Source organism: Felis catus, chromosome D1 (genome assembly GCF_018350175.1).
Source record: "Felis catus isolate Fca126 chromosome D1, F.catus_Fca126_mat1.0, whole genome shotgun sequence".
In the NCBI taxonomy this organism is placed as follows: domain Eukaryota; kingdom Metazoa; phylum Chordata; class Mammalia; order Carnivora; family Felidae; genus Felis; species Felis catus.
The window spans coordinates 30,981,879-31,103,774 of record NC_058377.1 but is presented as its reverse complement, the minus strand read 5'-3'; the positions used below and the strand labels follow the sequence as shown (position 1 = coordinate 31,103,774).

Here is a 121,896-nt window from a genome sequence, read left to right as displayed (position 1 = left end):
AGGATGTGGACAAATTAGAACCCTCATACACTGTTGGTGGGAATGTAAAGTGGTATAGCCACTTAGGAAAACAGTTTGGTGTTCCCTTAAAAAATTAAACATAGAGTTACCATGTGTTCCAGAAATTCCACCCCTAAGGGTATACCCAAGAGAACTGAAAAGATATGTTCACACACAAATTTGTGTGTGCATGTTCATAGCAGTATTACTCACAATAGCCAAATAAGTGGAAATAACTCAAATATTCACCCACTGATGGATGGATAAACAAATGTGGTATCCATATAACGAAATTTTAATTAATCCCTAAGGAATGAAGTACTGATACATGCTATGACATGAATGATTTTTATAAGCCTTATGCCAAATGAAAGAAGCCAGTCACAGAGGGCCACATATTATATGATTCTATGTAAGTGAAATGTTCAGCATAGGTGAGCACATAGAGGTAGAAAGTAGATTAGTGTTGCTAGGAGCTGGGGATGAGGGCAGGGGGGTAACAATGGGTACATGTTCAGAATGATGAAATATTCTGGATTTAGATGATGGTTTCACAACACACTACACTATGAACTTACTACATATTACACTAAAAACTACTGAGCTGTAAATTTTAAAAGGGTAGATATTCTAGTATATGAACCATATCTCAATTTCAAAAATTTTCTCAAGTGTAAAGTACTTCTATTTGTCTTTTTTTATGTATAGAACTAGAAATATTTGCTTTATATATTCTAAGGCTAAATTTTTAGGAACATACAACTCTAGAAACATATCTTTCTCGTGAATTTAATCTTTTATTACTCTTAGTAATCCTCTATATCTAGTAACACCTATTGCCATTCAGTCTGCTTGCCTGATATTAATATGGTTACTCTAGTTTTTTTTTTATAAGAATTTGCATGGTATGTATACATTTTTATTCCTAGTTGAAGTATAGTTGACATATTTTGTATTAGTTTCAGGTGGACAACACAGTAATTCAGCAATTATATACATTACAAAATGCCCACCACAATAAATATAGTTAACCATCCATCATACAAAGTTATTACAATATCATTGACTATATTCCCTATGCTGTGCTTTTCATCCCTATGTTTTATTTATTTTGTGACTAGAAGTTTGTGCCTCTTAATCCCTTTTACCTGTTTTACCCTATACCATCAGCCCCCTCTCCTCTAGCAACTACCAATTTGTTCTCTGTATTTATGAGTCTGTTTCTGTTTGTGCACTTATTTTGTTTTTTAGATTCCACATGTACATGAAATCATATGGCATTTGTCTTTCTTTGTCTTATTTCACTTAGCATAATACCCTCTAGGTCTATCTATGACATTGTGACTGGCAAGATTTCAACCTTTTATGGCTGCATAATACTCCATTGTATATTTACACCACTTCTTCTTTATACATTCATCTATCCATGGACATGTGTTGCTTCCATATCCTGGCTGTTGTAAATAGTGTTGCAATAAACGCAAAGGTGCACATATTTTTTCAAATTACTGTTTTTGTTTTCTTCAGGTAAATACCAAGTAGTGGAACTGCTGGATCATATGGTATTTCTATTTTAAATTTTTTTTGAGGAACCTCCATACTGTTTTCATAGTAGCTGCAAGAAATTTACCCTCCCACCAAAAATGCACGAAGGTTCCCTTTTCTCCACATCCTCACTGATCCTTGGTACTTCTTGTTTTGTTTGTTTTCGATGCTAGCCATTCTGACTGTTGTGATATCTCATCATGGTTTTGATTTGCATTTCCCTTGTGATTAGTGATATTGAGCATCTTTTCATGTGTCTGTTGGCCATCTGTATCTTTTTTCGGCAAAACATTTATGGTCCTCTGCCCATTTTTAAATAAGATCATTTGATTTCTTGGTGTTAAGTTGTGTGAGTTCTTTATATATTTTGAAATTAACTCCTTATCAGCTATATCATTTGCAAATACTTTCTCCCATTTAGTAGGTTGCCCTTTTTTTTTTTTTTTTGTCGTTTCTTTTGTTGTGCAAAATTGTTTAGTTTGGTAAAGTCCTGGTTGTTTATGTTTGCTTTTGTTTCCCTCACCTGGGGAGACATATCTAGAAAATATTGCTAAGGCTGATTCCAAAAGTTTACAACCTATGTTTTCTTTTAGTTTTATGATTTCAGGTCTTACATTTACATCTTTAATCCATTTTGCGTTTACTTTTATATGTGGTGTAAGACAATGGTCCAGTTTCATTCTTTTGCAAGAAGCTGTCCAACTTTTCCAACATCATTTATAGAAGAGACTGTCTTTTCCCCATTGTATATTTTTGTTACCTTTGTTGTAAATTAATTCGCCATACAAGCTTGAGTTTATCTCTGGGCTATTTTATTCTATTGGTCTGTGTGTTTATTTTTGTGTCAGTTCCATTCAGATTACTATAGCTTTGTAATATAGTTTGAAATCTTGGATTGTGATATCTCCATCTTTGTTCTTCTTTCTCAATATTGTTTTGGCTAGTTGGGGGTCTTTGTGGTTTCATAAAAATTTTGGGATTCTTGGTTCTAGTTTTGTGAAAAGTGCTATCGGTATTTTGATAGGGACTGCATTGAATTTGTAGATTGCTTTGGGTAGTAAGGACATTTAATATTAATTCTTCCAATTCATGAGCATGGTATATTTTTCCATTTATTTGTGTTGTCTTCAATTTCTTTCGTCAATGTCTTACAGTTTTCAAAGTTCAGGATTTTTGTTTCCATGGTTAAATATATTCTTGGTATTTTATTCTTTTCAATGTCATTGTAAATGGGATCATTTAATTTTTCTCTCTGCTAATTCATGCATGGTGTATTTTTATCTTAACTTTCTATCATTTTGTGTACCAGATTAAAGGTGTATCTCTTATAAATCTATTTCATTTTTATCGTGTCTTACAACTTTTACCTTTTAGTTAGAGGATTTAGTACATTTACAAAATTTGCTATGGTTGCTAATATATTTGTATTTATTTCTACTATCTTAATATGTACTTTCTATTTGTACCTATTTTGTTAATTTTTGTTTATCTTTGGGAGAGAGAGAGACAGAGGACAAGCAGGGGAGGGGCAGAGAGAGAGAGAGGGAGACAGAGAATCCTAAGTGGGCTCTGCACTGACAGCAGAGAGCCCTGTGTGGAGCTCACAAACCATGGGATCATGACCTGAGCTGAAGTTGGATGCTTAACCCACTGAGCCACGCAGGTGTCCCTCATACTCATTTTTAACTTTATTCACTCCTTTTTACCTTTTATTGGTTACATTTTTAGTTGTTTTTTCTTCCCTTCATTCTATTTATACCCTTTAGATTTTTTTTTTAAGTAGGGTCCATGTCCAATATGGTGCTTAAACTCATGACTCTGAGACCAAGAGTCACATGCTTTACTGACTAAGCCAGCCAGGCAGCCCCTAGATAATAAAGTCTAAAGTTAAGATCTGAGCATTACAGAAACTTTAGCGCTCTCTCTCTCTCTCTCTCTTTTTGCAGTCACAGCATCTCACCTTAGATATTTTCTCCTGGTCTTATAATTTATATAGATTTTGCCCTCAAATTAGACATTAGTATATTTTTTATTCAATTAATGTTTGTTTACATGTATTTGAATATTTGTCAACATCCTTCCTTCACATTTTTTCTTGAACCTCAAACATTCCCACTGGGGTTATTTTCTTTCTGCTGACAGAACAGGCCTTAGAATATCTTTTCTTAGCTGAGGTTCCCAGAGAGACTTAAGCTGCAATGCCCTAAGGCACCTGTGGTCTGTAAAGAATTAACTTTCTTAACATGCATCGATAAGAAATAAGAAACGATAAGAAACTAGTCATTGAAAACATTTTCTGTAAGGTGTTGTCTTATGGAACCCCAATTGAGAAAATCTGCCTCAGAATTCCCTTTAGAACATGGGTTTTTCTTTTTTTTTTTATGTTTATTTTTTCTTGAGTGAGGGAGAGACAGAGTGTGTGAGCAGGGGAGGGGCAGAGAGAGACACACACAGAATCTGGAACAAGCTCCAGGCTATGAGTTGTCAGCACAGTGTCTGATGCAGGGCTCAAACTCACAGTGAGATCATGACCTAAGCCGAAGTAGAATGATTAACCCACTGAGCCATTCTGGTGCCCAAATGGATCTTTGGATGATAAAACCTTTTGGCACTTGTCTAAAAGGTTCAAATTCTGTTTTGTTTTTCTTGGACAGTTTTGCTGGGTCAAGTGTTCTAAGCTGTGAGCACTTTTCTGTAAGCACACTGAAAAGATTACATCTTCTGGATAGTATTGTTGCATTAATATTTGGAAAAGACTGATGTAGGTATGAAGCTGAGGTATAATAAGAGAAGAACAGATGTAAATAGAGAGACATGTATTCAAACACTTCTTTGAACCTTGGTTTCTCCATCTACAAAGTGGAAAAGCTACATGGTTGCTAAGATTAGAAATAATGTATATATCTCATCTGAAATATAACACATACTATGATCTTCATGATTATTATTTCTGTTTTTCTCTCTTGGTCTATAGCATATCCATAGATTTTATGAGTTTGAGTTGACAGCCCAGAGAATAAATTTTTATGTAGAAATTGTGTGGGTGCATGATAGAATTCTCCTTCAGTGAGCCAGCCAGATTATTGAGAAAGAAAATCATCTGGCTCCTCTGTCCTCATCCCAAGTAGACAGGTTCCTTTCTTCCTTTTGACACCAGATTATTTGCTAAATTTCTTAGAGGCCTTAGGCACCATATCTAAGTGATCAGATATTATTATAGTACAATGGTTTGAATTTAGGTTAAGTGCTATAAGTTGATTAAAAAAATGTGATTAGTTTCCAATGGTATCATTTGAGGAAATTCACTGGACTAATATTTGTTTACTATGAGTAAGAGGTTTGACTATATACATATGGCTGAGGAATAAAAAGACACAGAGTACTCAATTCCAGGCTTTGCTGTCATACCCATCAGTACCCAGCAACCAAATTGCTATACCTTCTCTGGTTGGATGTGATCTACCATATCACCTTGGAGACACACAGGGTGTAGGGAAATGCCTGAAGACATTGTTACTGGTGCCTTGTATTCCTCCCACCTACACACACACACACACACACACACACACCAGGAATTTGCCCATCAGCATATACAGTACTTTCTCTGACATAGAGCAGTAATCCTTATTCTCTCTTAGGCCAGAGACTCTTTTTTTTCCCTCCCACCTGAGTAGGAACAAACATAAATAAAATTTGGTGCTATTTTATTCATATATGCCTAAAAGCACACTTGATTAGAGAATAAGAATATGCTAAGTATTAGGCATCTAACTGGGTAAATCAGTCATTGAAGATGTTGAAGACTTGTTAAAGCCTAAAATAGGCATGGCATGGATATAGTATAATACTTATAATAATTTCCCTGTTGAGTTTCTAGGTTCTTTTTACATTTCTGCTATTGTAGGCAACACTGATTTTCTCAACATAAATCTTCCTACAAAAAAACTGCTTGTAGATGAGTTCCAACAATCTAAGAAATGTGTCATAACACAGTATTACAGCTTGGGTTCATCTATAGTTTGGATGTATGAACCACTCTTCCTTTTCTCAAACAGGATGATCTATGAAAAAAAGAAATATTGACAGTAAGAAAGGGTAAGCCTATTCAGTACAGAATGGAAAAAAATCCTGAATTGCATTCTGGGCATGAAGGCAGATTTTAATGTTTATAAAACATAAAAGTAGGGATGGGGGGACTCACCTCATTGTCTCTTGGATGAAGCCAGGTACCAGGGAGGTAAAGTGTTTCCTGAGGTCCAATAATTGAATATCGCCCAAGGTTACGTCCATTGATGAACACAAACCCATAATTCCAGTTCTGAAAAGGATGGAGTCTTGAGACATAGGAACAGATTCACATCGGCAAGGGAAAACCTAAGGCACTTTTGGAAGCGAGAGCAAGACTCAATGCTTTGTGGCACTGAAAGTGGAAGTGAGTTTAGACTGGAATATGTTCTACCAAGCTGTAACTAGTTTAGGGATGACAGAGAAAAACACGAACCAACCCTTTAATGCCCCATGATATATTTTGCTGCAGTTTTTTTTTTTAAGCTGTTGTTCTGTTTCCAGAGGTAACTACTAGGTCGTAAAGATGAATACTAATGCTAAGAACAGTTATAAAAGCTACACATTTTTTAAAAATCGGCTTGCAATACAATGATGAATGACAGAACTAACATCTAGGAAAAGAAAACTGAGAGACAAGAAGATATTGAGACAATTTTTCCACTAGAGGCATCTGCTTATTTAGAAAGAGGTGGCTGAGAAGCTGAGCAGAACCTTTCACAGCCTCACAAGTTTAGGGGAACAAAAGCTAGATACCATGGAATCTTACTAAGTAATTTACACTCTGGGTTGTGATCCTGAGGGGCTACACCTGAGGAGAAGAATAAACAAGAAATAGTCCAGCCATTGGATGGAAGCCTTGATTCAAATCATTTCAGTCCTCATAATTGTAGTAAGGTGATTACTAGTGTAACTAATCAATACAGAGGTGGATGTAAACCCTCTAACATCATTTTAGGCTTTGAATTATTTTTAGCATTTTTCATATATAATTTCTGGAACTCAAAAAAATAATCAAGCAGATGATATGGGGAAGACAATAAAATAAAATAAAATAAAATACTATAAATACAACACAATACAATACAAAAGAGGAACAAAAGACAATAAGAATAGATGCACAGGTGATGCAGATAATGGATTTACAAGTCACAGGCTTTAAAATAATTATGCTTATTAAATTAGTATTTTCGTAGAGTTCAAAGAAACGACCTAGAATTTTGTAAAAAAAAAGGAAGCTATAAAAAACATCTAAAATTATATAATGAAAATTCTAGAACTAAAAATTATAATAATTAAAATTAAGGATTTAACAGATGTTTTGAATAGCAGATTAGATACAGTAAATAGAGAATATAGCTAAATATAGAATTACTAAACTGAATAATAGGAGAGAAAGTTTTCAAAATTAAGCTGAGAGGAAAGAAGAATGAGAAGCACACAAGACAGGAAGAGGCAAAAAGTATATGGCAAAATGGTCCAACATATAAAATTAGGGCCTCCGAAATGCTCCAGTTAAAAAAACTAAAATTTCTGGACTGCATGTTAAATAAAGCAGTTATATGATATTTATAAGAAAACAATCTAAACTATAAAGACATTAAACAAAATAAAATAAAAAACATAAAAAGATAGAATAGATAAACCATAAGCAAAATGAAGTTGCTATGTCAGAAAATGTTGACGTTTAAGGTAAGGAGCACTACTAGAGGTAAAGTGAAACACCTCCTAATGATAAAAATCTTAATCTACTCTGAATGATAATGATATATTAAGAAGGTAAAAGTATAGATTCAGAATATATAAGCAAAATTGATGAAATAACAGGAGAAATAAAATTCACAACCATAGTCTAAAACATTCACACAATGTTTCAATAGCTAATAGGTAAAATACACAGGAATCAATAAAGACACAATATTTAAAATAAGGTGATTAATAAAGTTGAACTAATTGACACATGTAGAAAATTGATCTAAAATACATGCAGAGGTGCGCCTGGGTGGCGCAGTCGGTTAAGCGTCCAACTTCAGCCAGGTCACGATCTCGCGGTCCGTGAGTTCGAGCCCCGCGTCAGGCTCTGGGCTGATGGCTCAGAGTCTGGAGCCTGTTTCCCATTCTGTGTCTCCCTCTCTCTCTGCCCCTCCCCCGTTCATGCTCTGTCTCTCTGTCCCAAAAATAAATAAATGTTGAAAAAAAAATAAAAATAAAAAATAAAATACATGCAGAATATACCTGTTCTTTCAAGTATACATAATAATCTTCATAAATTTTACCCATGGTGGACTAAACAAGTTTTGTATTTTAAAGTTCTCAGACCACAATGCAAAAAAAAAAAAAAACAAAAAACAAAAAAAACAAAAAAAAAACAAAAAACAATTGATAACAAAAAATAGTATAAAGTAGCCAAATATTTGGAAATTATGAAACATGTACACTTGTAAGTAACGCAGAGGCCAAAACAAAAATCATGAGGGAAATTAGAACATATTTGAATTCATTGGTGTTGAAAATAAAACATATAAAAACTTAAAGCATATATATCCAGAATAGACAAATCCATTGACACAAGGAGATTATTGTTTTTCAGGGGCTGAGGGGAGGGGAAGATGGGGAAGTAATTGCTTAATGGGTACAGGGTTTCCTTTTAGGGTTATAAAAGTGTTTTGGAACTAGATGAGGAATGGTTGCATTCATTGTAAATGCACTAAATGCCTCTGAATTGTTCACTTTAAAATGGTTAATTTTAGGGGCACCTGGTTGGCTCAGTTGGTTGTCTGACTCTTGATTTTGGCTCAGGTCATGATCTCATGGTTTGTGAGTTCAATCTCTGCATCAGGCTCTGCACTGACAGTGTGGAGCCTGCTTGGGATTCTCTCTAGCCCTCTCTCCTTGCCCCTCCCCTGCTTACACACATGCACTCATTTATCTATCTCTGAAAATAAATAAACTTAAAATAACTTTTAAAATGGTTAATTTTATGTTAATGTGAATTTCACATCAATAAATGTTTTAAACTTATGGGATACAGCCAAATTCATATTTAAATGAAAAATAATTTCAATTCATATGTTAAAAAAGAATAAAAAGAAAGAAGATAACTACTAAGATAAAAAGTAGAACAAACAAAACACTTTACACTTTCAGAATGGCTATTATCAAAATCTTTAAAAAACAAATAAACAAGAAATAGCAAGTGTTGCCAAGGATGTGGATAAAACAAAACCCTCATGCACTGTTGGCGGGAATGTAAATTGGTATAGCTACTCTGGAAATCAGTATGGAGTTTCCTCCAAAAATTTAAAATGGAGGGGCACCTGGGTGGCTCAGTGGGTTAAGCATACAGCTCTCGATATTGACTCAGGTCATGATCTCACACTTTGTGGGTATAAGTCCCCTGTCTGGTTCAGTGCTGGCAGTATGGAACCTGCTTAGGATTCTCTCTCTTCCCTCTCTCTCTCTGCCCCTCTCCCACTTGCACTGTCTGTCTCTCTCAAAATAAATAAATAAACTTTTTTAAAAAAGATTTAAAATAGAATTACTATATGATCCAGTAATTGCACTACTAGGTATTTACCCAAAGAAAACAAAACATTAATTTAAAAAAATATATGCATCTCTATGTTTATTACAGCATTATTTATAATAGTCAATATATGATAGCAACCCAAGTACCCATGGATAGGTGAATGGATAAGGAAGTTGAGTAAATGGAATATTACTCAGCCATAAAAAAGAATGAGATCTTACAATCTGCATCAACATGGATGGACCTAGAAGGTATTAATTCCAAGTGAAATAAGTCATACAGAAAGATACCATATGATGTCGTTCATATGTGAAATTTAAATAACAAAACAAATTAACAAAGAAAAATAGATACAAGTGAGAAAACAGACTCTTACATACAGAGAACAAACTAGTGGTTGCCAGAAGGAAGGTGAGTGGAGGAATGGGTGAAATAGGTGATGGGGACTGAGAGTACTCTCATCTTCATGAGCACTGAGAAATGTATCTAATTGGTGAATCATTATATTGTACATCTAAAACTAACATAACACTGGATGTTAATTATACTTGAATAAAAATCTTTAAAAAGCAAAACAATAGAACTAGGTGATGGGAAATTATTAGTATTTAGAATTTGGACCATTAAAGTAATATATGTTAGAAAAATATTTTTAAATGCTTAATATTTTATTTTATTTTATTTTATTTTAAGGTTTATTTATTTTTATCATGTGAGTGGGGGAGAGGCAGAGTGAGAGGGGGAAGAGGATCCAAAGTGGGCTCTGTGTTGACAGCAGACATCCTGACATGGGCTTGAACCCATGAACTGCAAGATCATGACCTAAGCCGAAGTCAGATGCTTAACTGACTGAACCACCTAGATGCCCCAATATATTTTTATTTTAAAATAGTTTCAGATTGGTTGCCTGGGTGGCTCCATCGGTTAAATGTCTGACTTTGGCTCAGGTCATGATCTCATGGTTCGTGAGTTTGAGCCCCACATTAGGCTCTGTGCTGACAGCTCAGAGCCTGGAGCCTGCTTCAGATTCTGTGTCTTCTTCTCTGCTCTTCCCCGACTCATGCTCTCTCTCTCTCTCTCTCTCTCTCTCTCTCTCAAAAATAAATAAACATTAACAAAAATTAAAAAATTAAATAGTTTCAGATCTATAAGAAATTTGCACAGATAGTACAGGATTTCACAAAAGAACAAAATAATAATAATAATAATAATAAAGGCAATGGAAGAAATGAAACAGAAAAGAACTATATAATACAGTAAAAGTCACAGCCAACCATTGATTCTTTGAAAGATTAATAAATTGGTAATATTCCAGTGAAACATAAAAAGGGACAATCAAACATAATACATTGAAAATTCAGATGAAATGGAAAAATTCCCAGAAAAACAAATTTTATGAAAGCCAACTTTTAAAGAAACAAAATCTGAATAGAATAGTACTTTAATCTTGAAGGATTTTAATTCACACTTACAAACCTTACCACACACACAAAAAAATGTTAGCCCTACATGGTTCAACTAAGGAAATCTACCAAACATGTAAGAAATAATACCAGGCTTACACAAACTTTACTTCCCAAATCATTTCTGGGGGTCTTAAAACTTGGTACCAAAATATGACTAAGATATTTCAGTCACGAATATAACACAAAAGTAGTCTTAATATTTATAGTAGTCAGAGATAGAAGATGGAGGCATAGGAAGACACTGGGCTCACCTCGTCCAGCTGATCATTTAGATTCCACCCACATCTACCTAAATAACCCAGAAAATCGCCAGAACACTAGCAGAACGGATTCCCCTGAGCCAAGAGGCCCACAGAAGAGGGTAGGAAGGGCAGAGAGGCAGTGTATGCTACATAGACTGGCAGTAGGGAACCAGGGCAGTGGAGGGGCAGCCTGTCCAGCGAGGCAGAGCCCCAAAGTCTGGCTCACAAAGGTGGAGGGGCTGGATTCTGTGGGTCTGACAGCCAGCGGGACTTAACATCTGGAATGTTAAAAGTCAATAGCTCTGCTCTCAGAGAGTGGGGAGGGCGAGAGGACACCAGGAGGGAAAGTTGTTGAGTCCTGGAAGACAGAGCTCAGTTTGGCAGGTGAACAAAGGCGCTGGCAAGTGCAATCTCCCTCTCCCATCCCTCAGCCTAAATTCCAAAGGGAACCAGTTCCCATCACTGAACTTGCTTGCACTACAAAAAGGCCCAACACTGTGCTTCTGTGGATCCATCCCTCCGACCAGCCTGCCTCTCTCCCAATGCTGCAGGGCTCTTCATGCAGGGGACCACCAACAGCAAAGCCAGCTGTGCCTGCCCCTCGCACCCCTGTGCACCTTGCGGACCCACCCCGGCTAATACGCCAGATCCCATAGAAGCAGCACCACAAGCCTGGCAGTGGGCAAGTGGCTCAGACAGGAGCCACACCACTCCACAGTGAGTCCTTGCCCCTGGGAGAGGGGAAGATAAGGTACACACCAGTCTGACTGTGGGCCCAGCGGTGGGCTGGGGGCAGACATCGGATCTGACTGTGCCCCACCCACCAACACAAGTTACTCTGGACAGCACAGGAGAAGTGCCCAGCAGTTCGGAGCCACAGCAGGGACTACCCCAAATAGTGAAACGGAAGAATTCTCCTAAAAAGAAACTCCAGGAAGTAGCGACAGCTAATGAATTGATTAAAAAACGATTTAGGCAATATAACAGAACAAAAATTTAGAATAATAGTCATAAAATTAATCGCTGGGCTTGAAAAAAGCACAGAGGACAGCAGAGAGTCTATTACTACAGAGATCAAGGGACTAAGAAATAGTCATGAGGAGCTAAAAAATGCTATAAATGAGATGCAAAATAAAATGGAGGCAGCTATAGCACGGATTGAAGAGGCAGAGGAGAGAATAGGTGAATTAGAAGATAAAATTATGGAAAAGAGGAAGCTGAGAAAAAGAGAGATAAAAAAAATCCAGAGTATGAGGGGAGAATTAGAGAACTAAGTGATGCAATCAAATGGAACAATACCCATATCATACGAATTCCAGAAGAAGACAGAAAGGGGCTGAAGGTGTACTCGAAAAAATCATAGCTGAGAACTTCCCTATCTGGGGAAGGAAACAGGCATTGAAATCCAAGAGGCGCAGAGAACATCCTTCAGACATAACTTGAATTGATCTTCTGCATGACATATCATAGTGAAACTGGCAAACTACAAGGATAAAGAGAAAATTCTGAAAGCAGGTATGGGGGATCCTGGGAAGATGGTGGCGTAGGAGGACGCTGGGCTCACTGCACGTCCTGCTTATCACTTAGATTCCACCTACACCTGCCTAAATAACCCAGAAGACTAGCAGAATGGAATCCCCGGAGCCAAGCACAGATGAGAGGCCCACGGAAGAGGATAGGAAGGGCGGCGAGGTGATGCGTGCTCCACGGACTGGCTGGAGGGAGCCGGGGTGGAGGGGTGGCCCGCCAGCCAAGCAGAGCCCCCAAGTCTGGCTTGCAAAAGCGGAGGGGCCAGACGGAGTGTGTTCCGACAGCAAGCGGGACTTGACATCTGGAAGGTTATAAGCTAACAGTTCTGCTCAGAGAACGGGAGGGCTGGAGGACAACAGGAGAGTTGTTGAGCCCCGGATGAGAGAGCACAGCTTGGCAGGGAACAAAGGCGCTTGCCAGCGCCATCTCCCTTGCCATCCCCCAGCCAAAATCACAAAGGGAACCAGTTCTTGCCAGGGAACTTGCTTGCACCGCACAAACACCCAATGCTGTGCTTCTGCAGATCTATCCCTCCGGCGGGTCTGACTCCCTCCCGGTGCCCCAGGGACCCTACTGAAGTGGATCTCTGAAGGAAAAGCGAGCTGAGCCTGCCCCTCAGCCCCTGTGCACCATGCCCTCGCCTGCCCCTCCCACCCCTGTGCACCATGCCGATCCACCCCAGCTAATACGCCAGATCCCCAGCACCCCAAGCCTGGCAGTGTGCAAGTAGCCCAGACAGGCCACACCACCCCACAGTGAATCACGCCCTTAGGAGCATCTGACTGTGACCCCAGTGGTGGGCTGGGGGCACACATCAGGTCAGACTGTGGCCCTGCCCACCATCGCAAGTTATTCAAGACAGCACAGGGGAAGGGCGCTGCAGTCCTGCACCACTCCAGGGACTATCCAAAATGACAAAACGGAAGAATTCCCCTCAGAAAAATGTCCAGGAAATAACAACAGCTAATGAACCGATCAAAAATGATTTAAACAATATAACAGAAAGTGAATTTAGAAAAATAGTCATAAAATTAATCACTGGGCTTGAAAACAGTATAAAGGACAGCAGAGAATCTCTTGCTACAGAGATCAAGGGGCTAAGGAACAGCCAGGAGGAGCTAAAAAAATGCTACCAATGAACTGCAAAATAAAATGGAGACAACTACCGCTCGGATTGAAGAGGCAGAGGAGAGAATAGGTGAACTAGAAGAAAAAAATATGGAAAAAGAAGAAGCTGAGAAAAAGAGAGATAAAAAAATCCAGGAGTAGGAGAGGAAAATTAGAGAACTAAGTGATGCACTAAAGAGAAATAATCTACGCATAATTGGTATCCCAGAGGAGGAAGAGAGAGGGAAAGGTGATGAAGGTGTACTTGAAGAAATAATAGCTGAGAACTTCCCTGAACTGGGGAAGGAAAAAGGCATTGAAATCCAAGAGGCACAGAGAACTCCCTTCAGACGTAACTTGAATGGATCTTCTGCATGACATATCATAGTGAAACTGGCAAAATACAAGGATAAAGAGAAAATTCTGAACGCAGCTAGAGATAAACGTGCTATAACATATAAAGGGAGACCTATAAGACTCGTGACCAATCTCTCTACTGAAACTTGGTGGGCCAGGAAGGAATGGCAGGAGATCTTTAATGTGATGAACAGAAAAAATATGCAGCTGAGAATCCATTATCCAGCAAATCTGTCATTTAGAATAGAAGGAGAGATAAAGGTCTTCCCAAAAATAAACTGAAGGAATTCGTCACCACTAAACCAGTCCTACAAGAGATCCTAAGGGGGATCCTGTGAGACAAAGTTCTAGAGACATCACTACAAGCATGAAACCTAGGGACATCGCAATGACTCTACACCCATATCTTTCTATAATAACACTGAATGTAAATGGATTAAATGCGCCAACCAAAAGACATAGGGTATCAGAATGGATAAAAAAACAAGACCCATCTATTTGCTGTCTACAAGAGACTCATTTTAGACCTGAGGACACCTTCAGATTGAGAGTGAGGGGATGGAGAACTATTTATCATGCCACTGGAAGTCAAAAGAAAGCTGGAGTAGCCATACTTATATCAGACAAACTAGACTTTAAATTAAAGGCTATAACAAGAGATGAAGAAGGGCATTATATAATAATCACAGTGTCTATCCATCAGGAAGAGCTAACAATTATAAATGTCTATGCGCCGAATACCGGAGCCCCCAAATATATAAACAATTACTCACAAACATAAGCAACCTTATTGATAAGAATGTGGTAATTGCAGGGGACTTTAACACTCCACTTACAGAAATGGATAGATCATCTAGACACACGGTCAATAAAGAAACAAGGGCCCAGAATGATACATTGGATCAGATGGACTTGACAGATATATTTAGAACTCTGCATCCCAAAGCAACAGAATATACTTTTTTCTTGAGTGCACATGGAACATTCTCCAAGATAGATCATATACTGGGTCACAAAACAGCCCTTCATAAGTATACAAGAATTGAAATCATACCATGCATACTTTCAGACCACAATGCTATGAAGCTTGAAATCAACCACAGGAAAAAGTCTGGAAAACCTCCAAAAGCATGGAGGTTAAAGATCACCCTACTAAAGAATGAGTGGGTCAACCAGGCAATTAGAGAAGAAATTTAAAAATATATGGAAACAAACAAAAATGAAAATACAACAATCCAAACGCTTTGGGATGCAGCAAAGGCAGTCCTGAGAGGAAAATACGTTGCAATCCAGGCCTATCTCAAGAAACAAGAAAAATCCCAAATACAAAATCTAACAGCACACCTAAAGGAACTAGAAGCAGAACAGCAAAGGCAGCCTAAACCCAGAAGAAGAAGAGAAATAATAAGATGAGAGCAGAAATAAACAATAAGGAATCTAAAAAAACTGTAGAGCAGATCAACGAAACGATGAGTTGGTTTTTTGAAAAAATAAACAAAATTGACAAACCTCTAGCCAGGCTTCTCAAAAAGAAAAGGGAGATGACCCAAATAGATAAAATCATGAATGAAAATGGAATTATTACAACCAATCCCTCAGAGATACAAGCAATTATCAGGGAATACTATGAAAAATTATATGCCATCAAACTGGACAAACCGGAAGAAATGGACAAATTCCTAAAAACCCACAAGCTTCCAAAACTCAATCAGGAGGAAATAGAAAGCTTGAACAGACCCATAACCAGCGAACAAATTGAATCAGTCATCAAAAATCTTACAACAAATAAGAGTCCAGGCCCAGATGGCTTCCCAGGGGAGTCCTACCAGACTTTTAAGCAGAGATAATACCTATCCTTCTCAAGCTATTCCAAGAAATAGAAAGGGAAGGAAAACTTACAGACTCATTCTCTGAAGGGAGCATTACTTTGATTCCTAAACCAGACAGAGACCCAGTAAAAAAAGAGAACTACAGGCCAATATCCCTGATGAATATGGATGCAAAAATTCACAACAAGATACTAGCAAATTGAATTCAACAGCATATAAAAAGAATTATTCACCATGATCAAGTGGGATTCATTCCTGGGATGGAGGGCTGGTTCAACATTCGCAAATCAATCATGTGATACATCACATTAATAAAAGAAAAGATAAGAACCATATGATCCTGTCAATCGATGCAGAAAAGGCCTTTGACAAAATTCAGCAACATTTCTTAATAAAAACCCTCGAGAAAGGAAGCAGCAAGATGGCGGCTTAGGAGGACGCTGGGCTCACCGCGCGTCCTGCTGATCACTTAGATTCCTCCTACACCTGCCTAAATAACCCAGAAAACCGCCAGAGGATTAGCAGAACGGAGTCGCCGGAGCCAAACGCAGAAGAGAGGCCCATGGAAGAGGGTAGGAAGGGCTGCGAGGCGGTGCGCGCTCCACGGACTGGCGGGAGGGAGCCGGGGCGGAGGGGCGGCTCGCCGGCCAAGCAGAGCCCCCGAGTCTGGCTTGCAAAAGCGGAGGGGCCTGACGGACTGTGTTCCCACAACAAGCGCGACTTAGCGTCTGGGAGGTCATAAGTTAACAGCTCTGCTCGGAAAGCGGGAAGGCTGGAGGACAAAGGGAGGGAGAGCTGCTGAGCCCCCTGACGACAGACCTCAGCTTGGTGGGGAACAAAGGCGCTTGCCAGCGCCATCTCCCCCGCCCATCCCCCAGCCAAAATCCCAAAGAGAACCAGTTCCTGCCAGGGAACTTGCTCGCTCCGCGCAAACACCCAACTCTGTGCTTCTGCGGAGCCAAACCTCCGGCAGCGGATCTGAATCCCTCCCGCTGCCACAGGGCCCCTCCTGAAGAGGATCACCTAAGGAGAAGCGATCTAAGCCTGCCCCTCCTGCCCCCGTGCACCTTGCCTACCCACCCCAGCTAATACGCCAGATCCCCAGCATCACAAGCCTGGCAGTGTGCAAGCAGCCCAGATGGGCCACACCACCCCACAGTGAATCCCGCCCCTAGGAGAGGGGAAGAGAAGGCACACACCAGTCTGACTGTGGCCCCAGCGGTGGGCTGGGGGCAGACATCAGGTCTGACAGCGGCCCCGCCCACCAACTCCAGTTATACACCACAACACAGGGGAAGTGCCCTGCAGGTCCTCACCACACCAGGGACTATCCAAAATGACCAAGCGGAAGAATTCCCCTCAGAAGAATCTCCAGGAAATAACAACAGCTAATGAGCTGATCAAAAAGGATTTAAATAATATAACAGAAAGTGAATTTAGAATAATAGTCATAAAATTAATCGCTGGGCTTGAAAACAGTATACAGGACAGCAGAGAATCTCTTGCTACAGAGATCAAGGGACTAAGGAACAGTCACGAGGAGCTGAAAAACGCTTTAAATGAAATGCATAACAAAATGGAAACCACCACAGCTCGGCTTGAAGAGGCAGAGGAGGGAATAGGTGAACTAGAGGATAAAGTTATGGAAAAAGAGGAAGCTGAGAAAAAGAGAGATAAAAAAATCCAGGAGTATGAGGGGAAAATTAGAGAACTAAGTGATACACTAAAAAGAAATAATATACGCATAATTGGTATCCCAGAGGAGGAAGAGAGAGGGAAAGGTGCTGAAGGGGTACTTGAAGAAATAATAGCTGAGAACTTCCCTGAACTGGGGAAGGAAAAAGGCATTGAAATCCAAGAGGCACAGAGAACTCCCTTCAGACGTAACTTGAATCGATCTTCTGCACGACATATCATAGTGAAACTGGCAAAATACAAGGATAAAGAGAAAATTCTGAAAGCAGCAAGGGGTAAACGTGCCCTCACATATAAAGGGAGACCTATAAGACTCGTGACTGATCTCTCTTTTGAAACTTGGCAGGCCAGAAAGAATTGGCACAAGATTTTCAGGGTGCTAGACAGAAAAAATATGCAGCCGAGAATCCTTTACCCAGCAAGTCTGTCATTTAAAATAGAAGGAGAGATAAAGGTTTTCCCAAACAAACAAAAACTGAAGGAATTTGTCACCACTAAACCAGCCCTACAAGAGATCCTAAGGGGGACCCTGTGAGACAAAGTCCCAGAGACTTCACTACAAGCATAAAACATACAGACATCACAATGACTCTCAACCCGTATCTTTCTATAATAACACTGAATGTAAATGGATTAAATGCACCAACCAAAAGACATAGGGTATCAGAATGGATAAAAAAACAAGACCCATCTATTTGCTGTCTACAAGAGACTCATTTTAGACCTGAGGACACCTTCAGATTGAGAGTGAGGGGATGGAGAACTATTTATCATGCGACTGGAAGCCAAAAGAAAGCTGGAGTAGCCATACTTATATCAGACAAACTAGACTTTAAATTAAAGGCTGTAACAAGAGATGAAGAAGGACATTATATAATAGTTACAGGGTCTATCCATCAGGAAGAGCTAACAATTATAAATGTCTATGCACCGAATACCGGAGCCCCCAAATATATAAAACAATTACTCATAAACATAAGCAACCTTATTGATAAGAATGTGGTAATTGCAGGGGACTTTAACACCCCACTTACAGAAATGGACAGATCATCTAGACACACGGTCAATAAAGAAACAAGGGCCCTGAATGAGACATTGGATCAGATGGACTTGACAGATATATTTAGAACGCTGCATCCCAAAGCAACAGAATATACTTTCTTCTCGAGTGCACATGGAACATTCTCCAAGATAGATCATATACTGGGTCACAAAACAGCCCTTCATAAGTTTACAAGAATTGAAATTATACCATGCATACTTTCAGACCACAATGCTATGAAGCTTGAAATCAACCACAGGAAAAAGTCTGGAAAACCTCCAAAGGCATGGAGGTTAAAGAACACCCTACTAACGAATGAGTGGGTCAACCAGGCAATTAGAAAAGAAATTAAAAAATATATGGAAACAAACGAAAATGAAAATACAACAATCCAAACGCTTTGGGACGCAGCGAAGGCAGTCCTGAGAGGAAAATACATTGCAATCCAGGCCTATCTCAAGAAACAAGAAAAATCCCAAATACAAAATCTAACAGCACACCTAAAGGAACTAGAAGAACAGCAAAGGCAGCCTAAACCCAGCAGAAGAAGAGAAATAATAAAGATCAGAGCAGAAATAAACAATATAGAATCTAAAAAAACTGTAGAGCAGATCAACGAAACCAAGAGTTGGTTTTTTGAAAAAATAAACAAAATTGACAAACCTCTAGCCAGGGTTCTCAAAAAGAAAAGGGAGATGACCCAAATAGATAAAATTATGAATGAAAATGGAATTATTACAACCAATCCCTCAGAGATACAAGCAATTATCAGGGAATACTATGAAAAATTATATGCCAACAAATTGGACAACCTGGAAGAAATGGACAAATTCCTGAACACCCACACTCTTCCAAAACTCAATCAGGAGGAAATAGAAAGCTTGAACAGACCCATAACCAGCGAAGAAATTGAATCGGTTATCAAAAATCTCCCAACAAATAAGAGTCCAGAACCAGATGGCTTCCCAGGGGAGTTCTACCAGACATTTAAAGCAGAGATAATACCTATCCTTCTCAAGCTATTCCAAGAAATAGAAAGGGAAGGAAAACTTCCAGACTCATTCTATGAAGCCAGTATTACTTTGATTCCTAAACCAGACAGAGACCCAGTAAAAAAAGAGAACTACAGGCCAATATCCCTGATGAATATGGATGCAAAAATTCTCAATAAGATACTAGCAAATCGAATTCAACGGCATATAAAAAGAATTATTCACCATGATCAAGTGGGATTCATTCCTGGGATGCAGGGCTGGTTCAACATTCGCAAATCAATCAACGTGATACATCACATTAACAAAAAAAAAGAGAAGAACCATATGATCCTGTCAATCGATGCAGAAAAGGCCTTTGACAAAATCCAGCACCCTTTCTTAATAAAAACCCTTGAGAAAGTCGGGATAGAAGGAACATACTTAAAGATCATAAAAGCCATTTATGAAAAGCCCACAGCTAACATCATCCTCAATGGGGAAAAACTGAGAGCTTTTTCCCTGAGATCAGGAACACGACAAGGATGCCCACTCTCACCGCTGCTGTTTAACATAGTGCTGGAAGTTCTAACATCAGCAATCAGACAACAAAAGGAAATCAAAGGCATCAAAATTGGCAAAGACGAAGTCAAGCTTTCGCTTTTTGCAGATGACATGATATTATACATGGAAAATCCGATAGACTCCACCAAAAGTCTACTAGAACTGATACATGAATTCAGCAAAGTTGCAGGATACAAAATCAATGTACAGAAATCAGTTGCATTCTTATACACTAACAATGAAGCAAGAGAAAGACAAATAAAGAAACTGATCCCATTCACAATTGCACCAAGAAGCATAAAATACCTAGGAATAAATCTAACCAAAGATGTAAAGGATCTGTATGCTGAAAAGTATAGAAAGCTTATGAAGGAAATTGAAGAAGATTTAAAGAAATGGAAAGACATTCCCTGCTCATGGATTGGAAAAATAAATATTGTCAAAATGTCAATACTACCCAAAGCTATCTACACATTCAATGCAATCCCAATCAAAATTGCACCAGCATTCTTCTCGAAACTAGAACAAGCAATCCTAAAATTCATATGGAACCACAAAAGGCCCCGAATAGCCAAAGGAATTTTGAAGAAGAAGACCAAAGCAGGAGGCATCACAATCCCAGACTTTAGCCTCTACTACAAAGCTGTCATCATCAAGACAGCATGGTATTGGCACAGAAACAGACACATAGACCAATGGAATAGAATAGAAACCCCAGAACTAGACCCACAAACGTATGGCCAACTCATCTTTGACAAAGCAGGAAAGAACATCCAATGGAAAAAAGACAGGCTCTTTAACAAATGGTGCTGGGAGAACTGGACAGCAACATGCAGAAGGTTGAAACTAGACCACTTTCTCACACCATTCACAAAAATAAACTCAAAATGGATGAAGGACCTAAATGTGAGACAGGAAACCATCAAAACCTTAGAGGAGAAAGCAGGAAAAGACCTCTCTGACCTCAGCCGTAGCAATCTCTTACTCGACACATCCCCAAAGGCAAGGGAATTAAAAGCAAAAGTGAATTACTGGGACCTTATGAAGATAAAAAGCTTCTGCACAGCAAAGGAAACAACCAACAAAACTAAAAGGCAACCAACGGAATGGCAAAAGATATTCGCAAACGACATATCGGACAAAGGGCTAGTATCCAAAATCTATAAAGAGCTCACCAAACTCCACACCCGAAAAACAAAGAACCCAGTGAAGAAATGGGCAGAAAACATGAATAGACACTTCTCTAAAGAAGACATCCGGATGGCCAACAGGCACATGAAAAGATGTTCAGCGTCGCTCCTTATCAGGGAAATACAAATCAAAACCACACTCAGGTATCACCTCACGCCAGTCAGAGTGGCCAAAATGAACAAATCAGGAGACTCTAGATGCTGGAGAGGATGTGGAGAAACGGGAACCCTCTTGCACTGTTGGTGGGAATGCAAATTGGTGCAGCCGCTCTGGAAAGCAGTGTGGAGGTTCCTCAGAAAATTAAAAATAGACCTACCCTATGACCCAGCAATAGCACTGCTAGGAATTTATCCAAGGGATACAGGAGTACTGATGCATAGGGCCACTTGTACCCCAATGTTCATAGCAGCACTCTCAACAATAGCCAAATTATGGAAAGAGCCCAAATGTCCATCAACTGATGAATGGATAAAGAAATTGTGGTTTATATACACAATGGAATATTACGTGGCAATGAGAAAAAATGAAATATGGCCTTTTGTAGCAACGTGGATGGAACTGGAGAGTGTGATGCTAAGTGAAATAAGCCATACAGAGAAAGACAGATACCATATGGTTTCACTCTTATGTGGATCCTGAGAAACTTAACAGGAACCCATGGGGGAGGGGAAGGAAAAAAATAAAAGAGGTTAGAGTGGGAGAGAGCCAAAGCATAAGAGACTGTTAAAAACTGAGAACAAACTGAAGGTTGATGGGGGGTGGGAGGGAGGAGAGGGTGGGTGATGGGTATTGAGGAGGGCACCTTTTGGGATGAGCACTGGGTGTTGTATGGAAACCAATTTGACAAGAAATTTCATATATATATAAAAAAAAAACAAAAAAAAAAAACAAAAAAAACTGAGAACAAACTGAGGGTTGATGGGGGTGGTGGGAGGGGAAAATGGGTGATGGGCATTGAGGAGAGAACCTGTTGGGAGGAGCACTGGGTGTTCTATGGAAACCAATTTGACCATAAATTTCATATTAAAAAATAAAATATATATATATATATAGTAGTCAAACACTAGAAAGAATATAAATGTCTATCAACAGTAGAATGATGGTTGAAGATTAAATAAAGTATGGTATTTTATAAAATGGAATCCTATACAACTATGAAAATGAATAAAGCCCCACAACATCATTTAATGGCTGAATCTCAGCAACAAAAAAAGCCACGCGGGGGCGGTGGGGGAAGGCAGTTCAACTTACATGAAGTCTAAAGAAGAAGCACTGAATTGGAGTGTTAGAAGTCAAGATAATAGTTAGAGAGGAGAGGCAGTGATTGGGAGGGGTGCTGACAATATTTTATATTTTTATTTCAAATAAATTACATGGTGTTCACTTTGTGATAATTTATTGAACTGTTCATTTATTTTGTGCATAATATTTCATGCATTTTTCATTATGTGTGTGTATATATATATATATACATATAAAGCTATACTAGGTAAAAATTACTGCCCCCCCCCAAAGTTGCAGAATATAATTTAGGGAATGATCCCCTTCCTATTAATGGAATAATTGTGTATATGTTTTGGCAAAGTTATATATGAAATCTCACAAACTGTTGATATCACCAGCCTAATCCCCTGAACTCAGGAAATTTCTTATAGAAGTTTCTGTCTGTAAATATTTCCTTTTAGGAACTAAACTCCTAGAAGCTTCTACCTAGCTGTCAATCTTACCTTTAGAAAGAAACTAAGGTACTGCTGGAATAGAAAAAGAAATATTAAGGACCACACCTGTGCAGAGGAACCAAAAATTGCCAGAAGTGACCTCAACCTCATGATAATGCTAAAACCCCTTCTGAATATCCATTCCAAGCCCTACTAAAAGGAGTCTGCTTTCCCATCTTTAAGGGGACAGGCTTTGGAAATTATTTTTCATGATCTTGTAGGCAACTCCGCTTGGTATAGTCTCTATCCATAACTCACCAAGGAGTGGCCCATTTTGGTCCAGTGACATGGGTAATGTTTAGTCCTGAGAAGTAGAAAGGAATTGGAATAGGGAATAGATTAGAAGGAGAAATTTCATCATTTTCATTCTATAGCTTCCTATTATTTTGAATTTTCCATTGTGTTCTGATTTATTATTTTTTAATAATGATAAATTAGGAAGATTGAGAAATGTCAGAAGTCTTGTTCCAAATGAGAAAGAGAAAAACAAATAGAATAGGGAGGTATTCCTTCCAGGAACACTATAGCTTTGCTTCAAAACTCTTTTGAAAAGAATAGGTGGTTGGGAAACCAGAAGAGATTAGTTCAGCTCACTTACAAGTAGTCTCAGGAAAGTGTCCTTGGGTGAAGAGCCAGCCTTCAAGGTACCAAGGTAGAAGGCAGGGCCTGAATAGTTTTTTAGGACAGGCTTCCAGGTGGCAGAGCGGAGCCTAGAGAAAGAGCAGAGACTTGAAGAAGACCCCCTCCTCTTTCTAGTGCCAACGTTTCCCCACTCAGAGCCCAGAATTCTGATATCAGGGAGATATATTAGAAGCATTAAATCAGGAGTCAGGAGACTAGTTCTGGGGTTCTAGTCCTGACCTTAAAGCACTCTATAATCAGGGGTAAATCATTTCACTTTTCTGAATCTTGGCTCGTCATCTACAAAGTGAAGAGTTTGACATCTGTAAGCCCCCTGATCCCTCCAAGTGTTTTTTGGGCATAAGTAGGAACATACCTTTCAAAGAAGCTCATGGTCATCTCCAGAGAGTAGATAATAAAACCGTTCAAGGGAATGTTATCAATAGTGACAGATCCAGTTAATCCTGCAAGTGGGGGTAGGAAAGAATGTGGACAGGGACTAGACATTCTTCAGTGTCTGGAAAAGAAATGCAGACTGTATATGCCTGTGACAATGGCTCAGACAGGAGGGCAAATACTTGTCTGGCCTGCTATAACTGAAAGTTTCTTGTATGTTTCCATATTACCAAGAAAACGTCCCACTTAGTATCAGAACTTTCTCTGAAATTCCCAATGGGAGACTGGACCTTGCTCCACAATAGGCCAAGACCCAACCTAACTGCTGTGCTTTCCTACCAGGAGAAGGCAGGACCAGGGAGAGGGAAGGAATTTGAGTCTTTGGTTCTGGGACCTAGGTATCCCACTGCTCAAGGGTTTCATTTTTTCCTCCCAAGTGCAATACTGCTTCAGTATAGGATCCAATTAACCATAAAGAGAGATTACAGCCTGTTTCCCACCTTTCCGCTGATCTTGAATTTTCCATGAAAAATTGACTCGTCCTTGATTCTCCACCAGGATTCTTAGAAGTTGGCATTCCTAAGAAGAAGCAGAGGGACAGGGAGAGAGAAAGGAGAGGGTGAGGAGGCGGAGGGAAAAGGAGGAGGAGAAAGAGGAAGAGGAGGAGGAGGAGAAGTAGTTGTTGACATTCCTGCTTGGGATAGACCAGTTCACAGAGACTACATGGCTACGTAGAGTTTTTACTCTAGAACCCATTCTATTCTCTGAGTCCCAGATGGAAGTACAAGTAAATGGGAGAAAATGGGCTCTACTCTAGAGCCCAACAATCCTCCTCTCTCATGAGGACTCTTTGTGTTCCTGTTCCAAACTCAATCTTCCGTTTTCCCTGCTGACTTGCCTTGGGAAAGAATTTGCCTTGACTCAACTGTGTGCCTTTGATCAGAGACCTAACCAGGGGCAGATGATTGACTCAGAGCCTAATGGGGAAGTTCCATTCACACTGAAGCGTGTATGCTGCAGCTCTGCTAAACTTGGACCTAGGAGATGCATTTATGCTTATAGCCCTAAATACTTGCTGCTGGAAACCCAAATGAGGAACAATACCAAAGGGCAGTGGCATAAGAAGGAGGTAGTCTATCTCAGGACCAGGCTATGACTACATTTGAGTCAGAGGTCTAAGGAAGCACCCAGACTCTTGAATCACATACCCTGATTTTAGGAATGTTCAACTTCTTAATACCATCACCCAGAAATCCTATATTTTTCTCATTCAAAAACACCTGCAAAAGAAGAGCCAGCATCAGACTGGTAGGTGTACCTGAAGAAAGGAAAAGAGAGGCTCTGGTTTAGGGAACAGATCATTATGAAGTAAGGGACTGGCCTAGGTGATCACAGATGGATAGAAGCTGACCAGAAGGCTTTCATACACTTAATTTGTGATAAAGCAGAAAGCAAGTTTCTTTGGTTTGACTTTATATTCCCAATGCCTCACAGATAGTAGGTGCTTGAAAATATTATCTAACAGTAAAGTGACCATTGACAATCCTTCCCAATAAGTCAGGCTAAATGTTCTGCTTACCTCCATAGACAGCCTGCTGACCCCTACCTGTGCTGTATCTTGAACATTAGCAAGGAGAGAACCTCCACAGCAGATAAAAGTCTCATAAAGCACTAATCCATAGGACTGGCCATTCCCATTGTTTATAGGGAGGCTCTCCATGTTGACTGGTGTATGAGATATAACAGGCTGTGAGAGAAACATTGCAGAAACAGGAACCAGGATGATAAGTTGGGATCCTCCTTCCACAGGCTCTTGTCATTTTTTGTTGTACCTCTTAATTGTCCCCAACAGATATTTGGATGAGAAATACTAAAACCAATGCAATGTGATAATGCTCTTTTGCATCATCTCCACATCTTCACTGTCTGAAAAACTCAAGGGATGGTGGGAGCATGGTAGAGGGAAAAATTACTGCAATCATGCAATTAATGGAGTGAATAGGTTGTATTTCAACATAAACTAAGTTAAGTAAAGAATTATGCACTAAAGCAAACATTTAGTTAGCATTTACAATGTGCCGATCATGACTTTTTATCTAAAACAGTGATAGCAGAGGTGAAACTAATATGAATTCAAGAGTTAAAATTTTTCAAATAATTTTAACCTTTTCTTCAAAATAGTCCAAGTAATATAATTTTAAAGGGAGAGTATGAACCCATAAAAGTTCAGTGATTTGGCCTATTTGATTGTAGGGTCAAACTCGGTGTCATGGGTTCCTGGCTCTTAGTCTTTCCCATAGGGATCATGTAGTCCCACACAAGAGCATCTATCAGATGGGTTCATCTGAGCTGGCAAAGAGGATCCTCCAATATCTTGCCTCTCCCCCACCCTCATTCATTCTTCAGGTTGAAGCCTCTTCACAGTCTACCCAGAAAGTTTGTGGTTCTTACCCCATAATTCTAAATATGGGCATCCAAAGGATTTATTTTCACCCTTCCCAGTAAAAAGTTCTTAAAGGATTCTCTACTCTGTGGCCTAAGGCCTTGTCCCCATGCCCCCAATGGTCACCCCTCCATTCCAGTGCCAGGCAGTACTCACCTTATTTAAGTACTGTAGAACATCCCACAGTGGCAAATAAAGGGATGGTTTCACAGCGGGATACTCAGCCTTGGGAGAGAGCTTGGGTAAAGGGGGCAGATGCACTGCTGAAATGAAAATGAGTCATGGGGCAAGAAGTGCCTGAAATAACTACTGCCTTCTCCAAACTTCCTCAGCCCTACCCAAGAACTCTTGTACCCCAGAGCCAACAAGAGAAATGGGTCCTATCCTAGCATATGTGATACTTCTCCAAGAGTGATGAGAGACTGTAAATAACAGTTGGAACTATTTTGTATGCACAGATAGCTGATAGACACACACCTCTACAGGGTAATGTTGGTCATATAGACTAAGGGCTCTCAGGGAACAAGAACTGTACCTTATGCCTTCTGGCAATGCCAGTGTTCACTTACTTTCTAGAACATAGTAGATGATTGACTTTATTTAAACAAGTAAAATGAAGTAAGATAGCTTTTGCTATTGTATGTGAGGGTACTATGTCATCATATTAAGAGCTCTACAAATAGTAACTTAATTTTCACAGTCACTATAGGAGTCAAATATCATTGTCTTTATGTTTCATTGAGGAAACAGGTTTATGGGCTTAAAATACTCATGCAAAGCCACTTAACTTTTAAGTGGGAAAACCGGGATTTGAACTTAAGTTTGCCATAGGTCTTAAGTCTCCAAGTTTCTGCCCATGAGGGAACCTTCCCTTGCCTTACCCTTCCACTTCATCAGGAGAACCTCCCTCAAGTTAAAAATGTTGCCGAGTACCTACAACAGATCCAAAGAGTTTTCGAAGCTTGAAATATTTTTCTGTGTAATCCCCAGCCTCTGTCAGCACAGCATCATAGTCTGCAAGACACCAGGATATTGTCATTGGCAGGAAACCCTCCATAATAGACCCTGTTTCAGCACTTCTGTCATGAGACAGGTCAGGACTACCAGAGGGAGACAAAAGATACATCTTCTCCACCCCCTGGACCAGTCCATCCCAGGCTGGGGCGGGGTGGGAGGGTGCAAGTAATGCCACTTTGGGAGCATTCCACACAACACTTCCTGAGGATCTGAGGCTGCCAAGACACTGGACTCATCTTTCTGTTTTACTTTCTAATGGACACTCCCTTCTTCCCTCAATCTGGATTGCCTTGGTGTGTCTATCAGTGCCCACACAGCAGTCACTATTTGTATTCTGTGTGTCTTAGAAGGCTCAAGTCAAGGGATCAGTATATATGATGAGTGAAGCAGGGCTCTAGGTCTGAGGTACCGCATCTATTCAATTACAGCCTGTTGGGGGCATTATGAACATCACAAAAGAAAGGAAATTAGACAGGAAAATCCTGAATGTTCTGCACAAATTATAGGTCAAGAATTCATTGATGCTCAGGGCATGCTTTTGGAACCTCCTTTGTAGAGCTCCAGTACCACTATGCCAAGAGGTGACCATACCAGTAAGCACTTGCCATAACTAGTGACAACACCTCTGTGTTTCCCAAAATATGTGGCCCCATTCATGAAACCGAAGTTGGTTCCACCATGGAACATATATACATTGAAGGAGATTTCAGATGTGATAAATTTGGACACAGTATCCTCAACATCTGTAAAGGAGGAAGATAAGAACACAGAGAAAATTAAAAATTAAGACAGAAGTCTCTGATAAAATCTTATCATTCTCAAACCCCTCCCCCACATAATCAACTTAATTATTTTGTTCTCCAACCTCCGCTAAGGTTCTAACCAGAAAATAGGTGGAATTGACCACAACTATTCCAGGAAACCAAGTCTTATCAATACCAAAAGACTTTTAAAAAATTATTTTTCTCAGAGTATGGACATAATTTGGCTGTATATTATATATATTTAATAATGGCCCAAGAACCTTTATGTCACTTAAGTATCTAATGTTCATTAAATTTTTTGAAATTGTACAAATAAATTAATATAACCTCATTACTCCATTCCAGGATTACTATCTCTTGAGACACTCATTTAAAGCCACTGCAATAGTCCACAAGTGGCTATTCCCAATATTTAGCCACAGAAACTCTTATTTTGTCACCATGATTTAAAAGGTATGATCATCTTTCTACTGGCCATCATGGGGAACATGTGGAATTCAATCCTGACTGTGCTTTTTAATATTTGCATGAATTGGACAGCCTATTTTTCTCTCAGAGCCTCCTTCTTTATCTCCTAAATTAAGGTCCTAATTCCTACTACCTCATAGTATTGATGACAGAATATACATAAGAAACATGGCATAGTGCCTGACATGAAAGTGATCAGAAAAATTTGGTGGTGGTGGGTTTTTTTGTTTTGTTTTGGTTTGTTTCGGTCCAAGTGGGCTTTCCTCAGTTATCTGGTATTTTTTGTTGGTTTGCTTTACTTCTGGTACAAGTGAGCTTGCTTTCATATCAACAGCAAAATATCTTTAGTAGCAAAATACTTTTATTAAGTCAACAACATCTGCCAGGCACTGTTCTGAGTGGTTTATCTAATTAAATCCTCACAACAAGCCTATGAGGTAGGTTACTTGATAATTCCTGTTTCAGGTGAGGGCACTGAGACTTAGCTTACAAGGAAAGCTGCCTTGGGTCACACAGCTAGTTATGCAGACTAGCAGAGTTAAGACTGAAATCCTTATCTCTTTGGTTCCAGGATCCATGCTTTCAACTATCATCACATATTGTCTTCTGATAATTACTACCATGTAGTTGACAACACCATGGCAATGGCCTGTGCATTTACCAGAGAGGATTAAGACTTTTAGCAAATGCATCCCCTTCTTCAGAGATGTTATCTTTCCAAGACCCTTTCCATGACCACCTCGCCTTACGTCTGCAGGCCTGTCCCTGTCTTTTCTATCACTGCACCTGTTTGTTTGCTTCAAAGCACTTTTCATATATGGAACTCTTGATCATTTCTTGTCAATTATACTAAACTCTTAAGTATCTTTCATCTCTACCCTGAGGATAGGAACCAGGTCATTTTTGTTCATCAATGCACCCTCAAGCTTACCCAAATCCCTGTACCTAATAGGTATTGAATAATATTTGTGGTCGAATGAGCTAACTAATTAACAAAGAAATGTGTGAATGATCCATGACTCAGGGCCACCTCTACTTGGGGTCAAACACTGCAAAACACTTACCTTCAGCATTTTTAATCATATGTTTACCTCCCCATGTGTCAAACCAGCCAACCCAGAATTCCATGACCATAATGGGTTTATTCCTCTAGAAACAAACAAAAGCAAATACCAAGCCTGAGAAGATGTAAAAAGAATATCAGAAAAATTGAATACAAGATAAAAACTTTAAATAAAAAGTTAAAAATGAGTTGGAGGTAAAATTGAGGAAATTTCCTATAAATAGTAAAAGTCAACAGGATATAAAATATGAGACAACTTAAATATCTTATAAGATCAATTTAGGATGCTCAACACCTTACTAATAAAAGTTATGAAAAGAGGACAAAGAACACAGAGGAAAGGAAATTACAAATAACTAACATGAAAACTTCCTTTAACTGAAGGATATGTATCTCTAGATTGAAAATGCCCCTCAAATGGTCAACACAATAAATGATAAAATTATTTAAAAAGTTTCTTTTGGTTCTCTGAGTATCCCTTTTTCTTAATATCTTACTCTTGTCTCATGTATAAATAATATTATCCGTATATTTATGAATATTAATAAGAATTTTTATATTATATTCTGTTTCCTGAATTAAATCCATATTACCTGGCTTCCATTTTCTTCCTTTTTGGTAGTTTAATTACTTTTTTCATTGGAAACTTTTACTACACAAATACCATTTGTATTAAAGAGGGAAGACTGATTTCTGGTATGAAAGTGGTACTGTGCTATTGGTGCATTTGATATTCTCCTCTTGGATATCCTCAAAACCAAAATGAAGAATGAGAAATGGAAACACAAACAACATCTTCCATGAACCTAGCAGACATCTGAAACTTCAAAATATAAATTAAAAAGAACGAGTGCCAAAGTACTGAAGTTCTATCACGTATTAAACAAATGAAGAAAGAAGATGCTTTTTGTTGATGATTTTAGGAAAGGGTGCCAGCACAAATTTCTCCCAAATATAAAGCATATCCTATAGTGAAAAATCAAAAGTTTTTTATTTTTAATTACAAAATGGGGCACATGAGCTGGCAAAAGGAGTACACTCTGCATAACAAAATGTATCAGAAGCTTGAAAGAAAGCAATTATCGCAGAATCACAGATAAAAACTATTAGTGGAAAGAAGTCTGCTTGTGAGGCATCTGAGAGCAGATTTCAACTGCTTCCCTTGGTCAGCCAAAAATGGGAAAAAGGAGATAGGTAAAGAAAAGAATTCATCCCTACATAAAACAATGTGTCATTAAGATTGTTAGCCTGAGATACAGTCATGTACTCTCATAGAACGTCACTTAAGTTTTTGAACCAATAAAAACTGATCCTAACTAAAGAGTAATAATAAAAAAGGAATAAGAACAGAATATATTTTTTAATTACCATAAAAACAGGGAGAAAAAAAAGGAAAGAAATTACAAAGGATAAACATCAAACACTTGCCATGGGACAGTCAAAATTGTGGCCCAAAAATATTGCTGTGAAGTTAAGAATCTCAATGAAACAGTTACCTCTATAAACTCAGGCATTAAACACAACTAAAAGTGCTCAAGGAAGACAGAATAAGAAAACATAAGAAGCTAAAATATTAACCTGGTGCCTTTAAATAGATGCAGAAAAAGCATTTGACAAAATACAACATCCTTTCTTGATAAAAACCCTCAAGAAAGTAGGGATAGAAGGAACATAGCTTAACATCATAAAAGCCATATATGAGGGGCCCACAGCTAATATCATACTCAATGGGGAAAAACTGAGAGCTTTCCCCCTAAGGTCAGAAACACAACAGGGATATCTACTTTCACCACTATTGTTCGACATAGTATTGGAAGTCCTAGCCTCAGCAATCAGACAACAAAAAGAAAAAAGGCCTCCAAATCAGCAAGGAAGAAGTAAAACTCTTCGCAGATGACATGATACTCTATCTGGAATACCTGAAAGATTTCACCAAAAAATTGCTAGAGATGACACATGAATTCAGCAAAGTTGCAAGATATAAAACCAATGCACAGAAATTGCCTGCATTTCTATACACCACTAATGAAGCAGCAGCAAGAGATATCAAAGAATCAATCCCATTTACAATTGCACCAAAACCCATAAAATACCTAGGAATAAACCTAACCAAAAAGGTAAAAGATCTGTATGCTGAAAATTATAGAAAGTTTATGGAAGAAATTGAAGAAGACCCAAAGAAATGGGCAAACATTCCATGCTCATGGATTAGAAGAAAAAATATTGTTAAGATGTTGATACTACCCAAAACAATCTACACATTCAATGCAATCTGTATCAAAATAACACCAGCATTCTTCACAGACCTAGAACAAACAATCCTAAAATTTGTATGGAACCACAAAAGACCCCTGAATAGCCAAAGTAATGTTGAAAAAGAAAACCAGAGACACCTGGGTAGTTAAATAAACACCATAATGTAATAACGTTAATAAATAAAAGTTTAAAAATTTGTAAAATAAAAGAAAAAGAAAAAGAAAACCAAAGCTGGAGGCATCACAATTCCAGACTTTAAACTGTATTACAAAGCTGTAATCATTAAGACAGTATGGTACTGGCACAAAAAGAGACACATAGATCAATGGAATAGAATAGAGAACCCAGAAATGGACCCACAAATATATGGTCAACTAATATTTTACAAAGCAGGAAGGAGTATACAATGGAATAAAGACAGTATTTTCAGCAAATGGTTCTAGGAAAAAAGGACAGCGAAATGCAGAATGAATCTGGGCCACTTTCTTATACCATACACAAAATATTTCAAAATGAATTAAAGGCCTGAACGTGAGACAGGAAAATATCAAAATCCTACAGAAGACAAGCAGCAACTTCTTTGACCTTGGTCACAGCAACTTCGTACTTGATATGTCTCAGAAGACAAAGGAAATAAAAGCAAAAATGAACTATTTGGACTTCATCAAACTAAAAAGCTTCTGCACAGTGAAGGAAACAATCAACAAAACTAAAAGGCAACCAACAAAATGGGAGAAGATATTTGCACATAACATATCGAATAAAGGGTTAGTATCCAAAATCTATAAAGAACTTACCAAACTCAACACCCAAAAAAACAAATAATCCAGTGAAGAAATGGGTAGAAGACATGAATACAGACTTTTCCAAAGACATCCAGATGGCTAACAGACACATGAAAAGATGCTCAACATCACTCATCATCAGGAAAATACAAAAACCGCAATGAGATACCACATCACACCTGTCAGAATGGCTAAAATGAACAAGTCGGGAACTCGGGAAACAACAGATGTTGGCAAGGATGCAGAGAAAGGGGAACACTTTTGCATTGTTGGTGGGAATGCAAAGTGGTGCATCCACTCTGGAAAACAGTACAGAGGTTCCTCAAAAAATTAAAAATAATTGTCCTACAACCCAGCAATTGCACTACTAGGTATTTAGTCAAATGGTACAAAAATGCTGATTTGAAGGGGCACATGCACTCCAGTGCTTATAGCTATGCTATCAACAATAGCCAAACTATGGAAAGAGCCCCAAATATCCATCAACTGATGAATGGATAATATACATATATATATAATACTATATATAATGCTATATATATATAATACATATATTTATGTATTTCCATATATATAATATATATGCATATATTATATATATATAGAATACTATAATACTACTATATTATTCTATATATAGAATTATATATATACATATATATGTATATATATGTATATATATAATACTACTCAGTGATGAAAAAGAATGAAATATTTTCATTTGCAACAATGTGAATGGAACTAGAAGGTATTATGCTAAGCAAAATAAGTTAGTTTGGAAAAGATTGATATCATATGATTTCACTCATATGTGGAATTTGAGAAACACAACAGATGAACATGGAGGAAGGGAAGGAAAAATAAGATAAAACAGGAAAGCGAACCAGAAAAGAATCTTAAATATAGAGAAGAAACTGAGGGCTGCTGGAGGGGAGGTGGGCAGGGATATGTGTTAAGTGGGTGATGGGCATCAGGGAGGGCACTTTTTGGGATGAGCATGGGTGTCATGTGTAAGAGGTGAATCTCTGGTTTCTACTCCTGAGGCCTGGACTACACTTTATGTTAACTAATTTGAATTTACGTTTAAATAAATAAATTTAATAAATAAATTTAAATTTAATAAATTTAACTTTCAATCAATAAATTTAAATAAATAATAAATAAATTTAAATAAATAAAAATAATCTGGTGGAGTAAAAAAACAGAAATATAGGTAAAATAAAAAATATTAAGTCAAAGCCAAAAGCAGCTAAAAAGAAAATAAAAGTAGTGAAAAGTAAAAAAAAAAAAAAAGTAAATGGAAATGAACATAAAGTAGAAAGGATTCTAGAGAAATGGATGAGAGACATGTGGAAGACAGAAGAATTTTGCACTATACACAACTTGTGTCCCTGAACTGAAAAATCAAATAATAAACTAAGAAACATACTAAAAGATATAACAGAAGAATTTCAATCTCCAGTAATGATGATCTATGTTATTTGGACTCACCTTCTCACTGAGGACAAAATGATGTTGGATAAAACAGATGATCTTTGGGTGCCTGGGTGACTTAGTTAAGCAACCCACCAACTCTTGATTTCTGCTCAGGTCCTGATATCATGGTTCCTGAGATCAAGCCTCCTGACAGCGGGGATCCTGCTTGGGTTTCTCTCTCTCTCTCTCTCTCTCTCTCTCTCTCTCTGGCCCTTCCCCCCTCTCAAAATAAATAAACTTAAACAAAGTACAGATTATCTTAGATACAGCTGAAAAGAGAATCAGTACACATTAGAATGTGAAGATAGATCAGAAGAAAGTATCCATAGGCAACATAAGAAGAAAAAATACACAAACTAATATATATACAGAGAACACATGAGAAGGTCTAACATAATTGTAGTTGGAATCCCAGAATGAACAGAGTGAGACAACAAGGCAGGAGCAATATTAAAGCGATACTAGTGGAGAATATATATGTCCAAGAAGTTCCAAACTGGAAAAATAATAAATAAATATATTCAGTCCATAAAGTAAGTTTAAGTGAAAAAATACCAAAGACAAAAAAAAAATCTTAATAGCAGACAACAGAGGAAAGATTACCTTCAGAGGATTAAGCCTGACAGAGGACTTCTCAAATGCAACCATAAACGTAGCAGACTATGTCCTGAAAGAAAGCAACTACCAAATGAGAATTGTAGAGTCAATGAAAGTCTGAGGTGCTAAAAAAACAAAACAAAACGAAACAAAAACAAAAACAACAGTTTGCCATAGGCAGATATCACTAAAGAAATTTGTAAAGGATATACTTCAAACAGAAAAAAAGTAACCTAAATAGAATATCTGGGATATAAAACATAAATAGCAAAATATGATACAAATGAATATTGATTGCATACAAAATATATAATAATACTTTTTAGTTATCAAAAAATATAAGTCAAATACAAGATTAAAACATAACATGTGGGGTAACCTGAGTAGCTTAGTTGGTTTAACATCTGACTTTGGTTCAGGTCATGATCTCATGGTTTGTGAGTTTAAGCACTGTGTCGGGTTCTGCACTGACAGTGCAGAGCCTGCTTGGCATTCTCTCTCTCTCACTTTCTCTCTGCCCCTCTCCTGCTCATGCTCTCTATCTCTCTCTCTATCTCAAAATAAAAACAAAAAAAGAAATAAAATAAAATAGAATGTCTGTCTGAGGAAGTAAACTCAGTCAAAGTGTTCTAAGACACTTTTACATTCTAGGTAGAGAACAAAGATATTGCTTAATTTTAGATTGTGGCAGGTTACATACTTATGTTAAATTTTCAGGAATAGCTTTTAAAACAAAATTATAGCTGATAATTCCCATTTTGGTACAGGGAAAAACAGGAATATGATTTTCAAAAATAGTCAAATCTATTTTTAAAAGCCAAGATTTTAACGAAAAAGATGAAAAAGGACAAAAACAAGTCACAAAGTAAGATGGTAAATGAAAACTCAATATATATCAATAATTATATTAAACATAAATGATTAAGAGCTCCAAATAAAATATTAATTGTGTCAGACTGAGATAAAAAATATTCAAATAATCTCTGCTTACAGGAGACATGTTTTAAAAAGTTATAGCAAAATTAAAAGTAAAATGACAACACAAAAATGATACACTATATATTAAACAAAGAAACCTGGTATGGCAATATCAATAACAATTGAAACTTACCTTAAGATAAAAAGTAGTGCTACACAAGATAAAAAGAAATAGAGTCTGACATCAAAAACACAAAACGTAGGGGAGGGTAATAAAAATGTAGTTTTAGGATGCGTTCAAACTTAAGCTGTTACCAACTTAAAAGACTGTTATAAATATAAGTTGTTCTATGTAAGCCTTGTGGTAATCAAAAAGCAAAAACCTATGGTGAGCACATGAAAGATAAAGAGAAAGGAATCTGAGCGTAGCATTAGAGAAAATAATCAAATCACAAAAGAAGGGAACAAGAAAAGAAGAAAGAAACAAAGGAATTATAAAACAGCCAAAAACAATGAAAAAATGGCAATAAGTGCATAACTATCAATAATTACTTTTAAAGTAAATTGATTAAATTCTCCAATCAAAAATCATAGAATAGAAAAATGGATAAAAAATTTAGACCCATCTATATGATGCCTACAAAAGACTTACTCCACATTTCAGGACATACACAGAATGAAAGCAAGGGATGGAAAAGATATTCCATGCAAATAGAAATCAAAAGAAATCTGGAATAGTTATACTCACATCACACAAAATAGACTTTAAGACAAACACTGTAATAAGAGACAAAGAAGGTCATTATATAAGGGGTCAATATAAAGAGGTCAATTCAAAATAAGGATATAGTATTTGTAAATATTTATTCCCCTTTTTAGTAGCACCTAAAAAATAAAGCAAATATTAAAATATCTAAAAGGATAAATAGATTGCAATACAATAATAGTAGAGGGTTTAATACCCCACTTTCATCAATGGATAGATAATCCAGACAGAAAATCAGTAAAGAAACATTGACCTTGAAGATGCATTAGACCAGACAGACTTAACAGACATAAAGAAAACATTCCATCCAAAAGCAATAGAACACACATTCTTTTTAAGTGCACATAGAAAATTCTTCAGGATAGATCACTTGTCAGGCCATAAAATAAGTCTTAATAAATATAAGAAGACTGAAATCACATGAAGCTCTTTTCCAGCCACAATAGTATAAAATGAGAAATTAGTTACAAGAAGAAAATTAGAAAACTCAAAAATATATAGAGATTAAACATGCTACTGAACAAACAATGGGCCAAAAGAGAAATCAAGAAATCTGGAGATAAATGAAAATGGAACTACATACCAAAACTTAAGGGATGCATCAAAAGCAGTTCTAAAAGGTAAGTTTGTGTGATAAATTCCTACATTAAAAACCAAGAAAGATCTCAAACCAACAACCTAACATTATATCTCAAGGAACTAAAAAAAGAACAAATTAACCCAAAGTTAATAGAAGAAAGGCAATATTGGGGCGCCTGGGTGGCTCAGTCGGTTAAGCGTCCGACTTTAGCTCAGATCATGATCTCACAGTTTGTGAGTTTGAGCCTCTCACCGGGTTCTGCACTGACAGCTCAGAGCCTGAAGCCTGCTTCAGATTTGATTCTCTTCTCTCTCTCTCTCTCTCTCTCTCTCTCTCTGTCTCTCTCAAAAATAAGATAAAAACATTTTAAACGTTTTTAAAAAGAAGAAAGAAAATATTAAAGATCAGAGTAGAAATAAATGAGAGACTAAAAACACAATAAAAAGATCAATGAAACTAAGAGCTGTTTTCTTTTTCAAGATTGACAAAATAGAAAAACTTTTGGCTAAACTTACCAAGAAGATAGAGGACTCATATAAATAAAATCAGAAATGAAAGAGGACATACAATTGATAGCACAAATATACAAGGAAAACAAGAGACTGTAATGAACAATTATATGCTAAAAAATTGGACAACCAAGATGAAATACATAAGTGTCTAGAAACATACAACCTGCCAAGGCTGAATGATGAAGATATAGAGAATCTAATACATCCCAATAAACAAAAGTCCAGAACCAGATGGATTAACTGGTGAATACTTCCAAACATTTAAAGAATAACTAATGCAAATCCTTTTCAAACTCTTCCAAAAAATATAAGGAGGGAATATTTTTAAAAACATTTTCCAAGGCCAACATTACCCTGATATCAAAACCAAGCATACTTCAAGAATAGAAAATAGTAAGCCAATATACTTGAAGAACGTATATCCAAAAATCTTCAACAAAATATTAGCAAACTGAGTTCAACAATACATTAAAAGAATCACTCACCATGATCAACTGGGATTTATCCCTACAATGCAAGAAGGTTTAACAACCACAAATCAAACAATGTAGAATAGAATTGAGAGCCCAGAAATAAATCCATGCATATATGGTCAATTAATTTATAACAAAGGAGCCAAGAATACAAAACGGGGAAAGAATAGTCCCTTTGATAAATGGTGTTAGGAAAACAGGACACCCACATGTAGAAGAATGAAACTGGACCCCTATCTTATAACTTATACAAAGGGTAACTCAAAATAAGTTAAATACTTGAATGTAAGACCCAAAACCATGGAATTCCTAAAAGAAAACATAGGCAGTAAGCTCCTTGACATTGGTCTTGGCAATGATTTTTTGATCTGACATCAAAAGCAAAGGCAACAAACACAAAAATAAACAAGTGGGATCACATCAAACTAAACAGCTTCTGTTCAGCAAAGGAAACCATTAACAAAATGAAAAGGCAACCTACTTAATGGGATAAAATACTTGCAAATCATCTATCTGATAACGATTTAATATCCAAAATACCTAAAGAACTCATGGAACTCAATAGCAAAAAAAAAAAAAAACAAAAAAACAACAAAAAAAAAACAAAACCCAAATAGCTGATTAAAAACTGGGCAGAAGTTCTGAATAGACATTTTTCCAGAGAAGAAATATAGATAGGGAACAAATACATGAAAAGATGCTCAACATCACTAATCATCCAGGGAAATGTGAATCAGAACCACAATGAGATATCATCTTGCACCTGTCAGAAAAACAAGAAATAAGTGTTCGTGATTATGTAGAGACAAGGGAACACAGTGTTGATGGGAATGTAATATCTGTGGAACCACTATAGAAAACAATGCAGAGTTTCCTCAAAACATTAATAATAGAAATACCATATGATCTAGCAATTCCACATCTGGGTATTTATCATAAAAAAATTAAAACACTAACTCAAAAAGATATACACACCCCCATGTTTATTGCAGCGTTATGCAACAGCCAATGTATGAAAACAACCTAGGGGTCCATTGATGGATGAATGGATAAAGAAGATGTGCTATATATAAGAGAATTTAAATATTTCAGCCATAAAGAAAAATGAAATCTTGCCATTTGTAACAATATGGATGGACCTGAGCGCATTGCACAAAGTGAAGTAAGTCAAATAGAGAAAGACAAACACCACATGATCTCACTTATATGTAGAATATTTTTTTAAAAAGTTAAAAACCAACAACAAAAAACAAAGCTCAGAGATACAGAGAACACACTGCTGGTTGCCAGATTGTAGGGGGGGGGTGTAGTTGGGGGGTTGGGTGAAATAGGTAAAGGGGGTCAAAAAGTATAAACTTCTAGTTACAAGACAAATGAGTCATGGGGATGTAACACACAGCATGGTGACTATAATTGATAATACTGTATTTATATATGAACATTGCTGACAGTAGATCTTAAAAGTTCTCATTACAAGAAAAAAAATTGTTACTAAGTGTGGTATCGCATGTTAACTAGACTTATTATAGTGATTTTTTTCACAATATATAAAAATATCAAATCATGTTATATACATGAAACTAATATAATATTATATGTCAATTATACCTCAGTAAAAAAAAAGAAATCATAAAGGAAAAAAACAACCAAAAAATAATAATGAACACTTAGAAAATAAAGAGGGGGAGAAAAATCTATGAGCACCCCTAAATGGGTAAATCCTAAACTGATACAATGATAGTTGCATCCTGAGTATGGTTATTCTCTTATCTTCAGTCATTTCTCATTGCCTTTTTAAAGATGTTCAAAAGAACATAGGGAAACATATTGAGCTAGCATCCCTGGGGGCCTGTGTGGGGTGGATCTTACACCTTTTTTTGGTAATCTTTATTTATATTTGAGAGACAGAGCACAGGTAGGGGAGGGGCAGAGAGAGAGAGAGAGGGAGACACAGAATCTGAAGCAAGCCCCTGGCTCTGAACTGTCAACACAGAGACTAATGTGGGGCTCCAACTCACAAACCATGAGATCATGACCTGAGCAGAAGTCGGACACTTAACCAACTGAGCCACCCAGGCACCCTGGTGGGTCTTAGGCCTTTATGAAGGTTTTACCTACACAAATTCCACCACATGTTCTGAGGGAAAATTGGGGAGAATCCTCAGTAACTTTCTGTTACAGGTGAATTTCCATACCCCAATTCATATATTGAGGTCCTAACTTCCAGGACCTCAGAATGTGACTATATTTGGAGACAGGATTTTTAAAGAAGTAATTAAGTGAAAAAGAGGTCAGTAGGGTAAGCCATAATCCAAAATGAGTGTTGTTTATAAAAAATGGAAATTTAAATACATACAAGAATAGAGGAAAGACCATGTGAAGACACAAGGAGGAGAAGATGACCATCTACAGGCCAAGGAGAGAATCTCAGATAGAAACAACTCTGTGGGCACCTTGATCTTTGACATCTAAGCCTCTAGAATTTTGAAAAGATACATGTCCATTGTTTAAGCACCTAGTCTGTCATGTTCTATTATTACAGGCCAAGGAAACTAGTATAGATTTTGGTACCAAGAAATGGGGTACTGCAGTGACTTGTTATTAGTTAACAAATACCTAAAGATATGGAAGTGGCTTTGGAACTGGGTAATGGGTAGAGGCTGGATGAACCTTGAAGTACATGCTTAAAAAAAAAAGCCTAGATTTCCTTGAAGGGAATGTAAATAGAAATATGGAGTTAAAGGCAATTTTGGTGAGAGCTCAGAAAAATATGAGGAGAGCTGGAGAGAGAGCTTGTATCATCATAGAGAATAAAAATGTCATCATAAACAGATTGTTGTTAGAAATATGAATGTTAATGATGCTTCTGATGAGATCTCAGGTGGAAATGAGTAAATGTTAGAAAATGGAAAGGAAAGTTGATCCTTCTTATAAAATGCAAATAACTTGGATAAATAGAGTTCTAATATTTTGTGGAAAGCAGAACTTGCAATTGATGAACCTCAATATTTAGATGAGGAGATTCCTAAGAAAATGTTGGTGGGCATGGCCTGGTTTCTCCCTGTTCCTTATAGTGAAATATAAGAAGACAGAGATAAATTGAGGAAGGAATTTTTTTAATATGAAATTTATTGTCAAATTGGTTTCCATACAACACCCAGTGCTCATCCCAACAGATGCCCTCCTCAATACCCCTCACCCACACTCTCCTCCCTCCCACCCCCCATCAACCCTCAGTTTATTCTCAGTTTTTAAGAGTCTCTTATGTTTTGGCTCCCTCCCTCTCTAACCTTTTTTTTTTCTTCTCCTCCCCCATGGTCTTCTCTTAAGTTTCTCAGGATCCACATAGGAGTGAAAACATATGCTATATATCTTTCTCTGTATGACTTATTTCACTTAGCATAACACTCTCCAGTTCTATCCACATTGTTAAAAAAAGCCATATTTCATTCTTTCTTATTGCCAAGCAGTATTCCATTGTGTATATAAACCACAATTTCTTTATCCATTCATCAGTTGATGGACATTTAGGCTCTTATCATAATTTGGCTATTGTTGAAAGTGCTGCTATAAACATTGGGGTACAAGCGCCCCTATGCATCAGCACTCCTGTATCCCTTGGGAAAATTCCTATCAGTGCTTTTGGTGGGTCATAGGGTAGATCTATTTTTAATTTTTTGAGGAACCTCCACACTTTTCCAGAGTGGCTGCACCAGTTTGCATTCCCACCAACAGTGCAAGAGGGTTCCCGTTTCTCCACATCCTTGCCAGCATCTATAGTCTCTGAATGAAACTAGGCCACTTTCTTACACCATTCACAGAAATATACTCAAAATGGATAAAGGACCTGAATGTGAGACAGGAAACCATCAAAACCCTAGAGGAGAAAGCAGGAAAAAACCTCTCTGACCTCAGCCGCAGAAATTTCTTACTTGACACATCCCCAAAGGCAAGGGAATTAAAAGCAAAAATGAACTATTGGGACCTCATGAAGATAAAAAGCTTACTCACTGCAAAGGAAACAATCAACAAAACTAAAAGGCAACCAATGGGATGGGAAAAGATATTTGCAAATGACCTATCAGACAAAGGGCTAGTATCCAAAACCTATAAAGAGGTCACCAAACTCCACACCCGAAAAACAAATAACCCTATGAAGAAATGGGCAGAAAACATGAATAGACACTTCTCTAAAGAAGACATCCAGATGGCCAACAGGCACATGAAAAGATGCTCAATGTCACTCCTCATCAGGGAAATACAAACCAAAACCACACTCAGATACCACCTCACACCAGTCAAAGTGGCTAAGAGGAAGGAATTGTTAAGCAAAAAAGGAACATGGGGCACCTGGGTGGCTCAGTTAAGCTCAGGTCATGATCTCACAGTCCATGGATTCAAGCCTCACATCAGGCTCTGTGCTGACAGCTCAGAGCCTGGATCCTCCTTCGGATTCTGTGTCTCCTTGTCTCTCTGCCTCTGCCCCACTCATGCTCAGTCTCTCTCTCTCTCCCTCTCTCTCTCAAAAATAAATAAACATTAAATTTTTTTTAAATGAACCAGAACCTGAAGATTTGTAAAATTCTTGGCCTAAGTATATTGTAAAACACTGAGAAAGTGTGATTACAGAATATCGAGGATGTGGCTGGACAATCATTTGCTACAGAGGTTGTTGGTGTATGGCTGATGGATCCATTCAGCCATATCAACAGAAGCCAGAAATAGAGATGGGCTATCTAGGAAAGATGTAAGGATGACCCCTCTTGTCTAATGGCTTGGACTCCCATGAATTGTACAGGAAGCCAACAGATTTTTAAAAATTTCATTCTAGCAGAAATGCTGCTTGCTTGGACTGAAGGTGGCAGAGCTGAGACAAAATGAAGGAAAGATGTCAGACTTCTGGGATTCTACAGGATGTGTCAATAGAGCTTGTCACAGACTTTGAGTCTGGAGTTCTCTCTTGTCCAGCAAGAGAGCAGATGCAGAATTGAATACAAGAGAGGCTAATGTCTGGGAGGAGACAGTCCCAAACTGGGGTTTTGTCTCTGTATTTATTGAGCTTTCAAGGTTTTACATTTGTGGTGAACATACAGAAGAAAACAAATAAGATAGTGACTATTAACTTGTGTGTGTAAGAAGCAAAGGGTTTTGGGGCGGGCGGGTGGTGAGTGGTGTTTGAAGTTGAGATTAAAGCACAATGATATATTGGCACCAGATGCCAGATGGACAGTTTCTCTGTGGTCGATACAGCCAAGTAGCTGTTATCTCTAAAGTTTAAGATTGCTGGAGCATGCTGCCTCAAGGTTAACAAGGCACCCTTTTCACTAGCTAATCTTGGGTGCTTTTGCCCCATAGCTTTCTACCTCTAATTTTTCTTGGACATTTTCATCCTGGGGAGGCGGCTTTTCACCCTAAGCCTTGTTTTGCTTGATGACTAACCTTGGGCGCTTTTGCCCTGTGGCAGTTTTCTGCTGTAAGCCTTGTTAACCCATTGGTGCAGGCATACAGAATTCTTAAACTTATTTCCCACAAGAGCTATGGGGCTACAAACATGCATTACCCTTCAAGAAAAAAGAGGAATGACCCTGAAGGTGGTTGAGAGGTCAGCAGGCCAGCATTACTACTGTGGGAACAGAGGGCATAGGCTCAGTGGATGAGGATGTCATGTCTTTTTCTTGGTTCCAGAGGAGTCAGGACCACTGCGCAGGGCTGAGGATGTGGGGCTGTCACCCAGGTGGACCTGAAAGGAGGCCCATCCTGGTAGACACAGAGAACAGAGAATTATTATTGTCTTAAAATCTAATTATTATTCTGAAGCCTTAAAATCTAATGTAATTGACCCTACAAGGTTTTGTACTTGTTTAGGAACCATGACCCCTTTCTTCTTTTCAATTTCTCCCTTTTCAAATGAGATTGTCTGTCCTATGTCTGTCCTATATTGTATTTTAGAAGCAGATAACTTGCTACCTGGTTCCACAAGTTCACACTTGAAGAAGCACTTTACCTAGGATGAATAATATCTGGAGTATCATCTCTACCTGATTTAGATGATATTTAGATGAGATTTTGGACTCAGAACTGATGCTGAAATGAAAAAAAAAATTGGACGTTGGGTCTCCTGGGATGAGGTTAATATATTTTGCATGCAGAAGGACCTGAATCTGGGTGAGGGCAGAAAGTTATGGGCTGAATTGTGCCACCACCTCCCCCCATTTATACTGAAATTCTAATCCCTAGTACCTTGGAATATGACTATATTTGGGAAAAGTGTATTTAAACAGGAAAATGTTTAATTTTAGGTTAAATGTTTTGGAAAATGTTTAGTTAAGATTAAATGAAATTATTAGGGTGGGCCCTAATCCAATACCACTAGTATCCTTATAAGAAGAGATTAGCATTCAGACATACACACAGGGACAACTTTGTGGCGATGCAGGGTGAAGTCAGCCACTTACAGGCCAAGGAGAACAGCCTCAGAAGAAACAAATCCTTCTGACACCTTGATCTCAGATTCTAGCCTCCAGAACTGTGAGAAGATAAATGTTGTTTAAGCCACCAAGTCTGCAGTACTTTGATTTCATTCCTGGTACTGGTTGGGGAAGGGGAGCAGCAGCCACTGCCAAATCTCCCACAGCCCTCATTTCTAGGGAACAAAAGCCTTAATCTGCACAGACAAGAGCAAGAAAAGCTGTCATCTTAGGGCACTGGTGAAAACCTGCTTCCTGGAAACAGAAGCAGGAAAAAAAAAACTACAAAACAAACCACTAGTCTTGGGAGAAGAGTAAGAAACTGTGCGGGGCCTGGAACTACAGCTCAGGGAGAAACAGGAGCACTTGCAAAGGTCAGCCCCTCAGACCCAGGCACATGGTGCCTAAGACCAAGGCTCAACTAGAACATCAGGGAATGCATTCCTTCCCTCACCATCAGGCTAACCAGTGTAGAGAATAGATAACATGCAGTAGAGCTAGCAGTGCTGAGAAGAACAGACTCTCTCTGGGGTACAATGCAAAGGGAAGAACCAAAGCCAAGGGGAGCTCAGACATAGAGATGGTACTAGAGGAATTTGAAGCCTGTGATGCAAGGAGGATAAACTTAGCAATAACAAATTTCAAATTTAGCCCAATTCCCGACTAAATTAACACAAAATTCCCACATTAAAAGCCTAGCAGGGGGCACCTGGGTGGCTCAGGCGGACTCTTGATTTTGGCGCAGGTCATGATCTCATGGCTCATCAGTTCAAGCCCCGTGTTCGGCTCTGCGCTGACAGTGCACAGCCTGCTTGGGATTCTCTCTCTCCTTCTCTCTCTGCCCCTCCTCCATGCATTCTCACTCTCTTTCTCTCTCTCTCCCTCTCTCTCAAAATAAATAAATAAACTTAAAATAAAAAGCCTAGCAGAAAGACCTGCTTATGTCCAAGACAATATCTATGTCCCACACAAGATGTTCCATTTTCATTAAAAAACTATGAGCCATACGAAAAGGCAAGGAAAAAAACATACTTTGAAGAGACAAAGCAATAATCAAGAACAGTCTCAGATAGGACCCAGATGTTGTAATTAAACAGTGAATTTAAAATAGGCATTTATCCACGGGAGACAGGTGTGCTGGTTTGAAGGGACACATACACCCCCATGTTTATAGCAGCACTATCAACAATAGCCAAAGTATGGAAAGAGCCCAAATGTCCATCAATGGAAGAATGGATAAAGAAAATGTGATATATATATATATATATATATATATAATGGAGTATTACTCGGCAATCAAAAAGAATGAAATCATGCCATTTGCAACTACGTGGATGGAACTGGAGGGTATTAGGCTAAGTGAAATTAGTCAGAGAAAGACAAAAATCATATGACTTCACTCATATGAGGACTTTAGGAGACAAAACAGATGAACATAAGGAAAGGGAAACAAAAATAATATAAAAACAGGGAGGGGGACAAAACAGAAGAGACTCATAGATATGGAGAACAAACTGAGGGTTACTGAAGGGGTTGTGGGAGGGGGGGATGGGCTAAATGGGTAAGAGGCACTAAGGAATCTACTCCTGAAATCAATGTTGCACTATATGGTAACTAATTTGGATGTAAGTTTAAACAAATTTTAAAAATGTAAAAAAAACATATTGATGGTTAATATTATAAAGGTTGCAATAGAAACAGGTAGATACCATGCAAAATAATATGGGTAATTTTAGCTGACAGATGGAAGCTATAGGAATGGAATTGAAAAACTAGAAATCAAAAACACAGTAACAGAAATGAGGAAGTCCTTCAGTGAGCTCACTGGTGAAGTCAACAAAGGAGAGGAATGAATCAGTGTACTTAAAGAGAAGCTAATAGAAATCAACCAAACTGAACTGAAAAATAAAGAGAAAAAGAGTAGGGGGAAAAACAGCATCCAAGCAGTTTGAGACAATATTAAATGATCTAATGTACACATAATTGGACCTGCAGAAGAAGAAAGAGAGAAGAGAGGAAATATTTGAATAAGTAATGGTTGAGAATTTTCTAAAATTAATTACAGACACCAAACCACAGATCCATTCTGTGAGAATATCAAGCAGGATAAACTCTAAGAAGCAAACCACACCTAAGTATATTATACTCAAGCTTCTAAAAGCTACAGACAATGAGAAAATTCTGAAGGCAGTAAGAGACTAAAAGACAAATTACCTGCAAAAGCCACAGATAAGAATTAATATCAGAAACCATGAAAACAAAAACAAAAACAAAACAAACAGACAAAAAAAAACCCACAATAGAATGTCATCTTTAAAATGAGTATTTAGGAATATATTATTGTAAGATATTATTACTACATGTGAAGCAGTTCACTATTTGAAAGTACTTTCAGATTAATTTAACATAAATCCTTGGGCAACAGCTAAAACTTAAAACCTGAGAAAAGAAATTAGTCCACAGAGGAGATAAAATTTAATAATAAAAAATGCTCAATTAACTGAAGGGGGATAAAAAAGGAACATAACAAATGGGACAAATAGAAAAGAATTAGCAAGATGATAGATTTTAATCCAACTATATCAATAATCACTTTAAATGTGAATTATCTAACCATATCAGTTAAGAGACAAAAACTGTCAGGTTGAATCTTTAAAAATGTAATACAGAGGCGCCTGGGTGGCTCAGTCGGTTAAGCATCCGACTTCGGCTCGGGTCATGATCTCGCAGTTCGTGAGTTCGAGCCCCGCGTCAGGCTCTGTGCTGACAGCTGGGAGCCTGGAGCCTGCTTCACATTCTGCGTCTCCCTCTCTCTCTGCCCCTTCCCTGCTCATGCTCTGTCTCTCTCTGTCTCAAAAATAAATAAACATTAAAAAAAATAAAAAAATGTAATACATAATTATATGCTATCTACAAGAAATCCACTTTAAATACAAATACTTAAAAAAAGGTAAAAAGTAAAAGGATAAAGAAAGATACAGAATGCAAACACTAACCAAAAGAAAGGTAGAATAGCTATGTTTATATCAGCCAAAGCAGACCTCAAAACAAGGAACACAGGGACGCTTGGGTGTCTCAGTCAGTTAAGACTCCAACTCTTGATTTCAGTTCAGGTCATGATCTCATGGTTCATGAGATTGGGGCCTTTGTCAAGCTTTGCACTGACAGCATGGAGTCTGCTTGAGGTTCTCTCTGTTCCCCTCTCACTCTGCCCCTCCCCCACTCACTCTCTCTCAAAATAAATTAATAAACATTTTTTAAAAACAACATTAAAGGAAGCGAGAAGATGGCGGCTTAGGAGGACGCTGGGCTCACCGCGCGTCCTGCTGATCACTTAGATTCCACCTACACCTGCCTAAATAACCCAGAAAACCGCCAGAGGATTAGCAGAACGGAGTCGCCGGAGCCAAACGCAGACGAGAGGCCCACGGAAGAGGGTAGGAAGGGCGGCGAGGCGGTGCGCGCTCCACGGACTGGCGGGAGGGAGCCGGGGCAGAGGGGCAGCTCGCCGGCCAAGCAGAGCCCCCGAGTCTGGCTGGCAAAAGCGGAGGGGCCTGACGGACTGTGTTCCGACAGCAAGCGCGACTTAGCGTCTGGGAGGTCATAAGTTAACAGCTCTGCTCGGAAAGCGGGAAGGCTGGAGGACAAAGGGAGGGAGAGCTGCTGAGCCCCCTGACGACAGACCTCAGCTTGGTGGGGAACAAAGGCGCTCGCCAGCGCCATCTCCCCCACCCATCCCCCAGCCAAAATCCCAAAGAGAACCAGTTCCTGCCAGGGAACTTGCTCGCTCCGCGCAAACACCCAACTCTGTGCTTCTGCGGAGCCAAACCTCCGTCAGCGGATCTGACTCCCTCCCGCTGCCACAGGGCCCCTCCTGAAGAGGATCACCTAAGGAGAAGCGATCTAAGCCTGCCCCTCCTGCCCCCGTGCACCTTGCCTACCCACCCCAGCTAATACGCCAGATCCCCAGCATCACAAGCCTGGCAGTGTGCAAGTAGCCCAGATGGGCCACGCCACCCCACAGTGAATCCCGCCCCTAGGAGAGGGGAAGAGAAGGCACACACCAGTCTGACTGTGGCCCCAGCGGTGGGCTGGGGGCAGACATCAGGTCTGACAGCGGCCCCGCCCACCAACTCCAGTTATACACCACAGCACAGGGGAAGTGCCCTGCAGGTCCTCACCACACCAGGGACTATCCAAAATGACCAAGCGGAAGAATTCCCCTCAGAAGAATCTCCAGGAAATAACAACAGCTAATGAGCTGATCAAAAAGGATTTAAATAATATAACAGAAAGTGAATTTAGAATAATAGTTATAAAATTAATCGCTGGGCTTGAAAACAGTATACAGGACAGCAGAGAATCTCTTGCTACAGAGATCAAGGGACTAAGGAACAGTCACGAGGAGCTGAAAAACGCTTTAAACGAAATGCATAACAAAATGGAAACCACCACAGCTCGGCTTGAAGAGGCAGAGGAGAGAATAGGTGAACTAGAGGATAAAGTTATGGAAAAAGAGGAAGCTGAGAAAAAGAGAGATAAAAAAATCCAGGAGTATGAGGAGAAAATTAGAGAACTAAGTGATACACTAAAAAGAAATAATATACGCATAATTGGTATCCCAGAGGAGGAAGAGAGAGGGAAAGGTGCTGAAGGGGTACTTGAAGAAATAATAGCTGAGAACTTCCCTGAACTGGGGAAGGAAAAAGGCATTGAAATCCAAGAGGCACAGAGAACTCCCTTCAGACGTAACTTGAATCGATCTTCTGCACGACATATCATAGTGAAACTGGCAAAATACAAGGATAAAGAGAAAATTCTGAAAGCAGCAAGGGGTAAACGTGCCCTCACATATAAAGGGAGACCTATAAGACTCGTGACTGATCTCTCTTTTGAAACTTGGCAGGCCAGAAAGAATTGGCACGAGATTTTCAGGGTGCTAGACAGAAAAAATATGCAGCCGAGAATCCTTTACCCAGCAAGTCTGTCATTTAGAATAGAAGGAGAGATAAAGGTTTTCCCAAACAAACAAAAACTGAAGGAATTTGTCACCACTAAACCAGCCCTACAAGAGATCCTAAGGGGGACCCTGTGAGACAAAGTCCCAGAGACATCACTACAAGCATAAAACATACAGACATCACAATGACTCTCAACCCGTATCTTTCTATAATAACACTGAATGTAAATGGATTAAATGCACCAACCAAAAGACATAGGGTATCAGAATGGATAAAAAAACAAGACCCATCTATTTGCTGTCTACAAGAGACTCATTTTAGACCTGAGGACACCTTTAGATTGAGAGTGAGGGGATGGAGAACTATTTATCATGCGACTGGAAGCCAAAAGAAAGCTGGAGTAGCCATACTTATATCAGACAAACTAGACTTTAAATTAAAGGCTGTAACAAGAGATGAAGAAGGACATTATATAATAGTTACAGGGTCTATCCATCAGGAAGAGCTAACAATTATAAATGTCTATGCGCCGAATACCGGAGCCCCCAAATATATAAAACAATTACTCATAAACATAAGCAACCTTATTGATAAGAATGTGGTAATTGCAGGGGACTTTAACACCCCACTTACAGAAATGGACAGATCATCTAGACACACGGTCAATAAAGAAACAAGGGCCCTGAATGAGACATTGGATCAGATGGACTTGACAGATATATTTAGAACGCTGCATCCCAAAGCAACAGAATATACTTTCTTCTCGAGTGCACATGGAACATTCTCCAAGATAGATCATATACTGGGTCACAAAACAGCCCTTCATAAGTTTACAAGAATTGAAATTATACCATGCATACTTTCAGACCACAATGCTATGAAGCTTGAAATCAACCACAGGAAAAAGTCTGGAAAACCTCCAAAGGCATGGAGGTTAAAGAACACCCTACTAACGAATGAGTGGGTCAACCAGGCAATTAGAAAAGAAATTAAAAAATATATGGAAACAAACGAAAATGAAAATACAACAATCCAAACGCTTTGGGACGCAGCGAAGGCAGTCCTGAGAGGAAAATACATTGCAATCCAGGCCTATCTCAAGAAACAAGAAAAATCCCAAATACAAAATCTAACAGCACACCTAAAGGAACTAGAAGAACAGCAAAGGCAGCCTAAACCCAGCAGAAGAAGAGAAATAATAAAGATCAGAGCAGAAATAAACAATATAGAATCTAAAAAAACTGTAGAGCAGATCAACGAAACCAAGAGTTGGTTTTTTGAAAAAATAAACAAAATTGACAAACCTCTAGCCAGGGTTCTCAAAAAGAAAAGGGAGATGACCCAAATAGATAAAATTATGAATGAAAATGGAATTATTACAACCAATCCCTCAGAGATACAAGCAATTATCAGGGAATACTATGAAAAATTATATGCCAACAAATTGGACAACCTGGAAGAAATGGACAAATTCCTGAACACCCACACTCTTCCAAAACTCAATCAGGAGGAAATAGAAAGCTTGAACAGACCCATAACCAGCGAAGAAATTGAATCGGTTATCAAAAATCTCCCAACAAATAAGAGTCCAGAACCAGATGGCTTCCCAGGGGAGTTCTACCAGACATTTAAAGCAGAGATAATACCTATCCTTCTCAAGCTATTCCAAGAAATAGAAAGGGAAGGAAAACTTCCAGACTCATTCTATGAAGCCAGTATTACTTTGATTCCTAAACCAGACAGAGACCCAGTAAAAAAAGAGAACTACAGGCCAATATCCCTGATGAATATGGATGCAAAAATTCTCAATAAGATACTAGCAAATCGAATTCAACGGCATATAAAAAGAATTATTCACCATGATCAAGTGGGATTCATTCCTGGGATGCAGGGCTGGTTCGACATTCGCAAATCAATCAACGTGATACATCACATTAACAAAAAAAAAGAGAAGAACCATATGATCCTGTCAATCGATGCAGAAAAGGCCTTTGACAAAATCCAGCACCCTTTCTTAATAAAAACCCTTGAGAAAGTCGGGATAGAAGGAACATACTTAAAGATCATAAAAGCCATTTATGAAAAGCCCACAGCTAACATCATCCTCAATGGGGAAAAACTGAGAGCTTTTTCCCTGAGATCAGGAACACGACAAGGATGCCCACTCTCACCGCTGCTGTTTAACATAGTGCTGGAAGTTCTAACATCAGCAATCAGACAACAAAAGGAAATCAAAGGCATCAAAATTGGCAAAGACGAAGTCAAGCTTTCGCTTTTTGCAGATGACATGATATTATACATGGAAAATCCGATAGACTCCACCAAAAGTCTACTAGAACTGATACATGAATTCAGCAAAGTTGCAGGATACAAAATCAATGTACAGAAATCAGTTGCATTCTTATACACTAACAATGAAGCAACAGAAAGACAAATAAAGAAACTGATCCCATTCACAATTGCACCAAGAAGCATAAAATACCTAGGAATAAATCTAACCAAAGATGTAAAGGATCTGTATGCTGAAAAGTATAGAAAGCTTATGAAGGAAATTGAAGAAGATTTAAAGAAATGGAAAGACATTCCCTGCTCATGGATTGGAAGAATAAATATTGTCAAAATGTCAATACTACCCAAAGCTATCTACACATTCAATGCAATCCCAATCAAAATTGCACCAGCATTCTTCTCGAAACTAGAACAAGCAATCCTAAAATTCATATGGAACCACAAAAGGCCCCGAGTAGCCAAAGGAATTTTGAAGAAGAAGACCAAAGCAGGAGGCATCACAATCCCAGACTTTAGCCTCTACTACAAAGCTGTCATCATCAAGACAGCATGGTATTGGCACAGAAACAGACACATAGACCAATGGAATAGAATAGAAACCCCAGAACTAGACCCACAAACGTATGGCCAACTCATCTTTGACAAAGCAGGAAAGAATATCCAATGGAAAAAAGACAGCCTCTTTAACAAATGGTGCTGGGAGAACTGGACAGCAACATGCAGAAGGTTGAAACTAGACCACTTTCTCACACCATTCACAAAAATAAACTCAAAATGGATGAAGGACCTAAATGTGAGACAGGAAACCATCAAAACCTTAGAGGAGAAAGCAGGAAAAGACCTCTCTGACCTCAGCCGTAGCAATCTCTTACTCGACACATCCCCAAAGGCAAGGGAATTAAAAGCAAAAGTGAATTACTGGGACCTTATGAAGATAAAAAGCTTCTGCACAGCAAAGGAAACAACCAACAAAACTAAAAGGCAACCAACGGAATGGGAAAAGATATTCGCAAATGACATATCGGACAAAGGGCTAGTATCCAAAATCTATAAAGAGCTCACCAAACTCCACACCTGAAAAACAAAGAACCCAGTGAAGAAATGGGCAGAAAACATGAATAGACACTTCTCTAAAGAAGACATCCGGATGGCCAACAGGCACATGAAAAGATGTTCAGCGTCGCTCCTTATCAGGGAAATACAAATCAAAACCACACTCAGGTATCACCTCACGCCAGTCAGAGTGGCCAAAATGAACAAATCAGGAGACTATAGATGCTGGAGAGGATGTGGAGAAACGGGAACCCTCTTGCACTGTTGGTGGGAATGCAAATTGGTGCAGCCGCTCTGGAAAGCAGTGTGGAGGTTCCTCAGAAAATTAAAAATAGACCTACCCTATGACCCAGCAATAGCACTGCTAGGAATTTATCCAAGGGATACAGGAGTACTGATGCATAGGGCCACTTGTACCCCAATGTTCATAGCAGCACTCTCAACAATAGCCAAATTATGGAAAGAGCCTAAATGTCCATCAACTGATGAATGGATAAAGAAATTGTGGTTTATATACACAATGGAATATTACGTGGCAATGAGAAAAAATGAAATATGGCCTTTTGTAGCAATGTGGATGGAACTGGAGAGTGTGATGCTAAGTGAAATAAGCCATACAGAGAAAGACAGATACCATATGGTTTCACTCTTATGTGGACCCTGAGAAATTAACAGGAACCCATGGGGGAGGGGAAGGAAAAAAAAAAAAGAGGTTAGAGTGCGAGAGAGCCAAAGCATAAGAGACTGTTAAAAACTGAGAACAAACTGAGGGTTGATGGGGGGTGGGAGGGAGGAGAGGGTGGGTGATGGGTATTGAGGAGGGCACCTTTTGGGATGAGCACTGGGTGTTGTATGGAAACTAATTTGTCAATAAATTTCATTAAAAAAAAAAAACGCAACATTAAAGGAATTCACCCAAGAGATACATGAGTGCTGATGCATAGGGACACTTGCACCCCAATGTTTACAGCAGCACTTTCAACAATAGCCAAATTATGGAAAAAGCCTAAATGTCCATCAACTGACAATGGATAAAGAAGATGGGGTTTATATATACAATGGAATACTCCTTGGCAATGAGAAAGAATGAAATCAGGCCATTTGCAGCAATGTGGATGGAACTGGAGGGTATTATGCTAAGTGAATCAGGCAAAGAAAGACAGATACCATATGTTTTGACTCCTATGTGGATCCTGAGAAACTTAACAGAGAACCATGGGAGAGGTCAAGGGGGGGAAAAATGTTACAGAGAGGGAGGGAGGCAAACCATAAGATACTCTTAAATACTGAGAATAAACTGAGGGCTGATGGGGGGTGGGAGGGAGGGGAAAGTGGGTAATGGGCATTGAGGAGGGTACCTGTTGGGATGAGCACTGGGTGTTGTATGGAAACCAATTTGACAATAAAATATAAATAAATAAATAAATAAATAAATTTACAAAAAAAAAAAAAAACAAACAAGGAAGGCTTGCACCTGGGTGGCTCAGCTGGCAAGCAGCCGTCTTCGGCTCAGGTCATGATCTCATAGTTTGTGAGTTCGAACCCCAATTCGGACTCTCTGCTGTCAGCACAGAGCCCTCTTCAGATCATCTGTCCCCTCTCTCTCTACCCCTCCCCTGCTTGTGCTCTCTCGGTCTCTCTCTCTTAAAAATAAACATTTTTTAAAAACCAAAGGTAGCCATTAAATAACAATAAAGGGGTGAATTCTCCAGGAAAAATATAATTCTAAATGTGCATACACCTAAAAACAGAGCTTCAAAATATAGAAGACAAAAATGGATAGATCTGAAAGGGCGAATAAACAAATCTACAATAATATTTAGAGATATCAACACTCTTAATAGTTAATAAAAAAGTTAATAAAAAAGTGGGTAGAAAATCAGTAAGAATAGCAATTACCTGAACAGTAAAATCAATCAACTTGAGTCAATGGAAATTTACAAACAAATGCAAAATACACATTCTTCTCAAATATACATGGAACATTCACCAAAATGACCATATTATGAGCCATAAAACAAACCTTAAGAAATGTAAAAAGAACAGAAATCATATGAAGTATACTCTCAGATTTTAACAGTATTAAAGTAGAAATCAATAACAGAATAATACCTGGAAAATCCTCCAGGATTCAAAAATTAAGCAACATACTTCTGATACATACAATAAAGATTAAGCCTCAGGGAAAATTTTAAAATGTTTTGAAAATTTTTTGAAACATTTTTGAGTATGAAAATACAGCATATCAAAATTGGTGGGATATAGCAAAAATAGTGCATTCAGGGAAATTTATAGCCAAAAGTGCTCATATTGGAAAAGAAAAAAGTCTCAAATCAGCAATCTAAGCTTCCACTAAACAAACAAACAAACAAACAACACCTAGAAACAGTAAAGCCAATTCAGTCCAAAGGATGCAAAACAGAAAATGTGAAAGATGAGAGAAATAAATGAACCAGAAAACAGGAAAAAATGAAGCGAAAATAAAAAAAAGCCAAAAAACTAGTTCTCTGAAGAGACTAATAAAACTGGTAAACTTCTAGTTACACGGACCAAGATAAAAAGATGAAAAGAGAGAAGACACGAAGTTACTAATATGGGGAATGAAAGAAAGGCCACCACTACCAACAACAAAGACATACAAGGATATCAACAGAATATCACAAACAATTCTGTGACCATTAATTCATAAACTTAGATGAAATAGAATTGAATAAATCCTTGAAAGACATAAACTACTAAAACTTGCTCAAGAAGAAATAATCTAAATGGTGCTACATCTATTAGAGAAAAGAAATTTCTAGTTAAAAGTCTTTTAAAAAAGAAAACTTCAGAGGCGCCTGGGTGGCTCAGTTGGTTAAGCATCTGACTTTGGCATAGGTCATGATCTTACTGTTTCGTGGGTTCAAGCCCCGCATCCAGCTCTGTGCTGACATCTCAGAGCCTGGAGCCTGCTTCAAATTCTGTGTATTCCTCTCTCTCTGCCCATCCTGACTCATTCTCTCGCTCTCTCAGATAAACATTTTAAAAATTAAAAAAAAAAAAAAAAAGGAAACTTCCGGTCCAGACGGTTTCAAAGGTGGATTTTACCAAACATTAAATAAGAAATGCTATCAATTCTGTACAATTTTTTCCAGAAAATAGGAAAGGAACCCATTACTCTGATTCTAAAACAAAGACATTTCAATAAAAGAAAACCAAAAACCAATATTCCTCGTGAACATGGAAGCAAAACTTCTCAATAAGACATGAACGAATTGAATCCAGCAGTATATAAAATGATAATACAATTGAGTAGGATTATTCCCAGGAATACAAGACTGAATCAAACTTTAAAATTAATGTTAGCCATATTAGTTACAAAGAAGGACATATGAGAAAAACTGCATGAACTTTACTTTAGCTTTGTCTATGAGCTTAGACATAGGATACAAGAGCATGATCCACTTGGCTATCAAAAGGAATCAGGTACTGATTCATGCTACAGTACAGATGAAAATCAAAAACATCAAGCAAGAAGCCAGATGCAAAAGACTAGTAACTGTATGATTCCATTTATATTAAATGTCTAGAAAAGACAAATTTATAGAGATGGAAAGCAGACCAGTGTTTGCCTAGGGCTGGAGATGGCAACAGGGGATTTACCATAAATGAAGATGAGAAAATTCTTTAGATTGTGGGAATGGTTATAAAAATGTATATATTGAATTGTATATTTATAATGGGTGAATTTAATGGTGTATAAATTATATTTCAACAAAGCTACTTTTAAAAAGAGTGACAAGAGAAAAAGAACCAACAGCAAAAAAGAGACTTATTACAGCCATTAAAAACTAGATAACCATAGATCCAGCTCTGGCAGAGTCCCTTCTTTTTACTAGGTCAAAAGCTATGTAGAAATTAGTGAGAAGAGGAAATAAGATCAATTTGTTCTTTAATTAAAACTTGTGTAGGAGGGTGTAGGGCACTGGAGGAAGCACCATGGGGCCAAGTGCCATACTCTGCAGGACTGAAGAAGGATTTCCTGTATAAGCGAGAAGAGCAGAGGGGGCTGGGCCTGGAAAGGAAGATTGCATCAGGTCATACCAGGCTTTGCAGGCCATGGCATGGGTTTTGGATTATGCTGGGAACAAAAGGAGACCCAGGAAAATGTGTTAAGCAGAGGAAACTATAATCACGTTTGGTCTGTAAGAGCTCGATCCAGCTATTATGTGGAGAAAGGATATAATCCTCAAAGGCATGGACTATGGTTTGTCCATCTTTGAAACTATTACAGGGGACCACCCACTGAGAGGAAACTGGAGCTACTCAATCCATGGTTGTTAATGAATTCATGTACAATAGTCATTCATTCCCATAATTTGCAGAGTCTGGCTGAAAAAGGCTGACTCTGACAAAGCTATGTATGAGCCCTCTGTCAGCAATGTATTTAGCCCATTTCTGAGGCCTGTCTTTGGAGAGGAAAAAGAATATCATCTCCCTCTGACTTATGTCACATAATCCCCTCTTCCTCCCTCTGATCATCTCCATAAGGTGCTTCACTAACAGTGGTGATAGAAGCAGGACTTACTCCTCATTCCCCATGACAAAAGGCATAAGCTCCCCAAATTGCTTTGGAACCCAACTGAGGCTCTGGGGAGATGGGGAGCAGGGAAGCAGAAGTCTTTTTGCCAAGCCTGCTGTTCTCACTCAGTACCAGCTGCACAGGCTACAGAGATTTGGGCAGGCAAAGGAGCAAAGACTCTTCATCTTTAAGACATCCTTACCTGCACCTGGGAAAGCTGCTTGAAATCATTTATCTGAAATGTGTTCATATTGATGGTGGCCAGAACTATAGAGAGAAGAGACAGGTGCTGAATGAGGTACTGTGACAGTGCCACCAGGGAATGGTTGGAGGCCCACACCTTGTACACGGAAGGAAGTTGGGCCAAGTAGTAAGAATGAGACACTACTTTTATTCCACTTTGCAAAGTACAAAAGGCTGCCACATATGTCCTGATATCACTGGACACTTGTAAGGACAATGCAAGATAAGAAGGGTAGGTAAGGGGTGCCTGGGTGGCTCAGTCAGTTAAGCGTCCAACTTTAGTTCAGGTCATGATCTCACAGTTTGTGGGTTTGAGCCCCAACTTGGGATCCATGCTGACAGTGCAGAGCCTGCTTAGGAGTCTCTGATTGTCCCTCTCCCACCTGCACTTTCTCTATCAAAATAAATAAATACACTTAATTTTTTTTAAAGGCAGTTAAAATTAACCATATTTTTTGTAGAAAACTAGAACAGGACAAGATCATATAACTTGATTAGACCTAGGAACTGAACACAGGTTTGCTGACCCAAGTTCAGCACACTTCCCAGTGTACTATAATAATGTGGAGAAGAGGGTCTCAGTTGGGTAAGTGTGCAACTCTTGATTTGGGCTCAGGTCATGATCTCACAATTCTGTGAGTTGGAGCCCACATCGGGCTCTGTGCTGACAGTGCAGAGCTTACTTGGGATTCTCCCTCTTTGCCCTTCCCCTGCTTGCACTCTCTCTGTCTCTCTAAGAATAAATATATAAACTTAAAAAATAAATTCTTAGAAAAATAATGTGAGGAAGAGCCACCAAAAAGGAGGGGAGAACAGTGGTATAAAGAAGTAGCTAGTCTTGAACTACGGACTACCTGACAGATACTCCCCTGGGCTCATCTGGCTGTTTATAATACCTTGGTCACTTCCCTCACTATCATCATCTTATGATTCTGGTCTGAACTGTTCTGTTACTTGACTCTCTAGTATGAACTCTACTCCAAGTCCACAGTGAGTGGACTTCAAGATCCCAGACTGGGGCTTGGCCTAGGCAGCCTTCCTGACACACATCTATCTTCTGTTTCTCCACGTGGCTCTCCATATTAGTGGAGAAGACCTGGATTCTAAGCCATTCCCAATACCAATATGAATTCTTAGCCCACAGAAAAATTATGAAAGACAAAAAAGTGTATTGAGGCCAGAAGAGCTTGTCTGTTTAAAGACAAGAAGGGCAAGGGAGAGAGTTGGGGTTGGTAAGTGGACTCTTCACTTGGACCTTGAGTCCTCATTCATTGTAATTCCAAATTTCTGGAGTCCACTTCAATGAACATGGGAGAGACATCAGAGATATAGTTGGTTCTTTCTGAGGCTTGTTGAATATTCAAGCTGGCTGGCAAAGAGCCTCAATTCTTACTCAAAATGAGTCTGAATTTATACCTCCTTCTATGTAGCCTTTTAGCATGTGTTTTGCATCATCCGAGGTCATGAGCAGTTCCACAATCCCTCTTTCCAGCAGGGCCTGTTGGGAAAACTGACAAAATGAATCTACTTCCTTTGCTCCCATGGGAAGAAGGAAACATAAGGAAATTAGGAAACAAATACAGCTTGGGCTCGCTTGGACAGCATGTGAGCTAGAGAGAGGTTTGAGTTTAGAGTCTGACCATCTGCAATTCAGTAAATTAGGGGAATGTTGTTTGGTCTCTGTCTCAGCCTGTGTTGATCCCGGGAACCACAAGAGCAGCTAAGTATGGGTTCTGACAGCCATGGCCACTGCCTCAAGGGGAAAAGCAAAAGGCTGAGTTTTATGAGGAAACACTTGAGGAAAACTCTAAATCCAAGAGAAAAAGAGAAGGCTTTCTCTTGAAGGGGAGAGTCCAAGGCTGTGGGGATCGCAGATAAATTTTGTAAAGTTTGGGTCCTACCCAGACACTAAAAGGAAGCAAGGAAGCCTGCCATGGCTTCAAAGAAGGGGGAATCTAATTTGCAAATTATATCTACTAAAGGCAGAGGAGCAGACACGTGGCCAGAGGGCAAAAGGACTCTGTGTTTTCTTTGTTAACTTCATGCCTGGCCCTGGGAGAAAAGTCAAGTGGCAAATTCTGAAAATCAAGAAAAAGCAATGCTAGCTGAATGAGATTAATTTGGGGAGATCTGATGTGATGCCCCTGAGAAAAATTAGGGAGGGGAATCCCTCACAGAACTTGTCCAGCACCAGAGGCTACAGCTGCAGGGCCAGAGCCAGGATGTATGGGAAGCCCAACCCTGCCTTCCTTCCTCTCTGGTCACCTTCTTGTTCTTTCTTTCCCAGCTGGCAACTCCTCCCCACTGCTTTCCAGACCATCCCACCCAGGGGGTTCTTGGACACAGCCAACATGCGACCCCAAATTCTGCTCACCAACCTGGAGAGGAGGTCCAGTTTATATAAAACTCATCAACTTCTTCACTGTGGGAAGTTAGGGACAGGAAGGGGCCCGAATCATCAGAAAGGCAACCAGGCAGGACTGCAGTTATTCCCTGGCCTGAGACATTCCCCCCATGGAGAAGCAAGGGCAAGCATGCATTTCTGAGGAAAGAGTGTTAGCACTACAGGTCAGGAAGCCACAAGATGAGAGCCATGTTATTAAGTTCATGAAGCATTATTTATTTACTATGGATGTAAATTCACCAGCACCCAGATTTAAGGAGAACTGTGGGTCATAGAGATAGCAACAGGAAAGAATCAACTTTCCACATCAATTTTTATCTCCTAATGAAGTTATTTGAGGAAACCCTGACAGCTGTGGCAATACTGAAGATTCACAGAGACACTGAACTTGATCTCACATATTCTCATCACCCACAGCACCTACCACAGGATCACCCATGCAACAGGGCCTCAGAAATGCATGCTTGTAAAAGTGTCAGAGTGAGGAAGAAAGCATGTAAATATGGGGACAAATCAAATGTTTCTTACCTTCTGAATATAAGGCATGTAATCTTTATCCTCGGCAAATGAACCATATTCATTCTCCACCTGCACTGCAATGATGGGGCCTCTCTTGCGATACTGAGAGACAAGCAGATCAAGGAAAAGTGTGAAGCTACTGGTGGAAAAAGCCTGGAGTCTCTGGGTTTCCTGCTAAGATCACATACCTGGTGCAGTAAGCTTTGGTCCAAGTAGTTACCTCAAGTTCCCTTGGTACTCCCTCTCCTCCTGGGCCCAGAGTCAGTCACCTCCAGTTGCCTCAGCTGTTGCACTGAGTTCACCTTCCCTAGTCTTTGGATATAAGCAACTCCTACAGTTTTCCCTCTTTTTCTCATACTAATTATCTGCTTAAATATGAATCCCAAACCTACAAACTCCCCTGCTTCCATGCCCACCCTATCCACTTTCCCCAGCATATGAAAGGGGCATCCCTCCCTCCTCCTGTCTTAGGATAATGCCACCACTCATGTGTGGAGTCCCACTGCCTCCTACCACCTGCTTGGGAACTTGGCTCTCTGCCCTGTTCCCTCTACCTTCTCTACTTTCAACCTTTCCTTCCAAACCAACTGCCCTCCATCATCATGGAAATTTATTCTGAACCATCACACTAGAGAGAGGGAGAGTAAACATGGACCCCAATCCTGTTCCCCCACCCACAGTTCTCTTGCTTTCTAATTTTGAAGAACCCTGTTTCTTGAAAGAATTATCAGTTGTCTACACTCACTTTCTCTGCTTTCTCACTTTGACTCCACTCCTGAAACCACAATGGTAAGTGTTCCAAAGCCATCTTGCCACGTGTCATCAAGAGTGACCTAGTGCTACTGAAATTATAAGTTTGCAATGTTTAACTTAATCTTTCAATGTTCTTCCACACTCAAGTGCAGAAGTCTCTCTTGATACTGAAGGCAGAGTGAGCTCTTGACAGCCTGACCACTTCACCCACCACATAGCTCCTTATTGCCTATGGAGTAAATACCAATTTTAGAGTGATATTCCCTTTTGTACAATGGGACCCTAGCCCCTGAGTTGGAACAGAAGAGAATGAGTATGTGTAGTGGGTTTTCCTCTACAGCTTCACCTTTTGCCTCTTCCCACCTCAGATTCTATGCTCCACACCAACTGCACTTCCTCCAGCTCTTCAGATTCTTCATTCTATCTCTTGTCCTCTGGTCTTCACCCATGATGGAGACTCCTGACCATTGCTAATGTCTGCCCACCCTTCAGGTCACTGTTTAAGTTACTTTTTCTGGAAAGCATGCCCTGAACCTTCCTTTCTCCTTGGCTGCTTACCCCTATGAGGGGTGTCCTGCACTTCTTCCACTGAAGCAACTATTCCTCAATTTGTAAGTGGTCATTGCCTCCATGGGACAGGGACAATGTCTGTCCTTCTCTCCATTGGAAGCTAAGCTCCTACACAGCAGCTGGCACATAGCAAGTGCTCAATAATTACTTGTTGAGTGAACCTAAGTATTCCTCATTGATGAAGTGAGAACAGTTGTTTGTATTATTGAACCATATCTTCTCCCCAACATGAAGGGTGAGATTTCTAAAATCCCCGTCACAGGAGAATTCACAGCTGACCTTACAAAACAAACAGGTTGAGAAGAATGAAAGTCCCAAGTAAAAGAGTAAATACACTCTAAAAATTATTTAAATATAGTAATTAAAACAATGAAGGTAACCAAATAGAAAACATTAAAATACTAACAATTTAGTAATAATGGCCTTTTAAATTTCATTTGCACTTATAATTCCTTGCTTCTTAAAAATTTCCTAAGATTTCTCACCTCATGATTTCAGTGGGATATTTATATATTTGCTTTGCTTGCTGCATCTGCACTAATGCTACATGGCATTTGTACTTGTGCTTGAACTTCTAGCCAAACATTCAAAGTCTTTCTAATTTTAAGGCTCAGAGATTTTTGCTCCTACATCAGGCCCCATCTAAATGCCAGAAACATATGGCTTTCAGCCTTTCTTGACTCTGCATAACAGACCCAGAGTTTAATTCTAAAGATGATGCCTTCTTCCCTGCAGCATTGCTCATCTCTCCTAAAGCTATACTACAGAGACATTATTCTTAATCTGTCTTTCCCTTTATTTCTATTCCTAATCTCCTGTTTCTTTTGTCAATAATTATTCCAATAGTAACACACAATTCACAATTGAGAAGTAGTTATAAAGGGCTAGGTCCGTATCACATTTCCCCCAAAAAGAAGACTCTAATAAGCTCTTTATTGGTATTTATAAAAACATAATAACTGGTTTTTATCCCCACTCAAGTTATATCAAGAGATATACTCTTAAAATAAGATATATTTTTATTTAAATAATAACCATGTGTCTCCTCTTGTTTGTAAGAAAGTTGTATTTAAAAAAAAAATAATGACCAAATAATTGCTGCCTTATAAACTTCAGAGTATAATATTTGTTCTTTGTTTTTATAGACTGGTCTTTGGGCTGTGGGTACCTTGCATAATAAGATGAGGAGACTCCATGAAGAAAGGAAAATGCATGGTGTCTGTACTCTTTACATTTATGAAACTTAAACAAACTGGAATGTGAGCAAAAGAAAATATATCCACACAGGTACAAAGTGATATGTGAACCAAGTTATGCATTATAGCATAAATTTAAAAAATCAAATGTCCATGACAAGGTACTAGTTAAATGAATTATGATATATCCATTTGTGGAATGCTATGCAGTCCTTAAAAAGAATGGGTTCCAAAAATATATTTTTAAGTTACAAAAAAATTTTCAGTGGAAATTGCATATTTTTTATTAAAAAGTATGCATACATACACATGTGTAAGTGTGTGTATAAATAATTTGTTTCTATATGTGTAGAAATCCTCTGGAAAGACACAAAAATCTAGCAAAATTGTCTCCTGAAAAGACAATGAATGGCTTTGGTTCAGGGTAAGAGGGGAGACTTATTTCACCATAAACTCTTTTGTACTCTGTTGAGCTTTATCACCAAGGGCTTGTATTAACTATTTAAAACAATAAAGATAATTTAAGGGTAAAAATAAGCAGTATGAATATCAGTGAGTTTAATGAATATTGAGTACATTCAGAACAATGACAACCACAAATGAACACCCTTCATCAGTCCCTTGTAAGATGTGTGTCTTTCTAGAAACCTTGAGGTAAAGGCTGCACTTAAGACAAAGGTCTAGAATTGAAAATTGCAAGAATATCAGTTTAAATTCTCACAGAGACTAGGCATGGCCTATTCTGTGAACAAGCCATAAAAATTATTTTCCTAGAGCAAAGATAAGAAAGAAGGAAAGAGAAATTTGCTTTACCTGGAGAGGAACAACTCTGGAAATGAGGTGGTCAAAATACTTATTAACTGCTTCAACAAAGCCCTTGTAGGTTGTTCTTAATATCATCTTAGGGTCTTGCAGCAACCAGCTGGGGGTGAAAGAGGACAAGCTCAGTTCTGAGTTGGGAATGCAGAGGTGCGGGGGCTGGGCCAGGCATGACAGTCTGCCCCTTTCCAGATCTCTCTTGGGCAGTTTTACATCCTCTGATCATGTCCATGATCCTGGAGAACTCAGGGGTCGTGAAGGGATGTGTCCATGTCAGCTTTTTGGACCATCCCACAGATTTAGAAGAAAAGATACCACCTCCATCGACATGACACTTTACAACTTACCATCAAGATTTGTACACCCACATCTTAATACCCTCCTCCATTCTTGTTCAGTTTATTTAAAACATTTTTCTTGCACACAGTGTATGTACTTTAGGCAAATGGTTACATTTCCTCCAAGACCTAAGATTTCCAGCACAGAGGAGGAGCTTACAAGTAAGTAAGCTTGTCCCCAGGTCAACTTATAAGGTGCTGGGCATGGCTTCCAGCTAACTGCACCATGAATTGCTGCTTCTCGAAAGCTCCCTCTTCTTGCAAGGGTCAGGCATTTTCTGCTCCAGAGCTGGAAATCGAAAACTAGCTCACCTTGGAGAAAAGCAATGCCTTTACATGACAAAGGGGAGTAAAAGTACTCACCTGGGGGCAAAGCCATGAACTAAATGGGCAGTCCTGTCAGCTTGTGGAGATAATAGAAGAGCATTCTTAAATTCTCACCCTGAACCTTAGTTGTTTGGATTAAAAGCATGCATCACAGATGAGAGAAAAAGGCAAAGAAAAATGAGAGGGAGGGGAGGGAATCTGAAGGCACTTAGTACAAGAGAACTTGGTCTTCCACTGACAAAATAAAAGAACAATCAGACATCATCAGAACAAGCCCACCCATCACTGTCTAAAGCTTCTGTTCCCATTCTTCCCACTACTGGACAGAGTTGGGCATAGCTCTCTCCAGTGGGGCAAGAAGACTATGGTCATCCCAATGCTTCCTCTTCCCCTGCACACTCTTGGTCACATGCCTAGAGCACTAGGAAGATGTGTCATCTGTAAAATGAGGATTACAAGAGCACCTATACCTCACCCTATTACTGCAACCATTGTCTGAGACAATGTGTATAAAGCACATAACAGTGCAAGACACAGCGGATGTGCTCATTTATTATTAGACTGAAGTTTTATGTTTAGTAAAGCCAACAACTTTACTACACTGGATTCAGCACCGCTCACCTGGGCAAGCCCCCGAGGTCCATCTCACTGCAGATGTAGGGCCCTGGACGCAGAATCACCCACAACCCGATCTCCGCAGCCATCAGCACAAAGGCCCTAGGGAGGTCAGTGTCAGCAGCTCTCAAGACATCAGGGGGGAGGGGTGGGGATGAGTCTGACACACATCAGAAGGTGGTGGATCTGCCTGGTTCCTCCTCTCCCTGCCTTCAGATGCCCTGCGAGCTGGGTTCTCCCCTGCTCCCAGCCCAGTACCTTCTGCATACCTCCACTGGGGGCAAGAGGACCAAGGGCATCAGACAGGATACGGGGAGGGGTGGAGGTGGGGTCCTAACAGTGAACCTGACCCCAAGTGCCTTACTACCCTAGAGAGGCAAGCCTTGTCCCAGACCAGATGGCTGGACCACACTGCAAAGCAAGGCAGACACTGGGGATTAGGCACCTCCGAGCAGCAGTGAAAAGCTCAGACGAGGTAAACCCAGACCCCTGAGAGTAACAAGTTCATGACTAGAGAGCATTTGGGTCTTGAGAACAAGGTTCCAGGTCCCAGCCTCTCTCTGGTTCTCAATGCAGAACCAAGATGGCCTAATCAAACCCAAGGGGCCACCTCTCTGTCTCCCCACCCTGGACCAGGCCACAGAAGCAGTGACAGCACTTACTCCAGGTCCAGGTTTCCAGAGAAGTCAAATTTGCCTCTTTGCGGCTCATGGAGGTTCCATGGAACATAGCTGTAATAGGAAAGGGGGAAGTACAATAATCATCTTTCGATTTCTTTCTTCTAAATTTCTAGATCAGTCCCAAATCCATGCTAACACCTGGGATAGTTCTATTTGGGAATAAGCTGAAGTTTCCAATGGCAATTAAATCTGTATTACATGAACAATGACTATTGTCAATAGTTCTTTTCTTTATGATCCACGCTGCCAATAATCCTATGATTATTTCTTGTGAAATATGATTATTTCTTGTGATCCACGCTGCCAATAATCCTATGATTCTAGGTTCCTTGGATTTATATACATTAATTATCCTACTCACCACCCCATTCTCTGTACTAGCCAGTAAGAAAATAAAGAAAATTACAAACCCCACAAATGTCTATATAGGCCCAATAAATGTTTGCTAAGAATTAATCAAAATAAAAATAGAGGAGGATTTTCTATAAGGATAATGGAAATAGAATAAAGAAAAATAGCACATTTAGAGTTAGCAAGAAGGACCCATCCAGGCCCCTCCCCTATAGGGCCCTCCCCTATAGGGCTATAGTGCTATTTTTATTAGTGACTATCTTTTTTGTGTGCATCACCAACAAATTTCTTGAGTGTCGTGCCCCTAACCTCATGTTTGCCATTAGCCCTGTAGTTCTTGTTACACAATTGTACACAATGCAGATTTGTAAGAATGCATATGTTGCATTATGGCAGAACTGACTGTATTTCAAGATCTTCTGTTGTAAGGAGGAATGAAGAGTTGGTTTGCTAAAAACTTAAATATGCATGATAAAGTTTATAGCTGTACACTGAAAGAGCAGAATGAAAACATTTTGCTAAATGGGGCTTACAAGTGACTTACTTCAAAAAATATTGCTGGATAAAGTTGAAAACAAAAAGATGGAAAAAGATATATACGAGGCAAAATTATTCTAGCAAATCTTAAATAGGAGGCAAGATGGATTTTAAGGCAAAAAAATCCCTCACAAATAGATGTTGAGAGGCATCAAATAATAAAAAAGGAAATGATCCATCAAGAAGATATAGTAATCATGGCCTTACGTGCTCCATAAATATGGCTTCAAGTAAGGGAGGAGTTTACTGAATCAGAGAAGGGGACAAATCCATAGTCATAGAGGGAAGATTTAAAATACTTCCCTAAGAAATAAAGATAATAGCAAAAAGTTGTAAGGATATATATTTGAATAACACAAATGAAAGGCCCAATCTAAGAAATACATAGAAACCTCAGTAGCCAACAGGTGGAGTACATACATTCTTAAAAAACACATGCAACAGTTGTAAAATACAAAATAAATCTCAACAAATTTCAAAAATGTCCGTGATCCCAAGGCAATTGTTACACTAGAAAATTATGCTTGAAAATGATAAAAAGTTAAATAAATAAATAAACCAGAAAGCATATTCCCAAATAGCTGAAATGTTTGAAAACAAATGACATTCAAAGTATTACACAGCAAAATGTATGGGATATGTGACCAAAGCAATAATTAGAGGTACACTCATATCTCTGAATAAATATATTAGAAAAAGCAAAATCCTGGAAAGAAAGTGAGCTCAACTATTCAACTCAGGAGACAAGAAGAAAAGAAGAAGAAAGAGAAGGAGAAGGAGGAAAAGAGGAGGTGGAGAAGGAAGAGAAGAGGAGAGGGGAAAAAATGCTAAACCAAATAAGGTAGAAGAAAGGAAATTATACATAATTCAGGAACTATCAAATAGAAAACAAAAAGATACAGATAATATTAATAAAGTTACAAGCTAGTTCTTTGAAAAAACTAAACATTAAAAGATTAAAGGGGAAAAAAAAGGCTGATACACCATATGATGTGCAAGAAAGAAAGAATTTTTAAAAGTCCCAGTCAATCCACAAGAAGAAGAAAGAAAAAGAAAAAAAACGATATATAGAATAAAAATAGTATATACACTAGGATAAAAAGCAATAACCATTCAACAAAGTTATACTACCCCCAAAAACTTCACCTCACAACCACAAAAGACAGTAATCACAGAGGTTTTATAGGTGAATTTTAAGAAACATTCACGGTAAAGATAATTCTTTTGCAAGATAGTTTCAAAAAGAAATATATACATATATAGTCACTTGATGAGTTTATTATAAGATTGATATCAAAAGTGGGCCAGATACTAACAGAAATACAGTTTTAAATCCATTTCAGTTATAATCATAAACACACATATCTGAAATAAAACATGAGTATGTCAAGTCTAGCAATCTATGTGTGTGTATGTGTGTTTGCACATTCACATGTTCATGTCTCCTAATCAAATAGAACTTATTGCAGAGCCGTGGATTGGTTGAATATCAGAAAAAGATGTCCATATAATTTACTATTTCAATAGATGAGTGAAGAAAAACCATATAATTTCTTCAATAGATGCAGAAAAGCCTCTAAAAAAACTCAATGATTATTTATTATTAAATTATTTGTATATTAGATAAGGCAATTATTAATTTAGTGCCTCCCAGCTTCATATTCACTCTTTAGTATCAGCTTTGCAATAATGGAGCCAGCCCTTGAAGCATTTTCTCCTTTATAGTGAGTACCACCTTTAGCTTTGCCATAAGAGGGCGGTGGAGGGACATTCAGGACGAAAGGGGCTTCTGTGATCTCCAGTGCAGTTTTTGTATTACTATGGTCCTGCTATATATCTGGTCAGTGGTGTAGGTGTGTGAGGACATCTGGTGGTTCTTTCTTTTTAAAAAAATCAATGCATCGTAAGTATACTTTGTAACAAACAATATAGAATTAACCCAGAAAGGGAAGGGAACTCAACTATTTTGGAATTAACGTAATTAATATAGCTACAGATGTAAAACATTAAATTACATAGCCCATAGCATTTTGCTAACACTTTTCTGCTCTTTCCCTTCATATAATTTAATTTTAAGCCTTTCAGAACTGCCTTTATTTTTTCCTGATGTTAACTAATAAAACCCCACAGCTTGACCATGAAGACAACAGACCCTTCTAATCGCTGGTGACAAACCAAACGTCTCATCAAAAAACAGAAAAATACATTCTGCATCATAAAATGATAAAATGCCCTGCAAAGGGGACTTAGACTTTACAAGAGTTTACAAGCAGGGTTGCAAAGCTCTGTGAATGTCCTCCTCAATCTCTAAGTAAAGTCCACATTTATGAAAGACAGTTGAATTGCTTAGCAGCTGGAGCCAGGTGCTGGGCTGAACTCAAAGCATAGCTCCACAATTACTAACCCTGTGTCTTCAAGAAAGTGCCTTAACCTCTCTCTGCCTGAGTTTTCTCACCTACAAAAGATAGTGATAATACTATTCACCACATAGTATTGCTATAGTGATGAAGTGAGTTAATATCTTCCAGGGTTTAGAATATGCCCAACTGAGTGTAAATACTATATACATGTTCTCTGAATAACTAAAACTGGTTGACTTACTTTATAGCGTAGATATATTTAAGTCAGAATTTCCATCCTCTATCAAAGGTGGGCATTCCCACCTTTTCTCTCCCACCTTTTCTCCGTCAGCTACACTAAGGGTGGGCGTTCCCGCCTTTTCTCTGACTTCAGAAACACCATTCCCATACACCTGTCACAGTCCTGCCTTCCACGGAATTGTTTCTTTGGGCTCACCCTTCAACACACCTTTCTTGACTCCCAATTTTTTGAGTCTCAAGACTTTTCTGTAAATAGGTCTGGTATGAAAGGATCTCCACTGTTCCTAATTCAAATGTGATTTTTATTTTGGGCTAGTTTTTATGTGACTGGCCATCTGTGCACAGGCAGGAGTCTATGCCTAGGTATGACTTTGGTGACATCCTCATTCACAACTGCATGGTCACACCTTGAGGCGATTGTGGGAGGAGACTCACCCTGAGCAAGCTAGTTAAGCCCTCTATTCTTCTGTTATTGTCCCACACACAGTAAGAATGACACTATCCAGTCCACAGGACAGCTAGTTGGAGGATTAAATGATTTTGTGAAAATGATTACAAATGCCCAGCCATCAATACACCCTAAATGCATGTTACGTTTTGTCACTATACACCTAATCATTTTAAAGATCACGCTAAATTTATCATGTTAAATGTACATTTAATCATTTTACATTTATGTTTAAATTCTTCTGATTGACTAAACTAGGTTTGTATTTCTTTTTGCCATCATAATGAGTGCAGGCAATGTGATAGGCATTTTTCACATATGTAAGGTAAGCGCTTTATCTCATTTAATCATCAAGACAAACTTGAAGCAATTTTTATTTTGTTTACTTATGGATGAAGAGGACATCAGGGCTCTGGGAGGCAATGGTTTGAGGCAGAGCTGGGACTGAAGATAGATCTTTCTGAATCTCTATGCTTTTAATTATTAATGACATTAAACTTCACTTGAGTGATACTGGTATTTCCTTACATGTTCATTTTATTCATGCTATTATTCCTTTACAAGCTCACTTTAATTACATAAAAATTGTTTTTAAAATACCACATATTTATCTGTAAATATACTTTAAGCATTTGTCATTAAGCTGAGTGCTTCTAATGGACCCAGTGACTCTCCTATTAGAGAGATTACTGTGGAAATCACTTATTCCTTCTGTTTCTCTCATTAACCCTTATCCAAGGCTGTGACCACAGCAAACTGTGAGATGTGACACTTAAAGGGCACATGCTAGAAATGACTATTCAGAAGGTAAATTCTCAGACAGGCAATCCCAAAACCAGAGGCTCGGAGCCTGGATGCAGACATCAGGAGTCCCTGTGGGGTAGAAAGGTCACAGAGAGCTAGGGGGCCAGCACTCACGTGGTAAGGGTGTTGAAGCCACAGGCCTTCAGCTTCAGCAAGCGGTCCCTCCAGTACTCCCTGGGCACCCGGAAATAGTGGATGGAGCCCCCGAAAATCAGGAACTTGTGACCCCCGAGGGTGAAGTACGGCTTACTTCCAACTCTGCTTTCAGTCTGAAGTCCCACAGATCTGTCCGTCAGCTTGAGGGGGGTGAGGTGAGACCAATTAAACATGCTGAGAGACAGAGAAAGAGAGGAGAGGCTGCTATAGCCTTGCCAGAGAAGGAAGTTCTTGTAGCAGAAGTTGCTGTGGGCATGCTCCTGATATAATTCTCTCCAAAAAAGGAGAAAAGGCTCCCCTCCCTCCCCACTCAGGCAAACCTGTACTGGGCTGGCTGTAGCTGTGCATTTGCAAATATAAGATCCTCTTTATCTTTCACTCGAGGGGCAAAACCTGATAAGATAACTGGCAGGAAAAAGATGCACAGGATTCTTTTCCAGGAGAAACACAGGCTGAAAGAGAAAAAATGACAATGAAAAGGGGAAAACACTGGACTCATCAAGCTGTAAGGACCAAAATGCCACTCTAGAGGCAAGTTAGAGGCAAAAGCCACAGAGGCTCACATCAAGGCAGGTCTCTGAGGTTAGCCTAATGTGCAGGGAGGCTGGGGCTTTATCGGAGTCCACTGAGGTCCCCTGCACCACCAGGGCTGTCCCAGAGCCCACCTCAGTATATCTAGAAAGCTGAGGATAGACTGAGTCCTAGAAGCCTGCAGCCAGGAACAGGACAGGACAGGCATGGCACCTGGGAGAGGGGATCCTGGGAAAAGCTGGAAGAAAAGTAAGGGAGAAAGGGTAAGGAAAAGCTCAGGGACAGGGGGAAGCACTCCATCCACCAAGTTCAGAAAGGCTGCAGGGCCTGATCACTGGAGGACTATGTCACCATCCACACGCTGATTCTTTTCTCTCTTGGGCAATGGATAGACTCTCACCAGGACCGGCTTATCTAAGGTGTGGGCAGAAGAAAGAACTGGAAGAAAGTTTGAAAGGGGAGTCGATGAGGAGAGGCTCAAGCAGATAGGAGGACCCACGGGGGCGTCCCAGTCCAAAGGGGCCCTTGCTCCACGTATTGCCCCCAGTGCCCAGCGAAATAAATGCCTGTGGATGACTGGCTGACTAACAGAACGAAGAGGGAGGTCCAGGAGGCCTCCCGGGTTGTGCGCTCAGGGCGATCCGGCAGGCGAGCTGGGCGCGAAATCCCCGGCGCCTGGAACGGCAGGCGGGACTGTGGGCCGGCCAGAGCAATGGTGCCGAAGGTCACCTGAAGCGCTGCAGGGAGCCCATCACGCGCCACTCAGAGAGCCTAGTCCAGCGCTGCTCCCGCCGCATCTCCGCGGACCCAGACGCCGCGCACCGGGGCCAGGGAGCCTGCCAGGCAGTGCCCAGTAAGTCTCAGGCTCTGGGTGGCGGGAGGGGCAGAGCTCCGCATCGGACCCAGTGAGTCCGAACTGCCTGTGGGCGCAGATGCCTTTCAGCCTGTGCAAGTAACGTGGGAGGGTCTTGAGTTATCGCCATGACCTTGGTTTTCCTATACTGTGCGTCACCAGACTGACGGGACGGAAAGGCAGAGGTAAGTGGGAGGAAAAGAGGACAAGTTAGCCTACGCGTGTTCCACGGGCTCAGGGACTGTGGTGAATGTCCCTGTGGCTGCAGACAGCGCGTTCGGAGCAATGGGTGGGATGTGAGCACAGAGGAATAGTTTCAAAATGATGGGCAAATGCCAAAATACAGGTTCCCCTGGGTACTTGTCTAGGTGAGGGACACCAGCTACACTGGAATATAGTTTAACCAAACCGAATCTGTAAAATGAGAGTATTATCTAGAGCAAAGAAGGGAGTGCTGTTCCTACCAGTGGGTCAGCTTGAAAGTGTCTACATAGGATAAGCAAGAACTACAGCTTGGAATTCCTTGGTTACAAACCAGCAGGAGACAGGGCTGGAGAGATCAGATTGGGAGGAAGCAGGCCAGGAAGGGCAGTGGAAGCAAATGCTAAGCAGCTCAATCTCTTCTCGGAAATTAGGTCAGATATTAATTTTCTTGAGATTAGGTGATTGCAAGATGTAGGCTAGATGGGAAACAGACAAGTCACCCGCATAGACCTGGTGATCGCAGGATAAGAGCTGGGGGTGTTCTCATGGTGGTAAGCAAGAGGATGGAGTTGATTTAAGAAAATTTGGGGAAGTAAAACTGGTAGGTTTTATTAAGTGATTGAATGAGGCAGATGATACAGAGAGGAGTCTGGGATGACACTGTGTGTCAGCCTAAGTGACAGGTGACAGCCTAAGGGTAGGTGGTGGTGACATTTATTGAGATGAGAAACACGGGAAGTGGCAAAAGTTTGAGTTGATGAACCCAATTTGAAACCTGCCAGATTTGAAGTCCCTGTAATGAAGAGAAGTCTTCTGAGTTTTCTCTTTGAAGCCGTTGCTTTTTCTCTCCCATTTGAAAGAACAAAGCCTGTGCCATTAGGTTGAAATCAGACTATAGTTTTCAGAGAATATTATGGGTTTTCCTCTCTTGTCTCACTCTTTACAGGTATAATTTGTCAGCAACTTTGTAGATTATCCATTTTTTCTCATTCTTAGGTTGGAAGCAATGGACTCTTGGGACTTCCTACATCTTACACAGAAGCATGATATTCAACTTCCTTGAATATATCCTGTTTTATAAATGTGGTTTTAACAGCTACAAACCTTTATTCTTCTTTGCCAAGATCTTTTTTAAGCTATATTAATTTATTTTTTTTATATCATTTATTGACAAGTTAGCTAACATACAGTGTATACAGTGTGTTTTGGGCTTTGGGAGTAGATTCCCGTGATTCATCCCTTACATAACTATTCTAAGGCTTGTGCCTTTCCATATAAAATGTAGGAAAAGCTTGTCTATTTCTACAAAAAGCCATGCTAAAACACAGATAGGAATTTCAATCGACCTACAGATCCAGTTATGGAGATTTGGCATCTTTACAATGTTTAGCCTTCAAATCCTTGAACGTGGTATGTGTCTCCATTTCTTTTGGTCTTCTTTCACTTTTTTAAGTAAGAATTTTGTGATTTTTTTTCTTTTTTTTTTGCACACAGATCCTCTGCATGTTTTGTCAGGTTTATACCTCAGTGTAGCAACTTATTTTGAGTGACTTTAAATGGTATTATATTTTTAACTTTGTTTTCAACATGTTTATTCTTAGCATCTAGACATTCTATTAGGTTTCTTGTATTGATGTTGGATTCTGTGACCTTGGTAAACTCACTTACTAATTCTAACAGGCAGTTTGAGGAATTGAAAATCCAATTCATTGGGATCTTCTGCAGACGCAATCATGCCATCTGCAAATACAGAAAGTTTTATTTTTTTCTTTCCAATCTGTATGTCTTTTATTTCTTTTTCTTATCTTATTGTGGCAGCTAGAATTTTGAGTACTATGTTGAATCGTACTTTGTTCCCAGACTTGGGCAAAAAATGTCCAGTCTTTCACCATTAAATATGATGTTAGATGTGGGGTTTGTGTATATGTTGTTTATCAAGTTGAAGTAGTTCTCTCTATTCCTAATTTGCTGAGAGTATTTATTATGAATGGTGTTGGACTTTGTGAATTACTTGGATCCTGTCTTCATTTTCTATAACATTACTATCTTAATTTTCTCCCAAAACATATTTTTGCCAGATATAGAATGTGCAGATGTATGATATTATATGATATAATGAGAAAAATATGTTTGGTCTTCATTCCCAGTTCCTGCCACAAAACTCCTAAACACTTAGAATTTCCTGAGTGAAAAAGATAAGAGCAATTTTTGTTACTCATAGCAAGCCTTTTTCAAACATGTCTGAATTTATGTTAATGAAGCAACTTTTGGAAAGCCTCTAAGGATAAGGAACTGGTTACCAGCAGACCAAACCATCTCATTAGAGAGTTGGGAATTTCAGAATCCCCCCACCCACCCAACTCTAACCTCTGAGGAAAGGGTAGGGGAGGAGGCAAAGGTTGACTTAACTACCAATAGCCAATGATTTAATCAACCATGCCCATATAATGAAGCCTGCATAGAAACCTTAACTGAAGGGGTTCAGAGAGCTTCCACACTGATGAACACATCGAGGTGCTGGAAGGGTGGTAGCCTCAGAAAAAGCATGGAAGCTTGATCCTCCTTCCCCATATCTATCCCTATGCATCTTTTCCACCTGGCTGTTTTTGAAGTGTATCCTTTATAATAAACTGGTAAACCTAAGTGTTTCCTGGAGTTCTGTGAGTAGTTTTAGCAAATTAACAAGCATAGGAGAAAGTCATGAAGAATTCTGATTTATAGCCAATCAGAAGAACAAGTGACATCCTGGGACTGGCATCTGAAATGGGGTGAGTGGAGGACAATCATGTGAGACTGAGCCCTTTACTTGTGGAGTATATTCCTTGGATTGTATAAACATTATTGTTTCAAAAACTCTTTCAACCCAACTTTCTTTTTCTTTTAAGTTTATTTATTTTGAGAGAAAGAGAGAGGGCACAAGCAAGGGAGAGGCAGAGAGAGAGGGAGAGAGAGTATCCCAAGCAGGCTCTGCACTGTCAGGACAGAACCCCATGCAGGGCTTGATCTCATAAACCATGAGATCATGACCTGAGCCAAAACAAAGAGTCAGACACTTATCTAACTGAGTCACCAGGTTCCCCAACAGTCCAACTTTCTTTTTCCTCTCCTTCTGGGACTCCAAATGATATAAATGTTAGATGTTTTTTATTATTTGTTTCCCACAGGCCCCTGAGTTTCTGTGTTTTATTTGGTTTTGTTTTTGTTATTTAACTTATTTGCTCTCTGCTGTTAATATTGGGTGAAATCTTTTATTCTCAGGTTCTTGGATCTTTCCCTCTGTCCCCTGTTGTGATTATATTCCTGCCTGCCTTGGTGTCTTTGGTGTCCTTGAACAGAAGAGGAGTGTCTCAGGACTGCAAAGAGAGAGAGACTCCCCAAAGTGGCCCCTGTGGTTGGAAGCTGTTGCTATTGTGCCTGCCTTGGTGTCACTGGGTGAGGAAAGGGAGTCCATGTTCTAAACCACAGCTTGGTATTTTATTTGGAGTATTAGTATTGAAACCTAAACGTAAAAGAAATGTGTACACAACCTGTCACACTTTCAATTTTGAAAGAACTATCCTGCACATAGAAATTAAAAAGTAATAGGGTACCTGGTTAACCATCCAACTTTGGCTCAAGTCATGATCTAATGGTTGTGAGTTCAAGCCCTGCATAGGGCTCTGTACTGACAGCTCAGAGCCTGGAGTCTCCTTCAGATTCTGTGTCTCCCTCTCTTTCTGCCCCTTCCCTACTCACACTCTGTCTGTCTCTCACTCTCAAAAATAAACATTGGAAGAAAAAATAAATTAAAAAGTAGTTACACCAAGATATAAGCAAGGATAATAAAAATATTTAAAACCATAACTTCTAGAACAGATTATAACATCTGGTGATGTCTCAAAAGTGAAACTCATGTATTTGGTTGCAGAAAAGAAAGTAGATTTTTAGCTTATTCAGGTTGTATTCAGGAGGAAAAGATAGATAGAAGGAATAAAATGCTATAATGATCTTAAGAAATAAGAAATGGAAATAATCTGTAATAGAAAATGTGCCAGATGCCTTTGTATTGGTGGGAAAATATTAAAGTAGAATACCTATAATGAATCTAGGGCATAGTTTCTCTCACTATGCTACTAATACCTGCAAGAAAAAATTTAAATACAATAAAAGATCTACGGTATTTGTTTTTCTGGATAAAAATACATTAGTACCTGAAGCATCAAAATCATAACTAACAAATTATATTATATTGCATTATATATGTATTATATTGAGTATGCTGATAATACAACTTTTATTTAATGTTATTACTTAACATTCTAGAAAAATTCAGGCTTTTTGCCTGGTTCTTATATTTATATATTTTTTTCCAATTTCTGAAAACTTCTTATAAATTAATACAGCACTCTTAATTATCTCTACTATAGCAAAAAATATATTATTCAGTTTTTCATGCATATCCTTCAGTAAATTTGGGCATTTAAGTAAAATAAAAATTAGTTTCCATAATCTTAAAATCTAAATAGAGGACTTTATCCAACAAAATGTAACACGTAATGGAACAGACTTACCCTCTTGCCTTAAAAATCTAGAAAACCAGACCAGACAAAAATATTTCAGTGTTTTTCAGATTTGGACAGAAGGCAGCACAGGATGTGATCCTTGAGATAAGGGAAGCCAAAAAGATAAGCCCTATGACTGCATGAGCTTACTGCCTAAAATCAGTTTCCAGGGTATAGCACAGTGAGAGCAATACAAATAGAGCCCAGTATCCTTGCTAAGTTGAAGAGATAGAGATCCAAATTCAGGAGGACCAAGGCAGCTAAATTGTACTAAGGCAAATACTTTATAGAACAAAGTACTGAAGAGAAATCTGCAACAGGGTGTTCCAGAGATCTACAGAAATAATCCCATGGGTCTTTGACTGAGTTCTGAACTGGGAATATATATGCAAAAACTACCAAGGCCACGGAAAGAACCACTAAAAAGGATTAAGCAGGAAAAAAAAAATCCTCAGGTTTGCATAGGGTTAGGAATAGTTCACATTTCACCAACCAGTGTGGGAAGACAGTCTCTTAATGCCTGGAGAACCTGGTAAAGTCCTAATAAAGATATTGCAATATATACTTCCTCTAACAAAGCTTATAAACAATCCTTGAAAGGATTGAATTAATCCCAAGTAACATAGTGTTATCCCATAACAAAATCTAAAAATATCTAAAGAATTACAGCAAATCCAGCAAACAACATGAAATTGACAATGTCCAGCATACAATAAAAAATTACCAGCCGTACAAGAATAAGGAAAGTATGATGCATAACCAGGAGAACATCTAATCAGTAGAAACATACTTACATGTGACATAGGTAAAGGAGCTAACAGAAAAGGATGTTAAAATAGCTAATACAGTTATACTCCATGTGGTCAAGATGGTTGAGGAAAACATGAGCATGATAAAGAGATAAAATAAAAATTTGAATAGATCTAAATGTAATGTCCAGAAATAAAAATACAATATATGAAATTAAAAATACACTGGGTAAATGAACAACACTACAGAATATATCAGTGAACCTGAATAGCAAGAGAAATTATCCAAAATGAAGGACACAGAAAAAAAAAACTGAACAAAAACTGAACAAAGCATTAGTATCCTTTGGGACAATACCAAGTGGTCCAGTATATGTGTAATTGGAGTCCCAGAAGAAGGGAAACAGAAAAATATTTTACTTGAAGAAATAATGGCCAAAATATTTCATATTTGGCATAAGGTGTTTACCTCAGATTCAAGATGTTTAATAACCTCTAAGGAAAAAAATCATAAAGAAAACTGCATCAAGATCAAATTGCCTAGGGGCATCTGGTTGGCTCAGTTGGTTAAGAGTCCAACTTCATCCCAGGTCATGATCTCATGGTTTGTGAGTTTAAGCCCTACATTGGGCTCTCTGCTGTCATCACAGAGCCCACTCCAGATGTCTCTCTCTCTCTCTTTCTCTCTCTGTCCCTCCCCTGCACTCTCTCTCTCTCAAAAATAAACATTAACAAAAAAAGATCAGTTTGCCTAAATCACTGATAAAAATTTGTACTTGTTTGTTCAGAGCAGTTTAAATGTTTATTTGTTTGTGTTTTTGTCTTAAGGAGAGAGAAGGAAGCATGATCAAGGGAGGGGTAGAGAGAGAGGGAGAGAGAGAGAATCCCAAGCTGGGTCTGAACTGTCAGCACAGAGTCCAATGCAGGGCTCAATCTCACAACTGTGTGATCATGACCAGAACCAAAATCAAGACTGCAATGCTTAAGTGAGTTGCCCAGGTGGACCTGTTCAGAGCAGTTTAATAAATAATAGCCAAATAACAGGACACAAACTGAAAACCTATTAGCTGGTGAATGAGTAAACAAATTGTGGTAGCTTCAGATAATAGAATTCTATGTAACAATAAAAGTTTTTAAATTACTTGATATATATATATATATAGGAATATGTATACATATTGGAATACTATATATAGTATTATATATATGTGTGTGTGTGTGTGTGTGTGTGTGTGTGTATCAGAATATATATCGGAATACTACTCATCCATAAAAAAATGAATGAAATCTTGCCATTTGCAATGATGTGGATGGAGCTACAGAGTATTATGCTAGGCTTAAAAATAACTCAGTCAGAGAAAAACAAATACCATATGATTTCACTCCTATATGGAAGTTAAGAAATAAAAAAAAAAATGAACATGGGGGAAAAAAAGAGAGGCAGATCAAGAAACACACTGTCAAGTATATAGAACAAATTGATGGCTACCAGAGGGGAGGTATTTGGGGGGATGGGTTAAACAGGTGATGGGTATTAAGGAGGGCACTGATTGTGAAGTACACTGGGTATTGTATGTAAGTGATGAATCACTAAAATCTACACCTGAAACTAATACTGCATTGTATGTTAACCAGCTGAAATTGAAATAAAAACTTAGAAAAAAGATTAAAATTTACTGATATATATAATATGAATACATCTCAAGGCACTTTGTTAAATGAAAAAATTCAGATGTAAAAGAAAACATATTGTATCATTCTGTGTATATACATTCTAGAAAATGCAAAACTATAGTAACAGAAAATCAATGGATTCCATGTCCAGAACAAAAGGAACTATAATCAGGTATGAATATGTTCAGTTAAATTCAAAAAGAAATGTCTGCTGTGATTCCCTTAAAATAAAGGGAGGAACACTGTGATAAGTGACAGCACATCCAGGCCATACTTAGCCCCTGCTGAACCCTAGCAACCTGGTGGCTATCCCAGAGTTCCAGGTGACTCCCTGCTAGGCTCTTGTTCTGCCCCTTGCTTTGTAACTCCATGGCTTTTGCCTGGAGATAAGTTGGAGATAGGTTTTGGAACTCTGGTATTCTGTTTCAGAGTCCATGTTTTTAATCACTGTGCCAGCGATTTAACTATATTTGAAAATTTAGACACTTATGATAAAAATAACTATTACTAATTAATAAACTTACTGATCATTTGTTATTGGACATTTTGATGAGTGCTTCATATGAATTTGCTAATTTTAACCTCACAACTATATGAGGTAGCTATTAATATCATCCCAACTTTACATGAAGAAATGGAAACATAGAAAGGAAAAGTAACTTACCTTAAGTCACACAGCCTATAGGGAGCCCAACTTTGGACCCAAACCCAAGTATATCTAACAACAAAGTCCATGTTCTTAAACACCAAAATGTCTTTCCCTTGAAAGAAGTGTGGTAGAAAATGGCCTATTCAAGAAATGTTACTAAGACTTGATCCCAAACTCATTCCTTACAACATCATAAGTGTCACATATATCACAGATTCATGAGTAAAAAACAAAATCATAGAAATACTATAAGAAAAAAAATGCAACAAAAACTGAAAGATGATAGATAGTAAATTCACAAAAGAAGAAATAAAAGGGTTCAAAATATGTGGAGACGTTAGCCTCACCAGTAACAAAGAAATAAAAATTAAATATCATTTACATGAAAAGTTTCTACATGCTGACAACAGTTTTTTGAGAATATGAGTTAATTGTCATATGCTCTTTTTGATTCATCTCTCTGTAGAAATTTACTTTAAAATGTTAGTCACATAAATGTGAAAAGACATTAATATCCAAGGATAATCATCAAAGTATTGCTTATCATAATACAACTTTGGAGATGATCCAAATGATCATCAGTGTGCCCATGGTTAAGAATACATATATACAGGGGCACCTGGGTGACTCAGTCAGTTGAGCGACCAACTTCAGCACAAGTCATGATCTCACAGCTCATGAGTTTGAGCCTCGCACTGGGCTTTGTGCTGACAGCTTAGAGCCTGGAAGCTGCTTCAGATTCTGTACTTCCCCCTCTCTCTGCCCCTCCCTGCTCACACTCTCTGTCTCTCTCTTTCAAAAATAAATAAACATTAAAAAAATTTAAAAACAAGAACACATATATACAATAAAATATGATGCAAGTGTTTAAAAGGTTGTAGATCTATATTGATTGACATGAAGTTTATCAACCTCTCATTTTTCTGTGGAAATTAGACATTAAAGAATAGATAAAGAGAAATAATCCAATTATATAAAATAGAATATGTGTGGGATACTGATTACCACTATTTTAAGAATGCTTTTCTCTGGATGGTGGAATTTTGAATGATTTACTTCTTTCTTATGTTTTTGTATGTGGTTTAAATTTTGTTAAATAGTTTTAAAACACAAAAAAAAAAAAACAAGAGAGAATTATACTATTCTTTTCCATCTTTGTATCTTTCATAGACAATATTGGTGAGGTTGGCTTCTACCTGAGGTGAACACTGAGTATCACAGCCACTTATCTGATGTCTGCGTCCACAGACACCTGTAATGTTGATGTGCCTTACGTAAAGAAATAACCAATATGCCAGCACCCAGTATTTTCTGTGGAGTCAGATGAGAGATTTTCCAAGAGTGGAAGGCTCATAAACTGAATTATTAGTTCATTTTAAGAAGGACTGATCCCTGGGGCACCTGGGTGGCTCAGTCGGTTGAGCGTCCAACTTCGGCTCAGGTCAGGATCTCGCAGTTTGTGAGTTAGAGCCCCGCGTTGGGCTCTGTGCTGAAAGTTCAGAGCCTGGAGCCTGTTTCAGATTCTGTGTCTCCCTCTCTCTGCCCCCTCCCTGCTCATGCTCTGTCTCTCTCTGTCTCTCAAAAATGAATAAACGTTTTTAAAAAATTTAAAAAAAGGACTGATCCCAAGCTGTGAGCTGACCCCCAGAGTGCCCTGCTGCAGGTGCAGCTGCACCTGACCATGGCCGCCTTGCCTTGAAAGCAGATTTGTAAGAAGTTGTTCAGCATTGGAAGAGGGGCCAACATGGCAGAGAAATAGGGGGATCCAAAGTTCTCTCATCTCACAAACAAAGCAGTGTTGAAACTAAAGGACTTTGAACTCTGAGAGTCTTGGAAGAAAAGAGACAGTAGCGCTTCCAGGGACCCACTGGGACAACCTGACAGGCATTATTGCAAACTGGGAGAGATAAAATGAGAACTGGGAGAAATAAAATGAAAAGAGGGGAGGGATCCCCTTCTGCAGAGAGACAAAAGGAAGAGAAAGAGATACTGGGGAAACATAGGACTGTATCTGGACAAGAGAAAAGCCACGGACAGGGTCAGAGAAAGAGCCAATCTCTAACTGAGGGGCTTTCTCCAGGCTGAGGCCAGCTGCTGGATTGAGCACCTGAGGAGGAGGGGAGCCAGGCCCTGCTCAGTGACTGGGTCAGGGGTGTAGTCTGCAGGAGACAGTGATTCCCTCCCTATGGTGCTGTGGGACATGACAAAGCCTGACTATGCCTGCCAGCCAGGAAACACATATTGGGCAGTGCAAGGCAGTGCTTCCCCAGTACAGGGGCATGCAAGAGCAAGAGTTTGAATCCCAGCCAAGCACCAGGGCATGGGAGTCAGTAGAGCAGGACAAACCGCCTTGTTTGCACCTGTGGCAGAGTGAGGACAGCTCGAACAAAGTGGTTTAGGATGCCTTGTCCATGGAGGAGAGACTGAGGTGTCGCCATTTTTCTCCCCATCACCAACAAGGAGTGACAACAGGGCCCACAGTGGATGCAGCACCCACCTACACCAAAACACACCCCTCCTCACCTGGTAACTGTGTATCTACTAGAGCAGGATTGATGCTGATGAACCAGATGGCCTGTCCTCCAGGCCAGCGCTGTTGCATTGCCTGATTTAATCCTCAGACAGTTATATAGATATATTCTTCCTTCCTTTTCTCCTTCTTATCTCTTCCCTCCTCTAGTCTGGTTACTCTGGTTGTTAGTTTGTTTAAGCAGACATATGTAATTCATTCTCTTGATGCATGTTCCACACCTCCTTCTTTATCCTCCTTTCTCTCTGGATTAAACCATATAGTTTATCTGTCTAGATAACTTTCTTTCTTTTTCTTTTTCCCCACCTTTTTATATTCCTTTCTCTCTCTCTGGATTAAGCTGTATAGTTTCTCTGGTCAATTTTTATTCTTCCCCCCCCACCATGCTGTAATTCCTCTCTTTATAGGATAATGCCTCTTCCATCATCACCACCTCCACCGTGTTGTTTACTTGTAGCTGGTGTTTCTGGTTTTGTGTGTGTGTGTGTTTGAGTGTTTTTGTTTTCTGTTTCTTTTTTGTTGGTTTGTTTGTTTGTTTTCCTTTTCAGGGCTACTTAAAGGAACAAATGAAAGCACACCTAGTAGAGCGTTCAAAATATCGAGTAGGGAGATAAAGTAACCGAACTCACAACAACAGAGAACAAGTAACACTTTCCAAAACAAAAACAAAAACAAAAACCTCCTAAAGGGCCAGACCCAGGACAGTGTATGACCCCTCTTTAATATAGTGGTGCTCGCAGGTGAAGGACACATAACAAGCTTTTCAAACACATAAGGGACAGAAAGCTAGCCAAAATGATGAAATGGAAGAATTCTCCTCAAAAGAAATTCCAGGAAGAAATGGCAAATGTTTTATATAAAAACATATAAAAATATAACTGAACAAGAATTTAGAATAGTAGTCGTAATGTTAATTGCTGGACTTGAAAAAAAGCATAGAAGACAGCAGAGAATCTATTGTTACAGAGATCAAGGAGCTAAAAAAGAGTAATGATGAATTAAAAATGCTATAAATGAGGTGCAAAATAAACTAGAGGTGGTGAGAGCCAGAATTGAAGAGGCAGAGGGGAGAATAGGAAGTAGAAAATAAAAATATGGAAAAGATGAAGCTAAGAAAAAGAGAGAAAAAAATTCTGGATCAAAGGGGAGAATTAGAGAACTATGTGACTCAATGAAATGAAACAATATCCATATCATAGGAGTTACAAAAGTAGAAGAGAGAGAGAAAAGGGCTGAAGGTTTGCTTGAACAAATCATAGCTGAGAACTTCCCTAATCTGGGGAAGGAAACAGACATTGAAATCCAAGAGGCACAGAGAACTCCCTTCAGATGTAACATGAATTGATCTTCTGCATGACATATCATAGTGAAACTGGAAAAATACAAAGATAGAGAATTCTGAAAGCAGCCAGAAATAAATGGGCCTTAACCTACAGGAGTAGACACATAAGGGAAATAACAGGCCTATCTACTGAAACTTGGCAGGCCAGAAAGGAGTGGCAGGACATTTTCAATGTAATGAATAGAAAAATAGACAGCCAAGAATCCTTTGTACAGCGAGCTTATCATTCAGAATAGAAGGAGAGATAAAGATTTTCCCAAACAAACAAAAATTGAAGGAATTTATCACCACTAAACCAGCCCTACAAGAGAACCTAAGGGGGAATCTGTGAGTATTGTAAACACTATAAAGGACCAGAGACACCATTACAAGCATGAAACCTACAAGTAACACAATGACTCTAAACACATATCTTTCAATAATAACACTGAATGTAAATGGACTAAATTCTCCAATCAAAAGATTCAGGGTATCAGAATGGATAAAAAAAACAAGACCCATCTATTTGCTGTCTACAAGAGATCCATTTTAGACCTGAGAACACCTTCAGATTGAAAGTGAAGGGATGGAGAACCATCTATCATGCTACTGGAAGTCAAAAGAAACCTGGAGTAGCCATACATATATCAGACAAACTAGATTTTAAACTGAAGACTGTAACAAGATATGAAGAAGGGTATTGTGTAATAATTACAGTATCTATCCATCAAGAAGAGCTAATAATTATAAATGATTATGCATCAAATTCAGGGGAACTAAATATATAAAACAATTAATCACAAAGCTAAGCAATCTTATTGGTAAAAATGTAATTGCAGGGACTTTAATACTCCACTTACAACAATGGACAAATCATCTAGAGAGAAAATCAATAAAGAAACAATGGCTCTGAATGATACACTGGAACAGATGGACTTAACAGATATATTTAGAACTTTTCATCCAAAAGCAGCAGAATATACATTCTTCTTGAGTGCACGTGGAACATTCTCCAAGATAGATTACGTAATGGGTCACAAAACAGCACTCAATAAATGTAAAAGAATTGAGATCATATCATGCACATTTTCAGATCACAATGCTATGAAACTGGAAATCAACCACAGGAAAAAGTTTGGAAAACTTCCAAATGCATGGAGGTTAAAGAACATCCTACTAAAGAACAAATGAGTCAAACAGACATATAAGAAGAAACTAAAAAACATATGGAAACTAATGAAATGAAAACACAACCCAAACCCTTTGGTATGCAGGAAAGTAGTCCTCAAAGGAAAATACATTGCAATCCATAAATTAATCCATAAATTAGAAAAATCCCAAATACAAAATCTAACAGCACACCTAAAGGAACTAGAAGCAGAACAACAAAGAAACCCCAAAACCAGCAGAAGAAGAGAAATAAAGATCAGAGCAGAAATAAACAATATAGAATACAAACAAACAAACAAACCAGTAGAACAGATCAATGAAACTCAGAGTTGATTTTTTTAAAAAATAAATAAAATTAATAAACCCCTAGTCTGACTTCTCAAAAACAAAAGAGAGAACACCCAAATAGATAAAATGAAAATGAATTTATCACAACCAATCCCTCAGAAATACAAATAATTATCATGGAATACCATGAAAAATTATTTGCCAGCAAACAGGACAACCTAGAAGAAATGGACAAATTCCTAGACACCCACACACTACCAAGTGGGAAGAAATAGAAAATTTGAACAGACCCATAACTAGTGAAAAAATTGAATAGAAAATCTCCCAACAAATAAGAATCCTCGACCAGATGGCTTCCCTGGGTAATTCTACCAAACATTTAAAGCAGACTTAATACCTATCTTTCTCAAGCTGTTCCAAAAAATAGAAATGGAAGGAAAACTTGCAGTCTCCTTCTATGAAGCCAGTGTTACCTTTGTTGCTAAACCAGATAGAGATCCCACAAAAAAGGAAAACTACAGGCCAATATCCCTGATGAACTTAGATGCAAAAATTCTCAACAAGGTCTAGCAATTCAAATTCAACAGTGTATAAAAAGAATTATTCACCATGATCAAGTGGGTGGATCAAGTGGTTTCATTCCTGAGCTACAGGACTGGTTCCATATTCTCAAATCAATCAATGTGATACATCACATTAATAAAAGAAGGATAAGAACCATATGATCCTGTAAATAGATGCAAAAAAAGCATTTGACAAAATACAACATATTTTCCTAATAAAAACCCTCAAAAAAGTCTGGATAGAAGGAATATACCTAAACATTATTAAAGCCATATATGAAAAGCCTACAGCTAATATCATCCTCAATGTGGAAAAACTGAGAGCTTCCTCTGAGATCAGGAAAATGACAGTGATGTCCATTCTCACCACTGTTGTTAAACATAGTGTTGGAAGTCCTAGCCTCAGCAATCAGACAACAAAATGAAATAACAGGCATCAAAATTGGGAAAGAAACGTCAAACTTTCACTTTTTGCAGATGACATGATACTCTACATGGAAAACCTGAAAGACTCCAACAAAAGATTCCTAGAACTGATACATGAACTCAGTAAAGTTTGAGGGTACAAAATCAATGTACAAAAATCAGTTGCATTTTTATACACCAATAATAAAGCAACAGAAAGAGAAATAAACTGATCCCGGGGTGCCTGGGTGGCTCAGTTGGTTAAGCGTCGACTTCACCTCAGGTCATGATCTCACAGTTTGTGAATTAGAGCCCCACGTCGGGCTCTGTGCTGACAGCTCAGAGCCTAGAGCCTGTTTCAGATTCTGTGTCTCCCTCTCTCTCTGATCCTCCCCCGTTCCTGCTCTGTCTCTCTCTGTCTCAAAAATAAACATTAAAAAAAAGTTTTTTAAAGAAACTGATCCCAATTACAATTGTACCAAGAACCATAAATACCTAGGAATAAACCTAGCCAAAGATGTAAAATATCTGTATGCTGAAAACTATAGAAAGCTTATGAAGGAAATTTGAGGAAGACACAAAGAAATGGAAAAACATTCCATGCTCATGGATTGGAAGAATAAATGTTGTTAAAATGTCATTACTGCCCAAAGCAATCTACACATTCAATGCAATCCCAATCAAAATTTCACCAGCATTCTTCTCAAAATTTGAGCAAACAGTCCTGAAATATTTACAGAACCAAAAAATACCTCAAATAGCCAAAATAATGTAGAAAAAGAAAACCAAAGTGGGAGGCATCACACTAATGCAGACGTTAGCCTCTACTACAAAGCTGTAATTATCAAGACAGTATGTTATTGGTAAAAAAACAAAACAAAACAAACAAACAAGAAAACCAGACACATAGACTAATGGAAAAGAATGGAAAACCAAGAATTGGACCCACAAACATATGGCCAACTAATCTTTGACAAAGCAGGAAATAGCATCCAATGGAAAAAAAAGACAGTCTCTTTAGCAAATGGTGCTGGGAGAACTGGAGAGTGACCATCAGGAGAATGAAAATAGATCACTTTCTTACACCATACACAAAATAAACTCAAAAGGGATGAAAGAGCTAAATGTGAGATAGGAAACCATTAAAATCCTAGAGGAGAAAGCAGGCAACAATCTCTTTGACTTCAGCCACAGTAATTTCTTACTTGACACATCTCCAAAGGCAAGGGAATTAAAAGCAAAAATGAAGTATTAGGACCTCATCAAGATAAAAATCTTCCACACTGCAAAGGAAACAATCAACAAAAATAAAAGGCAACTTATGGAATGGGAAAAGATATTTGCAAACGACATATTGAATAAAGGGCTAGTATCCAAAATCTATGAAAAACTTACCAAACTCAACAACCAAAAAACAAATAACCCAGTGAAGAAATGGACAGAAGATATCAATAGACACTTCCCAAGAAGACATACAGATGGCCAACAGACATGTGAAAAGATGCTCAATGTCACTCAATATCAGAGAAATACAAATCAAAACCATACTGAGATATCACCTCACACTGGTCAGAATGGCTAAAATGAACAAATCAGGAAACTACAGATGCTGGCCAGTATGTGAAGAAATGGGAAACCTCTTGCACTGTTGGTGGGAATGCAAACTGGTGTAGCCACTCAGAAAACAGTGTGGAGTTTCTAGACTGGGAAGATGGTGGCATAGGAGGACACTGGGCTCACCGCGCGTCCTGCTGATTACTTAGATTCCACCTACACTTGCCTAAATAACCCAGAAAATTGCCAGAGGATTAGCAGAACGGAGTCGCCGGAGCCAAGTGCAGACGAGAGGCCCACGGAAGAGGGTAGGAAGGGCGGCGAGGCAGTGCGCGCTCCACGGACTGGCGGGAGGGAGGCGGGGCAGAGGGGCAGCCTGCCGGCCAAGCAGAGCCCCCGAGTCTGGCTGGCAAAAGCGGAGGGGCCCGAAGGACTGTGTTCCGCTAAGCGCGACTTAGTGTCTGGGAGGTCATAAGTTAACAGCTCTGCTTGGAAAGCAGGAAGGCTGGAGGACAAAGGGAGGGAGAGCTGCTGAGCACCCGGAGGACAGAGCTCAGTTTGGTGGGGAACAAAGGCGCTCGCCAGCGCCATCTCCCTGGCCCACCCCCAGCCAAAATCCCAAAGGGAACCAGTTCCTGCCAGGGAACTTGCTCGCTCCCCGCAAACACCCAACTCTGTGCTTCTGTGGAGCCAAACCTCTGGCAGCAGATCTGACTCCCGCTGCCACAGGGTCCCTCCTGAAGTGGATTACCTAAGGAGAAGCGAGTTAAGCCTGCCCCTCCTGCCCCCGTGCACCTTGCCTACCCACCCCAGCTAATACGCCAGATCCCCAGCACCAAAAGCCTGGCAGTGTGCAAGTAGCCCAGAGGGCCACGCCACCCCACAGTGAATCCCGCCCCTAGGAGAGGGGAAAAGAAGGCACACACCAGTCTGACTGTGGCCCTAGTGGTGGGCTGGGGGCAGACATAAGGTCTGACTGCGGCCCCGCCCACCAACACCAGTTATACACCACAGCACAGGGGAAGTGCCCTGCAGGTCCTCACCACGCCAGGGACTATCCAAAATGACCTAACGGAAGAATTCCCCTCAGAAGAATCTCCAGGAAATAACAACAGCTAATGAACTGATCAAAAAGGATTTAAATAATATAACAGAAAGTGAATTTAGAATAATAGTCATAAAATTAATCACTGGACTTGAAAACAGTATAGAGGACAGCTGAGAATCTCTTGCTACAGAGATCAAGGGACTAAGGAACAGTCAGGAGGAGCTGAAAAACACTTTAAAGGAAATGCAAAACAAAATAGAAACCACGACGGCTCGGATTGAAGAGGCAGAGGAGAGAATAGGTGAACGAGAAGATAAAGTTATGGAAAAAGAGGAAGCTGAGAAAAAGAGAGATAAAAAAATCCAGGAGTATGAGGGGAAAATTAGAGAACTAAGTGATACACTAAAAAGAAATAATACACGCATAATTGGTATCCCAGAGGAGGAAGAGAGAGGGAAAGGTGCTGAAGGGGTACTTGAAGAAATAATAGCTGAGAACTTCCCTGAACAGGGGAAGGAAAAAGGCATTGAAATCCAAGAGGCACAGACAACTCCCTTCAGACGTAACTTGAATCAATCTTCTGCACGACATATCATAGTGAAACGGACAAAATACAAGGATAAAGAGAAAATTTCTGAAAGCTGCAAGGGATAAACTGCCCTCACATATAAAGGGAGACCTATAAGACTTGTGACTGATCTCTCTTTTGAAACTTGGCAGGCCAAAAAGTATTGGCACGAGATCTTCAGTGTGCTAAAAAGAAAAAATATGCAGCCGAGAATCCTTTATCCAGAAAGTCTGTCATTTAGAATAGAAGGAGAAATAAAGGTCTTCCCAAACAAACAAAAACTGAAAGAATTTGTCACCGCTAAACCAGCCCTACAAGAGATCCTAATGAGGATCCTGTGAGACAAAGTACCAGAGACATCACTACAAGCATAAAACATACAGACATCACAGTGACTCTAAACCCGAATCTATAATAACGCTGAATGTAAATGGATTAAATGCGCCAACCAAAAGACATATCAGAATGGATGTCTGGGTATCAGAATGGAAATCAGGGTATCAGAATGGAAAAAAAACAAGACCCATCTATTTGCTGTCTACAAGAGACTCATTTTAGATCTGAGGACACCTTTAGATTGAGAGTGAGGGGATGGAGAACTATTTATCATGCGACTGGAAGCCAAAAGAAAGCTGGAGTAGCCATACTTATATCAGACAAACTAGACTTTAAATTAAAGGCTGTAACAAGAGATGAAGAAGGGCATTATATAATAATTACAGGGTCTATCCATCAGGAAGAGCTAACAATTATAAATGTCTATGCGCCGAATACCGGAGCCCCCAAATATATAAAACAATTACTCATAAACATAAGCAACCTTATTGATAAGAATGTGGTAATTGCAGGGGACTTTAACACCCCACTTACAGAAATGGATAGATCATCTAGACACACGGTCAATAAAGAAACAAGGGCCCTGAATGATACATTGGATCAGGTGGACTTGACAGATATATTTAGAACTCTACATCCCAAAGCAACAGAATATACTTTCTTCTCGAGTGCACATGGAACATTCTCCAAGATAGATCATATACTGGGTCACAAAACAACCCTTCATAAGTTTACAAGAATTGAAATTATACCATGCGTACTTTCAGACCACAATGCTATGAAGCTTGAAATCAACCACAGGAAAAAGTCTGGAAAACCTCCAAAAGCATGGAGGTTAAAGAACACCCTACTAACGAATGAGTGGGTCAACCAGGCAATTAGAGAAGAAATTAAAAAATATATGGAAACAAAGGAAAATGAAAATACAACAATCCAGACGCTTTGGGATGCAGCGAAGGCAGTCCTGAGAGGAAAATACATCGCAATCCAGGCCTATCTCAAGAAACAAGAAAAATCCCAAATACAACATCTAGCAGCACACCTAAAGGAACTAGAAGCAGAACAGCAAAGGCAGCCTAAACCCAGCAGAAGAAGAGAAATAATAAAGATCAGAGCAGAAATAAAGAATATAGAATCTAAAAAAACTGTAGAGCAGATCAACGAAACCAAGAGTTGGTTTTTTGAAAAAATAAACAAAATTGACAAACCTGTAGCCAGGCTTCTCAAAAAGAAAAGGGAGATGACCCAAATAGATAAAATCATGAATGAAAATGGAATTATTACAACCAATCCTTCAGAGATACAAACAATTATCAGGGAATACTATGAAAAATTATATGCCAACAAATTGGACAACCTGGAAGAAATGGACAAATTCCTGAACACCCACACTCTTCCAAAACTCAATCAGGAGGAAATAGAAAGCTTGAACAGACCCATAACCAGCGAAGAAATTGAATCGGTTATCAAAAATCTCCCAACAAATAAGAGTCCAGGACCAGATGGCTTCCCAGGGGAGTTCTACCAGACGTTTAAAGCAGAGATAATACCTATCCTTCTCAAGCTATTCCAAGAAATAGAAAGGGAAGGAAAACTTCCAGACTCATTCTATGAAGCCAGTATTACTTTGATCCTAAACCAGACAGAGACCCAGTAAAAAAAGAGAACTACAGGCCAATATCCCTGATGAATATGGATGGAAAAATTCTCAATAAGATACTAGCAAATCGAATTCAACGGCATATAAAAAGAATTATTCACCATGATCAAGTGGGATTCATTCCTGGGATGCAGGGCTGGTTCGACATTCGCAAATCAATCAACGTGATACATCACATTAACAACAACAAAAAAGATAAGAACCATATGAACCTGTCAATCAATGCAGAAAAGGCCTTTGACAAAATCCAGCACCCTTTCTTAATAAAAACTCTTGAGAAAGTCGGGATAGAAGGAACATACTTAAAGATAACAAAAGCCATTTATGAAAAGCCCACAGCTAACATCATCCTCAACGGGGAAAAACTGAGAGCTTTTTCCCTGAGATCAGGAACACGACAGGGATGCCCACTCTCACCGCTGCTGTTTAACATAGTGCTGGAAGTTCTAGCATCAGCAATCAGACAACAAAAGGAAATCAAAGGCATCAAAATTGGCAAAGATGAAGTCAAGCTTTCGCTTTTTGCAGATGACATGATATTATACATGGAAAATCCGATAGACTCCATCAAAAGTCTGCTAGAACTGATACATGAATTCAGCAAAGTTGCAGGATACAAAATCAATGTACAAAAATCAGTTGCATTCTTATACACTAACAATGAAGCAACAGAAAGACAAATAAAGAAACTGATCCCATTCACAATTGCACCAAGAAGCATAAAATACCTAGGAATAAATCTAACCAAAGATGTAAAAGATCTGTATGCTGAAAACTATAGAAAGCTTATGAAGGTAATTGAAGAAGAATTAAAGAAATGGAAAGACATTCCCTGCTCATGGATTGGAAGAATAAATATTGTCAAAATGTCAATACTACCCAAAGCTATCTACACATTCAATGCAATCCCAATCAAAATTGCACCAGCATTCTTCCCGAAACTAGAACAAGCAATCCTAAAATTCATATGGAACCACAAAAGGCCCCAAATAGCCAAAGGAATTTTGAAGAAGAAGACCAAAGCAGGAGGCATCACAATCCCAGACTTTAGCCTGTAGTACAAAGCTGTCATCATCAAGACAGCATGGTATTGGGACAAAAACAGACACATAGACCAATGGAATAGAATAGAAACCCCAGAACTAGACCCACAAACGTATGCCCAACTCATCTTTGACAAAGCAGGAAAGAACATCCAATGGAAAAAAGACAACCTCTTTAACAAATGGTGCTGGGAGAACTGGACAGCAACATGCAGAAGGTTGAAACTAGACCACTTTCTCACACCATTCACAAAAATAAACTCAAAATGGATAAAGGACCTGAATGTGAGACAGGATACCATCAAAACCTGAGAGGAGAAAGCAGGAAAAGACCTCTCTGACCTCAGCCGTAGCAATCTCTTACTCGACACATCCCCAAAGGCAAGGGAATTAAAAGCAAAAGTGAATTACTGGGACCTTATGAAGATAAAAATCTTCTGCACAGCAAAGGAAACAACCAACAAAACTAAAAGGCAACCAACGGAATGGGAAAAGATATTTGCAAATGACATATCAGTCAAAGGGCTAGTATCCAAAATGTATAAAGAGCTCACCAAACTCCACACCTGAAAAACAAATAACCCAGTGAAGAAATGGGCAGAAAACACGAATAGACACTTCTCTAAAGAAGACATCCTGATGGCCAACAGGCACATGAAAAGATGTTCAACGTCGTTCATTCTCAGGGAAATACAAATCAAAACCACACTGATATCACCTCACACCAGTCAGAGTGGCCAAAATGAACAAATCAGGAGACTATAGATGCTGGAGAGGATGTGGAGAAACGGGAACCCTCTTGCACTGTTGGTGGGAATGCAAATTGGTGCAGCCGCTCTGGAAAGCAGTGTGGAGGTTCCTCAGAAAATTAAAAATAGACCTGCCCTATGACCCAGCAATAGCACTGCTAGGAATTTATCCAAGGGATACAGGAGTACTGATGCATAGGGGCACTTGTACCCCAAAGCTTATAGCAGCACTCTCAACAATAGCCAAATTATGGAAAGAGCCTAAATGTCCATCAACTGATGAATGGATAAAGAAATTGTGGTTTATATACACAATGGAATACTACGTGGCAATGAGAAAGAATGAAATATGGCCTTTTGTAGCAACGTGGATGGAACTGGAGAGTGTTTTGCTAAGTGAAATAAGCCATACAGAGAAAGACAGATACCATATGTTTTCACTCTTATGTGGATCCTGAGAAACTTAACAGAAACTCATGGGGGAGGGGAAGGAAAAAAAAAAGAGGTTAGAGTGGGAGAGAGCCAAAGCATAAGAGACTGTTAAAAACTGAGAACAAACTGAGGGTTGATGGGGGGTGGGAGGGAGGGGAGGGTGGATGATGGGTATTGAGGAGGGCACCTTTTGGGATGAGCACTGGGTGTTGTATGGAAACCAATTTGACAATAAATTTCATATATTAAAAAAAAAGACTAAATCATGCAAAATCTGTTGTCTATCCTCCTAGGTGCTGAATTTTGTCCTCTCCAAATTCATATATTAACGTTCTAACCTCCAAAATGATGGTATTATGAGGTGGGGCCTTTGGAAGGTAATTAGGTTTAGATGAGGTCATGAGGGTGAGGACCTCATGAAGAGATTAGTGCCCCTACAAGAAGAGACCACAGAGCTTGCTATGTATTGGCCATGGGAGGATACATCAAGAAGGTGGCTCTCTGAGATCCAGGAGGAGAATTTTCATCAGACCTGACCATACTGGCATCCTAATCTTGCATTTACAGCCTCCAGAACTATAAGAAATGTGTCTATTGCTTAAACCACCTGGTATATGGTATTTTGTTAAGACAGCCTGAGCAGACTAAGACACTAGGTTTACTGATAGTTAATGAAAAGCAGCAAAATTTGTAAAAGTGAGCCACTTTTCCTTATAAACCATGCTTGTTTTAGAAAACTATTTGCTTACTTAAGTTTTAAGATGTTTATTATAGGAAGTCAAAAGCACTCATTTGAGCTTTTGGATTCAAATGGACTCAGGGGTTCCCCAGTAATTAATATCACCTATGATGGATGATATGTAGTTAATAGAGAAAGACAGAGGGATAGATGACAGACATATTTTTACTAGTGAGAATATTAAGACCTTAGTTTTAAATTTTCTCCTTATAGACATTCAAGCTTCAAGTAAATTGATAACCACTCCAACAAATTTAGATATAAATAAATGGATATGCTGCCATCACACAGGGTAGCTCCTAGAAAGGGGAAATGCAGTAGACAACTCTAGCACTGTCCCTCAGTGGGTTAATAATCAGATTCAGAAGTCTCCAAACAAGGTTTCCAGTGGCAGGCAGCCTATCTTGACTGCTGCCTCTGATTTAGTGTCACACAAATGTGTCTTTTACTAAATCTGCTAGATGCATTTATTAGTTAAGGAATGGAAAATCATGAAAAGCTCTAGGTAAGAATCCTTGGTTAAAAGGTTCTATCAAGAGTACTTTCCCCTCTGACTTGAAGTCAGTCATTGTGGTCAGGCAGAGATGCAAAGGGCTTCATGCCCTGCTCCAGTGCAGGTTCAAGTACGGAAAAGTGCCAGGTCTTTAAACAATAGAAGAATGCAGGAAGAATTACTGTGTCCCTGATGGAGTACCTCTTCAGCAGGCTGCTCTCCTTGAAGACGATAATCAGATCCACTGGGAATTATCTGTAAGAATACTAAAAGCTTTGTCTGAAAGTGATTCATTTTCATCACATTTTTTTCTCTGTTAGCAAGAGCTAGCATTTACCAAGTACTCACATGTGCCAGACACTATTCTAAGTACTTCACGTTTATTGTATCTTAACTCTCACACTCTCATAAAGCAAGTACCATCATGATCCCTGCTTTATCAAATGAGGACGCTGGGGCACAGAGGTTTCAGTGACTTGTATAAAGTCACACAGCAGGCTGGTGACAGCTGGGATCTGAATGGCCTTATTAGTAGTGAAGTTTGGTCTCAGGCTGCACTAGTGCCTACAATTCAATGCCGTTCAGCTGGACTTGGCTCAGCTGCTATCTATGAACTGGCACCCACAAACAAAACACTGCCTTGTACAAACCAAGTGACATAAACCACAGTAAAGTGCTTTAGGAAAAACATGAATGTATTTAAAATGAAAGTGTAACTATGTGACTAGTAAAACGGATCATAAAATGCTTCTAAACTAACAGATCTACAAAATAAATTATGGTGAACATGGAAAGCTTTATTAGAGTAAGAGAAGGCTTGAAAAATCTCATGTTTTATTATTAAAGCAATCTGATGTTACCCAATTTAGTCATACTAAAATAGAATTCAGTTCGAAGAGCTGAAGAGAAATTTTTAAAAAATCCAATTTGAGTCACTATCTAGTTATTGGAAACATTTCTTGTATCACCCAATACATTTCTATCTTTGTTTCTGCCATTACATTGGAACTGTGTGTTTGTGTCCATCCACCCTCCTAGAACAATGAGCTCCTGGGAGAGTAAAGTTTGTCTTCTGGTCGTGTGTGCCCCCAGGACTTAGTCTGGTTCCAGTCACATGAAGACATCCTTCAGTAAAAGTTTGTTGACCAGCATTTTATTTTTTGTTTCTGTGCATAACTGGAAAATGACAGACAATAGCTCAAATCTTTCTGGTGTTCTGCAGTAAGCGTCACATCCTTGTCAGCTGTAGACACCATTTGGGAACTTTTTCAGAAAATGATATTGAAAGTATTTGTGAGAAATTGCCATTTAATAATGCTACAATTTCTCTGACTCATTTTTCTAAGCATAATACACTCTGGTTCCAACCACATTGTTGTAAATGGTAAGATTTCATTCTTTTCTATCACCAAGTAATATTCCATCACACACACACACACACACACACATACACACACACACCACATCTTTATCCATTAATCAGTTGATGAGCATTTGGGCTTTTTCCATAATTTTACTATTGTTGATAGCATTGCTATAAATAAACATTGGGATGCATGTACCCCTTTGAGTCAACATTTTTGTATCCTTTGGATAAATACCTAGTAGTGCAATTGCTGAGTCATAGCGTAATCCTATTTTTACCTTTTTGAGGAATCTCCATATTGATTTCCAGAGGGGCTGCACCAGTTTGCATTCCCACCAGCAGTGCAAAAGTGTTCTCCCTTCTCCACATCCTCGCCAACATCTCTTGTTTCCTGTATTGTTAATTTTTGCCATCCTGACAGGTGTGAGGTGGTATTTCATTATGGTTGTGAATTGTATTTCCCTGATAATGAGTGATGTTGAGCATCTTTTCACCTGTCTGTTAGCCATCTAGATGTTGTCTTTGGAAAAAATGTCTATTCATGTCTTCTGCCCCTTTCTTCACTGGACTATTTGATTTTGGGCTGTTGAGTTTGATAAGTTCTTTACCAATTTTGGATACCAGCCCTGTATTTGATGTGTCATTTGCAAATATCTTCTCTCATTCTGTTGGTTGCCTTTTAGTTTGTTGATTGTTTCCTTCACTGTGCAGAAGCTTTTTATCTTGGTGAGGTCCCAATAGTTCATTTCTGTTTTTATTTCCTTTGCCTCCAGAGACATGTCTAATAAGAAGTTTCTGCAGCCAAGGTCAAAGAGGTAGCTTCTTGTTTTCTCTTCTAGAATTTTGATGGATTCCTGTCTCACATTTAGGCCTTTCTTCCATTTTGAATTTATTTTTGTGTAAGGCATAAGAAAGTGGTCCAGATTCATTCTTCTGCATACTGCTGCCCAATTTTCCCAGCACCATTTGCTGAAGAGACTGTCTTTTTTCCATTGGATACTCTTTCCTGCTTTGTCAAAGATTAGTTGCCCATATATTTGTGGGTCCATTTCTGGGTTCTCTATTCTGTTTCATTGATCTATGTATCTGTTTTTGTGCCAGTACCATACTGTCTTGATGATAACAGCTTTGTAATACAGCTTGATGTCCGGAATTGTGATGCCTCCAACTTTGGTTTTCTTTTTCAGGATTGCTTTGGCTATTCAAGGTCTTTTCTGGTTCCCTACAAATTTTAGAACTGCTTTTTCTAGCTCTGTGAAGAATGCTGGTGTTATTATGGTAGGGATTTCATTGAATGTGTAGATTGCTTTGGGTAGTATCAACATTTTAACATTTGTTCTTAGAATCCATGATCATGAGATGTTTTTCCATTTCTTTGTGTCTTCTTCAATTTCTTTCATAAGCTTTCCATAGTTTTCAGCATACAGATGCTTTACCTCTTTGGTTAAGTTTATTCCTAGGTATCTTATGGCTTTTGGTACAATTGTAAATGGGATCAATTCCTTGATTTTTCTTTCTGTTGCTTCATTATTGGTGTATAGAAATGCAATTTATTTCTGTACGTTGATTTTATATCCTGCAACCGTACTGAACTAATGTAGCAGTTCTAGCAGTTTTTTGGTGGAGTCTTTCAGGTTTCCATCTAAAATATCATGTTATCTGTGAAGAGTGAGTGTTTGACTTCTTTTTTGCCAATTTGGATGCCTTTTATTTCTTTTTGTTGTCTGATTGCTGAGGCTAGGACTTCCAGTATGTTGAACAACAGTGGTGAGAGTGGACAGCCCTGTCGTGTTCCTGAGCTCAGGGGGAAAGCTCTCAGTTTTTCCCCATTGAGAATGATATTAGCTGTGGGCCTTTCATATATGGCCTTTAGGATGTTGAGGTATGTTCCTTCTATCCCTACTTTCTTGAGGGTTTTTATCAAGAAAGTATGTGTATTTTGTCAAATTCTTTCTTTTTCTGTATCTATTGAAAGGATCATATGGTTCTTACCCTTTCTATTAATGTGCTGCATCATGTTAATTGATTTCTGAATATTGAACCAGCTCTCCATCCCAGGAATAAACCCCACTTTATCGTAGTGAATAATTCTTTTAATGTACTGTTGAATTGGATTTACTAGTATCTTGTTGAGATTTTTTACAACCATGCTCATCGGGGTAATTGGCTTGTAGTTGTCCTTTTTATTGGGATCTTTGTCTGGTTTTGGAATCAAAGTAATTCTGGCTTCATAGAATGCATTTGGAAACTTTCCTTCCATTTCTATTTTTTGGAACAAATTGAGATCAGTCAGAGAAAGGCAGTATCATATGATTTCACTCATATGTGGAATTTAAGAAAACAGATGAACATAGGGGAAAGGAGGGAAGAATGAGATAAAAACAGAGAGGGAGGCAAACCATAAGAGACTCTTAAATACAGAGAACAAACTGAGGGTTGCTGGAGGGGAGCTGGGTGGGGGGATGTGCTGAATTGATGATAGATACTAAGGAGGGCACTTGTTGTGATGAGCACTGGGTGTTATATGTAAATGATGAATCACTGGGTTCTACTCCTAAAGCCAATACCACACTGTATGTTAACTAACATGAATTTAAATAAATAATTTTTTAATGCTACAATTTCACCAAATGTCTTGAAAGAGGAGGGAAGCCATGAAAGAAATGACATCCAGTGAGTCCCTTAATCCTGTGTAAGACTGTGTAAGATCTCTTAGCATATGAACTCCCAGAGATAGTCACACCGGAAGACATTTTAAGTACAGCCCTCTGGTCCCTCGCATCTGCCCATTCTCACCTGCAGTCATGTTCAGACTCCAATTACTACACATTTGACTACTACCATCACCTTCTGGTTGTGTTACTGCCCCTTCAAATTCTCCTGTGAATGTATTACCCTCAATATATCTACTGTTTAAAAACATCTTGTGTATTTTGCTGATCAAGTAAAATTTCAAACTTCTTAGCCTGGCATTTATGACCCTCTAAATTCAAGCTCAGCATACCTTTTCAATTTTATTTGACTTTCTTCACCATACTCCCCCAGACCACCTTAAGCTGAAAAATAAGGAGCCTCCCCAAACACACATTTTGACTCTTCTCCCGCCCCTATTTTGGCTGGGATCCACTTTTCTCATTCACTTCAGACCTTCTATTTATTTGTAGACCCAACTTAAATCTACACCTCCTTCATGAATCCTGTTGTTTCAAATCCTTCCAGTCTGAAATGCTTTCTCCCTCTAACTTGTATAAATCATGAGCTAACATTGTAGCTGAATGTCTTATAACTTCCCCATTAAATTATAAATCCTTTGAAAGCAGAAAGCCTGTTTTAAATATGCTTTTTATCCTGCCCCCCTTCCAGAATCTGAGTTCCTAAAATGAAGAATTCACTCAAAATAAAACCTATTGCAGTTAAAAATCAAATCTTGATATCCTATCTGATAACATTTCTATCTGATAACATTAAAAAGATACTCATTTTTATACATGAAATTGTTCAGAAAGAGGTTTCTCATGGTCTTTCCCAAGAACTTGCCGAATCCTTTTTGTTAATGTTTGTTTATTTATTTTGAGAAGCGGGGGAAATGTAGAGAGAGGGAGAAAGAGAATTCCAAGCAGGCTCCATGCTCAGTGCAGAGCCCAACATGGGGCTTGATCCCACGACCATGAGATGACCTGAGCCAAAATCAAGAGTCAGACACTTAAATAAGCCACCCTGGCACCCCAAGAACTTGACAAATCCTTAAGTCAATTTAAATGCTAAAAGAAAAGAGCTATTGCAAAGATTGGATTAACAAATAAAATAAGGAGAATTTCCATTGTTTAAATAGTAAAGCAAAGCCTGTGGTTCTCCCCTCATCCTCTTGGAAATAATCAAACTGACAAGGAAATGAAAGAGAAAAATGCACATTTGCATGTTCTTTGAAACTAAACGATATCCAACAAGACAACAGACCTCAAATGGAGTCACTTAAGCTAAGCTTTATGTTCCCAAACCAAGACTTACTTACAGGTTCAGCTCTCCCAGAAATGGAATCTTAAAGCAGTCAATTAGGAATCATCTGATCAACACTAGTGATGTAATCTGCCTGATACACCCACTGCAAACCCCTAAAGGAAAGTACATTTACACAAAGCAAGCCACTCTTTTGCCAGTATAACTTCCTTAAACCCTCTCCTTTCAAGCTATTAAAAGTCTTCCATTTTGTATGGCTCCTCAGAGCTTCTTTTTCTCTGCAAGATTGAATACTGCCCAATTTGAATTTATTTTTGCTCAAATAAACTTTAAAAGTTTTATTATGACTCAGTTTATCTTTTAACACCCCATGCCATGGTTTATGAAGTAGGGCATGTTAAAATTAGCCCACCAACTAATGCACTAGCTGTCTCCACAGATGCTTGGGCTGAGATAAATCAAGGTCACTGATATGGTTTTAGCCTGTGAACAAGGAAAGCCCTGCACTCCCTACTGGAGATAAGGAGCCCAGGATTCCATTCTGTTTATACTGGATCTGGGAACTTGCACATAGTTCCTCTTTGTGTCTGAAAGATGCCATTATGATGTCAGGAACCAAATTTGCCTCATGTAAATGCTAGGTCTTCACCCCATAGTGAACACACAGTATGTTACATATGTCTTTGTTCAATGCACATGCTCCATCTTTCTTCATGGATAATCATAAATTTCTCCACCCTTTCATCAATATGTATGTAATCCCAACCCTTATGGTTATTTTTGTTTAAATGTTTACTTATTTATTTTGAGAGGGGAGGAAGGGCAGAGAGAGAGAATCCCAAGAAGGCTTCACATTGAGCGTGGAGCCCAAGGTGATGCTCAATCTCACAACCATTAGTCAAAATCAAGAGTCAGATGCTTAAACTGAGCCATCCGGGCACCCCCCAACCCCTACGATTATTAAAAACTTGTTCTAACCTAAATTGAGGAGCCAGATGTGGATTAGTCTCATGTCTCTTCATTTGGCTGCCTCTAGCATAAACCCTTTCCTTGCTGCATATTCCATCTCTCAGTGATCGGCTTTGCTGCACATCAGACAGACAAACTTAGGTTTGGTTACCTATCACTTACCTGAAATGTTATGTCCTAAAATCCAAAACTACATTTAACAAAAGATTTTATTTAGACAGTGTCTCTGAGGTCACCATCCCACTAATCCTCCTCTCTGTTCTTTCCAGATGGACAGTTCTTTAGATGTAGCCCAAGTCCTATGATCTTGCTATTTTACATATTTTTAGCTTTCTCTTTTACTTTGCATTTCTCTAATAATTTTATGGTTTGGATTTTCATCAAAATAAAGCCTCCCATAAATCTCCTCAAATTTACCAGTCTGATCATTTTTTGCTTTTAACATAAATAAAAAGGTGAATTTTTATGAGTGCCACTGAATACATATTTGAAAATTTATTTTGATTGTGTTCTTTTGCCTTTTTTAATCAGAAGTAGCAAGTCTCAAGGCAACTGATTATTTTAACTAAAAATGTTACATGAAAAGTGTGGGTAGGAGAGGACTGTGAAAAAAGTACAAATAAGTAAACAATAGTTGCTCTAATAAGATAATGTTCAAAAAGTGGCCCAAAAGCAACCATGGAGGGGAAATTCAATGAGTATTCATTATTCTTAAGATGGCTCTGGACAACATTCTTTTAAGTGAGGAAAGTCATTGCATTTGGTCTAAGTCAAGCACGGACTCTGTGAATTTTATTGTATGCACATTTGTTGACAACCAACTGATTTCTTCAACCCCAAAAATGGAGGATTGATAACAAACAACAATCTCTCCTTTCTATTGAATCTTAAAATTGGTAGAGAATAAATTCTCTGATCTAAATTCTGTGGGTAGAAAACCAAATCTATTTATGTCATTAACAAACTTGAACAGCAATTTTTAAAACTTCAAATTTTATCATATGCAGAGTTTGGATTGAAGTTTAAAAATATCATTTTAGTTGTTATAGAAACTAGCATTCTACTGTATCTTAAAATGGTTTTTGAGAAAGAATGACATTGTAGCCTGGTAGAGGAATTGTGTGGCATACATTGACTGTGTCTTAATGCCAGAACTTTCATATTCCTTGCTACTGGTGGTGTGAGGACTTTTAAGTGAGACCACTAAATATATTGGCCCTTTCCAACTCAGCTGAATGGAGATAGACTTGGAGTATGTCCAGACATAAAGGGAAGCCAGAGAAACATAAATAAGCATAATATGCCCAAATTATTTAGCCTCCAACTTAAATTATATTAGTTTACTAGTACCACTAGATAATCATATTAAAACTTTCCTTGGTTTGATATCATGCCAACTAAATTCAGGAATATGTCATTTACAGCGCTCACATTGGTGAGAATATAGGATTCTAGGATCTTCCAACGTTCTACTAAAACATTTCAATAAAGCCATGCTATCTATTTCAAAAAGCAAAATTCAACTGAATAAATTTCAAGATTTCATTGGCTTTTTTCATGAATCAGGCAGCACCTCATCTAGCAAATGAAAAGGAACACAAAGTGCTGAACACAACAGGAGACTTTTATAGACATAAAGGGGCAGGGACAAGGAAAGAGCAGAGTATCTCATCTTTCTTTTGGGAATGGAAGCGGTTTGTCAACTGAGTTAATTCAGTAGTGTTGACCAGGAAATTCCAGATTTACTGGTGTAAGACTACCTTCCTGCGAGAGGTTGAAACTACAATTAGGTTGGGTATTAAGTTTTAGTTTGGTGACATGGGCTTAGCACAAGTGACTCCATTTGGGGCCTGTTGTATCATTTTTAACACCACAAATTTCTGCTCTATGAGGGCATAGACTGTGAGTGTCCAGTTCACTGTTGGATCTTAACACCTAAAAACTTCCTGGCATGTAGCAAACCCTCAGTAAGTGCTTGTTGATTACATAAATAATTTAGGCAGCTACAGGAGGAGGTTTGGATCTTCCTAATATGAAAGAAATGCTAGCCTGAGGTGTGGAGTACAGGCTCAGAAGGAGGAAAGCCTCTGGAGGCTTGGGAATGAGTTTTGGTAGCAGGAGGCAGAGAGGACAGGACTGGCCATCCTTTGAGATAAAAAGACAGCATGTCATTGGTCTTTGTGAAACTGCTTTAGTCAAATTATGCCAACTACACTTCTACTGGGGAAAAAAAACATGCATGACTTAATATGAATGCTATTAGAACTGAGTTGCCAATGTTGTCTTGGCTTTGCAGCAATCTTTCAACACCAAAATAAACGTGCACTCTAATTTTATGAGGGAGGGTGAAATTAATAAAAATATCTATAAAACAAATAACTCTAATTTCACATATCTCTATAGCTAATTCTGTGATCTGAAGTTAGTGCTTTTTAAAATCCAAACTTAACTCAGTAGGAACCAGTACACACCTGCAGCTCTCCCCACAAATGGGACTGACATCCATATTATCAGAAGTGGTGAGTGTAGCCTAGGGAAACCCATCAGAGAGTTTGTGGCCAGGGTGGGAACAGGTTTCAGGAACAGAAGCTGTTACTGAAAAGCTGAATGGTTATGTTTTAAGTATGATCCATAAACCGGCTTTCCAATAATATAGGAAAGGGATACCCAAAGTCAAGAAAATACCCAATGGCTGTTCTTGATGAAGTAGCTTCCTGTTCAGTAACTCTAAGAAAGAGTCTTAATCCATGGTAGATTGGAAACTGTTCCAGCTAGAGACAAATCACTCTGATCCATGGAAGGACCCAAATAATTGATCCTAAAAACACTGATAAATGAAAAAGAGAAGTCTGATTTTCTGCCAAGAGGCCTTTCAAGTAGAACAGCTCTAGGACGGGGTCTAGAAAGTTCCCTTTGTTTAAAAAAGAAAGTGATGTATGATACAGCCAAGGGGCAAAATAAATCAGGATATGGGGATATAGACAAGTAAAACTGATCTCAGGTTTCAGTGAGGTGAGGTGGGGATAGATAACAGAGACTAAATCTAAAGGATGCTGGAAGTGTGTGGGCTGTAAAATAAAGAGTGAGCGGGAATAGAAAATGCTCAGGGATTGTGATAAAGAGAGCCCAGGTGCAAGGTTCCTGGCTTATAGAAAGGAAGCAAATGAATATGGAGGAGACTCTCCCCTGGCCATCCCTTAATTCCAGGCCCCCCTATTTTAAATATATCCAGAGAAAACAAAGAAAGAGAAAACTAAAGAAGACTCATATTCCCTACTGTTTTCTTTACAAGCAATCTGGCAACCTGCACAGCAGTCCTGACCATGTGGAAGTCAGACTCTCTGGTGAGAATAAACCCAGTATAAGACTTTAGATTATGTTCTTTGTCTACTTACTGAATGAGTACAGAGATGTTACCAAAGCTCCTTGATGTGACTACTACAAAAAATGAACCCCTGCAAGCAACCTGATAGACAAATTTATGTTGACTAAAGAGAAACAAAGTCCTCTTTGATACTAAAAGCTACATGAGGATCCCTAAAGAACTGAATACCTCTAGTGGGTATAGGAGAAGCACATCAACTGGTCAGCAAGGAGATGGGAACTAAAGAAAGGATATTTTCAAAGAGAAGAAAAAGTATATCCCCAGAATGTGAAGACCAGAACTTTAACCTCAGCTCCTCAACTGGCTAAATGCATGACTTCAGATAATTTACTTAATTCTCTGAGATGTGTCTTCTCATGGTTAAATTTAGTACTATTTCCCACTTTCCCACTATTGTTGTGTCAGGTAGTGTACAAGACAATGAGGAAGCAGTAACAAATGAGATCTGGCATAATCCTCCACAGAGTACCTTTAACCAGAGGAAATAGATATGTTTCCAAAAATATCACCTTACTTTCTGAAATATAGAATTAGAGAAGTATGTGCAAAGTATAGAAATAATCATTTTTTTAAAATTTGTTCAAAAATATGTGTGTGTGTCTCCTGGGTGATACTGTGTGCTAGACTCAAAGACCAATCATATGTTTCCTATTCTCAGGCCATTTTAGACTTGAGGAGGTGGTAATCATGTAAAGAGAAGTTCAAGTGTCAAGGCCATAAGTTAAGCACCACAATGGAGAGAGCTCTGCATAAGGCATTACAAGGAGAAAGGGATTCATTCTGTCAGGAAAGGGTTTATTCACCTGAATAGGGTCTTGAAGGGTGAGAAATTCTCCAGGTGTATAAATGTGGAAGGACTTTTAGGCCACAACACATCAGAAGTAGAGAAATACAGGTCTTTGAAATTCCTAAAGCAGAACGTAAAAGGTGATGGGCCTGGCAACTGAGGCTACAGAAGCAGTGTTCAGACTATGCTAGGAGTTTAGACTTGACACTTTAGGGAAAGAGGAGTCAGTTAAGGTTTGGAACAGAGATACATGTGCTCAAATTCATATTTTAGCAAGCACTTTCAGGTGGTAGCAGACAGAATGCATTGTAGGGGGAAGTAGAGATTGCCCTATAAAACCATTAAAACACAAAGATCGAATTAATGACATGGAAACACGTTGACAACATAGTGTTTAGTTTAAAAAGCAAATTACAGAACGGTATGCACAGTACAGTCCCATTCATGTATGAGTTGCTTGCTAAAATGAACAAGATCATTATAACAGTAATAGCTTCTAAATTTCGAGAGCTCACTGTGCTTCAGGCATTGTGCTAAATAATAGACAAAATGTGCTGTTATCTCACTTTTGCTTCACAGTAACCAACTGATACCAGTGAAAATATGGCCGCCATTTTCTATCTGAAGAATGAAGGCTTTGCATGAACAACTTGCTCAAAGTGGGAGAGCCTGGAGCTGAATCCACAAAGTACCAAGAGTACCAGCTCAACTCCCCCACCTGCACCAAGATGAAATCATAGAAAAAGAGTATTTTAACAGAATAAATCTATATCAGTTGTATAAAATAGATTAATATTTCTCCAGTGAAACATCTGAACATTCATATTAAGGAGGATAAATAAAGACGATTAAAAAGTGTCAGGTCAATTCATAAAAGGTTTTGTTAATTAATTTTGTAAATTTTATCATATTAACTCACATTGAGTCAAGATTTGCTGCCAAATTGGTTAGTGAAAAAAAAAGTTTTACATAATTTTTTGAATGGCAAAATTATGGATAAGAGATTGTAAACTTGAAAATTTTGACATTATTATTGGAATGTGCATAGAGTTCCAGTTTCAAACTAGCTATATGGACATTTCCTGCAGTCTTCCTCCTAGGATCAACAGTGGAAATGAACGAGAAGACAGATGTTATTTTCAATAAGTGTACAGTAACTAAACTCAAAATCAAGGGGGAAAAAGCTCAGAGTTTAAAAAAATAGGAATGTCATGGAAACAAAAACAAATGGGATTCTATAAAAGAGCATAACCACTTAGAATGGCCATGGTGAGGGCCTAACCTCACAAAAGAAGGGAGAAATCTGTGGGAGCCCCTAGTTTAGCATGGTCAAATCCAGGAATTACAGGAGGCGCAGGGTCAGACTACAGAGAGAGTGATTTGACCCAACTGCATATTTTGCCAGCTCTGGTAGTAGTTCACTCCCTTTGGTCCTCAGGTGTAGGTGTGGAAGTGGTTTTCCTATTTCCTGCTGATGGCAAGACCCAAAGTGCTTCATTATCCCTCACTGGTTTTCTTTAACTTCACCCGTTACCTCAGTTACCCCTTCTGAGTGTACCTCCTCTTCCCTGCTGAAAACCTAACTGGTAGAGTAATTGATACAAGAAGTGGCCCCAGAAAATAGATCTTTAAAATGAGGTTTGGGGACTAATTACAAAGACGTTTAGTAAACACAAAGATAACCTTCTTGGTGGAGTTGGTGGGTGGCATGATTATGCAAATTGTCACCATGACAGGCATGGGTGGAGTGCAGGTGGAAGACAGGCACTAGGAGATCAAGAGGCTGGGCACTGGTTCCCATGGCAACAATGGTGGTTACAAAAACTGTGAAGTAGGTAGGGTGTGTACACTGCTCAAGAAAAGTGGAGAAAAGACAACATAAAAGCTTTGAATGTCCAACTCAGGGAAAGGGAAGAAAATCAGAAAGAATTTGTTGAAGACTGGTGCAGTGAGAGTGGACTCAGTCATGTACCAGCAGACACAGATGGGGCTGAGAACAAATCCCTCCAACCTTCCCTTAAGCCAGCCATCCCCCATTTCACCATGGCCCACTAGCAGAATACAAGGCCTTGTCCAGGAGGAAATGGTCTATAAAGAGTGTTAGGATTTTGTTTGGATTGAAAACAAATGAAACCAATTTGTTTAAACAGGAGTCTGGGGATCATGTATGGGACTTGGATGTAAGGGTGTTAAGCTATGCAAAGGGGAACAAAAATTTAAGGTTAGAGCAGACATAATTCACTGATCTCAGGAAAAAATATATAAATAAATAGTTATAGCTATAGATAAAATCCCCAAAATAGTGGGTATAGTAACACTTAATAAGTGACACAATAGGGTTTAAGATAAAAGGATTTAATAACATTAAGGAATAAGAGTAGTTAAATGAGGAAAAGAAATCTGCAAATAAAATCTAATGATCCTGATCATGTGTAAATTTAACAATGTAATCTCAAAATACATAAAGTATAAAGTAACATAACTACAAAGATAAATTGACAACTTCAGTGTTATACAGGGGACTTAAATATATATCCTTCTCTGAAAACACTCACAAGAAGACCAAAAATAAATACATTGAATAACATTTTTACTAAACTTAAGCCAATAGATTATTATAGAGTCTCTTAAAAGTACAACAAACACATACAAATTATTTTCCACATTTGAATATATGTTAGGTTCCAAAGAAGTGTTAGAAAATTTTAACTAACTGACATTTTATGAGAAGTATTTTCCACACACAAACACTGAATTGGAAATCACCATCAAAACCATTAAAAAAGCAGGGCACCTCGGTGGCTCAGTTGAATATCTGACTTTGACTCACGTCATTATCTCAAGGTTCTTGAGCTCAGGCCTCACACTGGGCTCACTGCTGTCAGTGCAGAGCCCACTTCTGGTCCTCTATCCCCCTCTCTCTGCCCCTCCCTTGCTCATGTTCTCTCTCTCAAAAAAAATAAATAAATAAAATTAAAAAAAAAAAGATTAAAAACCAAACCCAGTGTAGGCCTCAGGTTATTTGAACAGTTTAACCCAAAACATGGATGTCAGACCAAATCATACAGTTTATATCAACAATATCAACGACAAGATTAAAAAAGAATTGAAGAGATTCCTATATGCCCTGTTTTTTCAACCTGGCCATGTCATAGATATTGTTTGGTACCTGGGAGGCATGACACGCTTTTGATGAATTTGAAAACAATAGAAAAGCTGAAACTTCCCTGTCTTTCAGGCATTTAAAAATACCATCCCATGCCGTGAAGATTACCTATGCCAAGATATAACCTATTGGATAGTTGTCTTTAAAGGATTTGGTGGAATTTATAGTGTTTGTTTCGATGACATTTGGTCAGGCCATTTTAATAGTTGAAGGGGAGTGAAAGTGAATTTGTGTGGATGATATTAAAAAAATACCTAGTTTTTTTAGCCTTAATGAACTTTGAAATACTTTGAATACTTTGAAGACTTTAATTTTGTACAATAAACTTTTATTTATATTTTAAAAATATATTAAAAAACCAGGCATTTAGAAATGAAAATCATACCTTAAAATAATCCATGCATTAAAAAACTAATCAGAATACATATTTTTAAGTATTTACAACTGAATGAAATTGGGTGTGCTACACATCAACATTTGGAGATTTTTGGAGCCAGACCACACACAGGAAGCAAATATTCCCTGTTTTTATCTAAGTTCTGGGAGGACAGATGTCTTGCAGTTTTCCACTACTGCCTATGCATGAGTGAGGGCAGGTATTGATCCCAAGCACTCCTGATAAATGCCCTGTGAACCAATTTCTGTTTCTGAGGCTGCAAGACTATGAGCCCAAACAGGGTTACAGATGTTTACAAAATAAATTACCTGTATCTCATACAAGTGGTTCCAGACAATAGAAGAAGGTGGAAATATACCAAGTCCATTTTGTGTGGCAAATCAACCAAACAAAGGGAATGTAAAAAAAGAAAGAAAATCATAGTAAATGATACCATGAAATAATACTGAATAATAATAAAATAATAATAATGAAATGAAATAATACTAAATGGCTAATAAATACAGATGCAAAAATTCTAAGTACATATAGCAAATCCAAGCTAAAACATAGTAAGTAGGGTTTATCTGAGCAAAGTAACTGTTCATTTGCAGCATGGGGAAAAAGTATTAACCACATTAACAGATAAAAAGAGAGGTGCCTGGGTTGTTCAGTCAGTTAAGCCTCCAACTCTTGATTTTGGCTCAAGTCATGATCTCACAGTTTGTGGGATTGAGCCATGTATTGGGCTCTGCTCTGGTGGCATGCAGCCTGCTTGGGATTCTCTGTCTCTCTCTCTCTCAAAATAAATAAATAATCTTTAAAAAAAATCAAAGGATAAATGTCATTTAATCACCTCAATACATGCAGAAAATCAGTCAATACACAAACAATTAATAATAATACTTTCAAAAAAGTTAATACTTTCAGAAAACTAGAAATAGTGTGTAAATTCTTTAACATGATAAAGGTACGAATCAGTACAGAAAGTTTTTATTCAGGTTCCTTACAATAATATTTTGCTATTTCTCTAAAGAAGAAATCTGGATGAGAATGATTCTAGGATCAGTTATTTCAGGGGTATATTCATCTTCTCTGAAGCCCTCTGAGACCAAATTGCTCTTATGCTGGCCTCCTAGTAACATGGTGCTGAAAGGTACCTAGTGCAGACTCAAAACATTAGCATTGACACCTATTTGTGTCTATCTTACTTTACTGTATTTTATTTATTTTATTTTATATTTTATTATTTTTTAATATGAAATTTATTGTCAAATTGGTTTCCATACAACAACCAGTGCTCATGCCAACAGGTGCCCTCCTCAATGCCCATTACCATCCCCTCCCTCCCACTCCCCAACCCTCAGTTTATTCTCAGTTTTTAAGAGTCTCTTACGGTTTGGCTCCCTCCCTCTCTAACTTTTCCCCCTCCCCCTCCCCCATGGTCTTCTGTTAAGTTTCTTAGGATCCACATAAGAGTGAAAACATATGGTATCTGTCTTTCTCTGTATAACTTATTTCACTTAGCATAACACTCTCCAGTTCCATCCACATTGCTACAAAAGGCCATATTTCATTCTTTCTAGTTGCCACGTAGTATTCCATTGTGTATATAAACCACAACTTCTTTACCATTCATCAGTTGATGGACATTTAGGCTCTTTCCATAATTTGGCTATTGTTGAAAGTGCTGCTATAAACATTGGGGTACAAGTGCTCCTATGCATCAGCACTCCAGTATCCCTTGGGTAAATTCCTAGCAGTGCTATTGCAGGGTCATAGGGTAGATCTAGTTTTAATTTTTTGAGAAACCTCCACATTGTTTTCCAGAGTGGCTGCACCAGTTTGCATTCCCACCAACAGTGCAAGAGGGTTCCCATTTCTCCACACCCTCGCCAGCATCAATAGTCACCTGATTTGTTCATTTTAGCCACTCTGACTGGCGTGAGGTGGTATCTCAGTGTGGTTTTGATTTGTATTTCCCTGATGAGGAGTGACGTTGAGCATCTTTTCATGTGCCTGTTGGCCATCTGGATGTCTTCTTTAGAGAAGTGTCTATTCATGTTTTCTGCCCATTTCTTCACTGGATTATTTATTTTTCAGGTGTGGAGTTTGGTGAGTTCTTTATAGATTTTGGATACTAGCCCTTTGTCCGATATGTCATTTGCAAATATCTTTTCCCATTCCGTTGGTTGCCTTTTAGTTTTGTTGATTGTTTCCTTTGCAGTGAGGAAGCTTTTTATCTTCATGAGGTCCCAAAAGTTCATGTTTGTTTTTAATTCCCTTGCCTTTGGGAATGTGTCAAGTAAGAAATTGCTGCAGCTGAGGTCAGAGAGGTTTTTTCCTGCTTTCTCCTCTAGGGTTTTGATGGTTTCCTGTCTCACATTCAGGTCCTTTATCCATTTTGAATTTGTTTATGTGAATGGTGTAAGAAAATGGTCTAGGTTCATCCTTCTGCATGTTGCTGTCCAGTTCTCCCAGCACCATTTGTTAAAGAGACTGTCTTTTTTCCATTGGATATTCTTTCCTGCTTTGTCAAAGATTAGTTGGTCATACATTTGTGGGTCCAATTCTGGAGTCTCTCTATTCGATTCCATTGGTCGATGTGTCTGTTTTTGTGCCAATACCATGCTGCCTTGATGATTACAGCTTTGTAGTAGAGACTAAAGTCTGGGATTGTGATGCCTCCCGCGTTGGTCTTCTTCTTCAATATTACGTTGGCTATTCGGGGCCTTTTGTGGTTCCATATAATTTTAGGATTGCTTGTTCTGGCTTCGAAGAGAATGCTGGTGCAATTTTGATTGGGATTGCATTGAATGTGTAGATAGCTTTGGGTAGTACTGGCACTTTAACAATATTTATTCTTCCAATCCATGAGCACGAAATATTTTTCCATTTCTTTGTCTCTTCTTCAAATTCCTTCATAAGATTTCTATAGTTTTCAGCATACAGATCTTTTACATCTTTGGTTAGGTTTATTCCTAGATATTTTATGATTCTTGGTGCAGTTGTGAATGGGATCAGTTTCTTTATTTGTCTTTCTGTTGCTTCATTATGGGTGTATAAAAATGCACCTGATTTCTGTACATTAATTTTGTATCCTGAGACTTTGCTGAAGTCATGTATCAGTTCTAGCAGACTTTTGGTGGAGTCTCTCGAGTTTTCCATGTATAATATCATGTCATCTGCAAAAAGTGAAAGCTTAACTTCATCTTTGCAAATTTTGATGCCTTTGATTTCCTTTTGTCATCTGATTGCTAATGCTAGCACTTCAAACACTATGTTAAACAACAGGGGTGAGAGTGGCCATCCCTGTCATGTTCCTGATCTCAGGGGGAAAGCTCTCAGTGTATCCCCATTGAGGATGATATTAGCTGTAGGCTTTTCATAAATGGCTTTTTAATGTTTAAGTATGTTCCTCTATCCGACTCTCTCAAGGGTCTTTATTAAGAAAGGATGCTGAATTTTGTCAAATGCTTTTTCTGCATCGATTGACAGGATCATATGGTTCTTTTTTTTTCTTTTATTAATGTGATGTATCACATTGATTTGAGAATGTTGAACTAGCCCTGTAGCCCAGGAATGAGTGTCACTTGGTCATGGTGAATAATTCTTTTTATATGCTGTTGAATTCGATTTGCTAGTATCTTGTTGAGAATTTTTACATCCATATTCATCAGGGATATTGGCTGATAGTTCTCTTTTTTTCCTGGGTCTCTGTCTGGTTTAGGAATCAAAGTAATTCTGGCTTCAGAGAATGAGTCTGGAAGTTTTCCTTCCCTTTCTATTTTTTGGAACAGCTTGAGAAGGATAGGTATTATCTCTGCTTTAAATATCTTGCATAATTCCCCAGGGAAACCATCTGGTCCTGGACTTTTATTTATTGGGAGATTTTTGATAACTGACTAAATTTCTTCGCTGGTTATGGGTCTGTTCAGGTTTTCTATTTCTTCCTGTTTGAGTTTTGGAAGTGTGTGGGTGCTTGGTAATTTGTCCATTTCTTCCAGGTAGTCCAGTTTCTTGGCATATAACTTTTCATAGTATTCCTTGATAATTGCTTGTATTTCTGAGGGATTGGTTGTAATAATTCCATTTTCATTCATGATTTTATCTATTTGGGTCCTCTCCCTTTTCTTTTTGAGAAGCCTGGCTAGAGGTTTATCAATTTTGTTTATTTTTTCAAAAAACCAACTCTTGGTTTCGTTGATCTGCTCTACAGATTTTTTAGATTCTGTATGGTTTATTTCTGCTCTGATCTTTATTATTTCTCTTCTTCTGCTGGGTATGGGGTTTCTTTGTTGTTCTGCATCTTGTTCCTTAAGGCGTACTGTTAGATTTTGTATTTGTGATATTTCTTGTTTCTTGAGATAGGCTTGGATTGCAATGTATTTTCCTCTCAGGACTGCCTTCCCTGCATCCCAACGCGTTTATATTGCTGTATTTTTTTTCATTTGTTTCCATATATTTTTTAATTTCTTCTCTAATTGCCTGGTTGACCCATTCATTCTTTAGTAGGGTGTTCTTTAACCTCCATGCTTTTGGAGGTTTTCCAGACTTTTTCCTGTGGTTGATTTCAAGCTTCATAGCATTGTGGTCTGAAAGTGTGCATGGTATGATCTCAATTCTTTTATACTTATGAAGGGCTGTTTTGTGACCCACTATGTGACCTATCTTGGAGAATGTTCCATGTGCACTCGAGAAGAAACTATATTCAGTTGCTTTGGGATGCAGAGTTCTAAATATATCTGTCAAGTCCATCTGATCCAATGTATCATTCAGGGCCCTTGTTTCTTTATTGATGCTGTGTCTAGATGATTTATCCATTGTTGTAAGTGGGGTATTAAAATCCCCTGCAATTACCACATTCTTATCAATAAGGTTGTTTTTGGGCCAGAGAAGCAAAGATAGTAGAACAGCATGGAAGCTTTTTGTGTGTCTCATATTGATGAAATACAGCCAGACCAACACTAAACCATCCTGCACACCTAGAAAATTGATTGGAGGATTAACACAACAATCTGCATAACCTGAACCACAGAATTCAGCAGGTACATGGCACAGAGAGCTGAACTTGGGGAGTGACAAGACACGAAAGGTAGGGAACCACTTTTGCAGGCAGAGAGAGGATGGAGATGGGGAAAAGTGGACAGTACGGGAAAAGCACCCCTCCACAAAAACAGCTGAAGAGAAAGTGGAATATTGTAAACAGCCACAGGGACTAAACTAAAATCGAGAAAGGAGAAAGGACAGGGTTTAATTTCCATTAAGACTCTGATAAGGGGAGCACAAAGGCTGCAACTCCACAGCTCAATACCTGGCGGTGTTCTGGTGGGAAGGGTGAATCTCCAGGAACAGAGTGGGGTCCAGGAGGTTCTCAGCCACATGGGGAAAAGTGGTTCCACTGTTGAAAGGGCATTTTGTAGAGACTGGTGAAGCCACCTGGTCCCACCAGACCCCAGAAAGCAGCCACATTCGCTGAGGCTGTGGCAAGGTCTTTAAGGGTGCAGCCTGATGCCAGATGTGTGTTGTGATTTTCCATAATCTCTGAAACGCTGCTGCTACACTATCTCATGAAATTTTTCTGGGGCAGGCTGGTACCTGGCCGCAGTCCTGGGACACCGGCAGCAGCAGGGTCCAGCAAGTGTTCCTGGGTGCAGCTGGCATTTGGCCATTTCTCAGTGACATCCTCCCACAGAGGGCCAGAATGGGTCAAAGCCACAGTCCTTCAGAAGTAAGGGGTAGGGGAAAACAGCCGCATCTGTTACAAAACTCAGGAAACAGGTAATGCCTGGGGCCTGGTCATGGAGAGTGAAAAAGCAGAGAGTGGAGGAGAGCTGAAGACAGAGGACAGGTGTGCAATTGCTAATCTGGGAGAACAGATTAGCTGGGTGGTGCCAATTTCACCGCTCCCACGCATGCACAGAGGTACCTGTGAGCACTGCAACAATCCACCCCAGTAGGCTAGCAGTGCCATCTAGTGGAGAGCGGAGCAGTTACACTGAGCCCCACCCAACTGGTCCAACTTCACTCTTCAAGAACATACGTCTCACCACGGGCTTAATTTATACATTATAAAGAGCTACATAGACTGACTTCTAGGGGAAAACGAAGCAATTTCAGTCCTACTTCAATCTCTGAGCAGGCTCATCTATTCAATTTTCTTTCTTTTTTTTTCCTTTTTCTATTTTAAAATTATTTTCTTTTTCTGAATACAGAAAGAGAAACAATTAGTTTTTATTTTGAATTTTTATTAAAATTATCTTTCTTTAATGTTTATTACTATATTTTTAAATTTTGTATAATTTTTTTAAAATTCTACTTTACTTCCATCATTTTATTCTAGTCTACCTCAGTGTACTCACCTTTTCAAATTTTCAATTTCCTTTTTTCTTTTTCTTTTTTCTCTTTTTTTATTTTTATTTTGAATGCAGAAAGAGAAAAACTTCATTTTTACTTTCAATTTCTATTAAAAAATTTTTTATTTAATTTTTATTACTATATTTTTTGCTTTTATGTAAATGTTTTCAAATTCTATTTTCCTTCCATTATTTTATTTTAGTCTACTACAAATTTTTCAAATTTTCCAACTATTTCTTTTTTCTTTTTTTTAACTTTTTTCTTTTTCATTACTTTTCTTTTTTCTTAAATACAGAAAAAGAACAAATTCACTTTTATTTTTAGTTTTTATTAATATTTTTCTTTATTTTTTTTCTACTCCAACGTTACTTTCAGGTATATTTTTTCAAATTTTATTTTACCCCCATCATCTCACTTTATCAGTGTATTCATTTTTTCAAATTCTCAATTTCCTTTTTTTTCTCCACCCCATTTTTTTAATCTAATCTGTCAAACCACTTTTAATACCCAGACCAAAACACACCTAGGATCTAGCATCATCTATTCAGTTTGTGTGTGTGTGTGTGTGTGTGTGTTTAATTTTAATATTTTGTTAATTTTAATTTTTTAATTTCAATTTTTCTACCTCACTAATTCCTTTTCTCCCTTTAAAATGACAAAACGAAGGAATTTATCCCAAAAGAAAGAGCATGAGGAAATGACAGTCAGGAATTTAACCAACACAGATACAAGCAAGATGTCTGAACCAGAATTTAAAATCAGGATAATAATAATACTAGCTGGAGTCAAAAATAGATTAGAATCCCTTTCTGCAGAGATAAAAGAAGTAAAAAATAGCCAGAATGAAATTAAAAATGCTATAACTGAGCTATAGTCACAGATGGATGCAGCGGCAGCAAGGATGGATGAGGCAGAACAGAGAATCAGCAATATAAAGGACAAACTTATAGAGAATAACGAAGCAGAAAAAAAGAGGGAGATTAAGGCAAAAGAGCACAAACAATGAGAGAAGTCAGTGACTCATTAAAAAGGAACAACATAAGAATCATAAGGGTCCCAGAGGAAGAAGAGAGAGAAATAAGGGTACAAGGGTTATGTGAACAAATCATAGCAGAAAACTTTCCTAATCTGGGGAAAGACATAGACATCAAAATCCAGGAATCACAGAAGATCGCCATTTGATTCAACAAAAATCGACCAACAAGGCATATCATAGTCAAATTCACAAAATACTCAGGCATGGAAAGAATCATGAAAGCAACAAGGGAAAACAGTCCTTAACCTATAAGGGAAGACAGATCAGGTTTGCAGCAGATCTATCCACAGAAACTTGGCAGGCCAGAAAAGAGTAGCAGGATATATTCAATGTGCTGAATGAGAAAAATGTGCAGCCAAGATTTCTTTATCCAGCAAGGCTGTCATTCAAAACAGAAGGAGAGATTAAACGTTTCTCAAACAAAAATTAAAGGAGTTTGTAACCACTAAACCATCCCTACAAGAAATGTTAAGACGGACTCTCTGAGGGGAGAAAAGTTGTATAAATAAATACCAAAAGCAACAAAGACTAGCAAGGACCAGAGAACACCACCAGAAACTCCAACTCTACAAGCAACATAATGGCAATAAATTCATATCTTTCAGTACTCACTCTAAGTGTCAATGGGCTCAATGCTCCAATCAAAAGACATAGGGTAACAGAATGGATACACAAACAAGATCCATCTATGCTGTTTACAAGAGACACACTTTAGACCTAAAGACACCTTCAGATTGAAAGTAAGGGGATGGAGAACCGTCTATCATGCTAATGGTCAACAAAAGAAAGCCAGAGTAGCCATATTTATATCAGACAATCTAGACTTTAAATAAAAACTCTATCAAGAGATGAAGAAGGGCATTATATCATAATTAAGGGATATATCCACCAAGAAGACCTAACAATTGTAAATACTTCTGTGCCAAATGTGGCAACACCCAAATATATAAATCAATTAATCACAAACATAAAGGAACTCATTGATAATAATACCATAATAGTAGGGGATTTCAACACCCCACTTACAACAATGGACAGACCATCTAATCAAAAAATCAACAAGGAGACAAGGGCTTTGAATGACACACTGGACCAGTTGGATTTAACATATATATTCAGAACATTTCATCCTAAAACAGCAGAATATACATTCTTCTTCAGTGCACATGGAACATTCTCCAGAATAGACGACATACTGGGACACAAATCAGCCCTCAGCAAGTACAAAAAATCGAGATCATACCGTGCATATTTTCAGACCACAATGCTATGAAACTTGAATTCAACCACAAGAAAAAAATTGGAAAGGTAACAAATACTTGGAGACTGAAGAACATCTTACTAAAGCATGAATGGGCTAACCAAGCAGTTACAGAGGAAATTAAAAAGTATATGGAAGCCAATGAAAATGATAACACCACAACCCAAAAGCTCTGGGATGCAGCAAAGGCGGTCATAAGAGGAAAGTATATAGCAATCCAGGCCTTCCTAAAGAAGAAAGAACGATCTCAGGCACACAACCTAACCTCATGCCTTAAGGAGCTGGAAAAAGAACAGCAAATAAAACCCAAAACCAGCAGAACACAGAAAACAATAAAGATTAGAGCAGAACTTAATGCTATCAAAACCAAAAAAAGAAAAAAACAGTAGAAAGATCAATGAAACCAGTAGCTGGTTATTGAAAGAATGAACAAAATTGATAAACCACTAGCCAGTTTGATCAAGAAGAAAAAGGAAAGGACCCAAATAAATAAAATCAACAATGAAAAAGTAGGGATCACAAGCAACACAAAAGAAATAAAAACAATAATAAGAGAATATTATAAGCAATTGTATGCCAATATAATGGGCAATCTGGGAGAAATGGACAAATTCCTAGAAACATATACACTACCAAAACTGAAACAGGAAGAAATATAAAATTTGAACAGACTCATAACCAGTGAGTAAATCGAATTAGTAATCAAAAATCTCCTAAAAAATAAGAGTCCAGGGCCAGATGGCTTTCCAGGGGGATGCTACCAAACATTTAAGGAAGAGTTAACACCTATTCTCTTGAAACTGTTCCAAAAAATATAAATGGAAGGAAAACTTCCAAACTCTTTCTATGAAGCCAGCATTACCTTGATTCCAAAACCAGAGACCCCACTATAAAGGAGAACTATAGACCAATTTTCCTAATGAACATGGATGCAAAAATCCTCAACAAGATATTAGCCAACCAGCTCCAACAATACATTAAAAAAATTACTCACCACAACCAAGTGGGATTTATACCTGGGATGCAGGGATGCTTCAATATCTGCAAAACCATTAACGTGATTTATCATATCAATAAAAGAAAGGACAAGAACCATACGATCCTCTCAATAGATGCAGAGAAAGCATGTGACAAATAAAGCACCCTTTCTTGAGCATCCCTCAAGAAAGTAGGGATAGAAGGAGCATACCTCGATATCATAAAAGCCATGTATGAACAACCCAACATTAATATCATCCTCAATGGGGAAAACTGAGAGCTTTCCCCCTACGGTCAGGAACAAGACAGGGATGTCCACTCTTACCATTGTTATTCAACATAGTATTGGAGGTCTTATTCTCTGCAATCAAACAACACAAATAAATAAAAGGCATCCATATCAGCCAGGAGGAAGTCAAACTTTCACTCTTCCCAGATGACATGATATTCTATATGGAAAACCCAAAAGATTCCACCAAAAAACTGCTAGAACTGATTCATGCATTCCTGCAAAGTTGCAGGATATAAACTCAATGCACAGAAATTGGTTGCATTCCTATACACCAACAGTGAAGCGACCCAAAGAAATCAAGGAATCGATCCCATTTACAGTTGCACCAAAAGCCATAAGATACATAGGAATAAATGTAACCAAAGAGGTGAAAAATCTATACACTGAAAACTATAGAAAGTTTATGAAAGAAATTGAAGAAGACACCAAAAAAAAATGGAAAAACATTCCATGCACCTGGATAGGAAGAACAAATATTGTTAAAATGTCGATACTACCCACAGAAATCTACATATTCAATGCAATCCCTATCAACGTAACACCAGCATTCTTCAGAGAGAACAAACAATCCTCAAATTTGTATGAAACCAGAAAAGACCCCGAATAGCCAAAGCAATCTTGAAAAAGAAAACCAAAGCAGGAGGCATCATAATCCTAGACTTCCAGCTATACTACAAAGTTGTAATCATTAAGACAGTATGGTACTGGCACAAGTACAGACACTCAGATCAATGGAACAGAATAGAGAACCCAGAAATGGACCCACAAATGTATGGCCAACTAATCTTTGACAAAGCAAGAAAGAATATCCAATGGAATCAAGACAGTCTCTTTAGCAATTGGTGCTGGGAAACCTGGAAAGTGACATGCAGAAGAATGAACCTGGACTACTTTCTTACACTATACATGAAAATAAACTCAAAATGGATGAAAGACCTAAATGTAAGATAGGAAGTCATGAAAATCTTCAAAGGGAAAGCAGGCAAAAACCTCTTTGATTTCAGCCGCAGCAACTTCTTACTCGACATGTTTGCAGAGGCAAGGGAAACAAAAGCAAAACTGAACTACTGGGACCACATCAAAATAAAAGTCTTCTGCACAGCAAAGGAAACAATCAGCAAAACTAAAAGGCAACTGACAGAATGGGAGAAGATATTTGCAAATGACATATCAGATAAAGGTTTAGTATCCAAAGTCTATAAAGAACCTATCAAACTCAACACCCAAAAAGCAAATAATCCAGTGAAGAAATGGGCAAAAGACATGAACAGACATTTCTCCAAAAAAGACATCCAGATGGCCAACCGACACATGAAAAAATTCTCAACATCAGTCATCATCAGGGAAATACGAATCAAAACCACAATGAGTTACCACCTCACACCTGTCAGAATGGCTAACATTAACAACTCTGGCAACAACAGATGTTAGCAAGGATGCAGAGAAAGAGGATCTCTTTTGCATTGTTTTTCAGAATGCAAGCTGGTGCAGCCACTCTGGAAAACAGTATGGAGGTTCCTCAAAAAACTGAATAAGAACTACCACCCAGCAATTGCATTACTAGGTATTTATCTAAGGGATACAGGTGTGCTGTTTCGAAGGGACACATGCACCCCAATGATTATAACATCACAATCAACAATAGCCAAAGTATGGAAAGAGCCCAAATGTCCATCGATGGATGAATGGATAAAGAAGTGGTATATATATACAATGGAGTATTACTCTGCAATCAAAAAGAATGAAATCTTGCCATTTGCAACTACGTGGATGAACTAGAGGGTAGTATGCGAGGCGAAACATAGTCAGAGAAAGACAAATTAGTCAGAGAAAGACAAATTAGTCAGAGAAAGACAAATTAGTCAGTTAGAAAAAGACAAATATCATATGACTTCACTCACATGAGGACTTTAAGAGACAAAACACATGAACATAAGGGAAGGGAAGGGAAACAAAATAATATAAAAACAGGGAGGGGGACAAAGCATAAGAGACTCATAAATATGGAGAACAAATAGAGGGTTACTGGGTGGGGTGTGGGAGTTGGGATGGGCTAAATAGGTAAGGGGCATTAAGGAATCTACTCCTGAAATCATTGTTGCACTACATGCTAATTTGGATGTAAATTTAATAAATAAATAAATAAATAAATAAATAAATAAATAAATAAATATTTCTTGCAGGGCTGGTTTAGTGGTCATGAGCTCCTTTTGTTTGTCTTCAAAATTATCTCTCCTATTGTGAATGACAGTCTTGCTGGATAAATAATTCTTCACTGCATTTTTTTTTGATTCAGCATGTTTCTTTGCATAGGTCTTCTGTGATCCTGATCTGTCTTCCCTTTTGGATAAGGAATTTTTTCCCCTTGCTGCTTTCATAATTCTTTCTTTGTGTATTTTGTGAATTTGACTATGATGCCTTGGTGATGGTCATTTTTTGCTGAATGTAATGGGAGTTCTTTGTGCTTCTTGGATTCGATGTCTGTGTCCTTCCCCAGATTAGGAAAGTTTTCCACTATAATTTGCTCACACAAACCTGCCCTTTTTTCTCTCCCTTCATCTTCCGGGACTCCTATGATTCCTGGAAGATGTTATTCCCTTTTAGTAAGCCACTGAGTTCTGTAAGTCTTGTATTGTGACCTTTTGCCTTTGTTTCCCTCTTTATTTCTGCTTCAATATTCTCCATAATTTTATCTTTTATATCTGTGATTCGCTGCTCTGCTGTGTCCATCCTTGCCACCATGGAATCCATTCAAGATTGCAACTTGGTTATAGCATTCTAAATTTTGGCCTGACTGGATTTTAGTTCTTTTATATCATCAGGAATGGATTCTCTGGTGTCCTCTCTGCTTTTTTCAACCACAGATAGTAATCTTTTAATCATGTTTTTAAATTATAGTTCAGACATCTTACTTATATCTGTGTTGATTAAATTCTAGATTTCATTTCTTCTTCATCTTTCTTTTGGGGTGGAATTCTTTCATCTTGTCATTTTGAGGAAGAAAAAATAATAAAATTAAAAATTAAAATTAAAAAATTAAAGACAAAGTGAAAAAATCAAATAAAGGATCCTATGTGTGTTTTTGGCTTGTTGTTTAAAGAGGCTTGATAGAAAAAGGGAAAGTAAAGAAAAAAAATTAAGAAAATTTAAAAACTAAAAAAAAAAATGTACAGGGGCACCTGGGTGGCT

The 121,896-nt window shown here is 38.6% G+C and overlaps 1 protein-coding gene across 5 annotated transcripts; it reads right to left on the bottom strand.

Moving 5' to 3' along the window:
- Positions 1-5,232: 5,232 nt before the first annotated feature.
- LOC101098254 (beta-galactosidase-1-like protein 3) lies at positions 5,233-72,123 on the bottom strand. 5 transcript variants are annotated; one of them, XM_019813033.3, is made up of 20 exons: positions 71,938-72,123; positions 70,998-71,129; positions 70,636-70,851; positions 65,764-65,832; positions 65,108-65,203; positions 63,816-63,924; positions 60,493-60,585; positions 58,977-59,058; positions 57,520-57,584; positions 29,625-29,709; positions 27,934-28,071; positions 27,245-27,325; positions 26,468-26,574; positions 25,475-25,615; positions 25,077-25,148; positions 24,369-24,447; positions 23,849-23,936; positions 23,450-23,561; positions 5,747-5,863; positions 5,233-5,606 (listed from the first exon to the last, which is right to left on the bottom strand). In XM_019813033.3, the coding sequence occupies exons 1-20, from the start codon at positions 72,003-72,005 to the stop codon at positions 5,541-5,543; spliced, it is 2,016 nt and encodes a 671-aa protein (XP_019668592.1). In that variant the 5' UTR covers positions 72,006-72,123; the 3' UTR covers positions 5,233-5,540. The 5 variants fall into 5 exon arrangements, with proteins under 5 accessions (XP_019668592.1, XP_023095079.1, XP_044894484.1 ...); XM_023239311.2 differs by having other exon boundaries at positions 26,468-26,571; XM_045038549.1 differs by lacking the exon at positions 23,450-23,561.
- Positions 72,124-121,896: the final 49,773 nt, after the last annotated feature.

Coding starts and splice junctions, on each gene's coding strand:
- LOC101098254 (XM_019813033.3), bottom strand. CDS start 72,005: ATGCGGCGGGAGCAGCGCTGGACTAGGCTCTCTGAGTGGCGCGTGATG. Junction 27,326..27,933: donor AGGTGTTGTCACTAGTTATG/GCAAGTGCTTAC, acceptor GGTGTCTTGCAG/ACTATGATGCTGTGCTGACA. Junction 24,448..25,076: donor TGAACATTCCTAAAATCAGG/GTATGTGATTCA, acceptor GCTTCTTCTTAG/GAATGCCAACTTCTAAGAAT.